Raw genomic sequence first — 137,185 nt, forward strand, 5'->3', positions numbered from 1 at the left:
TTTAAAAATGTGGAGGAATAGTAATAAGTAAATAGTGGAAAATTTTCTGGATCAAAATGAATTACAATTAGATGAAAGGTGGCAATAAACTAAATGGTGTTTGCCTTACCTCTCTTAACCTTTCATTGTTTTCCTATTGTTTGTATGGTTCCAAGTTTTGCAATAAAGTTGGAATATATCATTGACTAATTTCAGCACTGAAAATCATTAGACTATCTTTTGTATAAATATATAAAATAAAATGAATCATTCAAATGATAATAGCAAAGGAGAAGGCCATTTGCCCAGCCATGCTCATGCTGCCTCTCTGAAAGAGTAAATCAATTAATCCAATTCTCCCACCTTTTCTTGGAGCCCTGCAAACTATTTTTCTTCAGAAGCTTAGTCAACTCCCTTTTGGAAATAATGACTGTTATTCACCACACTCTCAGTCAATGTACTTGAGTCCCTAACCATTCTCTGTGTGAAAATGTTTTCCTCATGTCTATTGGTTCTTTGCCATTTACCTTGAATCTAGGTCCTCTGCGTTCTCTTTATCAGTGGGAGCACTCTCTCTGCATCTACTTTGCCTGTACCACATATGATTTTGAAAGCCTTTATTAAGCGCGCTCTCAACTATTTGTTCATTCAGAACTGTCCAGAATATCAAATCTATTTGCATGACTGATGTTCTTTATCTCCAGAACCATTCTCGTAAGCCTTCCTACGACTCTCTCTGAAGTCTACACATCCTTTGTAAAATATGATGCCCAGAATTGAATATAGTACTACAATTAAGGCTGAACCAATGTTTTATTAGTTCATCATTACAAGAATGATCCACATATATTTTAAATAGCATTAGTATCAGCATGAAATAACATTGCGCTCATCCCAAAATGATGTTGATTCAATCTCTTCCTCCTTTACGTAATAAACTTAGGGATAAATTTGTAATTTTAGTGACATGTTCTTTTTATCAAAATTACTTCCAGATTTATATGTATTAAGTATTGAAAAGTAGAACATGGAACTTAGAAAGTAAGGACAAGAGTAGATCATTCTGCCCTTCGAGCCTGCTCCATCACTCTATATGATCATGGTTGATCATCAAACTTAGTCCCCTGTTCCTGCTCTCACCCTTACCCTTTGATCCCTTTGCCCTAAGAACTATATCTTTTTAGATAAGAGGTAAAAAAGGAGGAATAATAGCAGGAAATAAATAGAATAAATAAGAGGAAAAAAATAAAAAGAGGGGTGGCACAGTTGCTCAGTGATTAGCACTGCTGCCTCACAGTGCCAGGGACCTGGGTTCAATTCCCACCTGGGGTGACTGTTTGTGTGAAGTTTGCACATTCTCTCCGTGTCTGCATGGGTTTCTTCACACAATCTAAAGGTGTACGGGTCAGTTGAATTGGCTATGCTAAGTTGCCCAGAGTGTTAGTCAGGGGTAAATATAGTGTAGGGGAATGGGTCTGGGTGGGTCACTCTTTGGAGGGTTGGTGTGGATTTTTTTAGATTAGACTTACAGTGTGGAAACAGGCCCTTCGGCCCAACAAGTCCACACCGACCCGCCGAAGCGAAACCCACCCATACCCCTACATTTACCCCTTACCTAACACTACGGACAATTTAGCATGGCCAATTCACCTGACCCGCACATCTTTGGACTGTGGGAGGAAACCGGAGCACCCGGAGGAAACCCACGCAGACACGGGGAGAACGTGCAAACTCCACACAGTCAGTCACCTGAGTCGGGAATTGAACCCGGGTCTCAGGTGCTGTGAGGCAGCAGTGCTAACCACTGTGCCACCGTGCCAAATGGCCTGGTTCTATGCTATTGGGAGTCTAAACTTCTGTATTTATATAACATTCTGTCATGTCTCAGAACTATCTCAAACACTCATCACACTATAAATTATTTCAAAGTTACATGATGTGGCGAAGCATAAATTATCACCAGCTCTGTTGGAGAATTTCTAACCAATAGGTGGCATTTTTATACTGTCATCAAATTAGAAAGCACTTGATATCGCATAAAATATTAATGTGCCAAGATTCATGACTTATTTTGTCCCTGTGAATTAAACAATTAGATCATAGTGTGGATCATAACTCTCATCTTTTGTTACATCTTGTATGGATCAGTGAAATCCAAGAAGCTATTATTCATACTTTTTAATGAGAGAATTTTTGAAAATCTCACACAACATTTTGGGATAACATTATCAGTTTGGTAATCACACTAAGCTTAATTGAATCTAAAGACAGATTCAGTTTAGACTTCTGCGAATTCAAGTTCAAGGAATGGAAATATAATTGTCACATTTTTAAAAGCTACTGGATCTAAAATTGGTCTCTTGTTTTGATTTGGTTTTGTTAAAACTTAATCTTGTCTTAAGTTATACATGCACATGGAGAGTGCCATTTTACGATTAGAACATAATGGGATGAGAACACTTTCAAGAAATCTGAAACTAGTATTTTTGTTAGTTAACTTCAAAAAAAAAGCTCATGCAATATTTAACAATCAATGCATGATTGCTGTTACTAGATTGGCAGAATTAATTGTTTATTCATCCTGGGAATATGGATTTTGCTATCTGGGCAGCATTTATTGCCGATCTTTAATTTCTCATGAGAAGGTGATGGGGCTGCAGTCCATGTGCTAAAGGTAAATCCACAATGCTATTTGGGAGGGAGTTCCAGGATTTTGACCTTGTCACACTGAAGGAATGGCAATTTATTTCCACATCAGGATTTTCCTATGTATCTGTTGCCTTTGCACTTCTAGATCATAGTGGACATGGGTTTGGAATTTTCTGTTAAAAGAATCTTGGTAAATTTCTATAGTTAATTTGTTGATGGTGTACACTACTGTTGTTGAACATTGGTGTGAAGGGAGTGGATGTTTGTGGATGTGATGCCAACCAAGCAGGCTGCTTGGCACTTGTGGCACATATGTTATTTCTACCTGTCACCCCAAGCCTGGATATTGTCCAGGTCTTGCTGCATTTGGACATAGGTTGGTTCAGTACCTGAGGTGTCATGAAAGGTGCAATCATCAATGACAAAAGCAGATGAAGATGATTTAGTATCAATCATTAGCCTCAGCAATTCCTGCAGCAATGTCAGAATCATATTATTGTTATGGTATAGAAGGATCCAGCCAATCATGTCTGCGCTGACTCATGAGCATTTTATCCTAGTGCCAGTCTCCCACCTTTTCCCAGTAACCCTGCACATTGTTTTTATTTAAATAATCATTCAATGCTCTCTTGAATGCCTCAACTGATCCTGACTCCATTGCATTAAGAAATGTGTTGTGAAGAAGTCACTAAACCTAAAATATTAACTCTGATTTCCCTCCACAATTGCCGCCAGGCGTGCTGAGATTTTTGAGCAATTTCTGTTTTTGCTTCTTAACTAATTAATTGCATCTAGAGGACAATTTAAACAAAAATGTTAATGAGATGTTCGCATCACTAGCTAGGCCAGATTTATTGCCCACCCCTTAATTGGTCAGAGGGTAGCTAAGTGTCAAACACATTGCTGTGCATCTGGAGCCACATATAGGCCAGACTAGGGTAAGGGTTTGATGAGTCTCATTATTAAGATCCAGTGATTGTTTACATTGTGACCTCTAGTTATGGAATTGTTGAAATTTGGTCCTTTCAAACTGATCACCAGCTCCCACCTTCATTTCTGTATGATGAACAATAGTATCTTGCTGCCTATAGCTGCTCCCTATCTTCCGGACTCTAGTAGAAAACTTTTGTCTGAGTTTCAGGAATACCTTAGAAACTAGTCCTGTCTGAATTTCCATGGCAATGAGAATCACACAGGTCTTGTATCCAAATAGAAAATGTTTATTAGCTATGTCTGAGAATGCAACTCTTTCTTATGAATGAAGTAAATAGGCAGTTTAAATTGTTGACATCACAACCCTTAACTCACATTTTATCCACTGTTAGAATACAGGTGCTGCCATTGTCTCCAAGTGTCAACATCTTGCACTTCTTCTCAGTAAAATAAGTAAGAGCCTCTTAATCTCAAACGATCAAACTACTCTCCTTGGTTTTCTGTCAGGCAAACTTGAGAATAGATCACATGAAACATTTCATTTTTACCTTAAAGACAGTCTCAAAATGTGACAATCTTATTAACTTCACAGTTGTAATAAGTTTAAATATTACAGTCATGTAAAACAAATAATTTAGTAACATAATAAATGAAAAGCATCAAGATATATTGTCAATGATTCATGGTTTGAAAATGTGTTGCTGGAAAAGCACAGCAGGTCAGGCAGCATCCCAGGAGCAGGAGATTCGACGTTTCGGGAAGAAGGGCTTATGCCCGAAATGTCGAATCTCCTGCTCCTGGGATGCTGCCTGACCTGCTGCGCTTTTCCAGCAACGCGTTTTCAGCTCTGATCTCCAGCATCTGCAGACCTCACTTTCTCCTCAATGATTCATGGTTTGTTCTGTAACCATGACTGAACATGAAAGAGGAATAATATTCTTTGATATCAGAATTAAGTCAACATTAATAGAAATTATAATAATTGGATATTGTTATAGGACTCCTCGAAAGGAGAGGCAGGAAATATTATTGCAGATAAGAAGAGCCTACACAAAGCCTAGTGTTTTAGTCATTGAGTATTTTAATTATCTAGAGATAGGAAAAATAGTTGAAGAATAAACAAGGAGGATTGTTTGTTACAGGAATGTGTGTTGGATTATTTACTAATTTGGCAAATGACCAAGTGTTGAAGGTAACTCTCGATCTCACAGAGTGACTAACACAGAAGTAGCAGATAAAGTGTTCATAACTATACAACTAAGATCTAGAGGTAAGAAAGGGTGATGACACACAAAAAAATGACTTTAGAGATATGTGATTGGAAATGAAAAATGGGTAAAAAGTAGAACAGGAAAGTAACAAAGAGATCCACAACAAAAGGTGGATTTAAGTGGATTCTCGTGATGCATTATTTATGTTAGTTCCAGCTAAGATTTAAAATACAAATTAATTCTAACTAAAATTAAAGGACAGTGAAAAGTAATAGATTTATATTGAGTTGGGGGATTAATAATGCACTCTTGGTATGACGTATTTGCCTGTACTCCATTGAGCCATTCTTGTGCTATGCTGCAAAGTCAGTTCATGAACATAAAACTATGATGTTTTTGACCCAGCAGATGATGAACTGGGGAAATGTGAGGAGTCAAGCGTCAGCACCAGAACCTCCTAAAGACCTTTGCTCATCCTTGAGGCTGACCTACTAACATGAGGAGGTGTCGCAGGCTAGTGAAGAAGGCATTTGATATGCTTTCCTTTATTGGTTACAGCATCGAAAATAGGAGTTGCAGCTGTAAGGATATTGGTTAGGCCACTTTTGGAATATTGTGTGCAATGCTAGTCTCCCTCCTATTGGAATGATGTTGTGAAACTTGAAAGGGTTCAGAAAAGATTTACAAGGATGTTGCCAAGGATGGATTGTTTGAGCTGAATAGGCTTGGGCTGTTTTCTCTGGACCATTGAAGGCTGAGGGGTAACCTTACAAAGGTTTATAAAATCATGAGGGGTATGGATAGGGTAAATAAACATCATCCTTTCCTTGGAGTGGGGGAGTCCAGAATTAGTGGGCATAGGTTTAGGGTGAGAGGGGAAAAATTTAGAAGAGACCTAAGGGGCAACTTTTTCACACAGAGGATGGTGCGTGTATGGAATAAGCTGCCCGTGAAAGTGGTGGAGGCTGGCACAATTACAACATTTAAAAGGCACCTGGATGGGTATATTAATAGGAATGGTTAAGTGGGATATGGGCCAAGTGCTGGCAAATGGGACTTGATTAGTTTAGGATATCTGGTTGGCGTGGACGAGTTGGACCGGAGGATCTGTACATCCGAATTACCCTAAAAGGCTGCAACAAGGCAAAAAGCAAAGTTACATGGACTAACAATGGGACATTCTCCGACGTCCAACTTCAGAAGATCCTGTGGAAAAGAATGGTCACATTAGGAACTGTGACTAATGCTATAGCCAAGAATAATGTTCAGACAGGCTGGATACTGGTAGGGATAGCATTAGTGGCTCAGTGGTTAGCACCGCTGCCTCACGGCATCAGAGATCCGGGTTTGATTCCACTCACCGACTGTCTGTGTGGAGTTTGTGCGTTCTCCCCTGTTTGTGTGGGTTACCTCCAGATGCTCCGGTTTCCTCCCATGGTGAAAAGACTTGCTTGTTAGGTGGATTGGCCATGCTAAATTGTCTAGGGATGTGCATGCTAGGTGCAATAGCCATGGGAAATGCAGGGTTTCATGGATGGAGGGGCAGGGTTCTGGATGGGATTCTCTTGAGAGGGTTTATTATGGACTTGATGGACCAAATGGCCTGTTTCCACACTGTAGGGATTCTATGTTGATTGAAATAGCTAGTGCAAATGCTGTGCACTAAAGCTGGGAGTAAGTGATCCAGAAATGTGCTGGTCTTGGTTGCCTAGATTGGCTTTGCTTTATTTTATAATGATCCTGTACATTGCACCTTCCCAGGTTTTTTAGTGAAAACCTCAGTGGAACTAAGGTAGATATGACCGACAGCATCAAACTCCTAGAATGATGATCACTAACAATCTGTCCTGGACCATCCACATTGATGCGATGGCCAAGAAGGCACAACAATACCTCTTCTTCCTCAAGAGGCAATGGAAATTTACCATGTGCATAAGGACCTTTCCCAATTTTTACAGATGCACCATAGGAAGCATTCTATTGGATGCGTCACGATTTGGTATGACAACTGTTCTGTCCAGGACTGTAAGAAACTGCAGAAAGTTGTGAACACAGCTCAGTCCATCACACAAGCCAACTTTCCATCCATTGACTCTATCTACACTTCTCATTGCCACGGAAAGGCAGCCTCCACCATCAAAGACCCTTCCCACCTTGGTTTAACTTTCTTCTAACCTCTTCTGTTGAGCCGAAGATACAAAAGCTTAAACACACGTATCAACAGGTTCAAGAACAGCTTCCTCTCAAATTTCAAATCTAATTTTGATCTTGCTTTTTGTATACCTTTGTTGCAGCCATAACTTTGTATTCCTTACTCCGTTCAATCACTGTATGATCTTACTGTCTTTGTATTTTATAACAAAACTTTTCACTGTACTTTGGTACATGTGACAGTAATAAATCAAATCAAACTATTCATGCACTTTCCAAATGCACATCATTGACCATGTTTCAGTCAGGATATCTATATTGCTGACACATTAATTTACTTCTAATATGGCAGTCAATTAGGGCCTCAACAGCTACATGAGGGTAATTGATAATGCTCTTGTATCTAGGAGATTCCAGTAATAGTGGTAAAACATGTCTGTCTGGAACGGAAAGTGCTGCTGTGTTGGAAAATAGTGCTTCTGTGACATTTGTGGTGAAATGCTGTATTAGTCCTTGTAAATTGCCAGAATTGTCCATAATTGATTCTTGGAAAAGCCGGAAATGAAGATATTCAAGGCCACAGAGATTTTGACAGCTACTGGCAGGTTATGTGACCAATGCTGAAAAATGCAAGGATTTCAGAAATTAAGTCACGGATTCTGACACCATTTGCCTTAAGAGTCACTCCGCACCAGCACTGGAACGAGCTCATCTCCAATTTGCTCTCATTTAGATTAGATTCCCTACGGTGTGGAAACAGATCCTTCGGCCTAATAAGTTCACACCAACTCTCCAAAGAGTAACCCACCCAGACCCATTTCCCTCTGACTAATGCACCTAACACTATGGGCAATTTAGCGTGGTGAATCCACCTAATCTGCATATCTTTATGACTGTGGTAGGAAACCCACACAGACACAGGGAGAATGTGCAAACTCCACACGGACAATTGCCTGAGACTGGAATTGAACCTGATTCCCTACTGCTGTGAGGCAGCAATGATAACCACTGAGCCACCATGCCACCAATTTAGGCAGTAGATCATAGGTGGGTCCTTCCTATTCCCGGATTCTCTCCTGGAAAGAAATCTAACTTGATACATCATATGTTTAATTGTTTTCAATTGACTACCATGGTACTTAGTCACTGAAAATATATTTATATGAGACTGCAAACATTATTTAACAACAGAGCATAATTTTCATTTATAAAAGAGAAAATAAACAAATAAAGCTATATATGATAGTTAGAAAGATCTTAACGTAAACAGCAAAACAAAATTTCTCAACACTATCATTCTACAGATACTTAATTCCAGAGATATGTCACTGCCATCTCAACTCTTTAATTTTTTACTTCACTGGTTCTTCACAGTTTATTTTCATTGCCTTATAGAGGTTTATAAAATTATGAGGGGCATGGATAGGATAAATAGACAAAGTTTTTTCCCTGGGGTGGGAGAGTCCAGAACTAGAGGGCATAGGTTTAGGGTGAGAGGGGAAAGATATAAAAGAGACCTAAGGGGCAACTTTTTCAGGCAGAATGTGGTACGTGTATGGAATGGCTGGTACAATTGCAACATTTAAGAGACATTTGGATGGGTATATGAATAGGAAGGGTTTGGAGAGATACGGGCCGGGTGCTGGTAGGTGGGAATAGATTGGGTTGGGATATCTGGTCGGCATGGACGGGATGGACCGAAGGATCTGTTTCCATGCTGTACATCTCTATGACTCTTATTATCTGAGCCTCTTTTCAGTTTGTGTAGCTTTTATGCATGCTCACAATTTGGACATTCCGCAGATTAAAAACCATTTCTGTTCGGATGGCTCAGGAGTGGGGAACCTGCGACCTTAAGGTTGTATTCGGCCTTTTGGGGTACTAGTTGCAGCCTGTGTCCACAAATATTAAATCTCTGTAGCATTTTTAAAGTTTTTAACTGGTAACTCAATCATGTCCAAAACTAAGAAAATAACATTGAAGGAAGACAACAGAATATTCAATGAAGAATGGGAATTGCAATATTACGTAGTTACTGTGAAAGATAAAATGACATGTTTGCTCTGCGACGCCATAATTGCAACAGTGAAGAAATGCAAACATGTGAGCATAATGCAACTCATGATGACCACAAATACGCTAAACTGGAAGGAGAATCCCAAAAGTCTGCACTTAACAAAATGAAAGATCAAAAGCAGCAGCAACAGTAAGAATTTAAAATAATGTCAGGAAAAGAGACTGACATCACTGGAGCAACTCATAAAATAGCAAATATATTTGGAAGAGATAAGCCATTTAGCGATGTGGAAATCATAAAAGAATGCATTGTTGAAGTAGTAGGATGTTTAGATTCAGATAAGGTTAATAAGTACAAACAGCTATCTCTTTCAAGAAAGACCACAACTGATTGGCAACGTGAATCAGCCCTCAATGTAACAGAACAACTTTGTGCAATATGCCAAAGCAAAGTTTTTTTTTATTCGATAGTATTGGATGAATCCACTGACATTGCTGACACAGTGCAGGTGTTTTTTTTTAAATTTGTGTTATAACCGCAGATTTTCAGTGCCACAAAGAGCTACTGGCCAATCAAGTATTTACCAGCAAAGCCCATTATGAGGAATGCAAATCCAATGCAAATCTGCGATCTCTATCACCTAGCAGGGCAAGGGCAGCAAATACATGGGAGCATCACAACTGCAAGGTTCTTTCCAAGCTTCACACCAACCTGATTTGGAAATACATTGCCAGTCCTACACTGCTGGGTCAAAATTCTGAAACTCCCTTCCTAACAATATTGTGGTGTATCAACATGGTACCCACTGAATGGACACAAAAACAGATCATCACCACCTTCTCAAAGGCAATTAGGAATTGGCAATAACTGCCATAAAGCCTGTGACACCTACTTCCCATGAACAAATAAAAATAAATCCAAAATGGTCAGCAATATACTTCTGGTATGGATGAGCATCTTGCCATTTTGGACTTTTCGTATGTACAAACCAGGCACAGCATGAATGAATTTCTAAGAATTGAATTTGATCCAATCTTTCTACTACACATACTGTAGTCAGAAACTGTAAGCATTCCCATTATACACATCATGATCTCTTGGAAGTTCTAATGCAATGACTACACTGTGTTATGACTGAATTGTCTCACTTAGTATCCAGAATCCTAGTAACTATATGTTCAAGCTGCTCAACTTCCTTCTGGATCCCCAGACTCCCCAACCCAATCCTCTAATTCCCTCAGATATACCCCCAACTCCCCAGCTTTACCAGCCCTGACCACACCACCCTCCTTCACTCATACACGCATAGTAACAGAATGCAAAGTTCTCAAATATTTAAACTTATCGGATTACAGCAGCTAGTGCCATAAAAAGTCGATGTGTTTTGGCTTCTCCTGCTCTGTTTCAAGGCCAGTCCCGCTCTAATCCAGCCTAGGTTTCTACATAGAGGCCAGAATCGGAAGTCTGGCCTGAAAAGACACTGGCAGATTAATGTCTTTTTTTATATGACTAGCTTCAGTTGGAACTGTTCTGCCACTAATTGTAAGAATTGGGCACTCTTTTTTAATAGTACATTTTCCCATTAACTTGTATACTTAACTTACCTTTCTGCTACCCCTGTGTTGAGGCACAATTAATCTTGTTTGATTCATGTGAAAGAACTTCATAGTCACAATCAAAGCTTCTCAACAGGTAAAAGCACTTCACCGTGACATCAGCGAAAGCCTTTTTTTATATGTCTTGTGATATCCCAGACCGAGATGGAAATTAATCTTATTAGTTGACAAAAGGCATGTTCTGAAAATCTGCGTTTGGCAGACCTACAGCGCTCAATCACTGTGGAACTGAAAACAAAGCTGCTCTTTAACATGTGGAATGAATGCAAGCTCAGGACTACATCCAAATGTTAAATGGGTCATATAACAGGCTTCTCTGATTTACTGAATAAATATTTAACTAAGCATTTGTTCAGATTGCCATCACATCTACAAAACAACGTTCTGCTCTTTGTGAATAAGTTTGCTTCCATGTTTAACTTTTTGTGGCAATAGTCAAACTTTCCATTTACATTCATATTTTCTTACATCTTGGTTCTCTATTTCTACTACTCCAGATTTAAAATTGTAACCTGTTGCTTCACACCCATACAGCATTAAAATTTCTTTTTATAACAATATGGATTTAATCCAAAATATCTGGACAACTTCAATCCTACATTATGTATCCACTCAAAACAAAGTCTTCTAATTAGTCTTCTAATATAAAACAAATGAAAGATTAAAATTAACTCTAATATGAGTAATTTATCATAAATAACCCTAATTTTAAAAATGCTGACTACAAATCATTTAGGTTCATTCATGACATGATTGACTAATTTGAAAGAGTAAAAAATACTTGAGCTAGATTAATTTATTAGATGTAACATTAAAAATTAACTAAACATGTCTTCCAAACAATAATACTATTTTAAGCATGTCAATTACCTTGTTTGTAAATTTATTTTACTTTAGCGAGCAGAGCTAAACGCTTAGAGTGAAGCTATTGTTTTAATAGTATTAGTGACTCTTCTCATGTTGAGAATATTATGTTTTGACAGAAGTTCATAATCACATAATATATATTGGATTTTATATTTTAATTGCAGAAAATGCAATTAAATTCTTAATTAAGAGAAAACAGAACACAAATCAACTGATAACAAACAGCTGAGAAATATCCATAGATTGGAAATGGAATGAAACATTGGTCAAGAAAGGAATGAATAACCAAGACTGACATTTAATTGACTTTTAGGTGTAGGTGTCAATATAGTATCACATATTTTTCATTAATACTCTAATCCTCAGATTTCTGGCAACTGTAGGAAATGTCAATTACCCTAATCCATTTTAAACTATTTATAGCTACATTGAGAGTAGTGAAATCTAACTATCCGTCCCAATCAGAACAACTGCTTTAATGAATTTAACAAAATGTCAAAAGCAGTTTTATCATTTCACATTAGTTGACATCACAGAAAGAAATACTTAAATCCCAAGGCGCCCAGTGGCACTATTATGGTAACAGAAATTTGTAATGTTTTGATTTCTGGGAAAATTGGCAGTGCCAGGGCTTCTGATTCAATGCCAATGTTAGTCTCACATAGCGGTGAGGTGCCTCACACTCAGCATTAGTGATTTCTTATCAATTGTCAGTGCCAGAGCTCCCTCATTCAGTGCCACTTGAACATTAGCATTTTTGATTGCACTACCTTGCCCAAGGACCACTCCAAGTTGCAAACATTCCTTGGATGAAGAAATACCTCTTTACATTATCACTCTTTAAGTGCTGTTTAGTAATTTGTATTTGAGTCTTTTTGTGTGGTGGACTTATTTTTATTCATTTATGAGATGTTGGTATCACTGGTTTGGCCAGCATTTTATTGCCCAACCCTAATTGCTAAGAATCAACCACATTGCTATTGATTTGGAGTCATATGTAGGCCAGACCAGGTAAGGATGGCAGATTTCCTCCTGTAAAGGACATTAGTGAACCAGATTAACAACAAGCAACAGTGTTTCATATCATTTTTAGATAGTATATAAAAGATGGTGAATTCTTCAAACTTCTCAAAATACTGACTTTTAAAGCTCCTTTGATTTATTCATTCATGGATGTGGGCATTACCAACAAGGCTAGTATTTGTTACTCATCTTTAGTTGGTCTTGAGAAGATAGTGGTGAACCATACAGTCTTTCTTAGTAAAAGTACATGTACACTGCTTCTAGATAGGGAATATCAGGATGTTGAAACAGCTACAATGAAAGAAAAGTTCCAAGTCAAAATGGTGTTAGACTTGGAGGGGAACTTCAATGTGATAATATTCCCATGCGCTTGCTGTCTTTGTTTTTCTAGATGCTGGATTTTTGTAGGAATAGGTATTCTTTGGAAAAGCCTCAGCAAATTGTTACAGTGCATATCATGGATGGTACATACTTTAGCCAATGTGTACTAGTTTTGGAGAAAGTGAATATTTAAGGTATCCATGATGTGAAAGTGTCGTTGTTAGACTGGGTGGACAAAGTCAGAAGTCACATAACACTAGGCTGTAGTCCAACAGGTTTATTTGAAATCACAAGCTTTTGGAGCTTCACCTCTTTGTCACTTTAACCGATGAAGGGGCTAAGTTCCAAAAGCTTGTGATTTCAAATACCTGTAAACCTGTTAGACTATAACCTAGTGTCATGTGACTTATGACTTTATTTAAAGTAGTGCATGGGATGCAAATCAAATGGTCTGGTTTGTCCAAGATAGTTGAGCTTTTTAAGTGTTGTGAGAACTGCACACATCCAGGCAAGCGGAGAGTTTTCCATCACTTTCTTGATTTGTTCTTTTTAGGTGGTGGAAAGAATTTGGTAATTCAGGAAATGAGTCACACATTGCAGAATATTCAATCTTCAACCCATTCTTTTAGCCACAGTATTCAAATGGTTAATCCAATTATGTTTCTGGTCAATTGTAGCCAGCTAGAATGTTGATATTGGGGAATTCAGCAATTGTAATGCCATTGAATATTGTGGGTCAATGATTTTTTTTAGATTAGATTACTTACAGTGTGGAAACAGGCCCTTCGGCCCAACCAGTCCACACCGACCCGCCGAAGCGCAACCCACCCACACCCCTACATTTACCCCTTACCTAACACTACGGGCAATTTAGCATGGCCAATTCACCTGACCCGCACATCTTTGGACTGTGGGAGGAAACCGGAGCAACCGGAGAAAACCCACGCAGACATGGGGAGAACGTGCAAACTCCACACAGTCTGTCGCCTGAGTCGGGAATTGAACCCGGGTCTCAGGCGCTGTGAGGCAGCAGTGCTAACCATTGTGCCACCGTGCTGCCCTCTCTTGTTGGAGATGATCATTGCTTGGTGCTTGTATGGTAATATCCTGGGGTTAAGATGATTGCCCTGCATCAACCACAAACATCTTTCTTTTATGAATGATTCTAACCAATGGGTTACCTTTAATTTCAATTTTACTGAGCCCCCTTAATGTCAAATTCTGTCAAAGACTGCCTTGGTATCAAAGGCAGTTACTCTCCCTTCACCTCTGGCATTCAGCACCTCTGTCTATGTTTGGAACAAGACAGTATGGGGTCTGAAGCCAAGTGGTCCTGTTGGAATTCAAACTTGATAGTACTATTGATGACACCATCATAGTTTGGTTATCAGCCAAACTAAACAAATTCTGTAAATAAGACGTACGTAGGTAAATTTCCAGTTTGTAAGATAGATGAAAATTTTGTAGCTGTACTTAGATAACTTGGATAGAAGTGCAGCTAGTACTAGAACATGAATCTTCAGTACCACAGCTAGGATACTGTTGACCATAGGCTTTAATGAGTATACTCAGCTACTTTGTGAGTCAGAACCGCAGAACTTTGACCTGAAATGTTGGGTAGTGAGATTGTTTAGCTGGGTCTTTCACTTATTGCTTCTTCTGTTTAACATGCTGATAGTCATATGTTGTAGCTACATTTTTAGACACACCTGATACAGAACCTGGCATGCTATTCCACAATCATTATTGAGCTGGGGTCGGTCACCCTGTCAATTGTGGAGTCATACCAAGCCCTGTGGTTACATATTGTAGAGGAATGCAATTCTGCCACTGCATCTCATGGATACCCAACTTTGAGCCATTAGATCTCTTCTGAATCGATACCTTTTAGAATGCCGGCAATATTACACTATACAATGGAGGTATCTTCAGTATGCAGGCAGAACTTGGTCTCCACAAAAACTATGTATTGCTGTCTCATGGCAATCATGAGATGGATAAAAATAACTGTGGTGAGTAGATTAGTGAGGATAACATCAAGTAGGTTTATTCCCTTTGCTGACTCTATCAATATCTGTTGGAAGGCCAATTTAACAGATATGTCTTTCAGGATTCAGTCAGGTCTAGACAGCACTGGTCCTAGCAAACACGTCTTGATGGTAGATATTGAAGTTCCCACTCAGAGTTCATTCTGTGTTGTGGTTATGCTGAACATTTCTTCCAAGTGGCATTCATCAGTTGAAGGGCAATGGTTGGTTAATCTGCAGAAATTTATCTGTCATAACCTCTGGTGGGTTTGTCCTGCTGTTGGGATAGGATGATGATGGTTAATCTGAGCTATTGGTTGAACAGTATAGAAGCAGAGGTAAATAAAGCCAGTAGACCACTGAATTCACCATTCACTGAGAGCATGGCTAATTTTCAGCCTACAACTACGTATACAGGCATTGCACTTTTAACATTAGAAAATGTTTAAAAATGCTTCACTAGGAAAATTTGAACTCAAATGCTGACATGGTGCCAATGTAGGTTAATGAGCATAGGGATGATGACTTTTTAATTTGTTCATGAGATGTGTACAGTGCTGGCTGGGCCAGCATGTACTACCCACCCCTAATTCCTTGATTCAGAAGGTGGTGGTGAGCCACAGATAGAACTGCTGTTTGTAAGGGATTTGTTGTGAGTTATGAAATGAGCAGCCTATGCCTGCCTTTACCCATAGCCTTTAATTAACATAGAGTCATAGAGATATACAACATGGAAACAGACCTTTTGGTCCAACTCATCCATGCCGACCAGATATCCTAAATACACGTAGTCCCATTTGGCAGCATTTGTCCCATATCCCTCTAAACTCTTTCTATTCATATACCCATCCAGATGCCTTTCAAATGTTGTAATTGTACCCCCCACCACCAGGGATATATTTCCCTCCCCTCCCCTATCAGCGTTCCGCAAAGACCACTCCCTTCGTGACTCCCTCGTCAGGTCCACACCCCCCACCAACCCAACATCCACTCCCGGCACCTTCCCCTGCAACCGCAGGAAATGTAAAACTTGCGCCCACACCTCCTCCCTCACTTCCCTCCAAGGCCCCAAGGGATCCTTCCATATCCGCCACAAGTTTACCTGTACCTCCACACACATCATCTATTGCATCCGCTGCACCCGATGCGGCCTCCTCTACATTGGGAGACGGGCCACTTACTTGCGGAACGCTTCAGAGAACACCTCAGGGACGCCCGGACCAACCAACCCAACCACCCTGTGGCTCAACACTTTAACTCTCCCTCCCACTCCACCGAGGACATGCAGGTCCTTGGACTCCTCCACCGGCAGAACATAACAACACGACGGCTGGAGGAGGAGCGCCTCATCTTCCGCCTGGGAACCCTCCAACCACAAGGGATGAACTCAGATTTCTCCAGTTTCCTCATTTCCCCTCCCCCCACCTTGTCTCAGTCGGGTCCCTCAACTCAGCACCGCCCTCCTAACCTGCAATCTTCTTCCTGACCTCTCCGCCCCCACCCCACTCCGGCCTATCACCCTCACCTTGACCTCCTTCCACCTATCACATCTCCATCGCCCCTCCCCCAAGTCCCTCCTCCCTACCTTTTATCTTAGCCTGCTTGGCACACTCTTCTCATTCCTGATGAAGGGCTTATGCCCGAAACGTCGAATTTCCTATTCCTTGGATGCTGCCTAACCTGCTGTGCTTTAACCAGCAACACATTTTCAACTGTGATCTCCAGCATCTGCAGACCTCATTTTTTACTCGAAGATTGTACCAGCTTCCACCACTTCCTCTGGCAACTCATTCCATACACACACCACCTCCTCTGCTTTGAAAAAGTTGCCCTTGGGTCCCTTTTAAATATTTCCCCTTTCAATTTAAACCTATACCCTCTAGTTTTGGACCCCCTATGCCCAGGAAAAGACATTGTCTATTTACCTTATCCATGCCCCTCATGACTTTATAAACCTTTATAACATCATCCTTCAGCCTCTGAAGATCCAGGGAAAACAGCCCCAGCCTATTCAGCCTCTCCCTTTGGCTCAAATCCTCCAAACCTGCCAACATCCTTGTAAAACTTTTCTGAACCTTTCAAGTTTCCAAACATCCTTTCTAATGCAGGGTGACCAGAATTGCACACAGTCTTCCAATAGTGGCCTAACCAATATCCTGTACAGTTGCAACATGTCCTTCTAACTCCTATACTCAATGGACTAACCAATAAAGGAAAAGGCTTACCAAATGTCTTATTCACTATCCTACATACCTGTGACTCCACTTTCAAGGAACTATGAACCTGCACTCAAGGTCTCTTTGTTCTGCAACACTCCCCAGGACCTCCCAATAAGAGTATAAATCTTGCCCTGATTTGCCTTTCCAAAATGCAGCACCTAACATTTATTTAAATTAAACTTCATCTGCCACGCCTCAGCCCATTGGCCTATCTGATAAAGATCCTGTTGTACTCTAAGGTAACCTGCTTCACTGTCTACTACACTTCAGTTTTGGTGTCATCTGCAAACTTACTCATGATACCTCTAATGTTCACATCCAAATTATTTATATAAATGACGAAATGCAGTGGACCCAACACTGACAAATTCTATCAATCTCTGTTATGAAATTAACAATTGATTTGGAATGAATTGCCATTTGTGGAAGAGAGCTCAGAGCTTTGACTTAATAGAAGTGTTTCCTAATTTCCCTCCTAAAAGGAGGACTCAATGTTATGATGACATCTTCTAGACCTAACCTGCCTGATAAGCAGGAATTGTTTCTCCCGATGTTCTTTTTAATATTTTGAAAACTTTGATCAAATTTTTCCTTAATCTCCTAACTTCCAGGGAATACTTCCCTTGTTTGTGTAATCACTTCTCATAATTTAGCCCTTGGAATCAAAGTATCATTCAGGTAAATTTATGTGGCACTCTTTCCAAGGCCAATTTATCTTTGCTGAGATGCACTACTCAGAGCAGCTTACAGTATTCAAGGTATAATCTAACAAGGATTTCTGTAACTAAAGTATGATTTCTACACTCTTATATTCTAGTCCTCTAGATATAAAGGGCAGTAGTCCATTAGCATGTTAGATTATTTTCTGTAATTGTTCATGTTACAAAATGGGATAAACCCTTCTGCTAATTAAACTAAACACACAGAAAAGCTCACATTGCCTTGCAATCTGTTAAAGTATGAGTGACAGAGAACTACCCCAAATTTCACTATTTAAAGGGAAAAAATAACAATTTATTCTTTAACTCCAAAAGAGAACATTAAACAATAAACTATTCACAACTCTAAGCCTCTTTCCTCTTAAAACTTTATCTACCTCCCACTCTATAACAATATGCTGATCAGATAAAGCCCCTATTAAATTTACAGCAAATCAATTTTCAAAACCAGTTGTCGTCTTCGAGTGTTAAACTTCCTCTGTTTGTCGATTCCCCTGGGCCATCTTCGGTCTTCTGCTTCAAAGTTGTTTCATATGAAAAAAGGTAACATTTAGAGAGCAGGGTTGTGGGCAGTCTATTGATGGCAGTAGGTGCTCTTTATCTGGTTAACTATCCAAAATACCTGCTTTTTATACCCTAAAACATTGGTTCGTCTCATTGGTTCGATGTTGTCAAATCAGTAAAATTCAAATTTGATTGGGTTTTAGTAACTTGGGGCATAATTTAATCAGATTGGCTAAATTGTTGTGAAAACAAGGGGCGGCTCAGTGGTTAGTACTGCTGCCTCACAGGGTCAGGGACCCGGGCTTGATTCCAGCCTTGGGTGATTGTGTGGAGTTTGTACATTCTCCCCGTGTTTGTGTGGGTTCCCTCTGGGTGCTCCAGTGTCCTCCCACAATTCAAAGATGTGCAGGTTAGGTGAATTGACTATGTTAAATTGCCCATAGTGTTCAGGGATGTGCACATTCAGGGCAAATGTAGGGGAATGGGTTTGGATAGGATACTCTTCAGAGGGTCAGTATGGACTTATTGGGCAGAAGGGCCTGTTTCCACACTGTAGGGATTCTATTCTATAACTCAGTACCTGAATGACAGCTCAAATGTTACATCTTCAAATTGTCTAGTACACTTTGTGCCTGCAGTCATGACAGGTGCTTGCCTTCTTTGCACCATTCACACTCTCTTAAAGGTACAGTACACACCTTCAAATTCATGACATTTAATGTGTGAATTCTATGGGAGGAATTTAATTATGTCTCCAGAATGAGTTTATTTGTGGGGTTGCATTTAATCAGTCAGGAAAGTAGTGGATAATCAGAGCAGGGGAATTTATAATAGGGAACAGGGAGATAAGAGACTACTTAAATACATATTTTGGTTCTGGCTTTGCAAAGGAAAACACAGATAATGCTGCAAAAATTATGGATAGCGTTGAGCAAGTGGGGAGGCTGCAGACGGACATCAACAGGCTAGGAGAGTGGACAAAGATGTGGCAGATGGAATACAGTGTGGGAAAGTGAGATTATGACTTTGGTAGGAAGAGGAGATATTTTCTAAATGGAGAAAAGCTTCAGAAATCTGAAGTATAAAGGGATTTGGGACTCTAAGTTCAGGATTCTCTTAAGGTTAACATGCAGGTTCAGTTGGCAGTTAGGAAGGCAAGTGCAATATTAGCATTCATTTCAAGAAGGCACAAATATAAGATATCCTTCTGAAGCTATATAAGCCTCTGGTCAAACTGCATTTTGGAATACTGTGAGCAGTTTTGGGCCTCATATTAAAGGAAGGATTTGTTGCTGTTGGAATGTTCCACAGGATTTTCACATGAATGACCCTATACTAATTGTGGTGCGGCTGAGGACTCTAGGCCTCTACTTCATTGAGTTTAGAAGGATGAGGGGTGATCCGATTGAAATTTAAGAATACTGTATTGAGAGGACTGGATAGAGTGGGCATGGAGAAGATGTTTCCACTAGTGGGAAAGACTAGGAGTTAGGGGCACAGCCTCAAAGTGAAAAGGTGACACTTTAGAACGGAGGAGGATATTTTCAACATATCGATTGATTAACCTATGGCACTCATTGCTGACCTGTGGAGGCCAAGTCGTTGAATATATTTAAGACAGAGATAGATTGGTTCATGATTAGCAAGGGGAGCATGGCAGAAGATTGGGTTTGAGAAATGTATCAAGCATGACTGAAAGGTAGAACAGACTCAATGCTCTGAATGGCCTCCTTATATCTTATGGTCTTATGGCTGCAGTGAAATCTGTTTGCCAGAGTTTTAGTCATTCACTCAACCTCGTCTCACAATTTTATGCTTCCATCGCCAGTACTTACAATGTTTCCCATCTTTGTGACATCTGTAAATTTGACTAGTCTGTGGGATAGGTCTTCCAAGTTTGGCACAAATCTCTACATGTTAACAAAGAGGACTTTGCAGGCCTGACTTGGCTGGTGTGTACAATTCCCATACCTTGGCAAATGTTAGGTGGTCCATCCAGTTTTATTCTTAATAAACTTTTTCACAATAATTTGATACTACTGAGAAGTTCACTATATCATTTCAGAGGGGAATTAAGAGTCAACTACATTGATGTGGGTCACATATGTATAATATAGGCAGATCAACTTCCTATAAACAATTGAGACAATCTGCAAATGTATGTAGATCTGGACTCTTCAACTTTCAGCAATGTGATGTATAGAATTACCTTTTGAAAACTGAGCATATCAGGTTAGTGTTTCTTTCAGGAAAAGGAAGGATACATCGTCAAAGAATTAAGTCTGCCCGAGCTATATCAGTTTTACAGTGAAGTCATTATGTAGAGCTCAGAGCTTGGCTTCAAACTAATTTTTAAAAAAATACTTGGCACAAAATTAGTTGATCCTTTATTTTGATACTTGTTACGACCTGAGATGGAAGAAATTAGAGCTAATCCTCAACTTTTTTGTAAAATGAGATACTTTCTCTGAATGAATCTTTTGTTAATATTCAATCAAAATTAATGTCAATTTATTTTATGACTGTAATTGAAATATATGCGTGAGAAACTTTTAGTTTATTTGCACAACTGAGACTGACTGTGGCTCAATGGCTACAGAGGGCAGTTCAAACAAACATCTGCACCTTTTTTCAAGTGGTTATGTTGGCCTTAATACTAGAATCCATTCACTGAATGAGCTGGAGGAGGAGGAAATGATTTACTATAAAAGTGATGATTAATAATTAGACTATTTAACCAGGCTTTTGTTCATCTATACTATTTCTTAAAAAAAAGCAAAATACTCCAGCGTCGAGAAATTCAGAAAATAGAAAATCTGAAACAGAAATCACTCAGCAGATTGGGTTTTGCCTGTGGTGACAGAAAGAGCAACCTGAAATGTTAACTGTTTCTGCACAAATGCTGCCTGACCTGTTCAGTGTTTCCAGTATTTCCTCCTTTTATTTCTAATGACTCCTAAAGTGTATTGGATCCACATGCTGTTTGACACACCTCTGATGAAGCACCTCAATAGATTTTGCTAAATTAAGGGTGCTGTATAAATGAAAGTTGTATTGTTTAAGTTGGTCAATAATTTTGAAGGTGTTAAATTTTGAATTTCGTTAAATACAATCAGCAGAATTAAATCAGAGCTTACTCAGATTTCAGCTTTCTCAAACACACTACAAATGATTAATTGTCACTGGAGTAGTTATAGAACAGAGGAACACAACAGGATGTCGCAATGGAAAAAAAGAACTTGATGATCTTCAGGAGGTTCAGCAAACTTCTTCCTGATTCTAAAGCAGATGTTAATCTTAGGGTCATGGTGTAAACCAAAATTGCCAACAGTGCATCAGATATGAGTGGAAGTTGAGTAATATTTCACATGATTAATACTTCTGATGCAACACATGGCTGAGAATGTGGCTGCAAATGCATGCAGAGTTTAATACTGCCTTCTGTGGCACAATAAAAGAGGGATAATTTACTGTTACAGGAAATTCATTTCAAATTGAACTTAGCTACAGGGGTATTCGCATATAACTGCTTAATGAGGAATCTTCAGGCTAATGATTTCCTGCAATAACCCAGCATTTAGTAAACCTTGGGAGACTAAGTGAAGAGGCCAATGATTATTATGTTCATAATTCTGTAAGCAATGTCATGACTGACTTCAGGATATCAAGAGTACTCTTTCCTCACTGATATATGGATACTGTTGATTTCATTAAATCTGTTCAGCCAGTCATGTATTTTGATGCTACTTTCAGTGGGTTAACTACAACACTAACATCTAACCTAGCAAGGAGGAAAACTGCTCTAATCCTGCCTCCGTTCACCACAGCAGTGTACACACACTCATCAGCAATGTGATAGAAGGTGTTATACTGTCAACAGCATTTATTTAAAAAATACTCTGCTCACTGATGCTCAGTTTAGGTTCCACGAGGGTCACATATCAACTTTGGACCAAAGATGGATCCTCTTACCATTGGTTATAAGACCATGACAAAATGAAATCTTTCAGCCACAAGGAGCATCTTTTTAACATGATAAAGTGATAAACATAATTTAACTTATTTTCTGCAGCGTGCTGATTTTAGAAAAATAGTAAATGAGTAAAATACAGAGTTCACAAAATTACAGTCTCCATTTTGTTCAGCAATTTTAGTAAAAAAACCTGATGGCATTCTGATAGAAAGAGAACAACTTATATTTTGTGTTAGTGCATATTTTTATTTTGTATATGGTAGATAATGCCAGTTTCATTTTGTAAAAGCAATTCATGTATTTAGCAAAACACTTAATGGATTTTGTCTTAGTAGTGTATTTTAATGTGCAAGGCATGCAGTTTTGTAGTGATTAATAAATCCAATTCTAAAAGGTTAAAACTAGTTTTAATTTAAACACAGACAAATGTATATTGTGATATATAGCTCTTAAAGCGAAGATTTCTTTTAAAGGTAAGGCTAAACCTTATTCCAGAGACTTTTCACAAACAATGCAATTCATGATGATACTAAATGATGACACAAGTCAAAATTAACAACACTTTAAAATTAATACAACTGCACATTTTATGTTGCAATATAGATTAAGAGGTCTTATATGAGCTATGAATGTTGATACAATCTCAGCTACTTGTTTTACTTGCAATCTGACTTCATGTTCTTATTCAACTGTGCGAGAGCAGCTAAACGTGAGTCTCTCCATTGTCTTCGTGCACTGAGGTTTTCTGGATCAGGTGAAATTTTCTGAGACACTACCTAGATTATTGAAAGTTATTCAATATGTCATTACATTCCATGTTGAACATAAAATAAGTAGCATAAACGTGCAGCTTTACACAGTGTTTAATTTTTGGAATTTGTTAAGCAAGGGAATTTTGTTTTCATTAAAAAGGAATGGTCAAAAGCATGAGCCAGATCTGGGAGCAGAAGCCCCAAGGCATTAATTAGGTGAGCAGGTAGTTTGATTAGTTGGTGTGCTTTTATGATTATTTTTCTTCTCTAACCTGGAGCAGTCGTTGAGACTGGTACAGTGGAGATGTAAATACTGGATTAAATTTATAGTGCAATCACATAAACACCATAATCTAACTACAGATAGTTGTTGAGTGATATTTCTAAACTTGAAACAAAATTAGTTAAATAAATACAATAAAGGTGATAGGGCAGCTGATATGTTGCAGCTATAGAAGGTGGGAGCCAGTGGATACCAATGTCATCCAGGATAAGTACATCTGCAGTAAGTTTTCACTGTTCCAGTACAGAGTTGATAAGCTTGGTTTTCAGATGCGGCAATGCATCAAGGAGGGGTGAAGTTGCCCAAGAAGTATTTACACACCTTAGTCTAGGTCCATGGTTAGGGACAGGAGTGGGCGATTGCTTCATGATCCCAGCAATACCGTCACACCAGTTACATCTCAGAGTGAAACCTCACTTAATAGCCTATAAGTTTTATTTTTCCAATTTGATTACCATGGTGGTCAGTCACTGAACATACTCAAAGAGGCTGCCAAAGAACTTCTAACAAAAGAACTTCAATGTTTATTACATAGAAAAGGTTAAAAAAAACACACACACAAACTATTTGACACTATGTGAGAATTATTTGAAACAGTATTACTACAAATATCAGCAATAAAGATTCAACTCTCTTCCCTTCACAACATCCATATAAATACTCAAAGCCCAGAAAAGGTCACCCTTTAATCATTTTAAAGTTCCTTGTTCAGTTGGCAGTACTTGGTTTCTTTCTGGCAAACTTTTGTATTCACTTGATTTGCACTTTTAGTTATTGCCTTTTCATGAGATGCTTAAATAAACTGTGAACAAAACTTACTTATTTCTTACCAACAATTTCTTAAACTCTTCTTCCACAGCCTTCTGTATCTGAAGCTTCTCAGGATCTCTTTCTCCCGTTTGCCCTGTGTTCTGGAGACTGCTAACCTGCACTGCAGCTGCTACAGGCCTTTTCTCTCTGAAAGAAACCTATACTCACTAAGTGTCTGGATGGTCCTCTCTAAAGACAAACTATTTCTGTATCAAAGGAAATCTTGTTGTTAGGCAACTGGACACCTTTTTTCTGTCTATTCTACTCTTGTTTTCATAAGCACTTAAACCACTCACCTAAACGGTTTCTTAAAAGCCTCATTTAAACACATGCAAACAAATCTTTAGACACCCAGTACCATGTGCACAACCCAAAAAAGAAAATTAGGTCCTTTCCTTCTCAACCTTACAGTATGAATTTACAAATCACACTTAAAGCTTAAGATGATGCTGTCCTCTTTAAAGCTCAAGTTTCTAAATAAAATATCATGAATTTGCATAACAACTGTAGGAGAGCTGGGTATGGGGAACCAGCAGGTAGCAATGGCAGAGCCTGGGGCTTTGCAATTGTCCAAAAGATTTGGTGTTTTGCTACCTTTATCAAAAAAAATGAAGTGCAAGGTGCAAGAATGCACTTATTACAGTATTATAGTGCAGGGAACAATTCAAGTGGGCGAGGGAATTAAAAGACATGTACTTGTAGGGATTAGTATAGTTAAAAGAGGATAGATCCTGTTCTTTGCAGCCAAAAATATGAGTACCAAAGGTTGTGGTGACTGCCTGGTTCAAGGTCGAAGGATATTTCCGAGTGGAGAGGAACTTGGAATGAAAGGGGAAGTATACAGTTGTTGTGGTCCATATGCATATTGTGACAATGCTGCTCCTTTAACAAGGTTGTGTTGTCCTTGGTTTTATTCAAAAGTGTTGTACGAGGCAGAGTTGCCTAAATGTCTAGGTTGATCTACTTAAAGAAGCTTTTAAGTTTAAAAAAAAACACTTGTATAATGAAAGGGGAACGGCCAGTTCGCCCAGCTCAGCTTTATCTTGCTTGGTTTGGTTTGGTTTGGTTTCAGCAAGCAGTCAGTTTTTTTTTGAGACTGCTGGTCAGTTGTTAGCTAAGAATCCAAAAGAAGCAAGTACCTGGAAGAAGGTGTCCCATGCTAAATCTCTCTGCTATCTCTCTCTCTTGTAAGACTGTGTTTGATTTTTAACTTTTTTTCCAAAAGATATTTATGGGGATTGTTGCAGGAATTTGGAATAGCATCATTAAGTTGGAATAGTATATAGGGAAGAAAAAAGGGCTTACGCTCGAAACGTCGATTCTCCTGCTCTTTGAATGCTGCCTGACCTGCTGCACTTTTCCAGCAACACATTTTCAGCATAGTATGTAGGGCTTTTGGATAAGTTAAGTTATTCTACATTCTGTTCTCTTTTGTTGATATTTCATTTGGTAATCTTACAAATAAGTTCTATTTTGTTTAAAGTTAAGTAGTTTGGCCAGCTACATCACTCCTGGAATATCCATTTTAAACCTGCTTAAAGCAACTAGCAACATTAGAGTCCGAGATACTTTCTTGAAATGTTTTGAGGGGGCTGGCCTGGTCCATAACAATATGAATAACAGAGGCAGGACTAATAAAGAGGTTTTGCTGAGGAAGTATGAACAGCTAGGGGCTAAATAAAGAAGCAGAAGCACAAAGGTAATAATCTCCGGGCTACCACCTTAGCCCAAGCAAATTTACAGAGGGTAAATAAGATCAGAGATTTCAGGATCGGCCCAGGGATTGATGTGGGGATAATGGATTTTGATTCACGATGCACTTATACACGAACTGCAGAAAAAAGCAGAAAATTTGCGGAAACTGCCTTCACCTGAATTGACATAAAACCAATCTCCTAACGTATTGTGTAACTTGCACTGTAGAAAAGATTCTTATTTAAATAATTGGGCAGTTAGTAAATATGAAAGGAGATTGGAAAGTTCAAGGCAAAGCGCAAGGCAGTAGTGTAGAGTAGAAAGATGGGTAATGGGTAATACAGCATTTGTATCAAAATTGATAAATTGACGGCATACATTGAAACAAATGAGTATAATATGGTCGCAATGGTTGTAAAGTGATCACAGTTGGGACTTGAATATTGATATTTTGGGAGTGACAGAAAGAAAGGAAAAAATGCAATTCCCCTCCTAATAAAGGATGAAGTCAGACAATTACAAATTCTATCTTGGTTCATACGATCAAGACATGGGATAGAATCCGGTAGGGTTTTAAGATGACATTTGGTGCAAAATCAGACGAGAAGTCTAGAGACCCAGATCTGTGTCTTTTATACATTTGTCAAGTAGTGAGGTGAGTGCCATTTAAGAGAGATTATAGTTTGTTAAATGTCTTATTAATGCTGCAACTAGCCTAATTAATATTCAACTTTCTATTTTATCAAATTTGCCAAACAAGTTGGATGTCCAGATTTCTTGACATGGAACTCAGAAGCTGGGACCTGGCAAGTTCACTTCAGCATTGGCTGTGACCAGCCTCCATGTTGTTCAGCACCAAACAGCAACTCAGGGCATGATTCACAAGCACTAGTCACATTCACTCTTTATCCATAGAGTTTGGCATATGATATTTGCCAATGTCTCATGATCATCATGGTACCTCATTGATTGCAGGCCGCTTAAGGAACGCAGACTTGTATTGCACAGCACACCAGTAACATACATTAAAGGCTGCTGCAAGAACACTTAATGTGCAGCAACAGACATCTAGCCCACGGACTGGACCAGGCTGCATCTCATTGCTGCTTATGGGTTCTTTGCGCTCGGTCACCTGGAGCGCACAGAATGCATATCTTGCCTCACCTATCAGCAGAGTCACACAACCAGGCAGCTTGTCTTAGTGGTGAGAAGTTCCCCATCAATAGGGCAGACATCTTATTGTATAATTGTGTGCTACGTCAATCTCTTTTGAGGAAGAGAATTTGAAAGACTCACAACCCTCTGTGAGAAATGATTTCTCCTCATCTCTATTAAATAGATAACCTCGTTTTTGTGACAGTGACCTCTAGTTAGATCCACTGAGAAGTTACAACACAGAAAAAGGCCATTCATTTCATGATGTCTGTGCTGACTGAATAAACTAGCAACCTGTTCTAAGGTGACTTATCAATCCTGGTCTATGGTCATCTAAGTTATAGACCTTTAAATGCAGACTGCAGATTTATTTTACATTAGTTGAATATTTCCTCTTCAATCACCAAACTGTGCAGTGAATTACATTAACTACTACATTCTGGGTGAAAAGGATTTACTCTAATTCTTCCATCAATTACTTCAAATTTGTGTTAACTGACTTGTCTGCTTCTCTTACCTGTCCCTTCTAAACAAGTCCATTATTATTTTGTATACCTCGATTAAGATGCCCTCAGCTTCCACTGCTCTCAGGAGAATAACCCTAGCCTATCCAAGACTCTATCTAGCTCTTCCTAGTTCAGATTCTCCCACAAATACAACTTCCTTTCCGTGTTCACTCTATCAAAACCCCTCAAGATATTACATGTTTCAATCAAGTTGTGTCTTATTCTTCTAAACTCCAGGAGTTACAAAACTGTCCAACCTTTCCTCATAAGGCAACCCATCCATTCCAGATATTAATATATAGGCCAAATCAGAAATTGCTGGAAAAATTCAAGAAGTCTGGCAGCATTGGTATGGAGAAAGCAGAGTTAATGTTTTGGGTCCAGTGACCCTTCTTCAGAATAGCTTGAACACGAATCAGTTAGTTCTGAAGAAGGGTCACTGGACCTGAAACATTAACTCTACTTTCTCTCCACAAATGATGCTAGACCTGCTGAGTTTTTCCAGCAATTTCTAATTTTATTTCAATTTCCAGCATCTGCAGTTCTTTAGTTTTTTTTATTAGTGTAATAAACCTTCTCTGAACTGCTTCCAACACATTTACATTCATCCTTAAATAAGGAATTGAAAAGTATTAGGCAAAAGTGAGGACTGCAGATGTTGGAGATTAGAGTCGAGAGTGTGGAGCTGGAAAGGCACTGCACATCAGGCAGCTTCTGAGGAGCAGGAAATCGACGTTTCAGGCAAAAGCCTTCGTCAGAAAGGTATTGCCAATGCTCTGGATAGCAGAAGCATAACCTGCCTAATTTTGTATTCAATTCCTATCACAATGAATGATAACATTCTATTAATTTCCTAATTACCTGCTGTAGTTGCATACTAACTGCTTGTGTTTCGTGCACTCAGACAACTTAATTTCACTGTTTCTTGGAGCCATGCAATCTTAATTAATCATTGGTTTGAATCGTTTCTAGACTCTTATTGGAAGATATATTGTAATCCAGAGTATAAATCAAAGCATATTGGGGACTTATAAGAAAGGTACTACAATAATTGTGAATGATGTGAATCTCCAGATAGATTAAACAAAGCAAATTGGAAAATGTAACCTGGATGTTGCATTTAGAGCGTATTCAGAACAGTTTTTTGGAGCATTTTGAGCAAGCAATTTTGGAGTTGGTAATGTGTAATGAGACAGGATTAATTTATTTACTTTGCCGTAAAGGATCCCCAAGGTATGAGTGGTCTTAATGTGGTAGAATTTAGTTTGAGAATCAGAATTGTGAGTTTGAAAATAGAATCTTAAATTTGGCTAACTAAGGAGGAGAAGGAATAGTATCAAATTAAAAGAAGGACAATGCATATTAATTGTAGGCCAGAAAATTGAGACAAGTTTATAAACCAGCAAAAAAACTGATGTAACAAAAGAAATTAGTATGAGGAAAAAACTAACAAGAAATATAAAAATGGCCAAAAAACACTTTTTGCAATTATATAAAAAGGAAAAGGAAAGCTATCATGAGCATTGGTGTCTTAATTGATGAGACTAGCAATTAATAATAGCAAACATGGAAACGGCATAGTTTTTGAACATGTATTTTGTATGCCTTCACAGTAGAAAACTAAACAAAAACCCCCAATAGCTGAAAATCAAGTGACAAAAAAAGCGAGGAGCTTTAAGCAATCATAGTCCCTAGAAAGAAAGTACCGTAAAATCTACTGGATCAAAAAACTGACAAGTCCCCAGGACTTGATGACCTGCATGCTAGGATGCTAAAGAAAGTATTTGCATTTGAGATAGCGAATGTTTTGGTCTTAATTTGACAAAATTCCTTATATTCTGAAAAGCATTGAAAAGCTCCATTGTTCAAAAAAGGCAGGCAGAAAGCAAGTAATTACATCTGAAAATGCTAGAGTCTATTATTAAGGAGGTAGAGCTAGAAATTTAGAATAACGTAATAGAATCAGGTCGGGAAATTGTCAAAGGGAAATTATATTTGACAAATTTATTTGAGTTGAGGATTTAACAATCATTAAAAAACATTAAAAGGGAATCTGCAGATATAGTGTATCTGGATTTTCAGAAAGGTTTTCAACAAAGTGCCAAGTAAATAGTTACTGCACAGAATAAAAGTCATGATATTGAGGGATTTTATTAGTATGAACAGAGGATTGGCTAATGAATGAGACATACAGATATGATATAAATGAATCATTTTCAGGTTCATATTTGTGCTGTGTCCCTAAGGACTTACAATTATGGGTATTGATTTGGATTAAAGGATCAACTGTATCAAAGCCAAATTTTCAGATGATACAAAAATAAGTAGGAAAGCATATTGTGAGAAGGATACACAGATTCACAAAGGGATATAGGGTGGTTAGGTAAGTGGAACAAAAAAATTGCCAGATAGAGTATTATATGGAACAATGAGGACTTACCACTTTGGCGGGAAGAATAAAGAAGCAGAATATTATTTAAATAGAGACAAACTGCATGTGTGTCCAATCACAAACAGTCAGCGTACAGGTACAGCAAGTAATTAGGAAGGCAAATGGAACAACTACGTTTATTGCAAGGGAGATTAAATATAAAAGTAGGTAATTCTTGTTACAGGTATATAAGGAATTGATGAGACCATACCTAGAATATTGTTTATAGTTTTGGTCTTCTTCCTGGAAAAGGGTATACTTACAGTGGAAGCAGTTCAAAGAAGATTCATCAGGCTAATTTCCTGGCATGAAGGGGTTGTCTTATGAGGAAATGTTGAACAGGTTGGGCCACTGCTCATTGTAGTTCAGAAGTATGGCAGGTGATCTTAGATTCTGAGAGGGCTTGACAGGATAGTTGCTGAGAGGATATTTCCCTTGTAGAGGAATCCGGTTTAGAGAGAGAATTTCAAAATAATACGTCTCCCTTTAAGGCAAATGTGAGGAGGAATTTCTTCTCTCATCTGCTCATGTGTCTTTGGAATTGTCTTTGACTGAGAACAGCAAAGGTTTAAGTAATTGAATATATTATTAGATTAGATTCTCTACAGTGTAGAAACAGGCACTTCAGCCCAACAAGTCCACACCGACCCTCCAAACAGTAGCCCACCCAGATCCATTTCCCTCTGACCTATGTACCTAACACTATGGGCAATTTAGCATGGCCAATTCACCCGATCTGCATTTCTTTGGACTGTGGGAAGAAACCCATGCAGACACGGGGAGTATGAGCAAACTCCACACAGACAGTTGCCTGAGGCTGGAATTGAACCTAGGATCCTGGTGCTGTGAGACAGCAGTGTTAACCACTGAGCCACCATGCATGGGTGAACTTACACCCATACATGGCACTCAGTTAGGATGGAGTGTTAATCTGAGCCCTGAGAGATAAAGCAGTTTCTGTCAAACATCTGAAAGTGCTGTGGAAATTGTAAATATTATTGAAAATGTACCTTCTCCTTTTCAGATCACAATTGTAAAAGCCCAATACACTCCAGATTCATGAGTAGAACTTTTGCTGTAAGTTGAGCAGAAATGAAGTCACAAAATCAAAAAAATTACACAGAATGAAAAATAAATATGATTTTCAGGCTTGCACAGGGTGACATTCAGCCCTCAAAAAGCTCTCAAATGTGCTGTCCCAAATGTAGCACATCCAACCAACAAGGTCCCAATTCTAATTTCCTCGTACTATAGCTGCTGGAAAAGCTTCTCACTCTCTAATCACCAGGTCTAAACAATGGTATTCTTACCTACCTGGTTAATCTTTTCCATGGCTTCACCAGAAAATTCGGGAACAGGTCCAAAAGATGATAAAACTCTTTTCATACCCGCAGCATAGCGTTCACAATAATTCTTGAGACCTATCAAATTAACAGATAAATTGAGTTTGCAATATAGACATTTTTTCTGTCTGATTCCAAACAGAAAGAGTAGGAATAGCAGTTAAATATTCAGTTCCTCAAGCTTCAATCAGATCATCTTAAACAGCTTCTTAAAGATCTTAAACATCTTTACTGTAACTAGAACTGTTTGCCTATGATTCAGAAAATTTGCTCCCCTGACCAATGTTGACCTAAGCCTTGAAAATTCCAATTAATACTGTACTACAACCTTTGGGGAACAGAACTCTGCACACTTCCACTATCCTGTGCAGCTTTACTTTACTTCTAGATGACTTAACACTTAAAATGGATTCCCTTTGTTCTGGACTCCAAGAGGAAACAGCTTCTCTGAATCTATTCTATAGAAATTTTTATCCTTTTAAACACTTCAATGGATTACACTTAACATAAGTACATAACATAAGAACAGAAAAAATAAGAGCAGGAGTAGGCCATCTGGACCTTCGAGTAGCTCTGCCATTCAATAATTTCATGGCTGATCTTTTTGTGGCCTCAGCTCCATTTATCTGCCCTCTCATCATCACCCTTAATTCCTTTATTTTCAAAAAATTATCTATCTTAGCTTTAAAAATATTCAATGAAGAAGTCTCAATTACTTCACTGGGCATGGAATTCCACAAATTTCCAACGCTCTGAGTGAAAAAGTTCCTTCTCAATTCAGTCCTAACCATCAAATCTAAAGAAAATATATCACTTGGTCTCACTGCAGAAAACTTTAAGCTTCAGCATAACCGTGGTGAGTCTGTACTGTACTTCCTTCAAGGCAGATTTAGGAGAGGGGTAGCATTTAATGAGAATTTTTACCATAATAATCAATATGGATATGGAGCTATTTGAATTCTGGAGACAACAGCTCAGCCTATACCCTGACAAAGTAGTATTGTACTTTGGAGATCTCTAAGTCATCTCTTATTTAGCACCATGAATAAGTACACATGCTGCACATTTTTCTATAAAGAGAACAAAGGATATACAATGAGGTAAGCATAATTTTTATAGGATCTTTAAAAACAACAATTGGCAATTTCAACTGAACAGTCAACTAGAGGAGATGCTGGTGTAGTGTGGTGTAGTGGTAACATCACTGGACAAGCCACCGTGGGCGGCACAGTGGATCAGTGGTTAGCACTGCTGCCTCACAGCACCAGGGTCCCAGGTTCGATTCTTGCCTTGGGTGACTGTATGCATGGAGTTCGCACATTCGCTCCGTGTCTGTGTGGGTTTCCTCCAACAGTCCAAAGATGTATAGGTCATCTGAATTCATTCAGGTGAATTGACCATGCTAAATTGCCCGTAGTACAAGGTGCAGAGGGAATTGGGTCTTGGAGGGTTGGGCCGAATCTAAGTAAATCTGAGGCCCAAGTTAATGCTTTGGAGATATGAGTACGCATATTGACGTGGCAGATAGTAAATTTAAATTCAATTATTTAAATCCAGACTTGAAAGCTGGGTTAGGATTTGGTCATTAGGTAGTCATTAATTGAGGATCAAGTGCCTCAACTGGCATCAGGGTAGGAACTTAAGGTTTGGGATATCCCATCCAGAACTAAATTTCTTTGATGACAGGAACTAAGCCAATATTTCACCAATGTGACCTTGTCTGATTATCTTCCCCTCCCATCACATTCCCACTGCTTTTCGGAAAGGGAGAATTCTAAATCTCGTCTCAGTAATGCTGACCATTAAACTATCAGGATTATCAAAAAGCACACTGATTTCCTAATTTCCTTCACGGAAAGAGATCTACCATCCTTACGTAAACCGGCCAACATGTGTGTTCAAACCAACAGCAATGTGGTTAACACTTAAATACAGTCTGAAATTGAATAGCAAATTACTCAGTCCAAGGGCAATGAGGGCAAGTTCAGCACCAAATGCTGGCCTTATCAGTAATGCTACATCCCATGAAAGAGTGAGAATTTAATAACCAAAATCTTAAATTTGGGTTTTCTACAAAAATGCTAATAAATTGGCTCATATCAATATCACTGGTGATAAGTGAAAGAGTGCTGTTTAAGATTATCAACTCCTGTGGGATAGTCCAAGGGTATTCCAGAATGGAAACTGAATCTCCTGGAATGTTTAGTACAAATCAGCTACTGGCATGAAGTCATAAAGAAAGGAATTCAACTGCTGGGGACCCAATTGTTTATAAGATAAAGTCAGTAACATTAAAATTTGTTTGTCCTTCCTTAAAATGAACATTTTTATTTTCAAAGTTTAAATTAGGAGTGTTACTGTTCTTTTGGAGGTGGCATGGTTAGGGAAGGAGGTAGAAGACTTCTGTGCAGTTGCAGCTTAGTACAGTATTTTGCTGTTTCTTTGACAAGTTTTTAATTCAGCAACATTATCTATCTGTCCTTTCTTTCTTTCTATGTGCTCATGGACTAAATTTGAACAAATATAATCTTGAGACATTCTTCCCATGTTAACTAGTGTTTTCTGATGATATTATTCCTGCAATTCTCGGTTTCCGTCATCATTGAATATGGATTTCAGTTTCTGGCTAAGTTTCAGCCCACTCTTTCAGTCAGTCAGGTTTTGTATAAGACACAATCACTGCTCTGACTCAAGGAATGCAAAGAAGCAAATGTTATAACTAGACCCATGCTCTTCTTGATCTTCATCTTTTCTCCAGCCAATAAGAATTATTTTAAGACAATAGTACTTTGGTGATGTGATATCATTTTGATACGATAAACTATAGGATGCCAGCACTCACCTTCTGCATTGAGGTGAATAGTTTCAAAAGGACCCATGAAAGCGTAACGCATTCCCAAACCTGCTGACATTACAAGGTCCACGTCCTCAGGTGACAGTACACCATCCTGATGAAAAGTAAACAGTAGTTTCTGAGATTGAGGATATAAGTGGTATCTTTCCAGCTGAACAGATAGCTTGCTATTAGTGTCCATCAAAAAATTTGGTCACATGATATTTGAGCCTGTATAGTTAGTACAGTATGTGCCTGAATTTCCAAGATAAAAACTGAATTACTCAGCAGATCTGGCAGCACCTATGAAGAAGCAAGAACAGAATTGATATTTCAGTCAATGATCCTCATTATTGTGTGCTTCTGATTAGTGAAGCTCCTTGTTAACATATGAAGTTAGAAAATTATCTATAAAGCCAACTTCATCCCAATTCCAGACATGCATAAATCAAAACACATTTATACTATAGCAATCCTGCTGTGTCTGCCAACAAAACTGCTGGTGAAACACTATGGGCAGAATCTTATTGGGGTCTGGACAACATGGGGTACAGTGAGTTATATGGCAGAATCAAATTGAAAGTCCAGCAAAGCCAACCTTAATGTTGGAAGCATTTTGTTGTATCCTCTGTGCTTTTAATGGGTGTCATGGCAAGTTTCTTGCTATGCAATGGTGAGTTGCCAATTAAGGATGATTACAACTTGTTAAAGCCACAACTTGCCTCTTTAATATTCAGCTTCCTGTCTTATCCAATGGGCTGAACAATCCAGAGTCGAGAATTCTTGTGTAGGAAGTCAGCATGGGTACCTGGTGACTTCAACTAACTGCTGGCTATAACATTGCTCAGCATCAAACAGCATCTTGCGGCATGGTTCATGGGCAGATGCCAGAAGGACCCCTCATCCATGGAATTTAGCTTTCAATATCTGCCAACACATGACATCTCTCAGTTGCATTGCACAGCGCATTGGCAAATGGCATTAAAAGACCACAGCAAAGACACTTTGCACACATGCCCATGGATTAGACGAGGTTGCATCTCAGGGCTGCTCACTGAGTGCTTAGCTGCATGATCGCACCTTCCATGCTTTGTGATGACCACCAGCTCAGGGAGAGGTTGCAGCTACAGGGTGCCTCAGGATGTGTGGGGCCCAAAGCAGGGCCAGAGTTTTTCAGACCAAGCTTCATTTCATGTGCATAAGTGAGGCACATGTAGACTCCGAATGCCAGATGGAGTCATGCCAGATGCTGGAATGATACCTGAAGGAGTCAGCTGTGAAGGTGACAACCACTTTGAACTTCTATGTGACTGACCCCTTCTTGGGAATGATGGTTGACCTGTGTGGAATCTTTCAGTCATGGAAACACAAATACATCAGGACAGTGACCGATGCCAGCTGTGCAAGACTACACCAGTTGCTGGTGACGAGGTCAGTGCTGCAGCCCGGGCAGTCACATTCATATATATAGCTGGCCTTCTGATGTGCAAGGTACCATTGATTATATAAAAATATGATACTGAAGGTGCCATATTTCAATGTGGTGGAATTCATCAGTATGAAGGGGTTCCATTTCATTCCATTCATGTTCTGGTGATTTGTGTTACCTCATCCTGGAGGTATGTGTCCACTGCCCTGGCAGCCACCCTGCCTCCTGGAGCAGTTTTGTGTACCCAGTGTATTTATGGGTCCAGGTGCCTTAGAAGGCTATTTACAAGGGACAAGCGTCATTCCCTGTGACCATGGCCCATGACACCATTCTGTGAGTACCTAACTGATGAAGAGAGTAGAAACGATGCTGCAACTAGGGCCAAGGTGGAGCAGATAATACAGCTGCTGAAGATACAGATCCAATGCTTGAACCAGTCTGGTGGGTCCCCCCAATGCAGGCCAGACAGGTGTGTTGTGTCATCCTGGTGTGCTGTGCTCTGCGCAATTGGAGCAGGCAAACAAGGTGATGAGCAGGGAGAGCGTACGCAGTTATTTGAGGAGGAAGATGAGGACATTGGCGAGTAGGAAGCTCTTTTTTATCCATGACAGAGCTTAGCCGCATCAGGTGATATAGCCAGATGGGATGTCAATGACACTTGGTTTCATTAGATGAAAGCTAGCTGCAGCAAACCATATTAGATTGTAGACTGGTCATTGGTCACAATGGTCATTTGGTCTGTAATGTCAAGTCGACCTGCAGCCTCTATTTTCTTTTTACTTTTGTTGTCTGCAAATAAAAGATTATGTTTGAAATTGTTCAATAGTTTGCCTTTATGTAATATTCCCTACTGAACAATGACAAGTTGTGGGTGTCCAGTTGGTATTGGGGATACAGTAGTGGTGACAGATAGAGAGTGATTATATGGGATGTAGCTAAGGATAGGTAAACTGTGTGGCGTTGGTGTTTAAACAGTGACTGGGTGTGCAAATAGTGTTGTATGTGCAATGAAGTATCAGCTAAGCCAGCTAAGCACTGTGAGCAGCCTGGATTTGAGGCTGCTGTGCCATTACATTAGAAATCTGGTGTTGCCCCTCATCGACAATATTCATCTAGGTACATAGCAGCCTTTGAAAGATGGTGCACACACAAGCAATGCTGGACTTTCAGCAGATACCTGTTGAGTGGCGGGTTGTTCTTGGAATAGCATGCAGTAAGCTGGAGATAGAATCAGACGTGAGGAGTACTGGGGGTAGGGAAGCCATTTAATGAGGCAGGTTCGGTAGGATATGGTGGGAAATTTCATGAGAATCCCTTCAAAAAAATATAATGCAACTCGCACTTAAGCAGGATCAAAATCATAATGTTCACCAGAAATAGGTGCCATTTTCGGCAGGTTTTATGAAGGGCTTCTCTCCATGAGTCCTAAGTTTTTTCTCCAGTTATTTGCGGAAATTTGCCTCATCTCCTACACACCACGCCCCTATGATACCCTACTTGTTTTATGCTCTCATTCACCACAGATAAAATACTGGTCACTGCCTGGACCTTCTAGGATTCCTGGCACCAGTGCCATCATTAAAGCCCAGCCATGCACCCAGTCAAGCTTTGGCAGTCTGCAACTGCCCTGCACAGACCTTGTCAATTGTTGCAGACATGTTAAATAGAGAGATACTAGCATTCTGCTTTGCAGACTGAGACCTGGAGGTCCTGGTACATGGGGATTGCATTCATGGTCCTTGTATCAACCCTAAATCTTTCAAGGCATGGATTCACAAGAGCTAGGAGTAACTGTGCAACTGGAGTGTAAATAACTAGAAACTTAATCCAATGTCAACAGACTAGTAATCCACAAGTTCAGGCAAATGAACTGGGACACAGGTTCAAATCCTCCCTTGGATTAAACTAAATTTATTAGTTTAATTCATATATCCAGAATATAAAGAGTTGACTCTTAGTAATGCAAAGGCAACTATCATTGACTGTTTAAAAAATCTATCTGGTTCACTAGTATCCTTTAGTGAAGTAAATATGCCATTCTTACCTAGTCTGGCTCACATGTAACTCCAGACCAGAGATGTATAATTCTTCATTGTTGTTTGAGATGGCTTAGGAAGTCACCAAATTCAAGGGCAGTCAGGGATGGGCAACAAATGCTGGCCTTACCACTGACCCCACAGTCCATGAAAGAATTAAGAAAAAAAAACTTGTATTATTTTATCCCTAAATTTTGGCTTTCAAGTAGAGCACCAGTTTCCCAACTTTCCAAAAGGTTTTAAGTAACTTGCCAATTACCAGATGGGAATGCTTGTTCAGTGAAACCGACAGCTTCAATGCCTTTAATCAGTGAAACTGAAGAGTTCAGCTGTGGCAGGCGAGTGGCTGCTGCTCAAAAAGCACTAGCATTTCATGCCAGGTATTGCCAAGGCACTTCATCTAACACTTCACTCATCTTCAACCAACCTTCCCCGCTGCCAGCCTTCACCATCCAAGAAGTGGCAACTACTAGTAATGTTCTTATGTCCATTGCTACTGGATCCCAGGACATAGCTGAGTGGAGAGGAGTGGAGATGATGGGGAAGGATTTGTTTGGGGGTGGGTGCAGTGGGAACTAGGGAGTAGATTTCAGTCTTTCTCCCCTTTTCAAAAGAAATTTCCTTGATCGAACATTGAACAGCTGTGAAAATGCCACAGAGAAACTGAGTGGGCTCTGACAGGCACAGAAAAGCTGACCAAGCTCCATTAACTTTGAGCTGACAGTGAATTCTGAAAGTTTATAAATTTTGTAATGCACCTCATTAAGAGCCTAATTGATATCCTACAGACAACATCTGAGTTCCAGTGTCAGGCCCTTTCCACCCCCAACATAATTTTTTCCAACCTCGGAAATGCATTTTTTGATGGAAGTACTCCTGCCTGAGTCTTGCAGCCCTCCTGCCATTACGCTACTCTGACAGGGTCAATTAAGTTCCATCCAATGTGTCAATACCTTCTGGTATGAACTGAATTTTTGCTAAAAAGCTAATGAATACAAAAGAGAGAAATGTTTAATTGCATTTCTGCCAACACTTTATCATTCACCGTCTAATTTTGGTACTTCTTGCCTCCCTGTATCATTTCATCCATCTGCAACAAATAACATTCGACTGCTGCCAGTCAGTAACAGCAGGTTTTGGTAAAATTTCACACATTCTTAGCTTGTATTTTAGAAACAGAACTTGAGAGGGGCATCAGGTGACAGAAGGACTTACTAATACAGCCTGTAAATCATAAACCAACAGTAAAATATATTGTCTTATGCATTCAGGAAACTCTTCATAAAAGTTATAATGAAATCTTCAGTTGAAGCTTTGCATTATATATGTATATATTTCTGTAAAAAAGACCTTAAAAAATCCAGTTACTAAATTGATCACAAAATGTTACTGGATTAATTTGCTACATATGAGATTATGATCATGAAGTAATAATTAACCCGTTTCATTTTGAAAAGTCAGATCGTCATGCCTCTGTGATCCCTGTCATACAGCTTAAGTTGGCAAAACAGATTTAAAGCAGCAATTCCCACAACAATTGTAATTAAATTCCGGTAAAGTCTTTCAGTTTATGCCATTTAGAAAATAAAGAATACACCTCTGGGAGTTTATTGGACTTCACCACATTTACATATTTTTTGAAAGGGAGCTGTTTTGAGATATTGTAAATTAAATATTGTAGATTAAATATTGAGTACGATGTAACATGTTCAAAATACCTGTTTTTAAAAGATGTCAAGAATGAATAATTTTGTCCTCATGATAACTTACATGCTTCTGTGCCGTGATTCACATATTAAACACTGACATGGCCAAAAATATATCACTCTAAACAAAAGTGTGTTTATTCAGTTGATGCTTGAGGGATTTATTCTTTCTTCTAACCATTGAGTCTGCACTAATTGCTCCAGAAGTTTCAATTTCCAATGGGCAATTTACCAAGTGCCTGGAATCTTCCATCAAGATGCCCAACTCTGAGTTAGAGTCAGAGACTCAGAGGTTCTGACTCACTTCAGTAATTGTTGAAGGTAAGTTAGATGATTAAAACATGTACTAACTCTGGCTAACTATGCTACTAACACCTAACCCATCTACTTTACACACTTATGCTCACTCCCTAGTTTATCAAAATACCTATGAGACCCATAAACTACAGAATATAGCAGTCACTAGCATAAAAGTGGGACATGGTTTGTCCTCCAAAAGGCAAAACTTAATTATATAAAAAAATAAGAAATTACTGACCTCGAACAACCAATTATATTTTCAAAAAATATTTGAATTTAGTGTTGTCCCAAGCTTTCACTTATTTCTTCACCTATCTGTATATTCTCCAATGTGCTGCAAGAAGCATCCTTCCAGACATACAGTTCACAAAAACCACCATTTTGATTTTTTTTAATGCTCTTTGAGGGGTGAAAGTTTTGGAAGATTGGATACTTTTCCATTTCAGGTAATGAGTGATGGATAAACCACTCCCAATTAAGGTATTTTTAGTAATTCTTTAATATGGTTTTTGGAGGCCAATTAATTCACCCTGATGATATCTCTACAGGAGTTCCTCAGGTTTGTATCCTAAGGTCCTACCTTCTTCAGTTGTTTCCTCAATGTTCTCTCCTCCAGCATAAGGTCAGAGGGGAGAATGTTCACTGATGGCTGAATGGTGCTCGATATCATCTGCAACTGATATGGAGACTGAAACAGTTCATACCAACATGCAGGAAAATCTGGACAATATGTAGACTTGGTCCAAGAAGTGACATGTAACATTCATACCAGATAGGTGTTGGGCAATGACCTTTTCCAACATGATGAGGAAAGGTAGCATAGAAGTGGAGTTCATAGGATGTCTTTGGAATTTCATATATCAGCACATTCCGGAGTTAACAAGATTGCAGACTATACTAAACCTGGTACTGTGCAATGAAATAAAATTAATTAGTGATCTCATAATGAAGGATTCCAAGATAGTTGTGATCATAATATCACTGAATTTTACACTCAGTTAAATGATTAGGTCCAAGATTATATTTCAAACTTAAATAAGGCCAATTAAAAGGGCATGAAGTCAGAGCTAGCTAAAATGAACTGGCAAATGAGCTTAAAAGGATAGGTCATGGAGATGCAGACATTTAAGAGGATATTGCAGATTACACCATAGAATAGATATATTCAAACAAGAGAAATTCAAAAGAGAAGACCCATCATTCATGATCAATCAAAAAAATTAAAGATATTTTTAAAAACTAAAGCAAAAGCACAGAAATAAGTGGCAGGTCAGAAAATTGGTAGAATGTAAAAGCGAGCGAAGAATGATTTAAAATAATGAGTAAGAAAAAGTGAACAAGACAAAGCTAGCTAGAAAAATAAAAACAGAAAGTAAGAAATTCTCTAGATATTTTGAAAAGATCTAACAAAGATTTCTACGGAATCTGAATCTGGGGAATAATAAGATGATAGTTGAATTGAACAGGCATTTTGCAATGGTCTTCACTATGCAGGATACAATGTAAGATTCCAAAAATGGCTATAAATCAGAAACTGGAAGGGGAATAGGAATTCAAGAAAATTCTAATTTCTACAGAAATGCTATAGAGTACATTGTTAAAGTTGTGGGTTGACTGACGTTATCCTAAGGCCTTATCCTAATGTCATGTGTTGGTTTGAATTTTCCAAAATTTTCTCGTTTTAGGGAAACTTCTAATAGATTGAAAAAACAGCAAATGTATTCGTTTTGTTCAGAAATGAAGGGAGACAAAATACAGGAAGCTACAGGTTAACTAGCATGAGACCTGTCAGAGAAAATGTTGATGTGATTATACAAGTTATTAAAGCAAGGCTCCTACCATTTAGGGGGGCAGCACAGTGACTAGCACAGCTGCCTCACAGCACCAGAGACTTTGATTCAATTCCACCCTTGGATGACTGTGTGGAGTTTCCACATTCTTTCTGTGTCTGCTTAGGTTTCCTCTGGATGCTCCAGTTTCCTCCCACAGTCCAAACTTGTGCAAATTAGGTGGACTGGCCATGCTAAAGTGCCCATAGTATCCAGGGATGTGTAGGCTAGGTGGATTAGCCATGGGAAATGCAAGGTTACCGGGTAGGGGATGGGTCTGGGTGGGATACTGTTTGGAGGGTTGGTGTAGGCTCGATGGGCTGAGTGGCCTGCTTCCACACTGAAGGGATTCTATGATTTGCTGGGTGAAAAAAAGTTGTTCTCTCATCTTTCATTTGCTTCTTTTGCACAACACTTTAAATCTGTGACCTCTTATTCTTGATCCTCTTACTGGTAGGAAAAGTTTCTCCCTATCTACTCTGTCCATATCCCTCATAATTTTGAAAACGTCTATCATATTTCCACTTAGCCTTGTTCTCTTCAAGAAAATAAACAGTTTCACCTCCTCCAATCTATCCTCATATTTGGAGTTTCTTATTCTTGGAACCAATATATTAATCTTCTGTACTCTCTCCAATATGTTCACATCCTTGCTGAAGTGTGGTGCCCTGAACACAACATAATCTGGTTCCTGAATTTAGAAAAAAATAAGTTGTGAACAGGACTTAAGAAAGTCACAAAGGAACACAGAAAGACCAAGTAAGTAGACAAAGATCTTGCAAATAGAACATAATGTGTGAAATTGTCTACTTTGGCAGAAATAATTTTTTAAAATCATGTAAATAGTAAGAAATTGCAGAGCTCCGGGATGCAGAGGGATAAGGGTGTCCTTGTGAATGAATTGTAAATGTTAGTACGCAGTCACAGCAAGTAATTAGGAAAGCTAATAAAATCCTACTGTTTATTGCAAAGGAAATGGAACATGAAAGTAGGGAAGTTATGTTTTGGTTACACAGGACACTGGCGAGACCCCACTTTGCTATTGTGTATAGTCTTGGTCTCCTTATTTAAAGAAGTATGTAAATGCATTGGAAGAAGTTCCATTTATATTTGTTGAACTACTTGGCTGCAGCAGTTCAAGAAGAAAGTTCACAACCAATTTCTCAAGGGCAGTGAGGGATGACCCAGCATTTCCCACATCCAATGAATGAATAATAATAATAAAATTATATAGTATAGTATACATAAACTAAGTCAGGTTCTTATCCAGTTACCCTCTATTACTCACCACCTGTTCCCCAGGTCAGTTTGGTCTCAGGAATCCTTACCAGACTCCACTAGATAATTACATTCCTCTTTTTTTCTTTATAAAATAATGTATATACAATAATAATGAAAAACAAACACTACTAAAAACACAAATCATGACATAATGTGCAAAATGACAGCAGATTAATGTGTACAAAAAAAAGGGAATATAATGTTCAAAATGCCATTTTCCAACATTTCTAATAGTTTCTTAGGTCTTGCCCTTTACTTGGTAAAGCAATCAGTGAAGTGACTGCTGCTATGTACCCACTTCAAATTAGAGACTTCTCCATTTTCCTGCATCAATTTTAAAACTGCAGTCTCCTTCAAACTTTATTCATTGATGCATTTTGTAAAAGATACATTATGCTGTAATGATGTATTATCAATGTAGCACTTAATGGTATTGCTGCTAAATCCCTTCTTGAATTTTTTCCCAATATTTTCCTAAGAAAAATGCCACATTAAGCACCTAAACAAGAGGAAGAGCTTCTAATGCTGATGTATTTACAATGAATGTTTTGATCTTTTTAACTTCCCAAGCAACATTTACCATCCTCCCATAAAGGGAAATTATAAATCCTCCTGCACTTGAACAAATGAAATAGGAGCAGAAGCAGGCAATTCAGCTCCTTGAGCCTGCCATTCAATAAAATCATAATTGATCTATTCATGTTTTGAATTATACAATCCCATGATTGTGTAATCGCTTTGATTCCCTTGCCTAACATTAGTCCATCCACCTCTGTTTTCTAAACCTCATTACCTCATCTACAGCTTCTGAGAGTAGCAAAGTTGCACAATAGACCAATATTTAAAAAAAAAGTTCCCTCACCTCTGTCATGAAATGGCAACATACTGTCAGAACCTTCTGGGATTCATGCCACCAATGTCACATTTAAGTCAGATCAAACAATGCCATCCGTGAACAGCCTTTTACAGAACACATTGTAGAAGGGAAACAAGAAAAACTTCTCAGGGCACGTATGAGGCACGGGTGACAATTTATTGCAAGTAGCTTCACATTCCTGACTGTATTGCTATTTTACATCAGTACATGTCTGATTGACTGTCACTGTAATTGCAGATGCAAGAATGAAGCTAACCATTCTTAGCACCATACCATGTTAGAATGGCTAGTGTAGCATAAAATCTTCTCGTTGTTCGATGTGGGCGTATCACATTATTAAAAGCCTCAAACAGTTGGAACCATTAACATTGGTACCCTGACAGCTAGTGGGACAATGTCATCACCTACACATAGAGGTTGCACTCCAGCAAATGGCATAATTCTGTGACAACCTCAGTCTGCAGGGCCAAAGTGTCTTGCTCATCTGGGGCAAATGACATCGAGGACAATAGCCTCTGAGCCCCCTGTACTTCCTGCACATCCTAAGGGGGCCTTCAGTTGTGACTTTTCATATGGAGGCTGTTTGGCAGCTGCTGGAAGTTGCTGCTGGTCCTGGATTTGCTGGTGCATTTGTTTCTTCTCAATTTCTCTGCACTTTCATTGCATTGCTTCCTCAGGGATGATAACCCCTGCTGTGGCTGGATCCGTTAGTCACATTTTCAATGGAGCTGTTTAGGAAATATCAGAAACAGAACAGGCTCTCCATTATGTAATCAAATAGCATTCATATCACAAATTATAGTTTACTATAGTCCGTAGGCTGGGAGAAGGAGGACTTCAGTAAGAAGGGTCATGGGATGCCTCTACCTGAAACTTTGACATAATGGACCTATACCTGTAAAACAAGCCACACCATGCAAATTCAGCAGGCGATTGTAACCCAGCCAAGAACTTCAGTACAGCTTATTGCATTTTGGCAAGTATTTACAATTCGAGGTGTGAGGAAAGAAGCTCTGTGCCTGTGTACAGCCTTAGAGATCTTGTCTTTGTAAATTGTGGCCCATAAGTGGCACTTGCCAGGTCACCTGTGACTAGATCTGTCTCATAAAGACGGCTACAATAAATTTGTAATGACTAATGACATGGTCCAGATTACCTGTGGCCTCAGGATCTGTAACCCACATATTTGGTCACTGCTACCTCCACATTTCATAATGTGTAGTGTTATGTTACAAATGTCTTTAACCTGTCCTGTGCAAGTGCCTGATTAATTCAATTGCCCCTCAAACGGCATCACTTATAAGTAGACCCCGCATGGTCAGACAGAAAACCCCCACTTACTCTGCCGTGTATTGGTAGCCATTTTCATTTCTTGTGAGTATTTACAACCCAGATGAGGAATGAAGGCAACTCAGGTTGTACTTCACAGAGTGGGTCATAACCTCAGCCTTGTAATCTAGGGATTCCCTCCTCAAATATTGTCACTTCCTTGCACTCCATGTTAATCTCTTCAGTTCTGAGCTTCCATACATTCTCAACCAACTCTTTTATTTATATATTTATCTCCCAACATTACATCCCAAATCCTGGCCTTACATCTTAGCCATGCCAACTATCGTGATGCACTGTTCTGCACGCCAAGCCCCATTGCCAGTGTAGTGGCGGCCATTGATAATATCCCTTCCTGCAGTAACCCATGTCCTCCAATGCGCAATTGTCTCCCACCTTTATATTTGAAGTGCTCCCTTTCACAAAAGCTGTTCCTTCTATATCCCCGCATGCTGCTTAGGAGATCAGATCTTCCTGGAGGGTGAGGTGCAGCTGGTGCCACTCAGTAGTTTGGATCCTCCTGGAGATGGTGGTGGTGATGCAGCTGCTGCCAGTTGAACTTGAAGGAGTCTGAGGCCCTGGTGCCCACAGCAGCAAGACATCTGACACCAGGCTTCTCTCTGCCTGATTCACCCAGAGTTGATCTGCAGCACTTTGTTGTCATTAGGCAATATGACTTTCTTGATTCTGGCCAGTGACCGGGCTCGGCCTTCTGGAATGTACCTATCCACAGTGGGCTCTTCCTCTGCGGCTACTGCAAGCCTTTGAGGGTGGACTCCTCTAATGTCTCAAGTTCCTGCCTCAGGAGGGGCATTCAGGCAGGTTGTTTGAAGCTATTTCAGTTGCTGCCAAGCACCTTCACTACCTTCCCTTTCCCCCAGACTCCTCCCTAACTCTGTTGCCATGGAAACTGAAATATGGCCATTTATTTGAAACATATGGAGGGAGTTTGCCACATAAACTACTATTATGTACTGTAGTTAATACATTGATGGGCCCTGGTACATACAGCAACATGTCCACCCGCTTGAATAATCATTGCTGACAACTAGGACAAGTTGTCTGGCTTTATGTCTGTGCTAAAAGAAAAGCTAAGAAGATGAGGTGGGTGGGGGGGCGGGGGGTTGTAGTAATGCAGCTGCTGCCAGTTGATCTTGAAGGAGTCTTAGGTCCTGGTGGCCACAGCTGCAAGAGGGCCAACACCAGGCTTCTCTCTGCCTGATTCACCCTGAGTTGATCTGCGCCACATTACTGCTGGTGGCCAACAGAACTTCCTTGATTCTGGTATGCGACAGGACATGAAGATTCCAGCATGTACTCATCCATACTGAGCTCTCCCCATGCAGCCATCACAAACTGTTGCATCTTGGGTGACCTCCTGTAAATTCTGAGTGAGGTGACCATAAGACCTTGGAGCAGAATTAGGCTTTTCAGCCCATTGAGTCTTTTCCACCATGCGATTGTGACTGGTATATTCCTCAAACCCATTTTCCTGCCCTCTCCCTGTAACCCCTTACCAATCAAGAACCTCTTTCTTAAATACACTCAATGACTTACCTCTATAGCCCTCTGCAAAAACAAGCTCTACAGATTAACCGCCATCAGGCTGAAGAAATTCCTCCTCACCTGAGTTCTAACTGGTTGTCCCTTCACTCTGGGCTGTGTCCTCAGATCCCAGTCTCTCCTAGCATCTCCATATCCACTCTATTCCAGTATTCTATAAATTTCAATCAGATACCCCCTCAGTCTTCTAAACTCCATTGAGTACAGGCACAAAGTCCTGAAATTCTCCTTATATGCTAAGCCCTTCATCCCCAGGTAGAAGGAAGGGGACTTTTTCAGGTAAGCAGCCAGTGACTAGAAGAGTTCCATAGGCGTCTGTGTTGGGACTACAACTATTCATGGATTGTTTTCAGAATTGTATTCACTGCAGTTCAGGTGAGTGAAGGGAATCTCATGGAGACTTATAATATTCTAACAGGACAAGACAAGGTAGATGTAAAGAGGATGCTGCTGCTGGTGGGTGTGTCCAGAACCAGGAGTCACAGTCTCAAGATTCAGGGTAGACCATTTAGGACAAAAATAAGGAGATATTTCTTCACCCAAAGAGTGGTGAGCCTGTGGAATTCATTACCACAGAAAGTAGTTGATGCTAAAACATTGAATGTATTCAAGAGGCAGCTAGATATAACACTTAGGGCAAAAGGTTATGGGGAGAAAGCAGGATTAGGCTATTGAGTTGAATGATCAGCCATGATTGTGATGAATGGTGGAGCAGGGTCGGGGGGGGGGGGCGAATGGCCTCCTCCTGCTCCTATCTTCAATGTTTCTATACATTAATTATCTAGATGAAGGAACTGAGGGTATTGCTCATAAACCTCTGGACCCCTTTCAATGCCAGCACATCCTTCCTTAGATACAGGGCCCAAATCTGCTCTCAATATTCCAAATGCGGTCTGACCAGAGTGTTATACAGCCTCAGCAGTACATTTCTGCTCTTGTATTCTAGACCTCTTGAAATTAGTGTTTACTTGCCTTCCTAACTGTCAAGTGAACCTGTATGTTAACCTTAAGAGGTGACCTCCCTTTGGTGAAATCATGCTGATTCAGCCTTATTTTATCATGCATTTCCAAGAATTCTGCAATCTCATCCTTCATAATGGACTCTAAAATCTTACCAATGACTGAGGTCAGGCTAATTGGTCTATTGTGTCCTGTCTTCTACCTCCCTCTTTCTTTAAACAGGCGATACATTAGCCATTTTGCAGTCCTAAATCTTCAATCTGTGTTTAGTTTCAAATAATCTATTTTAAAATTTGGGATGGATCATGGTGTAATGGTACTTTGAAACACACTTGAAACAATAACTGATGACACTTGAAACAATAACTGACTGCACCCTCAGCACTTCTCAATTCTTTTTACTTCTCAAAATTTTCAAGAACATCTTAATCCTTGTCTCAGCTAAAATTCTCCCTTTGTACTGTTGTCTGCAATCTATATCTAGATGGTTTCACCTCATTACGTTCTCCATTTTCTTTTGTATGGCCAAATGTCCCATTTGTGCTACGAGTGTTGCTGGAAAGGAATTCTTTTCAAAGCATTTTACTAAGGTTTCCTACATTTAATTTCTGCAGTCGCGCATAGACTATACAGAATTATTCTATGGAACTATTTTATAGTTCTCTGGAACTATCTTAATTCTTTCTAAATTTGTCCAAATCTGACCTCACTCCATAACCAGTTAGTAAACCATTGTTTGATGAAATGCATTTTTAAAAGTAAATGACTGACGAAACCTTTATCTATGATTCAAATCATCAGTCTCTAATTTTTGATAAATATTTGCTTATCATCTTGTTTTTGTGTGGTAGCAAAGGTGCTATGGTCATACTTCATTTCCTTTTCAGAAAGAAGTATCCATGTTCACAGAGTAACTTTGTTCTTAGACTGGTCCTAAGGTTCCCATTCAGAAAACAGCGGGTAATTATACTCCCAATACTTTACATGTTGTTTCAGTCATCTTATTGAAGCTTTTTCCAAATCCATTCTGAGGGTTAGAATAATACTTTGTTTTCAATCTTTGATTTACAAACAACTAGCCATTTTCTGCTACCACTAATAAAAACCAAGAGGGTGAAATGTTGGTTAGACAGATTCAGACATATGTTTTTCTGGTCAGAGTCTTATTTGGACTCACGTACCACCAACTCACATCTTGCTAATTACTTATTACTCACATATATAGACTGACTGTGTGGAGTTTGTACGTTCTCCCCGTGTCTGCGTGGGTTTCCTCCGGGTGCTCCGGTTTCCTCCCACAGTCACAAAGATGTGCAGGTCAGGTGAATTGGCCATGCTAAATTGCCCGTAGTGTTAGGTAAGGGGTAAATGTATGGGTATGGGTGGGTTGCGCTTCGGCGGGTCGGTGTGGACTTGTTGGGCCGAAGGGCCTGTTTCCACACTGTAAGTAATCTAATCTAATTCACCCAATTACTCTCAACGTGTAACCATTGCTTGTTCCCGAGATCACTAAGCCTCAGAATTCCTGCCAGATTATCAATAAGTTTGCCTTGGCTGGAAAATCTCACACAAGGACACGGCTTGAAGTGAAAGGGTCTGTCATTTAGAACTGGCATGAGAAATTTCTTCAAAAAATGGTGACATTTTGGAACTATCTACTCCAGAGCCCTGCCATTGAATCTACTAAAGACTGTGATCAATAGATTTTTGATCCCTCAGGAAATCAAGGAATATGTGATATGGTCAGAAAAATGGAATTGAGACAGAAGATCAGCCATGATGGTGTTAAGGTTTGAAGGGCCAAATGGAATAGTCTTACTCATATTTCTTATGTCTCAATAATATTTAACAAATACTGCAGTTTAAATGATAATGCTGAAAATGTGTTGCTGGTTAAAGCACAGCAGAGCCTTCATCAGGCTCTGGCCCGAAAAGTCGAATTTCCTGTTCCTTGGATGCTGCCTAACCTGCTGTGCTTTAACCAGCAACACATTTTCAGCTCTGATCTCCAGCATCTGCAGACCTCACTTTTTACTCTTTAAATGATAATGTACAGATTTGGATCAAAATGCAATTTCAAGGTGTAGAATTGCTGTTACACTTATTCAATCCTAAAAGCTGGCAAAAACACAGCAGTGGAAAATCTACATGGCAGTGGAAAGAGGGGTTACAAAAAAAAATCTGTCATACACGGGCAGCACAGTGGTTAGCACTGCTGTCTCACAGTGCCAGGGAACCAGGTTCAATTCCAGCCTTCAGCGACTGTCTGTGTGGAGTTTGCACATTCAGCTCATATCTCTGTGGGATTTGCCAAGTCCTCCGGTTTTCTCCCACAGTCCAAAGATGTGCAAGTTAGGTAGATTGGCCATGCTAAATTGTCCGTGGTGTCCAGGGATTTGCAGGCTAGGTGGATTAGCTAAGGGAAATGAAGGGTTACAGGGATAGAATAGGGGGTTGGTCTTCATATTGTGTTGTTATAAAAGACAAATGAACAAATATTAACTGGACAATGGTAACATTAACTGTTACAACAACATTCTCATTCAGCCATTGCAAGCATGTCATATACCACCAGTTAAACACTGGTCCACTTCCATCTGCTTAGTGCGATCTTCCAATACACCACTAGTTGTTTTTTGTTTCTAATTTCTGTCACATGGCAGGGTTTCCATATTCTGAATTTTGAGCTGTACATCATTTCCAATTAACTTTAACTTGGTCAGAAGGATTTTGTGATAATGAATAATTTGAGGGACAAGATGCTGAACAAAAGGTTTAGTCTGGGACAGACTTGGTTAGTGGGCAAAGTTCAAAGGAACTGTTCTGGTGACCTGTTGCATTCATTCTGCCCAAAACAGCATAGCACCTTAGCCATGGGGTCAAAGTTTGTGAAGTTGTGCATGTTTGCAAACCCAAATGTTAGCACATATTAACATCCCATTGCAAGTTAATAATAAATTGAAAACAAATTGAAAACCTTCTGCTTAAGTAAAATTTAATGTTGGAAGCCTGACTCAGTGTGAGGATTTTGTAAGAAAGCAGAAGGATTGCTTAAACTGACATTTAGTGGAGATAGCAAGATGAGAAATTCTAATAAGTTTTTCATCCAGATGCAAGCTTGTTATCACCTAATCACTAAAGTTACCAAATCTTATTCAAATAGTTTTCAACCTACATTGTGGGTTGTATCTCTGCATTTAAGTTTCTTGATTACTAAAGTTTTAGATGAAATCTTTCCATTTTCAGTTAATGTGTTTTGTTGAGTGAGATTCATGGAAGCTAGTTTGCCTGGTTCAGAGTGACTTTGTTCCTGCAATATTCCATTCTCCATCTTAATAATTATATAACCAGCCTCTTGTAAACTTTCTCGACGAATCGCAGGCCAGAGAAGTAGACATCTCAACTGCTGCTGGAACTTGCCAGCGTTCATGCTGCTGGTACCACATTTAAAGTACAGCTGCACATCACTTCAGATACTGCAAGCCCGGAAGTGGCCCTTGACTGTTAAGACTGAGTACATGGCCCGTATGTAGGAAAGCTCACTTGTTTCTTTGCACATGGGGACCTGGAGGTGGAGGAGAGTGGGCTAGTTCTTTTTCCTGCAGGCCACCACAGGAGGCTATGCCATTTGACCAAGTCAACCTGAACCCAATGCCCAGTTGTGTAGTACAAAGTCAATGATCAGCTATGCTCCACAACATTAAGTGTTACCATTCTTTCTCTGCTGCCTCATCCTTTGGGCCACCACTTAATTTAAATCTACCACTGTATTCAACTATCATCAAGGCTCATGGACTACAATTCTCACTCGTGTATTTATCATGTCCACCTCACCATCCCAAATTACTAACCCTTCCTGCATCTGCACTTTCTACTCACCCATTAGCAGCACCTCACCACATTTGCTTCTTGAGCATCACAACTACTTGCATCCACTTTCAGCATACTCACTCCCTCCTTTTGTCTCCCTACAGGAAACATTGGTCCACTCCCATGTCTCAGACTGAATGCTGTAGTTGGTGGGTTGGAAAGTTTGAATTATGTGTACAATTCTAATCTGTTTGTGGTTGGCATTTAGATGAACTTTAAAGATTATATTCTGAAGGGTTTCAACAAGGCCTCAATTGGAAGAGCAGTTGGGCTTAAATAAATGAGCAGCTCAAGCCAGTTCCTCTGTAAGTGGTCAGGTAAGCCTTTTGTCAACAGGGCATATAAACTAGCCAACTTACTGTAGCTAAGCACTTGACAGCGTCTTACAATAGAGAGCTTGAGTAGGATTCTTGAGGTGTACTAGTAGAGTTCCTACCCCTGGGCCAGGAGGCATGGGTTCAAGTCTCACATGCTGTAGACGTTTGTTATAATATCACCAAAATAAACTTTTTACTCAGAATCTTGTACATCAAATTAATCGTTACCACAAAATCCTTCTGACCAAGTTAAAGTTAATTGAGAATGACGCACAGCTCAAAATTCAGAATACTTGAGACTCTGCCATGTGACAGAAATTAGAAACAAAAAACAACTAGTGGTGTATTGGAAGAATGCACAAGCAACTGTACCTCATTGTTTTAGTTTTAACTGTTGGTATATGATATGCTTGCAATGGCTGAACGAAAATGTTGCTGTTAATGTTACCATTGTCCAGTTAATATTGTTCATTCATCTTTTATAATAACACAATTTGAAGACCCAACCCTCTACTCTATCCCTTTAACCCTTCATTTCCCATAGCTAACCATAATAACTGCACAAAACACTACATCGGACAAACAGGAAGACAACAAACGATCCGCATCCATGAACACCAACTAACCACGAAACGACATGACCAGCTATCCTTAGTAGCCACACACGCAGATGACAAGCAACATGAATTCGACTGGGACAACACTACTATTATAGGACAAGCCAAACAAAGAATTGCATTCATCCACAGATTCAATCAATAAACACATCGATCTGGACCCAATATACTGGCCACTGCAACGGACAGCTGGAACTGACAACCGGAAGCGGCAGATTCAAACCACTACAAATGCCGGAGAAAAGATCACAGAAGCGCTTTACAGGCACTGAGGATGTCACCTAGACAGGGGACGAAACGTCTGCAACACAAATTCCCAGCTCGGTGAACAGAATCGCAACAACGAGCACCCGAGCTACAAATCTTCTCACAAACTTTGAAGGGATTTTGTGATGCAGTGGTAGTGTTCCCACCTCTCAGCCAGGATGTCTGGGTTCAAAACCTATGTGTTCCAGAGATGTATGAAAATATCTCTGAACAGGTTGATTACAAAATACATAGAGTGCTGAAATTGGATTATCAGGGCAAGAAAGTATTCTATTATTTTTTCCTAAGATTGTCAGCCTCCAGGTGTTGATTCTTACTCCATTACCAGAGAAGAACCTAGTTATTTGAAAGATTTCTGGTAAGTGACTAATGTTTATTCTGTTCTGAAAGTTCAATATAATAAAGAACCAGATAAGAAGATACATAAAAACATGAGTAAAGATATACTCTAATGAAAAATGTTAAGTAGTTAATTAAGAATGTGAAGGCCCAATCCCCTACTCTATCCCTTTAACCCTTCATTTCACATAGCTAACCCACCTAGCCAGCAAATCCCAGGACACCACGGATAATTTAGCATGACAACTGTATTATATGGTTGCTCCTGGATGCTAGTCGGTTCAGATTAAAAACAGAGAACGTGACTGTGAGTAAGGCAGGCAAGGGGACCCAGATGGCAGTATCATGGAAGCCTCAGCCTTTGCACTACCCACAAAATCTGAGGTTCTTGGGGCTTGTCTGGATAAGATTGGAAGGGTACAGGGTGGAGGGCCTAATTGACCATGGTGCAAGCAGCCATTCAAGTTGGGGGGGGGGGATAATGTAGTGGTAGTAGTGGACACTCAGAGTGATTGACACTACTTTCTACAGCAAAACACATGCATACAGGTGATGATTGTGTTGTTTACTCAATGCTATCATTTAGGACATATGCTCTGAGCTGGAGATGAACTTGCAATGGGAAAGGTATGATCCAGTTGTCATGTAGATTCATTGACAAAGAAAGAGATTCAGCAGAGTTGGTATGAGGAGCTAGGAGCTAAATTAAGAAGCAGAATCTCAAAGATCATAACCTCTGCACCAAGTACAAATTATCATGAGGGTACCCTAGATGTTCTTAAAATGTTGTTAGGATAATACCTTAGAATAGCATTTTGAAGCTGATCAGACAGCAGGCTATACCAGACCTGGTACTGTGCAATGAGACAGGATTAATTTCTCATTGTGAAGGTCCTTAAGTAGCAGCAAACATAACAGGACTGAATTTTACATTCGGTCTGAGGGAGATGGAGTGGATCTAAAACTTTTATTTTAAATTTAAATAAGGACAATTATGAGGGGCATGAAAGTAGAGCTGGCAAAAGTGCACTGGCAAATTAGATCAAAGAACTGGTCAACAGAAAGACAGTAGAAAGGGATATTTCAGAATACGCAGAATAGTCACATTCCAAAGAGTAATAAAAATTCCAAGGGATGCACTCATTATCTGTGTTTAACTAGAAAAGTTAAAAGGTAGTATTAAACTTAAAGGAAAATAGAGTCATAGAGGTTTCTAGCATAGAAAAAAACCCTTTGTCACATTGAGTCTGCACTGATAAAAACAACCACTTAACCATTAAAACCCCATTTTCTAACATTTGGCACATAGTCTTCTATGCTTTAGCACTGCAAGTAAACATGTAAATACTTTTTAAATGTTATGAGGGTTTCTGCCCTTTTACGCAGTGAGTTCCAGTTTCCAATACTCTCTGGGTGAAAAATGGATTCCTCTCACATTTCCTCTAAACATTCTGTGCCTTACCTTAAAATCTATGCATACTGCTTATTGATTGCTCTACCAACTGGAAAAGTTCCTTCCTGATTCCCCTATCTATGCCCCTCAATCACGTCACACCCTTAGTCTCCTCTGTTCCAAGGAAACAACCCAGTCTATCCAATCTCTCTTCATAACTTGCCTAGTTTGTCCTGCTCAAGTATATCACCCTACACTTATCTAGATTGAACTTCATTTGCCACTGGTCAGCTCGTCTATGTCCTCCTATAAACTAAGGCTATCCTTCTCTCTATTTACACTCCACTAATTTTCGCATCATTCATGAAATTAATGACTAACCCTCTACATTCAAGTCTGAATAATTTATATATGCCACAAATGGAAAGGGTCCTAGACAAATGTTAGGTCAGAAGATTGGATAGAGTATAAAAAAGAAACAAAAAATGATGAAAAAAGGACAAAATTAGAGTATGTGAGAAAGCTGTCTAGAAATGAAAAAGGAGAGGAAGAGTTTCTACAAATACTTTAAAAAATAATTACCGATGTCCTGAATAAAGTGAATCTGAGGAATTAATAATAGAAAATAAAAAGATGGTAAATGAATTGAACAGGTATTTTCCAAAGATCTTCACTACAGAGGATAGAGTAACATCTCAGTAACTGTTGTAAATCAGGAAATGGAAGGGCAGCAGGAACTCAGGAAAATTACAGTCACCTGAGAGGTGGCACTGAGTATACTGTTGGAGTTGTGGGCTGACAGGTTCCCAGAATCTGATGCATTTCATTCGAGTATGATGAAAAGCATGTGTTTTATTTTAATATATAATTTACTGTGGACTTTGGATTTTGAACCAATGCCATGTGCATATGAATGAGGATATTGTTACAAAGTCGAAAGCGTGGTCACTTTCAGATAGAAAGTGAAAGCGCGGTCACTTTAAGATAGAAAGTGCTTTACTGAATTTAAAGTACAGCCATAGCTGCCAGCTAAAGGTCAGGCTGTTCCAAATGTAACAAGTGGCTGTTAAATGGATACGTGAGTTTTGGTTGTTGTTTTGACAACAATTCCAATTTAATCAGTTAGTTTAAATTATACCCAGGATACCAGAAGTCAATAGAATTTGAATTTTATTATTTTGACACCAGGAAACTAATCAAATTATAAGAATGTAATGTGCCATGGATGGTATTTTGAAAATTAGAAGAGAAGCGACTGATGTAGAGTCAGAGAGCTATTTGCCCATAACACCTTGCCCTCAAAGAAATTAGAAAACACTCTCTATCAAAGGTACCTATTCATGTGAAACTTACTCACAGTAAAAAAACAAAAGATGACGACATGGAGTTTAGCAGGCGAAGGATTGAAGACAGCAGGGAAGACAGAGACTGTGATCTTGAGATTAAGTAAACGTAATAAGACCATAAGACCACGGGCGGCACGGTGGCACAGTGGTTAGCACTGCTGCCTCACAGCGCCTGTAGACCCGGGTTCAATTCCCGACTCAGGCGACTGACTGTGTGGAGTTTGCACGTTCTCCCCGTGTCTGCGTGGGTTTCCTCCGGGTGCTCCGGTTTCCTCCCACAGTCCAAAGATGTGCGGGTCAGGTGAATTGGTCAAGCTAAATTGCCCGTAGTGTTAGGTAAGGGGTAAATGTAGGGGTATGGGTGGGTTGCGCTTCGGCGGGTCGGTGTGGACTTGTTGGGCCGAAGGGCCTGTTTCCACACTGTAACTCTAATCTAATCTAATCTAAACCATAAGACATAGGAGTGGAAGTAAGGCCATTCAGCCCATCGAGTCCACTCCGCCATTCAATAATGGCTGATGGGCATTTCAACTCCACTTACCCGCATTCTCTCCGTAGCCCTTAATTCCTCGAGACATCAAGAATCTATCAATCTCTGCCTTGAAGACATTTAGCATCCCGGCCTCCACTGCACTCTGCGGCAATGAATTCCACAGGCCCACCACTCTCTGGCTGAAGAAATGTCTCCGCATTTCTGTTCTGAATTGACCCCCTCTAATTTTTAAGGCTGTGTCCACGGGTCCTAGTCTCCTTGCCTAACGGAAAAAATTTCCTAGCATCCACCCTTTCCAAGCCATGTATTATCTTGTAAGTTTCTATTAAGTCTCCCCTTAATCTTCTAAACTCCAATGAATACAATCCCAGGATCCTCAGCCATTCCTCATATGTTAGACCAACCATTCCAGGGATCATCCGTGTGAATCTCCGCTGGACACGTTCCAGTGCCAGTATGTCCTTCCTGAGGTGTGGGGACCAAAACTGGACACAGTACTCCAAATGGGGCCTAACCAGAGCTTTATAAAGTCTCAGTAGCACAATGGTGCTTTATATTCCAAACCTCTTGAGATAAGTGATAACATTGCATTCGCTTTCCTAATCACGGACTCAACCTGCATGTTTACCTTTAGAGAATCCTCGACTAGCACTCCCAGATCCCTTTGTACTTTGACTTTACGAATTTTCTCACCGTTTAGAAAGTAGTCTATGCTTTTATTCTTTTTGCCAAAGTGCAAGACCTCGCATTTGCTTATGTTGAATTCCATCAGCCATTTCCTGGACCACTTTCCAAAACTGTCTAGATCCTTCTATAGCCTCCCCACTTCCTCAGTACTACCTGCCTGTCCACCTAACTTTGTACCATCTGCAAACTTCGCGAGAATGCCCCCAGTCCCTTCATCCAGATCATTAATATATAATGCGAACAGCTGTGGCCCCAACACTGAACCCTGCGGGACACCGCTTGTCACCGGCTGCCATTCCGAAAAAGAACCTTTTATCCCAACTCTCTGCCTTCTGTCAGACAGCCAATCCTCAATCCATCCCAGTAGCTCACCTCGAACACCATGGGTCCTCACCTTGCTCAGCAGCCTCCCGTGTGGCACCTTATCAAAGGCCTTTTGGAAGTCTAGATAGACCACATCCACTGGGTTTCCCTGGTCTAACCTACTTGTCATCTCTTCAAAGAATTCCAACAGGTTTGTCAGGCATGACCTCCCCTTACTTAATCCATGTTGACTTGTTCTAATCAGACTTTGCTCTTCTAAGAATTTAGAAACCTCATCCTTAATGATGGATTCTAGAATTTTACCAACAACCGAGGTTAGGCTAATTGGCCTATAATTTTCCATCTTTTGTCTTGATCCTTTCTTGAACAAGGGGGTTACAACAGTGATCTTCCAATCATCCGGGACTTTCCCTGACTCCAGTGACTCTTGAAAGACGTCAACCAATGCCTCCGCTATTTCCTCAGCACCTCTCTCAGAACTCTAGGATGTACCCCATCGGGACCAGGATATTTATCAATTTTAAGACCTTTTAGCTTTTGTAGCACTATCTCATTTGTAATGGCAACCATACTCAATTCAGCCCCCGACTCCCTTTAATTGTTGGGATATTATCATGTGAAAACTGACACAAAGTACTTGTTAAGTTCTCCTGCTATTTCCTTATGTCCCATCACTAGGCTTCCAGCACCAGTTTGAAGTGGCCCAATGTCTACTTTTGCCTGTCGTTTGTTTTTTATGTATTGAAAGAAACTTTTACTATCATTTCTAATATTACTGGCTAGCCTACCTTCATATTTGATTCTCTACTTTCTTATTACTCTCTTTGTTATCCTCTGTTTACTTTTGTAGCCTTCCCAATCTTCTGATTTCCCACTGCTTTTGGCCACCTTATAGGATCTTTCTTTTTCTTTAATACATTTCCTGACTTTCTTTGTCAGCCATGGCTGTCTAATCCCTCCCCGGATAATCCTTCTTTTCTTAGGGATGAACCTCTGTACAGTGTCCTCAATTATACCCACAAACTCCTGCCATTTTTGCTCTACTGTCTTCCCCGCTAGGCTCTGCTTCCAGTCTATTTTTGTCAGTTCCTCTCTCATGCCCTCATAATTACCTTTATTTAACTGTAACACCATTACATCCGATTTTGCCTTCTCTCTTTCAAACTCCAGACTGAACTCTACCAGATTATGATCGCTACTTCCTAAGGATTCCCTTACTTTAAGATCTTTTATAAAGTCTGGTTCATTGCAAAGCACTAGGTCCAGAATAGCCTGCTCCCTTGTGGGCTCCATGACAAGCTGTTCCAAAAAGCCATCCTGTAAGCATTCCATGAATTCCCTTTCTTTGGATCCATTGGCAACATTATTTACCCAGTCCACCTGCATATTGAAGTCTCCCATGATCACTGTGACCTTGCCTTTCTGACATGCCTTCTCTATTTCCCGGTACATGTTGCGTTCCTGGTCCTGACCACTGTTAGGAGGTCTGTACACAACTCCAATTAGTAGTTTTTTTTGCCTTTGTGGGTCCTCAATTCCACCCACACAGACTCCACATCATCTGACGCTATGTCATTCAGTGCCATAGATTTAATTTTGTTCTTAAATAACAAGGCCACCCCGCCCCCTCTGCTGACCTCCCTGACTTTTCAATAAGTTGAAAATCCTTGGAGGTTTAACTGCCAGTCCTGACCCCCCTGTAACCAAGTCTCTGTGATGCCTACCACATCATAATCATTCACTGTGATCTGTGCCATTAGTTCATCTGCTTTGTTATGAATGCTACGAGCATTCAGGTAAAGTGCCTTAATGCTAAATTTATCATTAGAGATATTGGAAGTCATAAGATGTCCGAAATTATCCTTCATTTTTGCTGCATTCCCAGTCTGCCTCGAGTTTAGATCCGCCTGCACATATGCTATCCTGTTGCTTATCTTTCCAGTTAACTCCGTACTCCCCATCGCTTTCACTTTCCCTTCCCCCCAACTCAGAAGTTTAAAGTCCTATTGACCACCCTATTTATCCTCTTTGCTAGAACATTAGTACCTGATCGGTTCATTGGTACGATCCCAACGGTACAGATCCCCCCGTTCCAAAACTGATGCCAATGCCCCATGAAGTGGAATCCCTCTTTCCTACACTAATCCCTTAGCCACAAGTTTACTTGCCTAATTTTCTTGTCCCTATGCCAATTGGCACGTGGCTCGGGCAGTAATCCGGAGATTATGACCCTTGAGGACCTGTGCTTCAATTTCCTGCCTAGTGCTTCGTAATTCCCAAACAAGTCCTCCACCCTAGTCTTGCCTATGTTGTTAGTACCAACGTGGGCCACAACAACTGGATCCTCCCCCTCCCGCTCCAATATCTTTTCAAGCCGGTTGGAGATGTCCCGCACCCTGGCACCGGGCAGGCAACACACCATGCGAGACTCCCGATCCGGCTTGCAAAGGATAATGTTTTATAAGTGTGTTATTGGAACAGCATATTTTTATATAGTCAGATAGTAAGTAGTTAAGAAAAGGGGGGCTTAGATTTGAGTTATTAGAGTTAAGGAAATAAATTGTTATTTTTCTTTAAATATTGGAATTTAGAAGTTCTCTATCACTCATTTTTTTAATAGATAATGAGGCAAGGTGAGCTTTTCTGGGTATTTGGTTTAATTAACAGAGAGGTCCGTGTTGTAACAGGATTAAGTAATTAACTTGTATTTCCAGAGCAGTGATTTTTAAAAAAATCAGTTTGACAGAGAGAGAGAGCTTTCCTGGATTGGGAATAAGAATTTATTTGCATTGAGAGAGTTTTGTAAGCAATGATGAAGAGCAATAGTTTGCTTTCAGTTAGAAGGATCAGGAAATGATTTTTCTTTTGCTGAGGGGAAACACCCATGGGTTGAAAAGCCTTTTGGTTTCAGTTTTCAGAGGTCTTGGCGGAAGTTAGGTGCGTAAAACAATTTATCCTAAAGGAAGAACATAGAATAAAACAATTATGTCACAATTTCCGTCAGTGTAAGGGGTTGAATTTGAAAGTTCCAGAGAGAAATGTTTGGTTAGAACTCTAAAGGTGTTATTTCAAGCTATCTAAGCTCAATTGTGTGAATACTCAAGGAAGAAGCTATCAAATTCTCAAAGACTGGAAAATAAAAGCAATGTTAAATTACCTATAGATGTAATAGAGACTTTTCCATGTGGATTGCCACATTGGTGTGATGAACAGGCTTCAGAGTTAAGTTGATCCCAAGAGCAGTGCTGTCAAGAGTTCTCACCTCCTGACAGGGCCACCCATGATGGTAGGGTCAAAGGGGAAGAATCAAATAAAGCATAATCCAAAACAAGACTTTAACGATGATTCAGGCAGAAGATATTTGTGATATCAGTGGCTTGTTGGTGGATGAAGTTGTCAAGGACCATGTGTCTGCTGATATGCAACAGCATCCCCACGTTAAAAGATGTCCTGTCACAAGGCTTCTACCGAGAGGAATTCAACATGATCAAATATGAAGAAACCATTGACTTCAAGTTTAGGAAACACCAAGGCTGATTTGACGAAAGTTCTCGTACTTGGCAAAAGAAAATCACCAACAAGACAAAAAGGAGATTTCAACAAACAGCAAAGTTAGAGTATTAAGAGCTAAGGAAATTAAGAACCAACGGCAGACTGAGAAAGCTAAGGAGCTGTGACTCCTTGCTGACAAACACAACACATGGAGTTTCTTCACTCCTGCCAGGGCAATATGTGAACCCAACCTGCTTGGTCTCAAACCAATGTACAGCAAGTATGGTATCCTTCCTACAAACAGAGAAAACATCAGCTTTTGATGGAGGGAATACTTCAAAGAACTCCTAAAACGTGATAGAATTGTCAGTCAGGATGTATTTAAGGAAATGTCCCCAACTCCCCTTCAAAGATGATCTTGGTCTCTCACCCAGTGTGGCTGAAGTTGAAGCTGCAATTAGACACATGAGCACTAGAAAAGCTGCAGGAGTAGATGGGATTCCAGTGGAGATTTTCAAACTTGGAGGAGCAGAGCATACTCATCATCTCCCTCAACTATTCCTCAAAATGTAGGACAAAGAAGAAACCCCTGCTGACCTTAGGGATGCTGCCAATGCCATTGTCTTCAAGAAAGGAGACTGTAAGTACTATTGATGACTCTCTCTACTCTTCACTGCCATGATCACTATCTGAATCCTTACTACTCAACTCCTCCTAATCTTGGAGCAAATCCTTCTGGAAAGTCAGCATGGCTGTCAACCAAGTTGTGGAACACTGAATGTGATTTTCACTGCTCAGCAACTTCAAGCGACATACCAGTAATAATCTCAACCATTCTACATGGCCTTCATCGACCTGACCAAGAATTTTGACTCAGCCAATTGGATACTGTCAATAAAGATTCTATCAAAGGCTAGCTGTCCATTGAAATTCATCAACAATCTCCAGCCCCTCCAAAAGATGTCAGCAATGGTCCTCACCAATGGTAAAATTACAGAATCCTTTGAGGTCAAGACAGGGATCCAAGCAGGGATGTGTCGTCGTCACCTCCCCTGCCCCCCATTCCTTTTCTCCATCTTCATCATCACCATTCTTTATCTTGTCAAGAACAAGCTTTCCACTGGTGTGGACATTGTTTACAAACAATTAAAATACAAGAAGACGACAATACCCACCTCACATGTAGAACTTCAGCATTCAGTTGATAATGTTAACTGTGCTCTCTCAGAACACAATCTTCAAGCCTCACGTAATGCCTTTGCGTAGGCATATGAAAGAATTGGTCTCAGCTTCAATCTCAGACTCAAATCCTTCACCAATCTGTCCCTGGTTAAGTTCCAATCCATCCCTCCATTATGATCAATGGAGAAATCCTCCCAAACGTGGAACATCTCCCCTACCTGGGAAGCTACTTCTTATCTAAGGCCTACATAGATGCAAAGATTCAATATCACAGCCAATCTTTGTACACCTAAAGGCAATGACATGACATACATGCTGATATGAAGATCATCCTTCCGACTCTTCTACTTAGGTTGGAAACTTGGACTACATATAGATGCTACCTCAAAACCCTGAATGTTATTTGAGACAGATTCTCCACATCAGCTGGGAGGACAGATGTACTAACATCAGTGATCTTAAATCACCAGTATCAAGGCCATGACTTTGTGAAACTAATTTCGCTGGGCTGGTTACGTGCTTAGGATGTTGGAATTCTGACTGCCAAAGCAGCTCAAGGAAAGCACTCAAACAAGAGGATGACAAAGGAAGTGTTTCAAAGACTCCCTGAAGGCTTCCCTCAAGAAATGTAATATAGACATCAATGTATGGGAGACCCTCATCAGAAGAAACCAACTTGGGGAAATCTCCTGCATGAAGGGACACAATTCTTTGAGAATACCTAAAGGCAAGAGGAAGTACAGAAAAGGAACAGGAGAAACGAATGTCAATAATCTCAAGTCCATGGGGACCAATTCCACCTCTCGAAAACACCTGTAAAATATTCTGTTTTATCTTCATTTCTTTTGCGAAATACACTTGTTTAATTGTTAAAACCAAACCTGCAGCATAGAATGCTTATGTTTCAATGAAAGACCAACTTATTAAATAAAAAGAAATCCATCACGCTTACTTGTCCAGTAATAACATCGGCTGGAATGTTATTAGTAACACCAGGGTCTTAAAATAAACAGCTCGTCAGCTAGCTAACGCATTGGTTTTAATTTTACAGAACACTCTTGATTCGGGGAGGGAAGCATTTTTTTCAAAAAGGGAGGCAAAAATCTGGACATTACAGACCACTTAGCCTGGATCCCCCCATTATAAGCACCTATGAGTTCATATTGACCAGAACTTAAACCAGATCAGATATCTAAGTACTGTGTCTACAAGAACAGGTTAGGAGCGAGGAATTCCACAGTAAGTAACTACCTGCCATTTTCCCCAAGTCTTTCCAGGATCTATAAAGCACAGATCAGGAAGAAATACTCTCCACTTGCCTGGTTGGGTGCTATCCAGGACAAAACAGTTCGCTCAATTGATTAACACCCAATCCACCACCTTCAACATATTATCCTTTCAGCAGTGTACCCCTAGAAGATGCATTGTAGCACATGACCAAATCTCCTTCAACAGAACCCTCAAAGCTCACAACCTTGATCACCTAGTTGGGCAAGGGCAGATGCAGGAGTGCATCACTATTTGCAAGCTCCCCTCCAAGCTATACCTCATTCTGAGTTCAAACTATGTTGTCATTCCTTCTTTGGCACTGAGTCAAAGTTCTGGAACTCAGAATCACAGAAATATTATAGTGCAGAAGGAGGCCATTCAGCCCATCATGCCTATACAGGATCTATTCTATAGTGCCATTCTCCTGCCTTTTCCTCATATCCTTCCACACCTAATTAAATGACCATCCAATGCTGTTGAATGCCTCAACTCCCTTCCTAATAGCACTGATGAAGCTCCAAACTGCATGTTAGGAATGGGGAGAGGTCACCACCTTGAGATTAGGACTGGGGAAGAGACTAAAGCAAAGAGGTCACAGAGTTGGAACAAGGTCAGTGATTGAGTAAGACCATAATTTGGAGATCAGGCAGCAAAAGAGGAACCAATGTTAAAACAAACCTTAAGTGTTCAATGTGATTACAGGCTCCAGCAATTTTTCATTATTAAAGCTAACAATATTAAATGGGGTGACTTTAAACAAGGACTTACTATATGTCAATGTAGGGGGGATAAACTTCATAAAAAGAGCTGTCAACTACTTTGTTAAGAACATGTACATGCACTTTTCCTGTTTCAACTCAACAAAATAGATGACAGTCATTGGTTGGTTCACTTCTCAGGGCAATGCCCTGACCAGAGTCAATCTACCTGGTTTAAAATTTAAATGAAGTCTGGCAGTTAAATGAAAATGAGCATTGATGGATTCATTCTTTATATTAATATCTCTACCAATCACACTCTATTTGCCAACCAATCAGCACTTGCCTTTTGGGAAGTGGAAATGTTTGGGTCCCTGAGAATTCATATCCTTGTGAAAAATCTGGGTGAATGCGAGATGAAAAACTTCAACAAAATATTCAAGTTCTGTACTGCAAAATAAATACTTTAACTATTTATGTTTAATAGCTGCAGTTATTTTTTTTTTCCATGCCCAAACTTGCAGGATAGACAACCTGCAGTTAGCTACCTTGTAATGGGACTCCAATTACTCCAACTGGTTCTTGGAGGGTCCATGAAAGATACAAGTCTCAGAGATCCTTTCTTTGTAAGTGAGAAAATATCTGATCTCTGAAACCTGTAAGAGATTAATCTTGCCATTTTGTGGCACAATATAATAGAGCATCAACCTGCTGCGTCATTAAATGTCTGGAAAAAATATCTTAAGGTCAACATACCTAATTATTTAATATAACCAGACAGGAATTTGCCTTTAAGCCAGCACTTAAAAATTCTTAATTATGCAATAAATTGTTGAAGAAACCATACATACATTAACAAGTCTCCATGATTCTCCAATGATCGCATACTGAATTCGATTCAAGACAAATCCATCGATTTCTTTGTTCAGTTTGACTGGTGACTGGCCAATATCTTTCATAAGTGCATAGGTTTGTTCCATTACAGCAGCAAGTGTTTCAGGATGAGGAACTAGTTCAACCAGAGGAACAAAGTATGTTGGACTCACCTGAGAACATAAGCATAATTTTCTTCAAACTCTTCATATTAAAACAATGTTATATCATTGAAAATTTGCAGATGCTGGCAAGGAAACAATTGAACTAATGTCTTATAGCAGTCATTAAACATTGGGATCATGCACCCACAAAATCCCATTTTCAAAAGCTACACTTGAAAAATAGACCAAGAAATTAAAATATTGCTGATCAATGAAGGTGTATATTTCTTCAAAACAAGCTGCTGCATTCTTGAGACATGTACTTCTTTAACTTCACACCCGTAGTATAATACCTTACCTGTAGGAATATAGGTTACAGGAGGTTGTTTCTCCAACTCTTACTTCCTATAGATCAATCCATTTATTGAGGCCCTCAGAGTTTGAAAACTTTCAGAAGCTTTGCAGAAATGTTAAAGCTTTCACTTGTTCAAATGTCAGCTATAATTTTCTTGTCTTCACTCACAGGCTTGCTGGCTTAGACAGCTTTTATTGCCCATCCCTAGCTGCCCTTTACAAGGTCATGGTGAGCTGATTTCCCGAACCATTGCAGTCTATTTGGTACATTTAATTCCTCCACCACTTCACCGCACTTCGTACTACCTATGAGATGTACTGCAGAAATTCACCAAAGCTCCTTAGATAGCACCTTCCAAATCACAGCACCACTACAATCTAGAATTGCAAGGACATTAGGTACATGGGACCACTATCACCCTCAAGTTCCCTTCCAAGCCATTCATTGTCCTGACTTCAAAATACATTGCCGTTTCTTCAGTGTCACTAGGGTAAGATCCTGGAACTTTCTCCCTGCTGGCATTGTGGGCTGCAATTGTTCAATTCACTGCAATTTTCTCAATGGCAACTAGGAATGTTTAATAAATGCTGGCCCAGCCAATGATGCCCATATGCCATGTGTAAGTAAAAGAAAGTCAGTACAGTATATGGAAAATAAATACAAAGAGAATATTAAAATGAATGAGTGGGCACCATTGTCAATCAATGACTACAGTGATGATCTGACATGCAGTAGCTGGTGTGGGATAGGATGCAGGCTACACAGGTTTGAATAACTGAAGTTTAGGATGGATGGGAAACTGATTAGGTCAGCACAGATCTAGATCTGACAAAGACATGGATGACATCGGGGAGATTTTAATTACCCTTCCCACTCCCTTTGCGACATGACCATCCTTGGCCTTCACTGCTCCAATGAATCAAACTGCAAATTGGGGGGGAACAATACATCATCTTCCACTTGGGCAGCCTAAAGCCTGGAGGACTCAACATTAGTTTGTCAAAAGTCTTCATTAAAATTCCAGCACATTCTGTTCATATTTTGGTCATATCATCAGCCTATATATAACTGATATCTAACACTGCTCTATCTGTCAATTCTCCCAATCTCTTAAATCTGTTTAAGATTCCCCTCTATCCTACACTAACTTATGCAATAACCTATTCTCTTGCTTTCCCTTAGCATGCTTCCCATTTTCAGGGATTCAGTACTTTGCCAGATTCAAACACACGTTGAATCAAAGTAGATTGCTGATTTAGAGGTTGAGTGTTCACCTATTCACTGGCCTGCAATGACGAATTTACTACTTTCTATCCAATTATCTTTTGCAACCATTTATCCTATGCTGCAGGATCTTTTATTGGTAAGACTTTGTTTTATCATTTGATCAAGTTTTCTCACCTTTTCCCAGATCTATTATTCATTAGTAATTATGCCTAATGATGCACACCTCATAGCTTATCATTCTCAAATTACCTACTTGAGTTTCTTTTGAAGCTTTTCATCTTATACACAGCACGGTGTTCACGGGGAATGACATTTCATACTATATTGAAATAGAGTACTGACTAGTGTTGATGAAGAACTGTTGATGATTCTAGCAAAGTACTGACTAGTTGTCAAGTTAGATGACGGGCAACAGTTAACTATTAAGCTTTCCTTAATATGCTAGTTACAAAATCTTCGAGTAAAAAATGAGGTATTCCTGATGAAGGGCTTATGCTCGAAACGTCGAATTCTCTATTCCTGAGATGCTGTCTAACCTGCTGTGCTTTGACCAGCAACACATTTGCAGCTAGTTACAAAATCTGCCATGGTTTTTCTATTATGATCTACAGAAGGCAGATCAATAAACATATTGGGATTTCTACAGTTGCTACACTATAAGTTTATCCTTATTGAAAACATCATTCATAGGGCTCAAGCCATTTGCTAACTGTGCAAGCCTTTTACAGAAATAGGGCACATCAAAGCCATCCTACAAGATAATAGCTCAGATCATTTCTTGTTGTATATTGCACAAACTCATGAGTTTGAGACACAAGACTGCCATGTTCAATGCAGAAAAGTCTACCTGGTCTGCCTCAGGATATGCAGCAGAGTTAAAATATAATTTGAGCAACAAGTAAAGCTAACTGTTTCATGGTACCACCATGCAACAGGAACACAAGTAGCATTTGGCAAAAACAAAAGATTACATTAAGTGTAAAAGACACTGTCTACCACACAAAAGAGTAATGTGGTGTGTGAATTTTAGTGCCAATTTGACACTAACTATGTAGGAAATACATCTCAAAGGCTGGTGAATCATGTCAAACAGCATTTCCCTTCAGCTGTTACAACAAACAAGTTACTAACTGTACTCAATCAACCCATGCTCACAAAACTCAAAATCCAGTGTGCAACTTTAGATATGATGCTTTGATAGGAATATTGAAGAAATGTTGTCCAAAGTATTCTAAGAATTATGCTGACAACCAATTTGTCAATTGGGCTCGCATGCATAATGCATGAACACAGGCCCTTTTGTTTATGTGCAGAAAAAATATGTACATATATTGTGACTGTTTCAATCTAACAAAGTAGGTGACACCCACTCTCTAGTTCACTCCACAAGGCAATGACAACAAACAACCAGAATCAACCTGCCCAGTTTAAATTAAACAAAACATGGCAGTTATCTGTCCATTGTCATTCAACTAGTATATTCTCCATGACAATGCCTCTGTCACAGTCCACTTGCTAACCCGTCCAATCTGCAACCTTTCCTCATACAATATGATAAGTTGTTTCTCTTTCCATTAGTATTTTTGAATAAGTCCTGATAATGACAAGCTTTGGCAAAGGGTGTCTCTTTTCAGCAATACTCAAGTTCTACACTACCAAAAGATGATTACTTTACTTAAAATCTTTGGACAATTTTCTATATTTCTGCATTCGAAGACAATCTTACTTTTCTTTTGGCTAGAATATCTTAAAGTGAGCAATAATGGAGTTTTAAATTGTTATTTATGCAATTGGCTTTTTCATCTTTACTGATCAATGGTGGCAGCCATGTTCACTTCCTTAAAATAGATCCTATTTAACACCCTGAAATCTCTTGAATGTTCCCATTAATACTAATTAATTAATTAATGTTAAAACATTTATGTCTTTAGGTTATTTTCATTAGATTTAACTTCCATTGGGTGTCCCCTTTTAAATATTCTTCTGCATCTGGTTCATTTTAAAACTGTTCGCTTTTAAGTCTTCTGCTTTCACTTTAAATAACATAATTGCTTTTTCTTCCAATGCCACTTACTGAGGACCAGGTGAGATAATCTGTTCCAGGATACGTGAAAAAGAACAGTCACCTTCAAGCAATGAAGGTTCTTGGTGGAATCAGATTTCACTTTGCCTGAGAGGTTTCGATATCTATTTATATTGGAAAAGGGTCCATACAGCCTGATCACTCATGTAAGATAAAATCGAGCTTAGTTGATATGTTTAAAATGTTTAGGGGATCCACTCCCTCCAGTCTGTGAGGCAACTGCAGTTTAGCTAATTTAATAAGGGCTGCTTATGATGCCAAATAAAAAAGCTGAACCAGCTGTTCAGTCTCCTAAATGCTTGCTTATCGAAAATCGGGGGGAGCATCTTTATAGGGTACAACAAATGGGAGAGAATATTCATCTTAATAAGAGCTATCTGACCTAACCATGAGACCAGAAGCACCTCCCATCTTTGAAGATCTTGTTTGATTTTGTCGAATAGTTGAACAAAATTAGCCTTAAACAACTGATCAAGAACTAGAGTGATGAATATGCCCAAATACATAAAATCCCGCCATGACCACTTTGATGGGAATTGAGATTCACCCTCAAGACCTAGCACTTCATAAGACCATCCTAGGCATAGCCTCTGATTTTGCAAAATTAATCTTGTACCCGAAAACGTGCCAAATGAGCTGATACAATGTATCAGGTAGGCACTGAAACTGCTGGATTTGACAAGAAAAATCAGGACATCGTCCGCATACAACGAAACCTCACCTAATTTTGACCCCACTTCTGGAGCCGATATATTGGGATACCTACAAATGGCCTCCACCAACAGTTCAATCACCAATGTAAAAAGCAATGGCAAAAGGGGACAGCACCGTCGGCTGCTCCTAAAAATGTTAAAATTGCTTGAGCATACCCCATTGGTGATGACCACAGTGAGAGGGTCACTTTAGAGAATCTTTTATACCCATTTCATAAAGGCTTTAATAAAGCAATATCCACCTTTTCCTTTCTAAGACCCGAGAGTATCATTTTCCTCTTAATTGGTGAGTGACTCCCCTTGATGTTCCAGGTACACCATTTAATCAAGTCATTAGCCATAATCTTCTGCAGTAACATTTAGATTCCAGACAGGAGGAACTCAAATTACAAATTGCGGAGCCTTAGTGCTGCAAGATCTACCGAACATAAAAACTACATAAACTAAAACCACTACAGTTAACAAACCTACAAAGACTATATACAACAAAAAACAAAAAATAAACTGACATATAAACTGCCAATGGCACTGAATAGGGGAACACACCCCCTGCCCAAAGGAGGCATCTTCATATCCCAAAACCCAACTTTGGGGTATTTAAATACCTGAACCAGGCATAAACTGCTCATAAGTAGGCATCTAGCCACCCCAACCATTTTCTCTCCTCCTAGCTAGAGCTGCAGCACAAACACAAGCAGAAAAGAAAGAAATTACACCAAGAAACAATAATGTGCACAATGAAATTTTGAAAATAAAAGGTCAGTACCCCACCTATCCTTTGGTATAAATTAACTTACAAATTGAAAGTACACAGCCCAACTGATCCCGAGCATAGTTTAGACCAGATTGTTACCAATAAGAAACGAAGAAAAGAAAGCCCCAACTGGACTTCTTCGCTTTTTAAAGAAAAGTAGAGACATACCCAAACAACGCTACTATTTGTACATAGTAAATTGTTCAGATTACGTTAATTTGCCTACAAAGTCTCTTGCCTTCTCAGACGTGTCAAAGAGATGTACAGATCCATCTAAGGTGATCAGAAGCACTGTCAAATACCTCAGAGTACTGGATCCCGAGCTCTCTCAGTCTTTTCTTGATGCCCTCAGAGAATTTTATTTTCTGATCACTGCTGCTGAGAAGTCCTGGAAGAACTTGTTCTTAGAGCCCTCACAAACTAGAGCCTTCGGAGCCTTCCCCTGGATTCTAGAAGCTTCCACAATTCTATCCTCATCTCTATAGTAATGAAACCGCACCAAGACAGGATGAGGATATTGGTCCAGACCTGATCTCTGTGCTGTGACCCAGTGAGCCCTCAATCTTCAAGCTTCTCATTCCAGCCTTCAAGTTAAGGAACTTCGGCAACCAGTCCTTAATAAATTCCACTGGTTGCGTATTTTCCTTACCCTCCGGTAAGTTGATGATCCAAGTGTTTTTTCTCCTGCTCCCGTTCTTGAGGTCATCAACCTAGTCAAGCAAATTATGGACCTTCATCTCCAGGGCCTGGATCCTATCCTTGGAAGAATCAGTATCAGAGTCCACTACTGTCATCTTGTGTTCTACTTCATCCAGCCTCTTCTCGAGATCTCCCAGCTGCTGTTCATGCTTCTGCAGCATGATAAAGATCGGGGCCAGCTTCTCCTCTACCTGCTTCCCCAACATCTCGTGAGATTTTGCAAGTTCCTTTATCAGGACCTGGTAGGACATCGAGTCTGAGGATCCTGCAGGCTGGGCAGTTGGCCCAGCTTCAGATGTACCTCCTCCCTTCTTCGGCAAAGCAGGTCAGTGAAAACCAAGGTAAATTGCTCTCTGACAGTTTCCTGGGACTCCACGACCTTTCCAGAGTGCCAGGATATCACCGTGGTCCGAGTAGAGTGGGTTAAGGTTTTGTCCTGCCTGCACTGCGGGGCGGAGTTCTGCAATGCGATCTTCCTAGATCGCCGCCATCTTGGATCCCTTTTATAAATCTTTGAAGAATATTGGATGTTTGTTTTGTACGTAAGGACTTTTTGTATTTGTTGACAAGATATGGCTATCCATGGTTAAATTTAATTACCTATCCCTAATTGCCCTTGAGAAGGTGATGGTGCGCTTCTTTCTTGAACCACTGTAGTACATGTAGTGATGCCCACAAGATGTTAGGAGGAGAGCTCAGGGATTTTAGCCCAGTGATAGTGAAGGAATGGTGCTTTAGTTATTAATATTGAATATAAGAACATGGAATCATGCTAAACTTTAATGATTGATATACTGATGATCCTGATAAATGGGGTGATACAGTTTGGAAGAAATAATAAGACAAGGGAGTACTGAAGAAATGGCAGGACACTAGCAAGTTCAAAGGAACAGAGGGAACATGGAGCATTTGTCCACAGATCCCTTCACGTGGCAGGGCAGATTAATAGGGTAACTAAGAAGGCATGTAGGACACCTTATCAGTTGAGGCACAGATTGTAAAAGCAAGGAGGTTATGATGGAGCTATACATAACTTGGGTTGCACCACAGCTGGAGTACTGTATGCAGTTCTGGTCATTACACCATATGAAGTGTGTGATTGCACTGGAGAGGGTGCGGAAGGGTTTCATCAAGATGTTGCCTGGCAGAGAACATTTCAGCTTTGTAGAGGCTAGATAAGTTTGGGTTGTTTTCTTGGAGCAGAGAAGATTGAAGGTGGTCCTGATTGAGGTGCAAAGGGTTACGAAGGGCATCGATAGGGTGGGTAGAGTGCAACTATTACCTTTAGGCAAAGGGTCACGAACAATGGAATAAACTTTGAAGTGAAAGGCAGGAAGTTTAGAAGGAATTTAGAAAGAACATATTTACCACCCAGAGGGTGGAGGAGGTCTGGAATGCATAGCTTGGGAGGGTAGTTGAGGTAGGAAAAAGTGATGAATACTTGTAGTGTCATAATATTCAAGGCCATGAGCCTAGTGTAAGAAAGTGAGACGAGTGTAGGCAGCAGTGTATTTTGGCATTACAGGCTAGATAGACTGATGGACTTCTTCTGTACTGTATAGAACATAGAACATTACAGCGCAGTACAGGCCCTTCAACCCTTGATGTTGCGCCAACCTGCGGAACCAATCTGAAGCCTATCTATCTTTCACCATTCCATTGTCATCCATATATTTATCTAATGATCATTTAAATGCCCTGAAAGTTGACGAGTCCACTAGAGTCATAGAGATGTACGGCATGGAAACAGTACTGTTGCAGGCAGCGCATTCCACACCCCTACTACTCTCTGAGTAAAGAAATAACCTCTGATATCGGTCCTATATCTATCACCCCTCAATTTATAGCTGTGTCCCCTTGTGCTAGCCATCACCATCTGAGGAAAAAGGCTCTCATTGTCCACCCTATCTAACACTCTGATTATCTAATATGTCTCAATTAAGTCACCTCACAACCTTCTTTTCTCTAACTAAAATAGCCTCAAGTCCCTCAGCCTTTTCTCATAAGACCTGCCCTCTATCCCAGGTAACATCCTAGTAAATCTCCTCTGAACCCTTTCCAAAGCTTCCATACCCTTTCTATAATGCAGTGACCAGAACTGTAAACAATACTTCAAGTGTGGCCGCACTAGAGTTTTGTGCAGTTGCAGCATGACCTTGTGGCTCCAAAATTTCAACCCTCTACCAATAAAAGCTTAACGCACCGTATGCCTTCTTAACAACCCCATCAATCTGGTTCAGGAATCTATGTACATGGACACTGAGATCTCTCTACTCTTCTACACTACTAGAAGTGTAGAAGAGCAGAAATCTTTATTCCTGTTACTCCTTCCAAAGTGAATCACCTCACACTTTTCCACATTAAACTCCATGTGCCACCTCTCAGTCCAGCACTGCAGCTTATCTATGTCCATCTATCACCTGCAACATCCTTTGGCACTATCCACAACTCCACCGACCTTAGTGTCATCCACAAATTTACTGAACCATCCTGCTATGCCCTCATCTAGATAATTTATAAAAATGACAAACAACAGTAGCCCCAAAACAGATCCTTGTGGTACACCACTAGTAACTGAACTCCAGGATGAACATTTCCCGTTTACCACACCCTCTATCTTTCAGCTAGCCAATTCCTGATCCAATTTCTGTATGATTCTATTCTATGACTAGTTAAGCTTTGGTAGGTTTATTATGTAATTTCACATGTGCTACTTGGTGTTTTTTTTTAAAGTCTATTCATGTTTTTAAAATGAAAAATAAACCTTTTTTTAAAATTTACAATAGGAACAAGGATTTCACTTCCACAAAAATTCTCACCAAAGCGATTTATTGAGTTTCAACTCAGCACTCTGTGATCAAAACCTTGATATTCATCATTTTAGGTGCTATTATTCATTTAATGGCTTACATACACAAGATAAAGATCTTCAACTGGTCTTTAATTATCAAATTGGAAATTTGAAAGAATTTAATAATAAACTGATTTTGCTTTGCATTGCTTTTTTTCCATGTACTCCTAAATGCTTAGTCCTAATAAGCATATCCAAACGTTCAGTTTGCAATTATTCATTGTATACTTGCAACCAATTTAAACCTTAGAACAGCTAGGTACAAACGCTAATTATCACTGCTGTGTAGTGCATAGATACTTACAGGATGCGCCACAATGCATTGCTTCACATGCTTAAGACCACTGAACAACTTTGAAGGTAAAAGACAAGAGGTAGAACTGCTGAGAATCACGCTGTCATTCATAAGCTTATCTAGGTCTTGAAAAACCTTCCTCTTCAGTTCCAAATTCTCAGGAACACATTCCTGCATCATACAAAGATATGAAACATAATCAACATCATTCCTGATTCTGCACGTGGCAGCTATTTGAACTAGAAAGTTGTACTGTGCAATAATCTAATGAACACTTAGTGCAACCAATATGAAGAATAAATTCTGGAAGCCATCCTGAATCAGTAGAAAAATCAGATTTGTACTCCTTCAAAAACAAATTTACCGTCTGAAGCAGAAGGTACTTTCAAAAGAAAAGCAGGGAATTCTTTAGATGTTTGTTAGAAGGTAGCAAATCAGGGACTTTGCCCTTGGAGACTTACCTGGCTCATTACGTCTTATAGGCCAAGAATTACAAAGCTGGATATTTTTGATCGGCAATCAGGCTGGTTCACCAACCAGACTGTCACTGATTGAGGACACCATGTTCTGTGACTGTCCATGAAACTACCTTCAGCAGCAACAGAAGACATTCTCCTAAAGTGTTCCAGGTTGCAGTTCATAGCTGCATTAAAAAGGTCTTTAATGCTACCATTGCCAAAACAAATAATTACATTGTCTTCACAATGGACCAATGAGTGGAAGAAACAGTAGTGACCCACTTATTCTGGCATTAGGGGACAAACCAGAAGGTTTAGTTACCAGAAAGGTACATCTTCACTTTACAACCTTTTGCAATTAAGAAACAGATGTATTTCTTTAATGAAATGTATAATCTTCCGTTTTATCAATATTACATTCCATGTTGTTTCATGCCCGTGCAATAAATCAGTCTGAATCCTTCTAAATTACATTTTCATCTCACCACACATTCCTACTTAGCTTTGTGTTATCTGCAAATTAAGAAGTAATACATTTGTTCCCAAACTCCCATATTGTGAACAGCTGGGGTTCAAGTACTGATCGTTGCGGCCCACCACCAGTCATAGCCTGCCAAACAGAAAATAAACTGTTCATTTTTACTCATTATTTTCTAGAACATAAAAATACAAATAGGAGCAGAAGCAGGGCTAGTCAGCCACTCAAGTCAGCCCCGCCATATAACAAGATCAATGCTGATCTGCCACAGGCCCTCAACTCCTCTTTCAGGCCAGCTCAACTTAGTTATTAACTCGCTGGTATTTCAAAATTCTTCCTCCCACCTCTATAAGTGCTTTCAGTGATCTAACCTCCACAACCCTGGTGTAAAGAATTCTAGACATTCACTATCCTCTGGGTGAAGAAATTTCTTCACATCTGTTTTACATGAGGGTGCCCCCTCATTCTGTAGCTATGCTCCCTAGATCAAGACTCACCTCAGTAGTTGAAACATCTTTTTAACATCTACCCTGCCTATATAATGAGGTATCGAAAGACATGGAACTATTATTTAAAACATGGAACCAAGAACTGGGGTTAGAAATCTCTTTACAAATGAGGACAAATAAGAAAATAAGAGGACACGTGAGAAAATGCCAGAAAGATCTCTATTTGTAATAGAACTCAAGCTATTCAATTAAAGATACTCCACAGGACTCATATAGCACCTAAACGACTCACAGAATTTAAGGTAGGAGCATCCCTAATGTGTCCTAATTTCAAAATAGAACATGGCGCTCTCATGCATAATCTATGGACATGCCATAAAATCTGCAGGTATTGAGACAGAGTGGCGAATGCCTTGACAGAGATCTTGGGTACAGAGATTAGATTGGATCCAGTATCTCTACTCTTGGGCTTTTCAGATTTTCCATCCCTGGACGTGCATGAGAAGAAACTATTTTCCATTCTCTCCTTTTGTGCAAGGAAAAATATTTTAGTGAACTAGGCAGCTGAAGGCCCTCCAGGACTTTCTAACTGGCACAGGTTAATCAGGGAATATATTCCCCTGGACTTCCTCATAAATATGGTGCACCAAAAAACTGAATTATTCTATGGCAGCCCTTTTTGAACTATATCGACACAGATATTTCAGTAATATTGTCAAGGGCTTTTGTCTAACTGTGGTAACGGTACTGGCTGGTCTGGGGACCCCTGGGAGGGGGAATCCCATATAAATACGGGCTTTATTATGACTTGATGTAAATCTATTTTGAGCATGTACTTAGTTATTTAATTATTCTGTTGTTTATCGCTAGTAATGTATGATATCCTATTTTATGTTTTGGTTATTTGTAGGATAGATCAGTAGTTAGTTGGGTTTTTCTTTTTTTCTGTTTCGGTTATTATTTATTTCTTTTTCTTATTTATTTAATTTTAATACTTGTTTGTATTACTTCCGTAATTTTGTAAAAAAAACTTTAACAATTTCCTTTTTTCAATAAAAATATCTATTAAAAAAATCTACCCTGCCAAGCTCCCTCAGATTCTTACATGTTTCAATAAAATCACATCTCATTCTTCTAAACTCTAATGAAGAAAGATGTACTTGTTTAGCCATTCTCTTCGGTCAACTTTTAATCCCAGCAATCAATGAATCTCTTTTGAACAGCCTCAAATGTCAGTCTATCCTTTTCTAAATATAGGGACCAAAACCTATAAACAGTATTTTGGTGCAGCCTCATGTCCCTATTTTTAAATTCCAACCCCCTCACATTATTGGCCACATTTCCATTTGCCTTATTTATGTGCTGCACCTGCATGCTAACATTTTGTGTTGCACACACAAGACACCCAGATTTCTTTACATTGCACTTATTTGGAGTCTCTCTTCATTTAAATAATAGCCAGCCTTTTGATATTTTTTCTGCCACAGTGCATGACCTCACACTTTCCTCCCATAAACTTCATCTGCTAAGACTTTTTCCATTTACCCAAGCTATCTCTAGCCCCTCGCAGATTCCTGTGCCCTTTTAATTGTGGAACCCAGTACCCTTATCAGTTTCTATAATGGAAAACTAATTTGTGAGTGGGTTGCCAGGGAAGTTCTGTACTACCTGCCTGTTTCTCTTGGAGAGTCTGGCAGTCACCCCCTTCTTTCCTTTGTCCAGGCTCTTAAGTTGTGGTGTAACCACTCTGGCACATCCACTAAGCTGACAGTTATGTGGATAATCTGTTCTCAAATTGGCAGATGTGTCGCAGCGTCTTCAGTCGTTGTCAAGCTCTGAAACCTGAAGCTCAAGTTTTTGCTGGAAGCACTTCCAACACATACGGTCCTCTAGAAGCATGGTAGGTTCCTTGACTTCCTACATATTATAGGCCGTGGATTCCACTCAACTGACCTGTGCTGCTATGTCTTAAATTTGAACTTATTTACTTGGTCTTAAACATATTTCCCTTATGCTAACTTTACTCTACTTCCCTTACCATTCTTTGCTTACTTATATTAATTTATTAGGTCGGCTGCGTAACTTTTACACTTTCCTATTATTTCTCAGTTAATCCCTCTTCCAAAAATAAATTTGCTAAATCATGAACCAATCATTTCCCCAACAGCAGTTTCCTGATCTTGCGGCTGTTAATCTATGCCTCCTCTCTCGCTAGTGGGGCCCCAGTCCTACAAGCCCAATATATTCTCTTGCTGTCTCCTCTCTCGCTGTTGTGTTGAAGCTAAATGTGCTGGGCCCCTGGCCCTGGGCCTTGGTATATCTATTTGCTGCCTCCTTTCTTGCTGCTGTGTTGAAGCTGAATACCTTGGAAGCCTCCTCTCAATGAGAGTAAACATCAATGAAATTCATTATCATGTCCTGTATTCTACTATAGCCTTTGGCCATCTGAGAAGCAGTGTGTTTGATGACTAGGACCTCAAATCTGAAATCAAATTCATCTTTTACAGTGAAGCAGTGTTATCCATCCTTCATGTTTGAGTGGAAGGCATGAAAATATACAGATATCCCTAATGTCTACAGGAAATATTACCAGAGATGCCTCTGCAAAACTGAAAATCTAGGAGCAGAATTGGTGCTCCAATATCCCTAACTCTTCTCAGACCAACATCCCCTGAACTGGTGTGAACTATTTTAAGCACCTTCAACACACTCTTGGGAGGCTCAACACAAAAAAAGGAAGAAGCAGATGAAAATCTGAGCATCCAACCACTCAATTTATCAGACATCACCTCAGGATACATAACTTCACATTGTACGAAAATCATCCTCAGTCTGGTGGAATGGTTGCAGAAGAAGAGAATTACATTCATGCCCAGACCCAGAGTAAATATTGTTGGTTTCTGCATCTTTACCCCATTATGCTATGTGAACTATGTTGAAACTTGGACACATTAGTACTTGTGGAGAAATTATTGGAGTTTGGGATGTCCTGTGATACAAGTATTTCCAAGATAGCAAAACCCCTGTAATAAGTGAAGAGGTATGTTGTTGGCAGTGATTCTGGGGTCATGGAAATACAAGGCCAGGCACAGGTTAATACAAGATCGCTCATCTTTAGACTTACTGTCATACCAAAGTATTCAGAGTACTGCCTTTGGTATCCAGGAATCCTCCATGTGAACCACATGACCAGCACAGCAAAACTGAGCTAGAAGAAGCATGTTCTCAATTTCATATATATTGTACTTTGCAAAATTTTGGTCTTAGGGATTCTCCTGCTACCTTATATTGTAAAACAATCTTAGACAGTGAAGATATAATGCTTCCCATTGCTTAATGGATGCCAATAGGTTGTGCACCTTTCACACCCATAAATCAATAATGTAAGAACCGTTGCCTGCCAAACTCTAATCTTTGATTTGAAAGAAACATCATTCTCTTTTCCAAAATTTGTGAGTGAGCCTGCCAAAGACTGACTTTGCTTTCATCAGACAAAGATTGACTTTGTCATCCAATATTGTGCCTTTACAGAAAGAGAGGTGTATTATTAATAGTGACTGTGGGGTCTTGAAGCACATGGATGGGGCAAGTGGATACAAGATGTCTGCTTTCAGACTTATTATCAGGCCATAATGTACCAAGGCTAGGGCCAAGTAATAAACAAACAACTTAATGTCCTCCTGTCTTTGTGCTATGAGATTGCAGACATCCGTGAACAAGAGTTCACTCAGTAGCTGTTCATTAACCTTTGTACAAGTTTTGTGCTTTTGCAAGTTGAAGAGGTTGCAGTTCGTCCTGAATTGAATGTGTACTTGTGTATCAAGATCTTTGAATGCATACTGGAGCATGGTTCAGAAGCACATGGCAAAGAGTTAGAACCAATGCAGAACCTGGCTTGGAGCAAAAGTGATAGGGGAGACATCTGGTGACATATCACCTTCTATTATGCTGGCCATCACGTCACTGTGAAACCAGGGAATGCACTGATCATTATCAAAGAACCATGTTTGCAGAGAACCTTTCACAGACCTTCCCAGTTTTCAGTGTTAAATGTCTTGATCTGGTCAATGAACATGACTTAGAGATACTGGTTGTGGAGCTTTTCTTGAATTTGACTTACCTCAAAGATCACGTCTACGTTCCCCAACCTACATGGAAGCCACAGAGTGATTCTGGGTACACATAATGAGGTGAGTGACAATCTGGTTGAGAATAACTTTTACAAGAATGTTTGCTTCCGCAAAAAGAATTGATATTCCACAATGATTGTCACAGATTACTTACTCTTTCTTTGTTTGTAACGATGCCTTTTAGAGACATCCTCATAGTCTTGCAGGGGCACAGTCACCTGATTTCAGATTGGACAGAAGATACAATTGAATTTTGAGCATTAATATAAGAGGGAAGGTAGCTCAGGCAATGGCATGTAGTGGTTCAGAGGTGGCATATCAGGAGAGAGGGAAGTACATGCCAATTCCAAACTCATAGGGCTGAGGCTGAACTCTTCCACACTTCGGTGCAAAAAGAGATTACAGATGGTAAGTAACATCTTCAAAGATCGAGTCTATTTGCTGCATTAATCTGTTCAAAGTGTTCATCTGTTCAACCAGTGTCCTGATGAATCAAATAACTTGGGTTATAAGATTTGTAAAAGGGGTGGGCAAATGGAAGGCCTCCTTGTAGGTTTGCTGCTGAGCCTGCCCATCATTAACAGGTCAAGGTGGTGACCCATAGATAAGACCATGATATCTCACTGAATGCTCTTCTTCTGTGTTATGCCTGGCTGGCCCTTAACAGGGAATATGTTGTGTGCAACGAAATGTCTGGTACCTTCAACTGGTGAGCACTGCAGGGCTTATATGCATCACATATTACAATGGCCTTTGAAAGGCTGTCACTTATTTAGTTAGTTAATTTGTTTTATGGGTTACTCAAAACTGTGCACATGATAATGATGCAAAACATAGAAGGCAGTAATGGCCAAATTGGTTCAGAAGAGACACAAACAGAACACGTCTAATTAATTTCCATTCAGAGCTCAATTTATTTTTCCATTCACTTATGGAATATGGACATTCCAGCCAGCATTTCTCATCCGTCGCCACCTGCCCTTGAGGTGACGGTGAGCTGCATTGTTGAATTGCTGCAGTACATGTGCTGTGAGTAGACCCATAAAGCTGTCAGGGAGGGAATTCCAGGATTTTGACTCAGCAACAGTGAAGAAACGGCAATATATTTCCAAGTCAGGATGTGAGTGGCTTGAAGGGGAAGTTATAGATTGCTGTGTTCCTATGTACCTGCTGTTCTTGTTTTTAAGATGGAAGCGATTGTTAGTTTAGAAGGTACTATCTGTGGACCCTTGGTGAATCTCTGCAGTGCATTTCACAGATGGCACACTCTGCTGCTACTAAGCACCAGTGGTGGAGGCATTCGATGCTTATGGATATATCAATCATGTGGTCTGCTTTGTCGTAGGTATCAAACTGGGTGTTTTTGGAGTTGTACTCATCCAGGCAAGTGGGATTTATTCTAGCACATTCCTGACTTGTGTTGCGAATGCTTGAGGACATGAGGAATTTGTTCCTCACCATGGAAACCCCATCTCTGACCTGCTTTTATAGCCACAGTAGTTATATGGCTTGCCCAATTCATGTTCTGGTCAATGGTAATTCCCATGATGTTGAAGGTGGAAGATTTAATACCATTGAATATCAAGGAACAATACTTAAATTCTCGATTTGTTGGAGATGGTCACACTCTGGCACTTATGTGATGCAAATGTTATTTGCAAAATGTCAGGCCAAACCAGGATAATGTCCAGGTCATGCTGCATTTGGTCAGAAACTGCTTCAGTACTTTAGGAGTCATGAATGGTGTTAAACATTACGCAATCATTAGTGATCACCCCCACTTCTGACTTTACGATGGAAGGAAAGTCATTGACATAATAGCTGAAGATGGTTGGTCCTACGATATTAACCCGAGGAACTCCTACAGAAATGTCCTGGAATGGAGATGACTGACCTCCAACAACCATCATCATCTTCCTTTCTGCTATGTATGATTCCAACAAGTAGAAATTCCCCCACCCCCAATTCCCAGTGACTCCTTGACGTCACACTCAGTCAAATGTGGCTTTGATGTGAAGGGCAATCACATTCAGTTCACGTCTGAAATTCAGTTCCTTTATTCATATTTGAACCAAGGCTGTATTAGGTCAGAAGCTGGGTGGTCCTGGCTTAATGCGTCACAGTATCAGTGAGCAGGTCATTGCTAAGCAAGTGCTGCTTCATAGCACCAAATTTCAGATTAGTTCATGAAATCTGAATTTGGAAGCTGCGATGAGTAGCATTATAGTAAAAGAGAATATAGTTAAGTGAACAGGTGAATTTTTAATTGCTTTTTGTAAGATGGTGCACTCAAATTGTTATATCCAAAGCAGCATCTCCGATATCTCAATTGGTGGCCCATTTATTGGAACAGAGTTACATGGACCAACATAGTTCTAGGTTTAGCTCTGGATCAGATCATTTCAGCCAGGAAAGATGAAATTCTACATTTCATTTAAAGACTCTGCATTGTGGTGAGATGGAGGTTATGAAACACTTTGGGTTTCCTGCTCCAAACTGTGATCTGTGACCAGTTCAGATAAGTTTAGTATTCCCTACTAAATAGGTAGCAAAGTGCTGCAGGGCAACTGCTGAGTGAAAAAAAGGAGGTAGGAATTAACTCATATAGAAGCTTTAGAGTTGAAGTAGCAAGAAAGACTGGACAACTTAGGGAATTTATTTCTTTGTTTATTGAAGAGAACCTACAAATATTAAATGAGAGATATTCATTGACTTACTGAAGGATACACAGTAACAAGGGAACAGTGGTTTAACTGGGAGACAATTTGATGATCAAACTTCAGAATGAGGTGAAAGTACTGTGTAACTATTGTTGAAGTCCACAAGAGCGATTGGTCAATTTGTAATTGCAGCTTCATGACAAGTGAATAATAATTATTCAGGTACCATTTTAAGTTCAATACTGAGGCAAACGCTACATTTCCATTTATATTAACTGATGCAGAGTCAAATATTAACTGTATCAAAGCCTGAACTTCTCAAACCTCTCTTTCTGACTATAACTCCTTATGCCTGATAAAATGCCAGTAAATATATATATTGCGTTTCTTGTACTGTCATAATCAGTAGCAGCAGGCCATATTCATAAGTTGTAAAACTTAGCTGACCCAGTGTGAAATCTTCTGGACCTGTCTATTTTAAAATAAGATGCTGCAAAGGCAAGCCATAGCAGTTGTATTACTTGTTTATGTGAATTCAAGTACTGTCACATTGTCTCAATAGGACAAAAAGTCACATTCCAGACTAAGAATATGTCAATAGCCAGTCATGGAGTGTATATAAAGCCTGGGGGTTTGGGGTTCTGGTGAGGTGTTGAATGTACAGAGGAGCTGCTGGCACAATCTTTACAGCAGGACTGTAACAATATTAAAATAGCTCTGAATACAAATTGTGATGAGGAGATAAAGCAACGACAAAATGATAAGTCATGTTGATTGAGTGGGCAACAAGGTGGCAGATAAAGCATAAGGGGGGCAAGTGAGAGTTACTCACTTTGTTTGTAAGAAGAGAAGCAGTTTTTTTTAAAAATGATATGAAACTTGCAAGTGTTAATGACAAGGAAAAATCAAGTGTAGTCACACAAGGAACACAAACTTAGCATGCAGGTGCGGCACACAACTGGGAAGGTAAATGTCATTTTGCCTTTCCTTTCTAGGGGATTGGAGAACAAGAATAAGGAAGTGTTGCTCCAATTGTAAAGGACTTTGGGAAAAGCGCACTTGCAGATCTGAGTACTGAGTACATACATTGGAGGAGATTTACCAAAGGTTCACTAGATTAGTTCCTGGGATGAAAGGGCTGTCCTATTATAAGAGACTGAATGAGTAGATCTGGAATTCACCGAAATATACAAGATTGTGAAGAAGGGTAGTTTTTTTTCCTATTCTTAATGGAATTAGGATGTTGCTGGCTAGGCCAGCATTTACTGTCCAACCATAATTGCCCAGAGAATAACCACATTGCTGTGGGTCTGGAGTCACATGTAGGCCAGATCAAGCAAGGATGACAGCTTCCTTCCCTAGGGAACCAGATGAGTTTTTCTGACAATTGACAAGAGATTCACGATCATCATTAGGTTCTTAATTCCAGATTTTTTATTGAATTCAAATTCCACCACCTACCATTGCAGGATTTGAACCCAGGTCTCCAGATTAAAAGACCACTGATTGTAGAACTAGGCAGTTGCCTATTCATAGTAAAAGAGTTATTTCTCCTCTTCGGGGGGTCTTGAAAGACAGGCTGGGTTTTTTTTGGAGCAGGGAAGGCTTAGCGGGGGACCTGAATGAGCTGTACAAAATTATGAGGGCCATAGATAGGACTTTTTTTTCCCATTGTAGAAGGTTCAATAACTAGAGGGCATAAATTAAAATAAGGGCAATAGGCTTTGATGGAATTTGAGGAAAAGATTTTTTGGGCCAGTCTGGAATTCTGCCTGAAAAAGGTGATAGAAGTGAGAAAGATCACAACATTTCAGTAATATTTATTTGAATACTTGAAATGCCATAGCACACAAGACAACAGGTTTAGTACTGTGAAATACAACTAAAGTAGATTGGTGCTTGATGACTCGTGCAGGCCCAATGGGCTGAAGTGTCTCTTCCATCTCTATGAATTTGGAGGCAAGTTATGAAGTCGATCATTTAGGATTGAGATGGGAAGAAATTAATTTTTCATGTGGCTGTGAACCTTTGAAATTCTTTCCTCCAGGGGTTTGTGAATGCCTCACCATTGAGCATAATCAAGACAGAGATCAGCAATTTAATGGATATGAGGAGTGACAAGAAAATGGACTTCAGACAGAAGAATATTGATAAATGTGATCATACTGAAAGGCAGAGAAATTAAGAAATATAAGTAGGTGCAGATCACTTATGTTTAATGCAGCAGAAAATGACGTCAGATTTTATTTTGAAGATAACTGCTTGGTTACCAGCCGCAAAGCCTTAATGTATTATTTTTGCTGAGAAAATCTGAAACTATAGTGAAGAGCTAAGAAACTTTCCCAAGCAGCCTTGTGATTCAGAAGTTAATGAAAACCAGTGTTATAAATACATCGAAAGCATAATTGAGTACTGGCAGTCCGACAGGGGTAAACTAAGGTTCACCTGGTAAAATGTTGTGCTTCAAAGTGAGTAGAAGTTGTGGTTCACCTGGTACCGAAAGTGTAGCTTGAGAAATGAGACAACGATGTAACAAGGCAAAACATTTATATTACACCATTGTTAACCACGAAATGAGCTCTCTATAAATCACATTCTGTGGTTTGTACTCCATTAACAATTGTCTGTAAATCAAACAAGGTCACATGCTCATTAATTTTGTTTTTTTTTCTTTCTCACTTCTTGCAGGATAGTGCCTCATGGCTGCATAAAAAATATTGGCCAGATTTTAAGTTTCTCAAAATATTTTGCTAATTGAAACTGAATGGTATCTAATAGTTGAGACTGTAAACAAGCGTGCAAATAGACACAACAAATAAGGAAATGCTGTCTTTGGTACTAAGTGAAACAAAAGCTTTTGCAAAAGCAAAACATGGCCCATCTCAGAAGTTGTCCAAATTTTCCTTCCATTTTAATCAGTACTGTTGGGAAAGCCAATTGTTTTAGTTGCTTTTTTCCACAAAACTACAAGTATGAGCAGACCACTTTCATCATAGTTTTCTGCCAAGTACAGTACTCCTGGATGTATACTTGATTGGAACTGGAATATGATCAATGAAATTGTTGGCAAGAAATTAAACTGTAAGAATTCCAGCTTTGCATGGATCGATAGACATGAAGAACCACAGTACTCTAAGCCAGTATTAGGAATGCAACGCCATTGTTAAAAAGTTGCCTCAAAGCCTATTACATGTACGGACCATGATTTCCATTTGCAGAAATACTTGCCAATCACATTCTGGACATGGTGAGGACTCCAAAACAGGCAGTCAACATTATTAAAAGGAAAGGGTAAGAGTACACAAGAACATTAAAGAAGAATACACAAACACCAAGTGTCACTACATTTGGGAAAGTTCTATCTGTCTTGAGAAGGATAGGTCTGGCCTCAGTGCTGCGGAACACTGCAAGACTGCTCCTTATCTGTTTCTCATGGAAAGATTTGCAAAGAAAAGCACATTTGACTACAAGTGCATGAAAAGGTAGTCAGCATGTAGCATCCTCAAGCCCAGCAAGAAAAGGAGAGGGTGTCATGTGGTTCTGTGAGCAGACTGCCTGTCACTTGGGAGAATGCCTCATCACCCGATCTTTTGAACAAGCACCAAGGCATAGCTTGGCTGGTGCTGAGAAGGGCACTGCCCAACAGAAATTCACACATGCCCGGTCTTCTGTGTATCACCACACACCACCATTGGAGCTTCTTCAAGGGCGAAGAGACGGTCAGTCTCCATCTGGAACGTGCCTTTGCAAAGAAGGTCCAGAGAGAGATGCAGTAGCTTTGCCAAGGTTTGTCCCGAGCAGCTCCATGACACTGTTCTGTATGGGTTATTCCCCAGATGCACACCAATACAAAGATCAACTGCATTTGGAGGTCAAAGACTCCCTTTGGCCAAAATTTATTGGCCTTCCGGTGCAAAGAGTTGACCTCAATCAAGTGTTACAGATTGACCTTGGAATGTGCCAAGGACTACATGCTGAGGGTCGCATTAAAGCTTGGGGGCAGTTGTTATCAAGCCACAGTGGGGGAACACTGCCATCTAGGGTCCGTCTACCAAAGTATAACATGGGTCCATTCAGTTATCAGACACTCTAGGTGCCTCAAAAATGAACAATAATCATTTCCTGCAAAAGCAGACACTGCCTTTGTTTTTGAAAATGAGAATAAGTTCCAAGGTGAACAAAACATTGTAATTTTGACATGTTTCTTTTACAGTCATAGAGTTGTACAGCATGGAAACAGATCCCTCGGTCCAACTCATGCATGCTGACCAGCATTTAGCCCAGATCCTTCTAAACCCTTCCAATTCATATCCTCATTCAGCCACCTTTTAAATATTGGAATTGTACCAGCCTCCACCACTTGCTCTGGCAGCTCATTCCATATGTGCACCATCTTCTTTATATTAAAAAAAAAATTGCCCCTTGGATCCCTTTTAAATTTTTCCTCTCTCAACTTAAACCTTTGTCTTCTAGTTCTGGACTCCCCCAACCCAGTGAAAAGACCTTTGCTGTTCACCCTATCCATGCCCCCTCATGATTTTATAAATCTCTATAAGGTCACCCTCAGCCTCCAACACTCCAGGGAAAATAGCCCCAGCCTACTCAACCTCTCCCCGAAGCTCAAACCCTCCAACCCTCGCAAAATCCTTGTAAACCTTTTCTGTACTCTTTAAAGTTTCACAACATCCTTCATATAGCAGGGTGACCAAACTGAACACAATATTTCAAAAGTGGATTAACCAATATCCTGTACAACATGACCTCACAATGCACTGAACAATAAAGGCAAGCACACCAAATGCCTTCTTCACTATCCTGTCTACCTGTGAACCCACTTTCAAGGAACTATGAACTTGCACTCCAAGGTCTCTTTGTTCAGGAACACTCCGTAGGATCTTACCATTAAGTGTATAAGTCCTGCCCTGATTTGCCTTTCCAAAATGTAGCATCTCACATTTATCTAATTTAAACTCCATCTGTCACTCCTCAGCCCATTGGCCCATCTGATCAAGATCCTGTTGCACTCTCAGGTAACCTTCTTTGCTGTCCACTACACCTCCAATTTGCAGATGACACCAAAACTTACTGATTATACCTCCTAGGTTCACATCCAAATCATTTATATAAGTGATGAAAAGCAGATCTTTGTGGCACACTATTGGTCATATGCCTCCATTCTGAAAAGCAACCCTCCACCACCTACCTCGGTCTTCTACCTTTGAGTCAGTTCTGTTCCCAAATGACTAGTTCTCTCCGTAAATCATGAGGTCTAACCTTGCTAACCAGTCTACCACGAGGAACCTTGCCGAACGCCTCAAGTCCATATAGATCATGTCCACCACTCTGCCCTCATCAATCCTCTTCGTTACTTCAAAACACTAAATCAAGTTAGTGAGGCATGATTTCTCATGCACAAAGCCATGTTGACCAACCCTAATCGGTCCTTGCCTTTCCAAATACATGTAAATCCTGTCCCTCAGTATCCCCTCCAACAACTTGCCAACACTGTCAGGCTCACCAGCCTATAATTCCCTGGCTTGTCCTTATCACCATTCTTAGAAAGTGGGGTAATTTGGCAAACCAGTCTTCTGGCACATCCCCTGTAGCTTCTCTGCAAAAACGGATTTAGAATCTTTGTACTTATAGATGAGTGTTTTTATGAATGAAGTATATTTTGGAAAAAAATGTAGGGAGGCACACTAAAGCTTGAGAAAGCTACCAAGGCAGAGAGGAGAAAGACCAATCTTGGAGGCCTTTCTGCCAAAGTGTAACACTCTCGTTGACTCAAAATATGTGCAAATAGTTTCCCTCACTAGTAGAAAATACCTTGTGATGCAATCGCAGAACGCTTGGAGGAATGTCAAATTCCAATGTGTTGTTTGTGTTTTCTCTACAAACAACAGGTTTAGGACCTTTTATAGGTACTTATAGATAATTTCCATGAATAAAGCACATTTTTGAAATTAAAAGGAGGTGAGAAAAGGACACAAAGGTCTGTTAACTTTCAAGATACCTTTGTAGCCGTAATGGGAATGTAAGCAGTTTCCTTTCATTACTAGAAAATGCTTTCTTGTTGGATTGAACCTGTAAGGAGTAATGTCAAAATTAATGCAAAGTTTCTCCAAAGTCTATTCAGCACTGTTTTGTACTTTTCTTTATATTTCAAAACTATATTTTATTCATAAAAAAAATCTTTATGTATACATAGTCACAAATGCAGTTCAGTTCTGTACAATAGCATATCAAGGAAACAAACAGTGGAGTTTGACTCTATTCAAACAAATCAAAAGACATCTCTTACTTGAGAATATGGCCATGCACATGCATTTGAGGCAGGGGGCTCGGATAATTGATTGGACCCCCATTTAACTTCAACAAAAAGACTTCAAACAGTGGTCTTTCCCTACTGCACCTCGTGTTAGAACTCCCAAACTTTAGTGCATCCCTCAGCACAGAGCCCTTGGAATTTGCCAGTTTCCAACACTTGGTCGAGGCCAACTCCTCGTTCTGAAAGGCCAACAGGTTTTGGGCAGACCAAAGAGTGTCTTTCACCCAGACGATGGTCCTCCAGGCAGAGTTGATGTTTGCCTCGGTGTGTCCTGGGAAACAAACCCGAGAGTTCAGAATTCTGTGCCACAGAGCTGCTCAGATTGAACCTTGACGAAAATCACTGCATCTCATTCCAGGAGATGTGTGGCAATCTCAACACTTCCTAAGTGCTTTGGGGGCAGTGTGCACTGGTGCAGACAAGGAGGATCTCACCAGCCAAGCAATGTCCTCAGGCTTGTTGGAAAGCTTTGTGAAGAGGCATTCTGCCAAATGACTTTGACAATCTGCCCAGGGAACCACACAACAGGATTCGCCATCTCCTTTTCCTGCAGGGTCTCCAGGATGCCACGAATTAACCACTTCCTGATCGACTTGTGGTCAAAGGTGTTTTCCTTTGCAAGTTTCTCCACGAAGGACAGGTGATATGGAACTGACCAACTACTTGGGAGTGTTCTGCAACAACGAGGCCAATTCCATCCCTCACACCATCAGGGACAGGTAGAACCTCAGTATGTAGTGACACTTGTACTTCTTTATAGTAATGAATAAAGTATAATTTTTAAAACAAAAAAAGTAAGGACCAACTGGCAGGTGATCATGGGTAGAACTTGATTCAGTTGAGTGCATTGAAATTGGCTCTACAGAACAAAGAGCTGTTTGGTGAGTTTCTGTGAAGTGGTTGAAGTCTTTTCTATCCTTAATTTTTAATACACTACATAAATTGGTGGCAAGGTTTGTAAATAAGTAAATTATATGAACAGACACTGATGCATCAGGGAGGGAGTAAGTTACCTGGATTCTTTGCACCAGGTGGCAGGCACTCACATTGGAGAGAGTCTTCTGATTTGGTTAGTGGTCAAGGACAGGATAATACGACTTTGAGGGGGGCAGTTAAGGGTCTCAGTGTCAGTCTCTGCAACAGTCCAATAGGTTTGAGGTTTATTTAGCCTATTTGCATGAGAAAGGGGCTACAGGGTTGTAAGCGCAAACTGATCGTTGAGCAACAAATGACATTCAGGACAAGAAAGACACTATTTAAAGGTGGAGGGGTAACACTGAAGCAAGAATAACATTGGTGCAATAGTTAGAGATGATCTTGGTTCAGGAGATCGAATCAATTTGAGTGGCGATGAGGAATAGTAGAGGAAAGAAGTCATCAGTGGGAGTGGTCTACAGGCCCTCTAGCAATACCACAAAATACAGAAAGGTATAATAAATGCCCACAATAATCAGGTGTGACTTTAATCCACATGCAAACTTAATAAATCAAATTAGCAGCAATAGCCTGCTTCAGAGATGCTTTTGAAGTAAATTCTTACAGCAGCACATCTTGGACCAACAAGAAAGCAGTAATAGTAGCAGTACTGTGTAGTATCTCAAGATTAGTGAATGACCCCAGAGCTAAGGCACCCTAGATATCACCAACCACAATATGATTGTTTCCTTTTTAAACTGAATGTAAAATGCAATTAGGTCAGAAACTTGTGCAGAACTTTAAATATTCCTGACAGGAGACTAGAAGTGGAGTACTCAGCAGAATGAAGATGCAAGAAACACACCTGGGGGAAACAAATACCATTTTATGCAGAATGGGAAGAGGGTGTTGATTGGTTGAACCAGAAACACGATGGAAATGCAGCAAGAATAGTTAACCATGAATTTTAATTCTCAGACCAGTATTTAGTCTGAGAAATCAGTTTGGCTATCTCCATGACACCTTTTTTTCATTAAAAGAGGGTGTAAAGTATGTACAAATTCCTTTTGCCTCCATAAACAGGGCCCTGGATATTTAAGTGTATCGCTTCTATTACACAAATGTAGCATGTTGCAGGCCCAGCTGATAATCTTACATTGGTTTTGCACTGTCCAGGTTATTTAGTATCGGATTTCTAATAGCAGAATCACATCTAATGAGGACATACTTCTGAGTCTTGCAAGCATGAGCTGATTGAGCATGAATGGCATATTACCCACTGATGGCGAATTGGACAGATTCTTTTGGTACGTCCTGATAGTTGTTTGAGTATAGGACCTACCTACCTGGCTTTGGAACTTATATCACATCACTGAACTGCGTGGTAGATAGAACATCTTCTTGGCTTAACAGCTGAATCCTGTTCATGGAGAAAGTCACTAGGGCATCTAACTGGGCACCTTAGTAAAAATGAAGATGAACTGGACAGAAGGGATGATGGTAGATGTTATGAAGATGGATGCAAATAATAGTATTAAAGGGAGAGGTGTTGTAACAGGGCAAAGGATGCCATTTATGACCCTGGTGAACACTGGAGTAGGGAAGTAATTGTTTAGTGAGTAAAGAGTCAGGGAGAAGCAATATTTTTCAAAAGGCACAAGCTTAAATAGTCAGGACAGAAAATGGAGGAGCTCAGGGACTGCAGTAGAGTGAGAGTGGGGAAATATGAAATAGTCAACCTAGAGGACACTACCCATGGTACTGACAGTTGATATTGCTGATCTTAGTGAAGTAATTCAACCCTATTTTTATTACTTGACATAACATGATACAACTATGAATAAATTGAATTAATACATTTGTGTACTAAACATCACCTTGTAATAGTTTATATTATTTAAAAAATTGACTTTAAAAATGTGAATACATTTAAACAGAAATTTTATTGAGATTCTCATTGTATTCAGGACTCAAAAGAAAATTAACACAGCACAGGGATGGAAACTGTGTTAAATGTTTCTTTAGGAACAACCCAAAAAGCGGGAGATAAATAACTTCAGACTTAAAGGCAACCCTGAGAATAGCTGACACGTGTAGTTGGCTGCATAATTACAACTTTTAAATTGAAGAATTTAAGCTCGGAAAGCAATACTTTCAGCAGGACAATTTCAAATGACAAAATGGATTACATGCAGAGATAAATGAAACAACTGATAAAGAATGGTGCCAAACAAACCTGTCCCAACAGGTAAATGACACAGCAAAGTCTCGGATTTCCAATGTGTAAAATGTCCCCTAGATTATACAAAAAAAAATTAACTTATTGAAAGAGGTCTAACTGAAAGCACAGATTCCAAGGAACTTGCATAACACTAGCTGTTCTCTAATGTTCGACTTGATAATGTTACCATCACAGAAAATTACTGTTCAAATGTGATTACTTTTTTTAAAGTTAATTTTTTAAATAATAGTAAGTATTACAAGATGATGTTTTGTACACTCTCACAGATCACAAAATAAGATCTTTGATCTTGGCATATTTCATTCATGTACTTTGGTAGAATGTAATCAAACATTTTCTTTATTAATTTGTCTTCCAAATATATACAAGTTATGCCAAAGTGCAGAAAAAGTGAAATGGGGTAAATGCTAAAGCCACAGTGGAATATTGCAACAAATTATATTGTCCTGAGTTGTCAAATCATGACAATTTGAGATAGTATATTAAAAAAAAATCCTCTACACACTTTGTAGGTGTTATTGCACAAAAGAACAGTAGCACATTGGCCAATGAAGTGGCCAAACATGAATATGTAGATCAACATTTTCCCGGTAGGCCAGAGTTAGCTAAACAAGTATTTTTTGACCAGTGTGCTACAGCCCAAGCTGAGAAAGTTGTGCTACAAGATTTACAGGAAGCAGTAGCACCGTTTTACCTGAGCTTCTGATCTTCTCAGTGTCTACTTATTGTCAGTTATGCTGCCAGCTTGTGGAACTTTCTTGCAGTAACATTCAGTTTGAGCATTATGCAATTATCACATACTGTATTTCTGAAAGGAGAATAAAAGTAGGTGTTCCATGAAATTGTTTGTCTCATTGAAGTGTGCCTTTGTACTGAAAATGTTGGGAATCATAGAGCTATACAGTAATAGAAAATTACATTCCACTACATGCATAGTTGAAAATATGATCGAGAATCAACAAGAATACCAAAGGTTTAGTGGGGAAGTGAAAAAGCAAATATGAGAAACCAAGTAGTATGAGAAGAGACTAGCAACTAATGAATGGAAATCCCAAAGTCTTCTGTAAACATATAAACAGAAAGAGACTGGTTAAAATGAGGAGTAGGTTTGATTAAAGACCAAAAAGGGGATTTAAAGTCAATTAGGTTTATTGTCACATGTACTCACAGGACTACACTAAAAAGTTTAAAAGTTGCCACTTACAGTGCCATCTTAGGTACAAAAGGTACCTAGATACAGAATCTTAGATACAAAGCAGAAAAATAAGGAAAATAAAAAGTTAAAAATTGCAGTCCTTCTTGCTAAAAAGTAGAAAAATAAAGAAACAGTTAACAATTCAGTACCACAGTCCAAAAGTGCCTAGTCATGCTGGGCTCATACTCCTCACAATGCTCAGCCTTCACTGCTGCAGGCTCAATCTCTCCCCTGATTTACTGATGGAGATAGGGGGCATAGACAAGGTATTAAATGAATACTTTGCATTGGGTTTTACAAAGCAGGAGGATACTGCCTAGCCCACGGTGACAGAGGACAGAAGAATGAACTCTGTCCCTAAAAGGTTGAAAATTAAAAATAAATTAGTCTTTGAGACACTACTGGCATTTAAAGTTAACAATGCACTGAATGAGATACTTTGTTCAAAATCCTTGGATGCGAGGATAGAAATTGCAGTGGCATTAGCCATAATATTTCAGTATTCTCTGGACTTGGGGGAAATGCCTAAGGACTAGAGAACTGCCAGCGTTACATCTTTGTTCAAAAGAAAAGTTGCAAGTACAAACCAGCACAATTACAAACTAGTTTGTTTAATTTCAGTAACAGGGAAATATTTGGAAACAATTATTTGAATTAAATCAGTTGTCAAATGGAAAAAGGTGACAGTTGATTAGGAAGAATCAGCATGGATTTCTAAAGGGAAAAGTAGTGCTTAACTACCTCAGAGTTATTTTATTTTTAAGAGGGAACAGGAGGGGTTGAGGAGGATAATACTTTTGATGTGGTATACATAGATTTCCAGAACACATTTGATACAGCACCTTACAGAGTTGAGGAAAGGTGTAGGTCATGGAATAAAAGGAACAGCGACAACATGGATACAATATTGGTTGAGTGATAGGAAGAAACAATAATGGTCAATGAAAATGTTGTGGGCTGGGAGAAGGTTTGTAGTGGTGGAGCTCCTCGGAGGTCGGTATATTTACTTTTGCTTTTCCTGATATATCTATTATACACATATATATATACACATATATGATCTGGATCTTACAGTGCAATGAGCAATTTCAAAGTTTGCATATCATACCTGACTTGGAAAAACTGTGAGGGGGGGCAGTGTGTATTAGGAGATTGATAAAACGGTGGATAGGTGTTAGATGAGGTTCAATGCAGAGAGGTGTGAGGTAATGAGAAAGTCTATAGCCTTAAAACTTGTCTTTAAACATTTAGACTAAAATGTAATGCTGCATTACTGAACACATTTACTGCACTACAAAATTGACAGGCAGGAAGGCTCAGAAAAGGGGGGGGGGGAAACTTAAAGAATGCAAGAGATAGGGACACCTGTCCTCACCAAGTGATAACAGGATGCTGTAAGATAATTAAGAACATTTGCCTTAGCATTGGTCAATCTGTGTGAACAGGACACCAAGTGATAACATTCACAGCCGTTCCCTTGTGAAATTAATGATAGTGTTCAATTCTGACTCGGAAACAAAACTCAGTACTAATCAAAAACTTAGTAATTAATGGTTAGATGCTGCCAATTATAATGTTGTGGTTCTGTTCGCCGAGCTGGGAATTTGTGTTGCAGTGTGTTGTGGCCCTTTTGAATAGTGTCCTGGTGCAACTTCTTAGCAGAAGCGGTAATGAAAAGATAAGAACAAACAGTCTTATCGAAAATTCAACCCAAACTCTGGGTTAGATATGTGGATGACACCTTTGTAATAATTAAAAAACACAGAAATAGAGATCACACACCGGATCATCAACGCCACACTCACAGGAATCTGATTCACTAGAGAGGAAGAAAAAGGACAACCGACTCCCATTCTAGACGTGACGGTACAGGGAACACCTAACAGAGAATTCACCACAAAGGTATACAGGAAAGCCACACACACACAGACCAAGTCCTGAACTACGAAAGCAACCACCCCAACACACACAAAAGAAGTTGCATCAAGACACTGTTCAAAAGGGCCACAACACACTGCAGTACACCAGAACTGCAAAAAGAAGAAGAACACCTTTACAATGTATTCGCCAAAAACGGATACCCGCGCAATTTCATCGACAGATGCCTAAGGGAAAGACAATGGAACGAGAACATGCCACAACCCAAAGGACTGGCTGCACTACCATACATCAAAACCATTTCCGTACTGACAGCCAGACTACTGCGACCACTAGGACTCATAACAGCACACAAACCAACAGCCACTCTCAGACAACAACTCACCAGGATGAAGGACCCAATACCCAGCATGAGCAAAACCAACATAGCGTACAAAATCCCATGCAAGGACTGCACAAAACACTACATAGGATAAACAGGAAGACAGCTAATGATCCGCATCCATGAACACCAACTAGCCACGAAACGACAATACCAGCTATCCTTAATAGCCACACACTCAGATGACAAGCAACACGAGTTCGACTGGGACAACACTACTATTATAGGACAAGTCAAACAGAGAACAGCCAGGGAATTCCTAGAGGCATGCACTCATCCACAGATTCAAATCAATAAGCACATTGACCTGGACCCAATATACCAGCCACTGCAGCGGACAGCTGGAAGCGGCAGATACAAATCACTATAAATGCCGGAGGAAACATCACAGAAGCGCTTCACAGGAGGCTCCGAAGCACTGAGGATGTCACCTAGACAGGGGACGAAACGTCTGCAACATGGTGAACAGAACCACAACAATGAGCACCCGAGCTATATATCTTCTCACAATCTTTGCCAATTATAATAGATTCTACGGAGAGAGACAGAAAGAAAAAAAAGAGGAAGAGAAAAAGTGAAAGAAAAGAGACCATTTTAGTGCTGAGGCTGTTGAATCCAGTGGAAAATTAACTCTTAGTGCTTATCTGCTTTGGATTGAATTTGATTGCATTTTGAGACTTTTTGATGATTTTGAGTAGCCATCGCCAGTTACTAAATGCAAACTCTGTAAAAGGAAATATTGATAAAGCTTTAACTTGCTGTTTTTACAGATCTTACAGACTGCCCCACTATCAATTCTAACTAATCAGATCTTATGCCTTCTTTTCAAGTTTGTAATTCAAATTCAAATAAGACATGTTTAATTCAAGACTAATTAATCATTTCAGAGTCAAGCACAGAATCATTCTGTACCTAAGATAAAAAGCAGGAATCTGCTCCCACTTTAAATTATTCTAAACCTAACATTGAAGAGATTCTGACACAATCTGTTGGGAAGCCATTTTATGGTCAAAAGTTTGCCACCTTGCTAAGAAGCCATTTTGTGAAACAATGATATCAGACATGCGAGCTGTGTAAGGTTACCTTAAGACATTTCCCACTTCATTTAGACTGGTATTTCTTTATAGGAACTTCTCGCCGCCAGACACCTAACTCGGCTAGATTTGTTTTTCCCATCTGATGGATAGCTCAAGGCCTGAAGGAGTGATCAGTCGAGCGTACACAGATCTGTCAATTAACTTCTCTTCCTTACGAATTATTGTCTTTCATCATTATCTGTCTAATTAAGGACATGTAATGTTTTTGTAAACTTCTGTATATAGAAAGCCACTTTGTCTCAGTACATCAGAGTAGCCTGCTGGGCACTTGAAGAGCTGGTACCCTACTCTCCTAGGTTATTAGAACCTAGTTAGTTTAGCTTATAGGTGTCAGTGTTATGTTGTAATAGTGATGCTATTAGTGAATAAAGGGGATGACTAAAATTAAACTAAATCTGTCTGTAAGAGGTTTTTATTCCAGACTTCCAAAGAGTACGATCTCCGGGATGACCAAGAGAGAGGCTTTACAGGTCTGAATCCACAAGGGATTCCCTGGGCCATCTCAAATCTGTACTTTAACAGTGATGCACTTTAGTTGGAAGAACAGTGAAAGATAATGCAAAATTGGGGATACAATTCTAAAAGGGGTACAGAAGCAGGAGGAGCTGGGTGTAAATGTACACAATGACTGAAGGTGGCAGAATAGCTGGAGAGTACAGAAAATGAAGCATTTGTAGTTCTCAGCTTTATTAATAGGGGCATTGAGCACAAGTGCAAGGGAGAGATGTTAAACTCATTCAAGACACTTGTTAGACCTCAGCTGCAGTATTCTGTACAGTTGTAGGACCATGTTGAATGCATTGGACAGAATGCAGAAGCAATTTACAAAGAATGATTTCAGGTATTAGAAACTTCAGTTATGAGGACTGAAAGAAGTTGGACTGTTTTGGAGATGAGAAAGCAGAGACAATCTGATTGATGCTTTAAAATTATGTCTGGGCTGGCAGACAGATTGAAGTTGTTCCCACACATGAAATAAAAGGATCAAGAATGAGAAGGCATTGATTTTAAAGTGATCTGAAAGGAAGCACAGGTGATGAGAAAAAATTGTTTTCACACAACAGGCTGTTAGGTTTAAGAATGTACTGCTTGGAAATATGTGCAGGCAGGTTCAATTGAGGCATTCAAAAGCTCATTGAAGAGTCATTGTGTCGGGGGGGGAGGAATAAAAAGCAGGAGATTGGCACTAGATAATAGGGTCAGTGCAGGCACATGGGCCAAATGGTCAGAGATGTACAGCACAGAAACAGACCCTTTGGTCCAACTTGTCCATGCCAAATCAGATATCCTAAATTAATCTAGTCCCATTTGCCAACTTGACCCATATCCCTCTACATCCTTCCTCATCCACCCTTGCCTTTTAAATGTTGTAATTGTACCAGCCTCCATCACTTGCTCTGGCAGCTCATTCCATACATGCACCACCCTCTGAGAAAAGTTGCCCCTTAGGTCTCTTTTACATCTTTCCCCTCTCACCCTAAACTTATGCTCTCTAGTTCTGGACCCCTCCCCACCTGGGGGAAAAGACCTAGTCTATTTACCCTTTACTGCCCTTCATGATTTTATAAACCTCTAAGTTCACCCCTCAGCCTCCAACACTCCTGGGAGAACAGCCTCAGCCTATTCAGCCTCTCCCTTTAGCTCAAACCCTCCGAGCCTTGTAACATCCTTGCAAATCTTTTTTGTATTCTTTCAAGTTTCACAACATCCTTTGTTTAGCAGGGAGACCAGAATTGAACACAATATTCCAAAAAGCCAATCAATGTCCAGAACAGCCACAACTTGATCTCCCAAATGCATGTAAATCCTGTCCCTCAGGATTCCCTCCAATAGCTTGCCCACCACTGATGTCAGGCTCACCGGTCTATTGCTCCCTAGCTTTCCGTTACCACCTTTCATAAATAGTGGCACTATGTTGGCCAACCTCCAGTCTTCAGGCACCTCACCTGTGACAATCAATCATCCAAATATCTCAGCAACGGTCCCAGAAATCACTTCCCTAGCTTCCCACTGAGTTCTAAGATATACCTGAACAGGTCCTGGGGATTTATCCATCTTTATACATTTTAAGACATCCATTTTACACCACCTCCTCTGTAATATGGACATTCTTCAAGATGTCACAATTGATTTCCACACATTCTATATCTTCCGTGCCCTGCTCCACAGTAAACACTGATACAAAATACTCGTTTAGTACCTCGCCCATCTCCCACGGCTCCGCACATAGGCTGCCTTGCGGATCTTCGATGGGTCCTATGCTCTCCCTAATTACCCTTTTGTCCTTAAAAATGTAATTATAAAATCCCTTTGGATTCTCTTTAACCGTATTTATCAAAGCTATCTCATGTTCCCCTTTTGCCCTCCTGATTTCCCTCTTAAGCATACTCCTACTGCCTTTATACTCTAAGGATTCACTTTATCTCTGCTGCCTATACTTGACAAATGCTTCCTTCTTTCTCTTAACCAAAACCTCAATTTCTCTGGTCACTCAACATTCCCTACACTTACCAGCCTGGTCTTTCATCCTAACAGGAACATACTATTTCTGGACTCTCATCTCATTTTTGAAGGTTTCCCATTTTCCAGGCCTCCCTTTACCTGTGAACATTCGCCCCCACCCTCAAATCAACTTTTGAAAGTTCTTGCCAAATATTGTCAAACGTGGCCTTCTTCCAATTTAGAAGTTCAATTTTCAGATCCAGCCTATCCTTTTTCATCACTATTTTAAAACTAAATTATTGTCGCTAGCCCCAAAGTGCTTCCCCACTGACACCTCAATCACTTATAGTGCCTTATTTCTCAAGAGTAGGTCAACTGTTGCACCTTCTGTAGCATGTATCTCCACATACCAAGTCAGAAAATTTTCTTGTACAGACTAAAATTCCTCTCCATCTAAACCCTTAACACTATCAAAGTCCCAGTCTATGTTTAGAAACATTACCACCCTATTATTCTTACAGATAACCGAGATCTCCTTACAAATGTGTTTCTCAATTTCCTGCAGACTATTGAGGGAGGGGGAAGTGGGGGGAGGGTTGTATGGTACAATCCCAAGGTGGCTATCCCTTTCATAATTCTCAGTTCCACGCAAATAACTTCCCTGGTCTTATTTCCAGGAATATCCTGCCCAAGTACACCTTCATGTTATCCCTTATCAAAAACACTACTCCCCCTCCACTTGCCTCCCTTCCTATCCTTCCTATAGCATTTGTATCCTGGAACATTAAGCTGCCACTCCTGTCTCTCCCTGAGCAACATCTCTGTAACTATTATGATATCCCAGTCTCACGTTCTTAACCAAGCTCTGAATTTGTCTGCCTTCCCTGTTCAACCTCTTGCATGGAAATAAAGGCAGTCTAATTTATCAGTCCTACCTCATTCTCTGCTTTGTTCCTGCCTGCCTGATTTTGACTTGCCCCTCTTCCCAACTGAAACAGTCACAGACTGATTTCTTTCCTCAGTATCTTCTTGGGTCCCCCCCCGCGCCCCCCGCCCCCCCCACCTTACTAGTGTGGTGGAATACTCTCTACTTGTCTGTATGAGTGTAGCTCTAGAAACACTCAAGCTGCTTGACACCATCCAGGACAAAGCAGCCTGCTCGATTGGTACCACATCCATTCCATCACCACCAACTCCCACCAAGATGCACTGCAGAAATTCACCAAAAATCTTTAGACAGCACCTTCCAAATACCTCAACCACTCACACCTAAAGGGACAAGGGCATGAGATACATGGGTATACCACTACCTACAAGTCACCATCTTGACTTGGAAAGATAATCATTGTTCCTTCACTGTCACTGGGTCAAAATCCTAGAATTCCCTCCCTAACAGCATTGTGGGTCAACCCACAAAACTTGAGCTGCAGCAGTTTAAGAAAGCAGCTCAACATCATCTTAAGGACAACTAGGGACAAGCAATAAATGTTGGCCAGCCAGCAACACCCAGATCCCAGGAGTAAATAAGAAAGGAATGAATACAAGAGAAGGAAGTTATTTATCCGAAGAATTTAAATTACTAAAATATATATTTGAGAATATCCTAGTACTCAAGGTTTGGATTTGATCGTTGAAGTACATGCATGTTTCATAATCCTGAGCATCAGAGAAGCCACTGCAAGCCATCTATTTCCCCATTTTTTTTTAAAATTTCCCTCAACTAAAACACAGGAGGCAGAACTTGTGCAGATGAGAATTTGTTCAGAATACAGTAAATGACTCACCTTGGTTGATAGAGGGACAAGACTGGCAGCTTAACATTTTCGGATTTAGATATTTCAGGCGAGACAGAGATGGATGAAAAGAGGTGGACGAGTTACATTATGGATAAAGGAGAATATCACAACTGCATTGTGGGAGGACAAGTCAGTTATTTTAAAAGCCATCTGGTCAGTTTTAAATGCATAATTTTCACCAAGGCGATCAGTACTGTATTATATACCCATTAATCTAAACCACCAAGAATTCTCCTTATTTTCTTTAGAACGTGTTGAGCATTTGAATAGAATTACTTTTACTAAGTCATCCTTGCGTGCAGCCAATAATTTGCATTTCTTGAACAACAGAATAGAAGATGCAAAGAAACAATATATTTATTTTGTCTGTGCATAAAATGAAAATCAGACACGCCCGAGGGACCAGAATAAAGGTACATCCAATCCAGGAACCCTGAAAAGGCTTACTCATGTATACCCAGGGATTGGTACAAAGATTTGAAGAGATGTATCACAAAGTAAATCAAGTAATAATCTGACCATCATACATAAGGAATTATACATTTCAGTCAACATTCCTGTGGATGCCATGTGGAAGCAAAGTAATTTAACAGTTGAGAAAGAGTGGATCGGAGAGTCTTCGCCCTTTGCACTGGGCTCCACGAAGTCTCATGGCATCCGGTAAAATATGGGCAAGGAATCCGCGGGTGATCATCATGTACTATTGCCCCTTGGCTGGTGAATCAACACCACTTAGTCAAGGCACCAAGGGAAACAGGGGCATAGAACATGGATGTTGATGATGGTTATCAGCAGCAACAGATTCTACCACACATACTGTAAATTCATGGCCTGACATAAGCCTCATTCTACCAATACTGTCACGCCAGAGGTGCAACCTTGTTTCAATAAACAGTGGAGAAAGTCATGGAAGGACCTAGAGCAATGCTGCCCAAAATGGAGGTGCCAGCTTGGTATGGTAAATTTTCAGTAAATACAGGTGCAAATTTTCTGTGGTATACAGTTTAAGTTTGCTGATCTAAATGTGTATTTATATAATGTTGATTTTAATTTGTTTATCACAATGAAAGTAATAGAACTTGAAATCTTGCGTGATCTTTGCAGTGACGGAAAATTCCAATACCTTCATAAAAGTTATTAGCCTCTAAATAAATTGTAATGCTTCATGTACAAAACCTTTGCAGTTAAAGAACCTAAACGAGTATTAAATTCATTTGGAAATTTCTACTTTGACTTAGACTGAGATGAATCAAATGTGAATAATTTGACCTGCACATAAGTAACTCAGTAAAAACAATGACTGCAGATGCTGGAAACCAGATTTTGGATTAGTGGTGCTGGAAGAGCACAGCAGTTCAGGCAGCACCCGAGGTGCAGCAAAATCGACGTTTCGGGCAAAAGCCCTTCATCAGGAATAAAGGCAGAGAGCCTGAAGCGGGGAGAGATAAGCTAGAGGAGCTTATCCACCTCCTCTAGCTTATCTCTCCCCGCTTCAGGCTCTCTGCCTTTATTCCTGATGAAGGGCTTTTGCCCGAAACGTCGATTTTGCTGCACCTCGGGTGCTGCCTGAATTGCTGTGCTCTTCCAGCACCACTAATCCAAAACAGAAGTAACTCAGTAGAAACACTGACCTGGATGTGACTGGCACCCTCTACTGCTTGTGCAAGATCATTACAGGCAGTGATCAGCATCATTTGCTCCTCAGGTTTGAAGGTTCCTCTCAGCCTACCAGTCCTCTCAAGTTCAGTCAGCTGCTGTCTAATAAAAGCAAAATGCACATTACTACCTCTAAGAAAGAAAGTTTAAACACTTCACTTCAATATTTTGTTTTTTCTATTACCTGCACCATGAGAAGAAAATGACATCTACCATAGAAATTTTCCCAATAAAACAACATTTCTACAAAGTTTGAGCTTTTAATTGTTTCCATACATATAAACATATGAATTAGGAACAGAAATAGGGCATTTGCCCCCTTGAATCTCTTCTGTATCCAAAAGATCATAGTTGATCTGCTGTTTTGAATTCGATGTTACCAACTACCACGGATTCATTTACCAAACAAGAATCTACTTTCACTTTAAAACTATTCAAACGACCCCAGTTGCATTACCTTCTGAAACAGAATTTCAAAAACACACAACCTTAGAGAGAAAAAAAAACTCATCTGTCCTAAAAGGGGTACCCCTAATTTTAAAAAACATGCCTTGATTCTGAACCGACCCACGGTCACTTTGTCAACACTATTCAGGATCTTATCAACTTGCTCCTTGCTCTTCTAAGCTCAGTGGAAGCAATCCTAACTTTTACAACTTTTCCTCATAGGACAATCCGCATATCAATCTACAAAATCTCCTCTGAACTGCCTCCAAAGCTTTTGCACCCTTCCTCAAATAAGCAGACTAAATCTGCACAAAGTATTCAAGATGTGATCTTAGCAATGCTCTGAATAAGCAAAGCATAACATTATTGCACATATTGGATAGTATTCCATTAGCCTTCTAAGGTGTTTGCTGCACCTGCATATATTACCTTTTTCTAACTCATACACCAGAACACCTACAATTCCCTCCACCTCGGAAATTTGCAGTCATTTTCCATATAACGAATACTCTGCTTTCTATGGTTCTTGCCAAAGCAAACAACTAAACATTTTTCCATTATTCCATTTGCTGGATTTATTACCCACTCACTCAAGCCATTTATATCTATTCTCATCCTCCTTACCTCCTCTTCACAACAGACTTTGCTACCTATCTTGACATCATCTGCAAATTTAGCTCTCATGCTTTTGATTCCTTCATCTAAGTCATCAATATTAATTGTAAACAAAAAAGGCCCCAACACAGCCCTGCAAAACTCCACTCAACACATTCTGCCAATTAGAAATTGACCCCTTTTAGGCATTCTGTTTTTTTTAACCAGCCAGCCTATTCTCTAAACATGCTAATATCCATGCTCTAAACTATACCACGAGTTTCTACTTTGGAAAATAACCTTTGTGGTATCTTGTCAAATGCACCCTGAAAATCCAGGTGCAATTAAAGATTCCGTTTTATTCACATGGTACTCCTTCAAAAGATCGCCAATAATTTGGAGAAACATGATATCCCTTTCAAAAAAATGATACTCACTTCCCAATTACCTTGGGATTTTCCAAGCTATAAACTTAATAATCAATTCTAACACCTTCCACGTAAGACATCAAGCTAACTGGCCTAAAAAAGTGTCTTGATTTCACGATCCTTCCCTTCTTAAATAGAGGAGTTATACTTGCTTTTAAGCAATTATAGGACAGACAAAAACAAATTGCGTTATTTCACCTATTTCCTTATCATTTACTATCACGCCATTCTCACTCAAAATGAACATTGACTTTAATTACTTTGTTCCTTTTATTAAATGCCTGGACAAACTCTTACTAATCTGTTTTTACAATTCCAGCTACCTTCCTTTCCTACTCTATTGTTCTTCATTCTTTATATTCTGTCCAATCATCTGATCTGCCATTCATCTTTGCAAATTTATAAAGTTTTTTCCCTTCAGTTTGAAGTGTTCCTTAACTTCTTTGTAACCATGAATGGTGGATCTTTGCCTTGGAATTCTTCTTTATATTATGAATATATTTGTCTATTCTGAAAATACCTCTTTAAATATCTGCTACTGCTAATCTATTGATCTATCCTCTAACCTAGTATCCCCATACAATTCAGCCAGTTCAGCTTCCATGTCCCATAATTACCTCATTGTTTAAGTTTAAAATATTAGTATTAGACCCACTCTTCTTTCTTTTAAAGTCAGTGTAAAATTCAAATTGTGACCACTGCTACCTTAATTCTTAGATAATTAATTATTCATAGCAAAGCAACAATACCAAGTCTAGAATAATCTATTTTGGTTGACTGCAGAGCATTCTGTTCCTAGAAATTACCTCAATAGCATCCCATGAACTCCTCATCCAGGCTACAATAGTCATTTTTGTTTTTAAAAGATATGGCTGCCTTGCAGGAGAGCTATATTAGGCAATGATACCCAGCAGTCAGTCAGGAAGGAACAGTTTCAAAATGTGAAAAATGATTCACTAAACAGTAAACAGTTGGTGGGGTGGCATTGTCAGTACAGGATGGAGTAAATGTGATAGCAAGACATGACCTTGGACTGGAGGATGTCAAGTTTGGATTGGTGGAGGTAAGTAATAACAAGAGGAAGGTGACTCTGGTGGGAGTAGTTGATTGGCCTTCTGACAGTAGCTATATTGTAGGGCAAAGACAAAATCATGAGAATAATGAGGACATGTAAAAAAAAGCATGGCATTAATCATGTGACTGTATCAATAGGGAAAAGTCAAATTGGCAGAGGTAACCGAGGAGAAAGAATTCACAGAATACATTTGGGACAGTTTCCTGTTATTGATCCAAATAGGGATCAGGCTTCTTTGAATCAGTTTTAATAAAATGTCATCTAGGACACAGACAGACAGATTGTAAAACTGCCAAAGTAAGACACTTAATCAAACAAAAGGTAGAAAACAAAACAAAATTACTGTAGACAAATTAGCTTAACACCTGTTAGGAGGAAAATGTTAGAGTCTATTATGGACCATTTAGAAATGCATAAAATAGTCAAGCAGAGTCAGCATGACTTCATGAAGGGGAAGTCATACCTATCAAATTTATTAGAATTCTTTCAGGGGTAACAAGCAGGATTAATGAAGGGAAAACTGCAGATGCAATATATTTGGATTTCAGTATTGATTAATGTTTTTGCGATCATGCCATACACAAACTTGAAGTATTGAAGATGTGATAATAATCCCATAGTTTCTTTCCCCCACAGTAGAGTACCCTCAGAGATTGATTCAATTTCTCAGAAAAGTACCCACTACCTTTTCTACCCCCAACTGATCAACTTGCAATTAGACTGCCATTAATCAGCCGTCATTTCAAAAGATTTGGTAAAGTCAGGGTCACAAAATTGATTTATTTAGATCAGATTAATTATCTACAGTGTGGAAACAGGCACTTCGGCCCAACAAGTCCACACCAATCCTCCCTAATCCACCTAACACTACGGGCAATTTAGCATGGCCAATTCACCTAACCTGCACATCTTTGGACTGTGGAAGGAAACCAGAACACCCGGAGGAAACCCACGCAGACACAGGGAGAATGTGCAAACTCCACACAGACAGTTGCCCGAGGTGGGAATTGAACCTGGGTCCCTGGCGCTGTGAGGGAGCAGTGCTAACCACTGAGCCACCATTGCTGAAACATTCCATCCCAGGCAACAACCTGGTGAACTTCTTTGTGCAATCACATCTTTCATATAGTGTGGTGACCAAAACTGTGCACAGTACTCCAGCTGTGGCCTACCAAAATCCTGTACAGCTCCAATATGACCTCCCAACTGTTATAATCTAGGTTACATCTGATAAGGCATCTGGGACACTTGCCTAATTACTCTATTAAGCTGTCCTGCCATCTGCAAGAATCTGTGGACAATCATTAACATCCCCTGTTCCTCTTAGCTTCCGCATGGCTTGCCATTCCCTAGTCTTATTCCTTTTTCCATACTGTATCACATCCCATTAATCAGGGTTAAATACCATCTGCTGCCAATCTACCCAGATAACCAGTTTATATCCTTCTGTAATCTTATACCTTCCACCTGACTGTCAACTACCCAACCAACTTTGAGTCATCTGCAAACTTAGTAATCACCCCACCCCTTCTCAGTTACATCATTAAATGAATATCACCGACAAGGGATCCAGCACTAGAGTCACAGATGTACATCATGAAAACAGACCCTTCAGTCCAACTTGTCCACACTGACCAGATATCCTAAATTAATCTAGTCTCATTTGCCAGCATTTGGCCTATATTCATCTAAACCCTTTCTATTCATATCCCCATCCAGATGTTTTGTTAAATGTTATTGTTGTACCAGTCTCCACCACTACCTCTGGCAACTTATTTCATACACGTGTCATAGTCTGCATGAAAAAGCTTACCTGTAGGTCCCATTTAAATCATTCCCCGCTCACCTTTAACCTATGTTTTGGACTCCCCTACCCTGGGAAAAAGACCTTGGCTGTTCACCTTGTCCATGCCCCTTATGATTTTATAAACCTCAAAAAGGACATTCTTCAGCCTCTGATGCTCTAGGGAAAGTAGCCCAAGCCTACTCACCCTCTCCCTATAGCTCAAACCTTCCAGCCTGGGTAACATCCTTGCAAATCTTTTCTGAACCCTTTCAAGTTTCACAACATGCTTCCTATAGGAGGGAGACCAGAATTGAATGCAGTATTCCAAAACTGGCGTAATCAATGTCTGGTACAGCCACAACATGACCTCCCAACTCCTATATTCAATGCACTGACCAATAAAGGCAAGCTAATTACACTAATTACTTTGGGACGGACACACACACACACACACACACACACACACACACACACACACACACTCTATCACCAAGTCAATTTTGGATCCAAATTGCTGAGGTACCCTGAATTCCATGAGCTTTTACCTTCTTTGTCAGTTTCCCCATGTGGGATCTTGGCAAAGAAATCCATGTAAACTACATCAACTGCTCTACCTTATCCAAACATTTGGTCATCTCAAAAAAGTTCCACTAGATTTGGAATATGGTGTACAATTCTTGTCACCACATTGCCAGAAGTATGTGGAGGTTCTAGAGAGGGTACAGAAAAAGGTTTGCAGAATGTTGCCTGGTTTGGGGAAATCTTAACTTTTAGGAGAGATTGAACAAACTTGGTTTGCTTTCACTTGAATACAGGCTGAAAGGCAGTCTAATAAAAACTGTACAGAAGTATGAGAAGCATGGATAGAATCTTTATCCCAGGTTAGCTACCGGGGACACAGGTCTACAGTTACAAAAACGGGAAGTTTAAAAGGAGATGACACATTTTTTTTTAAGACACAGAAGGTGGCACTGCCAGAGAACCAATAGAAGCAGACACAGTAAGAACGTTCAAGAGGAATCTTGATAGATGCGGGAATGGACAAGGAATAGAGGGGTATGGACCATGTAGATTCAAGGTACCTTTAAATTTAGAAAGGCTTAATGTGCTGGTGCAGGCTTGGTGAGCTGAAGGGCCTATTCCTGTGCTGTATTGTGCTTTATTCTTAGATTTGTTAAGTATGACCTTCCTCTAACAAAACCACACTGACTATCCCTTGGAGATGCATCTTCACTTGAGGTTTTTCAATTCTCTCATGCTACTCTCCTATGAATCTCTCTAGAAATATAAAAACATAATTCAACATTGAGGAATTATTTTACTGCTTTAACAACTTTTCTTAAATCAATTTTAAATGGGCCTCTTATCTCATTGACATAATTTAATTCAAAAGATCAAACCACAGCAGATTAATTTGGAGAATTTCTGGTTGCAAACAGTAAGAAATGTAATCCTTTACTCCAAAACTGAGTGTACCTATGACAATATGCTTTCATCATAGTTCAAGAGTCTAATGGTATTTCTACAAAGCTTGCGTTTGTGGATGATGTTTGATTAACTTGAAAATGTTTTCTTCCCAAACTGTAATAATGTTCAAGACATGAAGTTCACACCTTGATCAGATTGTATTTTAATTGGTAGATCATAATGTCTAAATGATAGAGTTAATTTCTCCACCATTACTTGGTTGTAATAGCTTTAGAGTCGTAGACATAAACAGCAGAAAAACAGACCCTTCGATCCAACTCATACATGCCGACCAGATATCCTATATAAATCTAGGCCTACTTGCCAGCATTTGGCCCATATCCCTCTAAACCCTTCCTAATCATCTACCTATCCAGATGCCTTTTAAATGTTGTAGTTGTACCAGCCTCCACCACTTCCTCTGGCAGCTCATTCCAGAGGCACACCAGCCTCTGTATGAAAAAGTTGCCCCATAGGTGCCTCTTAAATTGTTCCCCTCTCAACTTAAACCATGCACCTAGTTTTGGATTCCCCCAACCCCAGCGAAAAAACCTTGTCTATTTACCCGATCTCTGCTCCTCATGATTTTACAAACCTCTTTAAAAGGTCACCCCTCAGCCTGTGAAGCTCCATGGAAAATAGCCCCCCGCCTATTCAGCCTCTCCCTGTAGCTCAAACCCTTCAACTCTGGCAACATCCTTGTAAAATCTTTTCTGGACCCTTTTAAGATTCACAACATCCTTCCTATAGGAGAGAGACCAGAATTGCATGCAGTATTCCAAAAGTGGCCTAACCAATGACCGGACTACTGGAGTCAATGTACTGTCTAATAAAGGAAGGCATTCTAAACACCTTCTTCACTATCCTACCTACTTGCGATTCCATTTTCAAGTAACTATGAACCTGCACTCCAAAGTTTCTTTGTCCAGCAACATTTCCCAGGATGCTACCATTAAGCATATAAGTCCTGCCCTGATTTGTCCTTTCAAAATGCAGCACCTCATTTATCTAAATTAAACTCCATCCACCACTCCTCGGCCAGCTGGCCCACCTGATCAAGATTCTGTCGTACTCAGAGGTAACCTTCTGCACTGTCCACTATACCTTCGATTTTGGTGTCATCTGCAAATTTATTAACCACACCTCCTAAATTCATATCCAAATCAATAATATAAATGACAAACGCAGTGAACAAAGCACCGATCCTGGTGGCACACCACTGATCACAGGCCTTCAGTGACCTTCTGTCTTCTACCTTAGAGCCAGTCCTGCATTCAAATAGCTAGTTCTCCTGTATTCCATGTAATCTAACCTTGCTAATTGTTCTCAAAAAAGGAGGAACCTCTCGAAATTGTGCTATCATATTCTTAAAATGTAGGGATATACAGTACTGGTGTTCTGCTTTTGATTTTGGTAATAAGCCCATACAATCTACAAACAACTGAACAGATCTCCAAAACTTGCTATGGGAATTAAAGGTCGCAGTTTGATTATTTATTGAGATATCCTTAATACCAGAAATATGTGACACATTTTACAAAGTCGCACTATTCCTGGAGTCCCTTTTTGGCACAATCCTTTATATTTCATAAACCTCATCTCCCAGTTTACTGGTTGTTAGTAAAGCCACAATTTAATCCATGGCACTTTTTGTCTTGTTTGAGCTCCCTTTTTGGACTCGCTTATCAGCCCGAATTAATCCCATGGGCTTCCTTCAATTTCAGACTCTGAATGTCGCACTTTACTACAACGGAAACAGAGGTTTTCAACTTTCACTTTATCTTCTGATCAGAGGAGATCTTGTGACATTCCCTGCTATTCTTTCTTTACTCTTGCTGCTTGCTTTCCTTCAACTCTCCCATTTTCTACCAGAGTCATACAGCATGGCAACAGATCCTTCAGTCCAACCAGTCCATGTCAATCATAATCCCAACTAAAATAGTCCGACCTGCCTGCTCCTGGCCTTTATCTCTCCAAACCGTTGCTATTCATGTATCTATCCAAAATGTATTTTGTAATTGTACCTGCATCTATCACTTTCTCAGGATGTTCATTCCATGCGCAAACCACCCTATGTAAAAACTTTGGCTCATGTCTTTTTTAAATCTCTCTTGTCTCATCTTCTCAGATCGCCTCTCAACCTCCTACACTCAAGTGAAAAACATCCCATAGGTGTAGCTTTTTGATCTTCAACATGAGTTCTTATTACAAAACAAAGGGTAAGGAAGTTTAAAGTTTTTCCACAAGAAGAAACCTGCAAACCTCATACATTGTTTCAACTCCTCATTCATATAACTACCTCTCAAAGTTACTTTGCTTAACCCAGTCAAATTCAATGTAAATTTACCCAAGCAGCTTCCTTACGTTCTGAAATCTTTCCCTGCATGCTTCAGCAACTAACTCGCATGCACACATTATGGCTTTTTCTGTTAAAAAATGCAATCATAATCCATAGAAATCTACTCTGACAGTGAAGCACAAATTTCCTGCATTATTCCTTATTTTATCCTGCATGGGTAATGTCCAGTTTTCCTTCAGACAAATCATTTGAAATCAGAGAAAAAAAAAGCCATTCAACTCATCAAATCTGTGTCAACCAAAAACAAGTCACCCAATTATTCAAACCCAGTTTCTCGCATTTGGCCAAAAGCCTTATATGTTGCTGCATTGCATGTGCATATCTAAATACTTTTAAGATGTGGTTACAGGCAGTGAGTTCCAGATGTCACACTTTCTCTACGATTCCTGCCTATGCCGTTAAATCTATGCTCCCAGTCATTGATCACGACACCAAGGAGAAAAGCTCCTTCCCATCTACCCAGTCTGTACCCCTCAAATCTCCTCTGATCCGAGGAAAAACAATCCTAGTCTAACCAATCTCTTCATAAACGCTCCAGCCCAGGCAACATCTTGGTAAATCTCCTCTGTATCCTCTCCAGTGCAGGCAACATCCCTCTTATAACGTTGATTCCAGAAATGCACGAGTGGTGGCCTAACCAACGTTTTACACAGTTACACATAACCTCCCTGCTCTCAAACTCTCTGCTACATCTAATAACAGCAAGTATCCAAATGCCCTAACCACTATCTACCTGTCCCACACACCCAGGTCCATCTCATCCTTTATGCTTCCTAGGATCCTACCATTGTATTCGATCATGTATTCCCTTGCCTTGTTTATTCTATCAAAGTGCATCACCTCACAATTATCTGGATTGAATTCTATTTGTAGTATAAGATGTTCCATAACTATAAAATATCTATTGTTTCTTGCAGTAGGCAAAGAAATTTCATCCGGTCTCATAATGGTCATATTTTCATTTGATCATTCCTGATATTAACAAACAATTCCAGAGAAACCACATGCTCTCCATTGAAGTCCCCTTTCAGCTTATTGGTTTTAGTAATAGCTCAAACTTTTGCCATTCAAGCTCTGGGTAACGGAAAAATTGAAGAATTGAAATAATAGGAACTTTTAAGGTATAACTTCTTCTGCAAAACAAGAATGGCCATGGCACATGGATAAAAAAATGTCTGTTTTCTAATTATGTCTTTGCCGATACTTGCTTTAGTGCCAACAAATCTGTAGGCAGGGCTTCATAAAAACAAACTTCAGAATTCCAACAGCTTTGTAGGTGCTGCTAGGAGCTTGTAGGAATAGTATACTTAGGCAATCTTAGTTTTTAAGAATAACTACGGTTCAATCACTGTTGAGAAAGGAATGGAAAGCAATTATACATGCAATCGAATTAATAAGATTGATCACTTGTGGCACAGACTGATGATGCAGGCCAGTCATTCATATAGATGCCATCCAAAGTTAAATGTTCTATGATGGTGGGTTATGGGGTGTCGGAGAATGTACTTCAATACATCAACCAGAAGGGCTCTGTGAACGTTCTCAAAGCAAGGCAAAGATCAGCTTAGGAAATTACTGAACAATGACTTGATCCCTCAAAGTTCTTGTTCAAGGATAGTGAGAAAATGTTCTCTTTTGTAAATCCCTCCCATTTCCCCAAGTTATCTGTACGAGACTACTTGCTGCTGCTGCTCTTCTGCCTCCTCTATACGTACACTTGCATTGAGGCTCACATGCAAGACAATTAACTGAGAGTGGCTGAAATATCCGAATCTGCTTCAGCTCTGCTGTGGTGTGTACAGGATCATCCTGATCTCAGGCTTTGGTTATGCAGAAGGATGTCAGCAGCCACAATAGACTCTATTCTCTGAAATGGACTGTATATGGGAGGAGCGGAGATCAACTGTCTTTAGACAACTACATCTTGGCAGCCCTTAAGTACATTGTGCAGATCTGCACGACAAAGTTCCTAATGGTTGCCACTGGCTGGACATCAATGGAATTATAGGTCTTCTTATTTACTAAGGTGGTTGCCAATATAACTATGTGAAAGCAGTTAGTGGTCACTGCAGCAAATCTACTTGAAACAGCAATGAGATACAGACTGTTATGCAGCTGATAACCCTGGTAAAGAGGTCTGAAAAGATTCAATAATGAAAAATGTAAGGGCTGCAGTGACTAGCAGTGTGTCAATCAATCCAATAGGCTGTAGGTTACAGCTCTGCAACAGGTGGCCTTAAAAAAGGTACAACTTCTTACTGTACTTCTTGGCTCAGTAACATTACTCGTAGCCTACTATGAGCAGCCCATTTCATCCATTTTCTTCAAGGGCACTTGATAGCACTTGCTAAGATAACTGTTGCTCCTCATCAGTCCATTGTTTCTCAATCCAGAACAGAAAGGAACAATAACTTCATAAATGCAGGAAGAGCTTATGATGTGTGGGAATGGCAGATATTTGTAGATAAAAGACAAGACATATACAAGAAAATTTATCAAATTAGAAAAAAAAACCTGTTTCAACAGATGCAGCTCAGAGTACTTTCATGGATACTTCCAAAACTTCTGAAGCTAATGAAATGCATAGCAATTATAATTGCAAAGCAATATTGACTAAGAAACTCGGGCGAAAAAGAATATTAAACCATCAACATTAATCCTCATAGATAGTTGAATAAATGCATTGTGGTATATTTCTGATTCATTTTTGCTCTAAAATCATTGTTTGTCAAGGATGGATAGTCCTTACAGGGATGATACCAATCAAAAATATGGATTAGGAAACAGTGATTATGTGTTGCTGGATAGGAATCCAAAAAGGATAATTGCATGTATGGTCTGAGTTAATGAGATTGAGTTGCAAATAAAGTGTTTGGCAGCAACATGGCATAACAGAGCACATTACATTTTAAAAGATAAGGCCTCTATAGTAACCTTTCCAGAAGAGGAAGTTTACAAACTTTCTTCATTTGCCCAGTGATACATCTAACATATTAAGGATATCCTTCCAACTGGGATCCAAATGGAGCATAAATTTAAGGGAAAGTTTAACCTCTGAAATCTCACACACAACAATACCACAGTTTCCCAACAGTCAGATGATTACTGCAGACCTAGGGCTGTCAGAATGCTGATAAGACAAAAGGCCCTCCTCCAGTCGAAAACAAGGGCTCATTCTGAATTCCTCAAGCATCACAGCTGAAATCGTCTAAAGGAGGCAATCTCTTCAGTTACTTTTTAATCCCCTCTAACCTGATTTTATATGATGTCAAGCTGCATGATCACTAAACTTCTATTTGCTACCCCTTCCCACTTGAACAGTTTCACAGAAACTAAGAACAAAAGTAGGTTATTCTGCTTTTTGCTCATTCAGTATGGTCATGGTTGATCTTCTACCTCCGCATACTCCTCGGTACCTTTAAAAATCTTTCTTGATATATTCAGCGAATTTACCTTCAGTCTCCTACAGTACAGAAATACGCAGCTACACTACCCTTAGAAGAAATATTTACTTACCAGTCCAAAATGATCGACCACTTATCCCAAGACTGCATCCCCTGGCTCTAGGGTCCCCAACCAGGGAAAATATCCTCCCTGTATCTATTCTTTCAGCCCTGCTGGAATTTTATATGTTTCAATCAGAGCCCCTCTCAACCTTCTGAACTCTAGTAAATACAAGCCCTATTGAACTAACCTCTCCTCATCGGACAGTCCTGCCATTTCCAGTATCAGCCTAAGGAGCTGTGCTGCACTCCTTTCTTAGGTAGGGAGACCAAAATTGTAGACATACTCCAGGTGCGATCTCACCAAGGTTCTGCAATAACTGCAAGACATCCGTTCTTCTGAGCTCTCTTCCTCTTCCAGTGAAGACCAATATTTCATTTGCATTTCTGTTTGCTGCACCTGCCTGACTACTTCAATTCACTGGTGTACAAGAAGAAGAAGAGGGTCCACAAGAAATTCAGAGATGTTGCCTGGGGCTATAAATATCAGTTATGAGAAGAGACTTGACAGGCTGGGTTTGTTTTACTTGGGGCAGAGAAGTGTGGGGATCTGATTAAGGAATAAAATCAAAATTCAAAATCCCAATTGCCTGACCTTCAGATTTTTGTTGACCATGTTTCTGCCAACCTGCTCAACCACATGTTCATCTCCATTTTTGGAGATGTAGTCTCATTAAAACCAATAATCATGCTCACCTTGCCCATTTTCTCAAGCACAATTAAGTATGGGCAATAAAGCTAATGAAGCCAGAAAGATGAAGTAATAAGTAAAACAGCTCCTGCTATGGCTGTCATCTCTACTCCCTCAAGACGGAAGAATGCACATAAGGCAGATGACTGTCAGATTGATTGGAATACAGGAAGCAGTATTAAGGCCAGTTTTCATCTGCATAAACTGTTCACTATCTCTGGTTTCCTTTTTCCATTCCACCTCCTTTAAAGTGGCCTCCATCATCTTCAACAACTGCAAGGAACTAATGAACTCTTGTCAGTGAACTTGCATTGAATTGTCAGAGATGCAGACTAATGCCCTTGAGACAAGGACTTGAATCCCACCATGGCAGATGGTGAAATTTGAATTCAATAAAATCTTGAATTCAAAGCTGCCCTAAAGGTGATCGCGTAGCTGTGGTCAATTGTTGTAAAAGAAAAGCATCTAGTTCACTAATGTCCTTTAAGAAAGAAAATCTTCCATCCCTACTTGATCTGGTTGACTCTTCACCTCCCTCTGAAATGCCCTAGGAGAACTAAACAGTTCAAGCAGAATTCAGGATGGGCAAAAAAAAGCTGATCTTGGATGGAAGCCCACATACCGTACAAGAGTAAAACAAAAATTCAATCAATTACCTTTACTACATTCTTCCCTTTATGTAATATACCAGGCAAAATGTCCTCTTTGGCTTCACCACTTCCTCAACTCCAAATCTTACAACTTTCTCTCGTGTTCATATTTCCTGTTATGCTCTTTGAGCTCACCTGATCAGCGAGATCCACCCACTTCACCCTTGAGCACATTCTCACTAAACTGCTGTCCACTCAACTTACTTCTCTTGCACCCACGATTATAATTTTATTAGTGGGTCCCACTTCTCAGTACTGTCCTCTCTCCATCAAATCTGTTCTCACCCCTTTCCTCCAAAAAAAACAAACAATCCTTGATCTTTCCAGCCTGGCTACTTATTTTATATTTTGTTTTCCTAGACATTCTTGAACTTGTGACATACCTCTTAAATCTTACTTAAAAACTTGCCAGAAGTGAGAGCTAAAGTGCGATAAAGGTAACTATCCATTCGGTCCACAAAGTTTGTCACAACTGACTTCAAATACCTCACTAAACCATTCTCCAGCTGGTTTGGATTACAGATTTGTTGCATTCTTACTTCCAAATTATATCCACCATGTCACTGCAATGGCTTCTCTCGTTCTATTCTCATAGTTTTACGCTAGTTTCCCAAATAACTTTGTCCTCATCCCATTTCTCACCTACATACTACCACTCAGTAACACCATGAAAAAACAGAATCAATTTCCACACATAGACAGATAACATTCAGCTCTGCTTCACCATCATCTTTCAATTCTACTAGTCAAGTATCTAATACTGGATTACCTGACTCTGTCTTGGAACACGTGCTGCTGAAATTCAGGACTTTGCTACATCCAGACTTGACTATTACAATGAACTCTGGCTAGTATCCCATGTCTTACTTCTGCAAACTTGACAGCATCCAAAACTCTGTTGTTTATGTCCTAATTTGCATCAAGTCTCATTCATATTAACTCCTTGTTAAAAAAAAGCCTCAATTTAAAAGTGGTCCTTACGTTAAAATCTTTCCTTGGTTACTCCCCTCCCCATCTTCAGTTCCTCAAATATATGCACTCCTCCCATTTTCATCTTGTGAACATCACTGATTTCATTCTCTCCGCCACTTGGGAGTCACATCTTCAGCTGCCAAGGACTTAAGTTCTAGAATTCTGTCTAAACCCGTCCAGGTCTCTTTCTTCAAGAAACTCACTCCTTAAAACCCCCGTCTTCTAATTAATTTTTGATCATCTTCCCCAATATCTCCTGTGTGCGCCAACTTCTGTTCTATAATACTCTTGATGGCAGCCTTGGTAAAACTACTACTCTTAAGATGCGATTTAAGTACAAATCAGAAAAGCTAACAATGTTAAGGTTTATTACTATGGGAATTGAAAACAAGAGTAGGGAGGCGTGCTCGAGTTATACTAGGCATTGATGAAGCCATATCTGGAGTACGGGATACAGTACAGGTCACTGCACTTAAGGATGTTAATGCGTTGGAAACAGATCAGAGATTGTTTACTGGACTGATACCTGGTTTGAGCAAACTGCCTTATGAGCAAAAGCTACACATGCCTGGCCTGTATCCTCTGGAGTTTAGAAGAATCAGAGGTAACTTAATTGAAACGTAAGATCCTAAGGGGACCTAACCAGGGGTACATTGAAAGCTTTCCTTTCATGGGAAAATCTAGAACTTGGGGTCATTGTTTAAAAACAAAGGGCTGCCCATTTAAAACAGAAATGATGAAACACTTTCTCTCAGTGGGTTGAGAGACTTTGGAAGTCCCTTTCTCAAAAGGCTGTGAATGCAGAATTTAAGGCAGTTAGATAAGTTCTTGCTTACAAAAAGGGGAAAGATAGATAATAGAGAATATGCATAGCTGGAGAATGGAGGTTAAAAATATCAGGGATGATATTATTGAATGGGAGAGAGGATTGAAGGGCTCAGTGGCCTCGTTTGCATAATGCTTGTGCACAGTACGATTGATTAAAATTGTCTCTAAAATAGTAGATTTTCAACTTGATATTCAAAGGAACCTATCAGCATCTTTAGCCATGCCTAAATCTATCAGAGAAATCCCACACCACCATAAAGGATTTTCCTTGCTTAAAATATAGTTCATATAAAATCAGAAAGCAGAAGACTCCAGATTCTGGAGATCTGAAACAAAAACAGAAAATATTGGAAATACTTAGAGATGGCAGCACCTGTGGAAAGTGGGGTGAGCAGGAAGAGAAAAAAAATAAATTAAATGGCAAATGGTTGGACAGTTTAAGCTTGGAAGAAATGGTAATGGGATAAGTAAAATAAAACAAAAAGACTACTCTAGAAGAGGTAATAAATCAAAAAAAAATCCAAATATTACTAACAGCTCCTGTCTACATATATGAGATTCATGAAGTAATGGGGCAGAAATCTAGATTTGAAATTGCTGAACTCAAAATGGAACGGGAGAAGTGCGGGGAAAATAAGATGCTGTTTTTGTGTTGCTTACATTGAGCTTCAATGGATCAGTGCAGGGAATGAGGTCAAAGAGGTCAGAGTAAAAGTGAGTGGAGAATTTAAATGGATGCTGAAAGTTCATGTGCTCACAGATTTCATATCTTGCCCATGTGTAGTTGCCCAAAAGCTTAGTGTACAAATGCACACATGAACTGTGCTAGAGATTAGTAGTCCCAAAATCCTCAGTTGCTTCTGTCTCAACCAATGTCAGCCAATCCTACACTTTAGAAAAAGGATATCGAGGCCTTAAAGAGGGTGCAGTGCCAACTTACTAAAAATAAGGTACCACAGCAAAAGCTTCAAGTATGAGGCAAGACTGAAGAAAGACAGTCCCACTGGGTGAGGGAAGGGGAGAGAGGACATGGCACTAGAGGATGTAACAAGTAAAGCCTAAACAAAGGAAAGGAATGCGAGTGGGTTCACAATTTGAAGGTGTCTGGAGGTTGTAAAGTGCCTATTCTGTTCCTGCCTCTGGATCAGGAGACCCAGGTTTAAGTCCCACCTGCTCCGGGGGTGTGCAATAACATCTCTGAGCAGATTGATTAGAAAATAGCTAGAAGTTCAATCTTTATTTAAATACAGAAGTTATGTTGCAGTCAGACAAAACCCTGATTAGAGCCTATTTGGAGTACAGTGAGCGGATCTTGGCACCACACCCGAGGAAGAATATATTGACCATCGAGTTAGTAAGTGTGGGTTTAAAAGATGATACTTGTACTTCAGGGGTTAGGTTATGAGGAGAGATTATACAGATAACAAAGGTTAGGTGAACTGGCCTGGCTAAATTGCCCATAGTGTTAGGTGCAGGGTAAATATAGGGGTATGAGTGGGTTGGGCTTCAGCGGGTCGGCATGGACTTGTTGGGCCAAAGAGCCTGTTTCCACACTGTATATAATCTAATTTAATCTTTAAAAAAATTACTGTAGATATCTTAAACAGTAGATAAGAACAGGGGGAGGTTTGGCAGATGATCAAAAGGTGTAATAGTGTGACAAGAATAAGTAAGGAGATATTGTTTCTCATAGCAGTAGAATCACTAATCAGAGGAAAAGTTTTCATTAATTGGCTAAAAGACTAGGAATGATGAGGAAAACATTTCTGCAGCAAGTTGTGTTCTGACATGCACTAGCTAAAAACGTAGAATCAAATTCAATAACAATAAAATGAATTAAAGTGGAAATGCCTCTAGACCCATTTTTTGCTTCTTCTTCCATTTTGCTTTGATATTCTTTTTATCAGTTAAATCATTCCTGACTTTCATTTCTCCCTTTCCTTCTTTGTTCACTTGCTTAAAACCTGTTAAATTTGCAAGTTTTTTTCTCCCCAATTCTCAAGGTCCACAAACCAGAAACATGCACATTTTTTTCTGTTCAGCTGCTTGCAGGTATGACTATTTCCAGTATCTCCCTTTACTTTTTAAAGTAAAAAGGCATGATGACTTGCCCCTTTAAGTCTGTCTCGCTACTTAAAACAAACATGGCTGAATCATATCTCACTGTCTTTGCTCAGTATAGCTTTTTCCTGATAAAAAGCATTTCAATCTCAATCTTGAAAACATCAATTGCCTATCATCCATAAGTTTTCAAGGGGACTGAATTTTTTTTTATATAAACAACAACTGTGAGCCACATGGTGGCACAGTGGTTAGCACTGCTGTCTCACAGCACCAGGGTCCCAGGTTGGATTCCAGCCTCAGGCGACTGTCTGTGTGGAGTGTGCACATTCTCCCAATGTCTGCGTGGGTTTCCTCTGGATGCTCCGGTTTCCTCCCACAGTCCAAAAACGTGCAGGTTAGGTGAATTGGCAATGCTAAATTTCCTGTGGTGTTAGGGAAGGGGGTAAATGTAGGGGAATGGGTCTAGGTGGGTTGCTTGTTGGGCTGAAGGGTCTGTTTTCACACTGTAATTAATCTAATCTAAAAAAAATCAATCTTATCTAACAACCATATTGCAACTACACTCCTTAAATAGGTAATGGAGTAGGATAATTATTAGTAGCAAAGAATCATAGACAAAACAAGTTACAAAATAGTGTTGCAGTAATTCAGCAATTACTTGTGATCATATTTACTGTACTGTAGAGATAATCCAGCAAGATCAATATAAATTTGTGGAATTCATTTTTTTTTTAAAGAGTCCAATCCAAAATTAAGAGCAGTAGATGGTCAAAATATTAACAAGACAAAATACTCTGTGGTAACACTTAGCATTGTTAAATATAGCTTTCTATTACATTCCAATTCTGTCTTCACGCTTCTGCCCTATTGTTTTGTACTTCCTCAGAGGCAAGTTTTTTTCTGCATCTATCCTTGTTCATATGCTTTTATCGTAGCTTTCTAAACCATGTAGAAGTAAATTAACTGATATATTTCTGGTGAATCCGCTTGAACACCAAGTTTAACATATCTGTCTTCTGAATCACTACCGAAAACGGAATGTACTACTGTGACAAGGTATTACAAAGCAAAACATAATTCCTTCATTTTGAATTTCAGTTCCTTTGAAATAAAAGTGTCAGCATTCCATTCACTTTGACTATTTTGTTAGAAATTTGTTTATCTTTTCAAAAGTGTTTTGGAAATCAAACTAAGTTGTGAGACATTAAACTAATAGATAATATAGATATAGCAGCTTGGTTATCAGATAAAGAATCAAGGAATAGAATTGATGAATGTTGATTTGAGTTTAGGAAGGCTCAATCAGCTTATCACAAATCAATTTTGGTAGCAGTTTATTTTGTTCTTTGAGATGAAGCATTACTAGCATTTTTTACCCATGCTAAATGAGATAAATATTAAGTAAATTACGCTGGTATGACTGTATTATCCAGATGATGTAGTCAACTTCCTTTTTTTGCATACAGCTACCAATAGGAGTATGAATTTATCACAAGTAGGGAATACTCAAAGCAAAATATCACCTCTACACACATTCATAACTGACAGCACAAGAACAACACCAGCTGCCTCAGAGGAGAGGGATGCTACATGTTAATTCATTCTGAGAGAAAAAGTGAAGACTGAAGATGCTAGAGTTCAGAGTTGAAAAGTATGGCACTGGAAAACCACAGGTCAGGCAGCATCCGAGGAGCAAGGGAATTGACATTTCAGGGATAGCACTTCATCAGGATTGTGATGTTGTTAATTCATACTACCTTACAGGGACAAGATCATAAATTCTGAGAACAATGCTAACTAAAGCCATATCGTCCTTAATTTATTCAATACATTAGCTATCTTATGCTCTTAGTTTTTCACTTTCAGGTAATCCAAAATTATTTCAAAGTTAATCACTGGATAATCTCAGTAAATTTACGATTACAAGTAATTGATGCTAAATTACTGCAACATTAATGGCATGCATTTGTACATGTTATCCTGTCAATGATTCCTTACTTCTAATTATTTTCCTATTCAATATTTAAGTGCTGCTGTGGTGTTCTTAAAGTTAAAGTTAATGAACAATTACGTGTTCAAAATTTTACTCTCTGTTTTGGATAAACGGCCAAAAATGGATTAATTAACTTGACTCGTTGTTTGCAAAGATCCTGATGAGAGGTCGAAGTGCTCATATAGTTCCAACTCTTAATGCAATACAGGTTCACCAACCAACTCACAAGGGAGAAGCTGACTATTAAAGCCCAGTGATTCTTTAAAAGGAGGGCTTCAGCTGAATAGCTAAGTTAAAAGTATGCACGGATGGGGTTTGGCCAAGTGAACTGGAATTCCTTCAAATTGGTGCCTTTGGTTCCTGTTAGAGTACTGATTCTAATACTCTTCTGCATGTCTCAAGTTTTATTGAAGCATTCTGGACACTGTTTTCCTGATCTCTGAAACCTTGTGTTACACAAACGTCACCACCGTTTCATCATTTTACAAAAAAATGAAATCAAAGTTATACATTATGTACATGAATTAATGACAGTTAAGAATTGAAATAAAATGAAAGGAGCAAAAACAAATTGCTGCAAAACGGTCAGGTCTGGCAGCATCTGTGGAGAAAAATCAGAGTTAATGTTTCGGGTCCGGTGACTCTTCCTCAGAACTATTGAAAGGACCGTTTCTATGAATTTCGTGCATCACACCGTACCTTATACTTTCAATTGCGGAAGAGACCTGTTGCTGAACAGTATCATAAAGAACGACTTTGTAACCTGCGCTTGCAAACAACATGGCCCAGCTCCGTCCAACGATTCCACTAGAAAATACAATATTTTGTAACAATGAGTCTATCGCACACTCCAACAGCATGCCAAACGTTTTAAAGAAGGAACCGTACATCTCTTCTAATTTTAGACAAAGCAATTACCTTCCCACGATTAAAATGCTGGCCTTTTTACAGTTACTCATGTTTGTTGTTCTGAAGGAAGACCAGAAGTTCCGACGCAAGGCCGCTGGAGCCCGCCCCCGAGGTGGAGCCAAACTGTCAGCGTGTCGACCCATAGGCTGGACTCTCCATCATTGAAACAAGACACAGCAGGCTGTTCACAGAGTAAGGCAGTCACAGGGTCAGGAATACAAGCGAAATCACTTTCACTTTCATCGGATATATGGTGACAAAAAGCACGAAGAGACTTAAGCGAAGTGCAAATATAATTCCAATTGCTTAATGCAAGACAAGTTCACAAGGAGGAAGCTGACTAAACTTCGACCTCTCATCAGGATCTTTGCGAACAACCAGTCAAGTTAATTAATCCATTTTTGGCCGTTTATCTAAAACCGAGAGAAAAATTTTGAACACGTATTCTTTTTTTTTGTCTCCAGATAGATGCAAATACTGTACGTAAAGTTTAAGCACTGTAGGAATGTGCATTGCCTAGCACTTTGTACAACCTCAGGACTGCCTGTATTACAGCCAACAACGCAAAAGACTTTTGACGAGTTGTCCCTGCGATAAAGTAGGAAATTGAGCAATTTTCACACACTAATATTTATAAAATCAGACAACCCATTTCAATAGGCAGCCAAAAGTCCGAGTTTGTACCAGGCAGGTTTTTGACTAGTTATGTGATGGCCAAGGAAGAGTCACCGGATCCGAAACGTTAACCCTGATTTCTCTTTACAGATGATGCCTGACCCCGCGCTGAGCTTTTCCAGCAACTTCTGTTTTTGTTTCTGATTTACGGCATCCGCAGTTCATTCTGACATCTGCCTGTCGAAAGAAAAGCAGGGGGCCCATGCAGTCATTTGGGCTCTGCTGACGCCTTAGCTCAATATGTGAGTGAGAGATGCACAGATCTGTATGGAATAATGATAATTCGGAGCTGTGTATGTAAATGTGGAAATATGAATGGCATTACCTAATGTACAGTGTATCAAATTATTCTATGCATATTTTATGAATAAAGTATATTTTTGAAATAAAAAAAATCCGCAGTTCATTCTGTTTTTTTTAAAAAATGGAAAACGAAGTTTCCTTTCAATACAGTTTTTTTCCACCCACCCTCTCTCATATGGTGCTGAATATTCAAGTATTTGGCGGAATCACATATTACATGCGAAGCTACAAAACCAATTACAGGATGTTTGTGCTTAATTAACTGCATATCGAGGTCAGGGAAATTCTTTGATCAGTAGTCACAGACCTCGACGGTTCCCCCTACAGCTACAGCACGGTTTCTACACAACCGCGCGGAACACTTTTGTTCTGTCAAAAAAAAGGCAGGTCAAATCCAATCTGGTCAAAATGGCATAAAAATAAAAAAGTTTCAGCTACAAGATTAAAACAAGCCTTTCTACTTTTCAAACAGGGAAAGTAAAATGCAACATATGGGGCTGAGTAATCCCACAAAATAAAACTCGATCAGATCTGCATCCTGCAAGATCCAGTCATGAAAGGTGATGGACAATTAAACGATTAAGAAAAGGAGGCTCCTCAAAGCCACATCGCAATGATGGAGGAGGAATCCAGCTCAGTGCAAAAGGCTAAAGCATTTGCATTAAATTTCAGTCAGAAATGCTGAGTAGATAATCCATCTGATCCTTCAGTATCCAGGACCACAGATGCCAGTCTTCAACTAATTTGAATCACTGACAGGATTCCAGCAAAAGTAACGAAGATTTGTGCTCCTGAACTAGCCACACTCCTAGTCAAGTTGTCTCAGTACAGTTACAACACTGGTTTCAATGTGGAAAATTGACCAGTTATATCCAAGACACAAATGCAGGAGAAATCCAACATCACCTGATACCATTATATCAATCTGGCCTCAATAAGCAAAAAGTGACGAAAGGGTCATTAACTGTGCTAGCAAGTGACACTTGCAAAAGGAATAAGCTGCTCACTGATGTGCAGATTGGGTTCCACTGGCTCCTAATGATATCATTATGATTTTGGTTAAAACATGGACAAAAGAGCAAAACTCCAGAGGTGAGGCCTGAATGACAGACCTTGGCACCAAGAGAGCATTTGACTGAGCATGACATCATGGGTCGCTAACAAAATTGAAGTCAATAGGAATTAAAGAGAAAAATTTGCATGAGTTGGAATAATGGTTTGTGCAAAAATAAGATTGTTGCTGTTGTAGGTCAATCAACTCAGTTGCAGGGCATCACTTCAGGAACTCCTTAAAATAGTGTCATAAGACCAAACATCTTCAGTTGCTTCAATGACCTTTCCTTCAATATGGAATCAGAAGTGGTGATATTTTGCTGACGATTACACAAGGTTCAACCTTATTCACAATAATGAAGCGGTCCATGTTTATATGCAACATGACCTGGACAACATCCAGGCTAGGACTGATAAGAGTTTCATAACATTTGTGCCTCACAAACAGACATGATTATCTCTAAGTCATTGCCACTTATAATTCAATGATAGTACCACTGCTGAATCCCCCACTATTTATGTCTTAGGGTTAACACAGAATCTTGACTCGACATATAAATACTGAAAAAAAATGCTGGAGATCACAGCGGGTCAGGCAGCATCTATGGAGAAAAAGCAAGCTAACATTTCAAGTCCTGATGAGTCTTCATCAGAGCTGACACGGAGTATGGCAGGGAGCAGCATTTATGTAATAGTTGGGGGGGGGGGGGGGGGAGAAGTGGAATGCTGAGGGAAAAAGGATGTTGATACGTTCTGATCATTTAATCTGAACTAAGAATGGCAGAACAATGGTGTGACTAACTGCCAGACTGGAAAAGAATAGACAGTCCCACTGGGGTGGGGGGAGACGAGAGAGAGGACATGGTAACAGAGAATGTAACAATTAAAGCTAAAAGGTAGTAAAGGAATGGGAGTGGGTTCACAATTTGAAGGTGTTGAACTCAATATTAAGTCCAGAAGGTTGTACAGTACCTAGTCTAAAGATGAGATGTTGTTCCTCCAGTTTGCACTGTAATTCATTGGATAGACAAGTGGGCATGTGAGCAGGCCTCTGTTAAAATCACCGGCTTTGGGAAGGTCGGAGTCATGCTTGCACATGGACAGGAGGTGTACTGCAAAGCACATTCAGTCAGTGTTTGGTTTCTCCAGCCATATAAATAAGGTGGCTACAGAAGTAGTTTAGAGACTGGGAATTTTGTGATAAGTAACTCATCTTCTCAACACCTGTCAACCATCTACAAGGCACAGGTCAGCAATGTAGATCCACTTATCTGAATGGATGCAACTCCAACAACATTCAAGAAGCTTAAAAACATTCAAGACAAACCAGCCCATTTGACTGTCACTCCATCCTCCACGTTCAACATTCACCCCTCTATCAGTGCACTACTGGCAGTGGTGTGTACCATCCACAAGATCCACTGCAGTAACTCACCCAGACTCCTGCAACAGTAGAGTCATAGAGATGTACAGCATGGAAAGAGACCCATCAGTCCAACCCATCCATGCCAACCAGATATCCCAATCCAATACAGTCCCAACTGCCAGCACTTGGCCCATATCCCTCCAAACCCTTCCTATTCATATACCTGTCTAAATGCCTCTTAAATGTTGCAATTGTACCAGCCTCCATCACTTCCTCTGGCAGCTCATTCCATAAACGTACCATCCTCTGTGTGAAAAAGTTGCCCCTTAGGTCTCTTTTATATCTTTCCCCTCTCACCCTAAAAGTATGCCCTCTAGGTCTGGACTCCCTGACCCCAGGGAAAAGACTTTGCCTATTTACCCTATCCATGCCCCTCATAATTTTGTAAACCTCTATAAAGGTCACCCCTCAGCCTCTGATGCTCCAGGGAAAACAGCCTCAGCCTGTTCGGCCTCTCCCTGTAGCTCAGATCCTCCAATCCTGGCAACATCCTCGTAAATCTTTTCTGAACACTTTCAAGTTTCACAACATCTTTCCGATAGGAAGGAGACCAGAATTGCACACAATATTCCAACAGTGGTCTAACCAATGTCCTGGACAGCTGCAACATGACCTCCCAACTCCTGTACTCAATATTCTGACCAATAAAGGAAAGTATACCAAACGACTTCTTCATTATCCTATCTACCTGCAACTCCACTTTCAAGGAGCTATGAACCTGCACTCCAAGGTCTCTTTGTTCAGCAACACTCCCTAGGACCTTACCATTAAGTGTATAAGTCCTGCTAAGATTTGCTTTTCCAAAATGCAGCACCTCGCATTTATCCGAATTAAATTCCATCTGCCACTTCTCAGCCCATTGGCCCATTTGGTCAAATCCTGTTGTACTCGGAGGTAACCCTCTTCACTGTCCACTACACCTCCAATTTTGGTGTCATCTGCAAACTTACTAACTGTACCTCTTATGCTCGCATCCATATCACCGATCTTTGTGGCACTCCACTGGTCACAGGCCTCCAGTCTGAAAAACAACCCTCCACCACCACGCTCTGTCTTCTATCTTTGAGCCAGTTCTGTATCCAAATAGCGAGTTCTCCCTGTATTCCATGAGAGCTAACCTTGCTCACCAGTCTCCCGCGGGGAACCTTATTGAACGCCTTACTGAAGTCCATATAGATCACATCTACCGCTCTGCCCTCATCAATCCTCTTTGTTACTTCTTCAAAAAACTCAATCAAGTTTGTGAGACATGATTTCCCACGCACAAAGCCACGTTGACTATCCCTAATCAGTCCTTGCCTTTGCAAATACATGTACATCCTGTCCCTCAGGATTCCCTCCAACAACTTTCCCACCACCGACATCAGGCTCACTGGTTTATAGATCCCTGGCTCATCCTTACCACCTTTCTTAAAAAGTAGCTTATAACTTTGCAATCTCTGCCATCTAGAAATCTAAGAGCAGCAGATGCACAGGAACTGTGACTCATGCAGGTTTTCCTTCAGTATCTTAACGTGAAACTATATTGTTCCTTCAGTGTTATGGGTTAAAATCCTGGAAAATGCTACCACCTGCTATACCAACAATATTAATGCAACATTCAGGAAGTTCTATTCTGGTTTGTACTGCTTGGAAGGCTGTGTGGACAGATTGGCAAAGATGGAATGCTTTTTTAAGTCCTTGCACCTCCCAGGTGTAACTTCAGAGTAGGCGTCTCTTTTAAAATGCCCCTCTAATCCAAGAGTTACAGAAGGAGGTGAGGCAGCTCCAGAGTGATTTTCAGAGAGAGTTTTATTAGGAGTTCATAGACGTGCTGGCCGGGCCAATGTTGGATATGTACAATCATTCGTACAGTCAGGACTGCCTCCCATCCTCTCTGAGAGAAGTAAATATTTCTCTTATTCTCAAGAGAAGGAAAGCCCCAGAGGATTGTACTTTATACTTCGGGCGGCACGGTGGCACAGTGGTTAGCACTGCTGCCTCACAGCGCCAGGGACCTGGGTTCAATTCCCGCCTCAGGCGACTGACTGTGTGGAGTTTGCACATTCTCCCCGTGTCTGCGTGGGTTTCCTCCGGGTGCTCCGGTTTCCTCCCACCCTCCAAAGATGTGCAGGTCAGGTGAATTGGCCATGCTAAATTGCCCGTAGTGTTAGGTAAGGGGTATATGTAGGGGTATGGGTGGGTTGCGCTTCGGCGGGTCGGTGTGGACTTGTTGGGCTGAAGGGCCTGTTTCCACACTGTAAATCTAATCTAATCTAATCTAAAATGCTATGGATGTCCTATACCTTGGACCATTAACCTGAGATTGAGCCTTCAAGGAGACCATTGTGCCTGGAGCAGGGCTACTCTGCCTGGACTATGTGGGACAGGATGTGGGACTATGGGTCCTGGCCAAGAATAAGGACATATCTGTCTTGGCCCCTACCCTAATACTCAGATTGCAGTGGTTCAAAAAGTCAGCCAATCATCACTTTCTCCAGGGAAATTAGGGATGAGTGTTAAATACTGTCTTAGCCAGAGCCTTATCCCATGTATGGGTATTGTAAAAACTTTTTCAATCATTCTCCTCCTTGTTGTTAGTAAAGTGATGGGCATTATCAAATGACACTTGCATACCCTGTGATACAAGGGAAAGAATAACTATTCCTGACATTGATAAGGTAATTAACGTCAATAGAGCTCATTGGGAAAATTCTTCAGTGGTTGAAGTTATGCCTGGAACAAAGTGAGACAGTTGTGCTCATTGAAAAACAATCTCCTCAGTACTAACTCATTGCTGCAGGTATTTCATTTTTCATTGCAATTACTTCATAATTACAGTGCCTCTTTTTGCCAAAAGCCAGAGTTAACTTTACACTATTCAGATGTCTAATTAAATCACTAGTGATGAATAAAACTTGTTGATTGTAATAAAAAGTCAAAAATGAGGTCTGCAGATGCTCGAGATCACAGCTGCAAATGTGTTGCTGGTCAAAGCACAGCAGGTCAGGCAGCATCTCAGGAATAGAGAATTCGACGTTTCGAGCATAAGCCCTTCATCAGGAATAAGAGAGAGAGCCAAGCAGGCTAAGATAAAAGGTAGGGAGGAGGGACTAGGGGGAGGGGCGATGGAGGTGGGATAGGTGGAAGGAGGTCAAGGTGAGGGTGATAGGCCGGAGTGGGGTAGGGGCGGAGAGGTCAGGAAGGAGATTGCAGGTTAGGAGGGCGGTGCTGAGTTGAGGGAACCGACTGAGACAAGGTGGGGGGAGGGGAAATGAGGAAACTGGAGAAATCTGAATTCATACCTTGTGGTTGGAGGGTTCCCAGGCGGAAGATGAGGCGCTCCTCCTCCAGCCGTCGTGTTGTTGTGTTCTGCCGGTGGAGGAGTCCAAGGACCTGCATGTCCTCAGTGGAGTGGGAGGGAGAGTTAAAGTGTTGAGCCACGGGGTGATTGGGTTGGTTGGTTCGGGCGGCCCGGAGGTGTTCTCTGAAGCGTTCCACAAGTAAGCGGCCTGTCTCACCAATACAGAGCTGACTCCCACAGCTACCTGGACTACACCTCCTCCCACCCTGCCCCCTGCAAAAACGCCATCCCATATTCCCAATTCCTTCATCTCCGCCGCATCTGCTCCCAGGAGGACCAATTCCAACACCGCACAGCCCAGATGGCCTCCTTCTTCAAGGACCGCAGATTCCCCCAGACGTGATCGACGATGCCCTCCACCGCATCTCCTCCACTTCCCACTCCTCCGCCCTTGAGCCCCGCTCCTCCAACCGCCACCAAGACAGAACCCCACTGGTTCTCACCTACCACCCCACCAACCTCCGCATACAACGTATCATCCGCCGCCATTTCCGCCACCTCCAAACGGACCCCACCACCAAGGATATATTTCCCTCCCCTCCCCTATCAGCGTTCTGCAAGGACCACTCCCTTCGTGACTCCCTCGTCAGATCCACACCCCCCACCAACCCAACCTCCACCCCCGGCACCTTCCCCTGCAACCGCAGGAAATGTAAAACTTGCGCCCACACCTCCACACTCACTTCCCTCCAAGGCCCCAAGGGATCCTTCCATATCCACCACAAGTTCACCTGTACCTCCACACACATCATCTATTGCATCCGCTGCACCCGATGTGGCCTCCTCTATATTGGTGAGACAGGCCGCTTACTTGCGGAACGCTTCAGAGAACACCTCCGGGCCGCCCGAACCAACCAACCCAATCACCCCGTGGCTCAACACTTTAACTCTCCCTCCCACTCCACCGAGGACATGCAGGTCCTTGGACTCCTCCACCGGCAGAACACAACAACACGACGGCTGGAGGAGGAGCGCCTCATCTTCCGCCTAGGAACCCTCCAACCACAAGGTATGAATTCAGATTTCTCCAGTTTCCTCATTTCCCCTCCCCCCACCTTGTCTCAGTCGGTTCCCTCAACTCAGCACCGCCCTCCTAACCTGCAATCCTCTTCCTGACCTCTCCGCCCCCACCCCACTCCGGCCTATCACCCTCACCTTGACCTCCTTCCACCTATCCCACCTCCATCGCCCCTCCCCCTAGTCCCTCCTCCCTACCTTTTATCTTAGCCTGCTTGGCTCTCTCTCTTATTCCTGATGAAGGGCTTATGCTCGAAACGTCGAATTCTCTATTCCTGAGATGCTGCCTGACCTGCTGTGCTTTGACCAGCAACACATTTGCAGCTTGCGATTGTAATAAAAACCAACCTGGTTCACTAATGAGAAGGAAAACTGCTAACTCTAACTGTACGTGATTCCAGACTCACAGCAATGTGATTGACATGAACCAGTTCTCTGAAAATGGCCGAGCAAGCCACAGATCTGCATCAGACCACTTAAATTACAGATGCTCAAATAATGAAACAATGTCTTTGTATGAAGCAAGACGTAGACAGCTTGAAGACTTGAATGACAAATAGCACTTTTGTCAGTCAATACTTCAACAAGAGAGGGCATTGCTATCTCCACTTCAATTGCCTTTGTCTTGAATTGCATCAAACTGGGGGATCACCATTGAACACTAGACACTGAAGTAGAACAGCTGCATAGCCTGTGCCAATGCCATGCTGTAGGGTATACTATTGACAGGATGCATCTTGACAGTTTGCCAAGTGTTCTTCAGCAGCACCCGTGTCTGCCACCAACCAGAAACATTTCTTCTAAGTGCGCCTGGCAAGTCACACAGCATTCCTTCATTGTTGCCACATCAAAATTCTGTACGTCCTTACCAAACACCATTCTCGAAATAGGGCAGAAAGGCCATACACCCCTTCTTTGCAGTTCCTGGAAATGAGAACTAAATGACAGCATTTCCAGTGATGCCCCATATCTAAAGGCAGTGTTTCCCAAACTTTTTCCCATTGACCCCATACTGAGGCTTGCAAATGGAAAGAATTGGAAGAGAGAGTTTCTGTTCAAGCAGGAGTACACGTAATGTAATTTAGCTGCATTGGAGTTCTTGGCATGTGAAGAAAATCAACTAGATGTGTTACAGCATAAGCAAGTTTGTACAATTTTAATTTAAAAATGAAAAATCAAAGTGATATTTGGATTTTGATCAGAATAACCAGACTATCATTGGGAGATCCAAGATGGCGGCGACTCAGCAAGTCTGAGTTTACAGTGCTCTTCCCAAAACCTGGGTAAAGTGAGTTACTCACCCCCACCACACTTACCAAACCACCCAAAAAAAATTTCTAACCTTAATTAGCGTTTACTATTATATTTAAGCAGTTTAATATTAAGTGGATAATGAGTAAACCAAAGGGATCCCGCAGCTCTCAGAAAACAAAGACCCCTCCCCCACCCTCCTCTCCTCCTCCGGCTGCAGCTGATGTAAAAACAGGCCTTGAAGAGATGATTGCCAGGCTGGAAACGACACTCGTCAATTTCATCGCAGAATCCAGACAGAGATGGAATGCATTGGAAGAAAAGTTACAAAAGCACAGCCAGGCTCTGGAGGAATTGCAGGGCCGAGTGGAGGGGGCGGAGCTAAAGGCCACGACCTCCGAGGCTGCAGCACAAACAGCTGCAGAACAGGTGCGAGCTCTGGAGCAGAGAGTCCGGGCCTTTGAAATCTACATGGATGACCTGGATAATAGAAATCGGAGAAAGAATATCCGTCTTCTGGGCCTCCCTGAACAAGAAGAGAAGGGACAGTTAGTAGTATTTCTGGAGCGATGGTTGCCCCAGCTTTTAAACCTGGGGGCTGAAACTGACCGGGTAAGGGTGGAGTGGGCCTACCGGGTCGCAGTACGCGGATCTGGCCCAAACCAGCGCCCACGCCCGGTCCTGTTCCGGCTGCAGAGTTATAGGGAGAGGCAGATACTCCTGGATGCCTCCAGAAATCTTGGAAAGGATCCTAAAGCTATGATTCATGAAGGATCCAAGATTATGTTATTTCAGGACTTCTCCCCGGCTTTGGCCCGAAGGAGGAAGGCGTTTGATGAGGTGAAGAAATGTCTAAGGAACTTAAATATTCAATACACCTTACGCTACCCAGCGACGTTATGCTTTACCCACGAAGGATCCGAGTATAATTTTAGATCACCAGAAGAGGCTAAGGAACTTTTAGACTCGTTTAAATAAATCGTAAGAGACAATTTATGTTGGCTTGCCTCTTCCACACTCCGTGGGGAGAAATGGATACTTTACTCTACTTTACTTTTGCTTCTGGGAGCAGGGTTGTCTTCTCTTGCTATTTTATGTTATTATACTTAACTGTAATTTGTTGGAGTTGTAATTTTATAGTTATGTGTGTTTGTACGTGGCATTGATGCTATCAGATATACTCAGGTATGGGTGGGGAGGGGTGGGGGTGGGGCACTCACTGTCAACTCTAGCTCGGTATTATATCTAAATCCTATTAAGGAGCGCCCGGGTTAAGGGTGGGACACTGTTTGGGAGAGGATATGGTGGACCTTTAGAAAGGAAGTAAGGCCCCCTGAGAACAAGGGGGAGGATCTCCATTCAAACATGTTTTATTTTTTTTGTTCTTATTGTTTGGAAATAGTTTCCTTTTTATTATACTGTTACGAGTGTATTAGAGAACATTTTCTCTTGTTTGAAGGATGTAAGTGACTCAACTATACACTCTGGATAATTGTGGATTAGATTAGTAGTTAACTGAGTTTCATTGTTTTTCTTTCTTCTTTAGTATCATTCCTTTGAATTTTGATGATTATATATTTAAGATCTATTTTTATATTAATGTTTGTGCTTGAAAGTTCTGTTTATTTTTGTAAATCTGTCAAAATATTAAATTTCTAATAAAAATATCTTTAAAAAAAAACCAGACTATCATTAGAAGTTCCCCCAAACAATCATTTCTCAAGCCCAACTCCACAAAGTCCTAGCTTATATAGGCATTCTGTCCCTTGAGATCCAGCCTAAAGTGACTGTCAAACTTTCAAATTAAAGAGGTATGGATTTAATTTGGAAGAGTTCCATGCAAAAGCACAGTTATGAATACGTAGTTTTTAGAACATCCAGAAGAATTTATGGGCAGGGTGCATTTTATTGTTCATCAACCACCAGTAGCCCGATTGGGCAGGTGGGTGTATTGGGGGTCAGGGATTAAAGGGGCAGGGAAAGGTAACAGGGCGTTCTGGGTGGATTCCCGATTGCTGAAATGAGGTGGTGTGGATCAGATAGTAATTCTAGTGAAGAAAATTTGGTGATTTGGAACAGTCCAGTAGTGGTCCCATATATGGGAAATAAACAAATCATGAAGTTTATTTTTCTTGTAGCTTAGGTCTGAAGGAAGCACTCCTGCTTCTCCTGCCCAGAAAGGAGTGCTGTAAAAGGAATGTAATTTGTGTTTGAGTTTTTTCATGTCCTTTAAAGATACTATATTTCCCAAGGTCTGGGAAACCTAAACACTTGTGGTTTAAAAAGGGAATGACCATTAACATGAAGGCACACAATAATAAATATTGAAATGGCCAACCCAGTTCCTGCAGACAACCTGGTCACTCAGCTTCATTAAAAATTAGAAATGGGCAGGTTTACATGAAGTTGTACTGTGTCAGAAAAAGAAATCTCAGTTATAGAAAAAATTGTTTGAAAATTAGGTCTTTTACATTCCATGTCAGAGGACAAGAGTTCCTGCAACTTGATGTGTAGACTTTTCACCTAAAGACAGTGCTGGATAGTTCAGTCTTGAGGGATAATTTGAAAAAAAAAGTAAAATACATGATAAACTGTAAGGGGCAGCTGAAGATGGTAGAACTCAATGTCTGCTTTGACCTGCAGACATTCAGAAACTGCGAAGAAGATGTCCCTAAACAACAATGTGGAAGTGCCGGTGTTGTACTGGGGTGAACAAAGTTAGAAGTCACAAGACACCAGGTTATAGTCCAACAGGTTTATTTGAAATCACAAGCTTTCAGAGTACTGCTTCTTCATCACTTGAAGGAGTAGTGCTCTGAAGGATAGGCGATTTCAAATAAATCTGTTGAACTATGACCTGGTGTCATGTGAGTTCAGACTTTCTCCAAAACAATATTATGGTTTAATGACAGTAGGAATTACTCAGAAAGCAAAGCAAGTAGCCAAACAAAGAATGGTTGAAACAAGAAATTCTAAAATCAGGAGAATAGACAACCTTTGTTTCAGGCATGATTGGGAACCTGAAACAGTATTTCTTTTTGTTGTGTTAGAGTGAAGGCTATTTTGGAATTGTGAGAAAGTGGTCAAAATTCATGTATATTGGAACCAGAGAGTCATAGAAATTATGAGAATAGCAACAGGTCCCTTGGTTCAATATGGAGAAAGTGAGGACTGCTAATGCTGCAGAGTCAGAGTCAAAAAGCATGGCGCTGGAAAAGCACAGCAGAATAGTCTATGTTAGTATTATCCCCTCAACAAGTCCCTCCTACCACCTGACTTCATGCTACCCTAAAACAATTTTCATTCACTTGTCCCTCATGTAATTACCTCTAAATAAGAACTAGAACTGGGTGTAGACCAGTAGAGTCAGAGTCATAGAGACGTACAGCGTTGAAACAGATCCTTTGGTCCAACTTGTCCATGCCAACCAGATATCCCAACCCAATCTAGTCCCACTTGATAGCACCCAGCCCATATCCCTCTAAACCCTTCCTATTCATATACCCATCCAAATGTCTTTTAAATGTTGCTATTGTACTAGCCTCCACCACTTCCTCTGGCAGCTCATTCAATACACGTACCACCGTCTGAGTGAAAAAGTCGTCTCTTAGGTGTCTTTTATATCTTTCCCCTCTCACCATAAAACTATGCCCCCTAGTTCTGGACTCCCAACCCCAGGGAAAAGACTTTGTCTATTTATTGTATCCATGCCCATCATGATTTTATAAATCTCTGGAAGGTCACCCCTCAGCCTCCAACAGTCCAGGGAAAACAGCCATACCCTGTTCAGCCTCTTCCTATAGCTCAAATCTTCCAACCCTGGCAACATCCTTGTAAATCTCTTCTGAACCCTTTCAAGTTTCACAACATTTTTCTGATAGGAAGGAGACCAGAATTTCACACAATATTCCAACAAATGTCCTGTACAGCTGCAACATGACCTCCTAACTCCTGTACTCAATACTCTAACCAATAAAGGAAAGCATACCAAATGCCTTCTTCACTATCCTATCTACCTGCCACTCCACTTTCAAGGAGTTATGAACCTGCATTCCAAGGTTCCAAATCTTTGTTCAGCTACACTCCCAAGGATCTTACCATTAAGTGTATATGTCCTGCTAAGATTTGCTTTCCCAAAATGCAGCAACTCGCATTTATCTAAATTAAACTCCATCTGCCACTTCTCAGCCCATTGGCCCATCTGATCAAGATCCTGTTGTAATCTGAAGTAACCTTCTTTGCTGTCCACTACACCTCCAATTTTGATGTCATCTGCAAACTTGCTAACTATACGTCTTATGCTCACATCCAAATCATTTATATAAATGACAAAACGTAGAGAACCCAGCATTGATTCTTGTGGCACTCCACTGGTCACAGGCCTCCAGTTTGAAAAACAACCCTCCACCACCACGCTCTGTCTTCTACCTTTGATCCAGTTCTGTTTCCAAATGGCAAGTTCTCCCTGGATTCCGTGAGACCTAACCTTGCTCACCAGTCTCCCACAGGGAACCTTGTCAAATGCCATACTGAAGTCCGTATAGATCACATCTACTTCTCTGCCCTCATCAATCCTCTTTGTTACTTGTTCAAAAAAAACTCAATCGAGTTTGTGAAACATGATTTCCCACATAAAGCCATGTTGACTATTCCTGATCAGTCCTTGCCTTTCCAACTACATGTACATCCTGTCCCTCAGGATTCCCTCCAACAACTTGCGCACTATCAGGCTCACTGGTCTATAGTTCCCTGGCTTGTTCTTACCCCCCTTCTTAAACAGTGGCACCACGTTAGTCAATCTCCAATCTTCCGGCACTCATCTGTGGCTATCGATGATACAAATATCTCAGTAAGAGGCCCAGCAATCATTTTAATGGTTTAAATGGAGAGGAATTTGTTAAGTGGGTACAGGAAAATTTTCTGATTCAGTATGTGGATGCAACTACTGGAGAAGGTGCAAAACTTGACCTACTCTTGGGAAATAAGGCAGGGCAGGTGTGAGTGGGGGAGCACTTTGGGGCCAGTGACCATAATTCTATTAGTTTTAAAATAGTGATGGAAAAGGATAGACCAGATCTAAAAGTTGAAGTTCTAAATTGGAGGAAGGCCAATTTTGACAGTATTAGGCAAGAACTTTCAAAAGCTGACTGGGCACAGATTTCGCAGGTAAAGGGACAGCTGGAAAATCAGCCCTTAAAAATTGCTCTGCCTGATATGATCATCTACTTTCAATTTTATCTTCCCCAAGTCACTCAATATTTCTTAAAACAATGATGGTGAAACTCAGAAAGTCTGGCAGCATCTTTGGGGAGAAAAAGAATCACTGGACTCAAAACATTAACTCTTTCTTCCCAAAAATGCCACCAGATGTACTGTTTTGCCTGCAATTTCTGCTTGTTTCATATCTCCAGCATACACAAATCTGTGTTTTTTTAGATATTACTTGATATCAATAGTATCTTTAAAGTTATTAATCAATGCACAACTTAGCTAAACCATCCTGGGATAACCAGAATCTGTCCTACTATACTGAGAAAGGGATGTTGGAGAAGTTTACAGAGTCTGTGAAATTAAGTATTAGTTTTAAAATGAGTTTCTTATTGTTTGTTTGAGGCTCATAGACAAGTAACATCAAAAATATTTCCTTCTAGACAAGGACTACCAAACCTGCTGAGAATGTCCAGCATTTTCTGTGTTCTGATTCATAAATCAATAATTTAAAATAGTGGACAGGTTAATGGGACTCAAATGGGACTCCAGGGAAGAGGGAGGGAGTTTTGTTTCTGGGGAACGAGAGAAGATTACAGCAAAGGAATACATTTAATCTGGGTGAAAATGGCACCAGGATTCTCTTGTAGAGAGCAAATAAAGCAGTTATCTATTAAATGTTAAATGTCACACAACACCAGGTTATAGTCCAACAGATATATTTGAAAGCACTAGCTTTCAGAGCTACTTTCCTTCATCAGGTGGTTGTAGAGGTTAAGATCATGTTCACAGAATTTATAACCAAAGGAACCCAGTATCATGGAGATGTGATACAGTAAACAAACTTAGATTAAAACTTTCATCTTTTATAATGGGATATGCTGGTTGAGAATGTGTTTAAAAGAAGTTCTGGGAATTACACATCAAAAACCAGAAACCAGCATTTTCTGGTTGATAGGTTGACGGGGGTTGGGGGAAATTGTGATAGGTTGGAGGGGAGGGTGGAGTGGATAAGTGGGAAGGAAGATGAAAAGGTAGCACAGTTTATGAAGGTGGTGCTAAGTTGGATCCGGAATAAGGTTGGGGAGGGGGAATTAGGAAACTGGTGAAATTCACATGGATGCTATGGCATTGGAAGATGAGGCATTCTTCCTCCAGATGTAGGGTGGTTCAGGAGTGGTGATGGAAGAGGCCTAGGACCTGCATGTACTTGGTGGAGTGAGAGGGGAAGTTGAAGTGTTCAGCAACAGGGCAATGGGGTTGGTTGGTGCGGGTGTCCAATCACTTAACTCCCACTACTACTTCACCAAGAACATGCAGGTCTTGGGCCTCCTCCATCGCCACTCCCTAACCACCTGACACCTGGAGGAAGAAGGCATCATCTTCCACCTGGGGACATTCCAACCCCAAGGCATCAATGTGGATTTCACCAGTTTCCTCATTTCCCCTCCCCCACCTTATC

The 137,185-nt window shown here is 40.1% G+C and overlaps 1 protein-coding gene across 2 annotated transcripts; it reads right to left on the bottom strand.

Moving 5' to 3' along the window:
* Positions 1-22,465: 22,465 nt before the first annotated feature.
* cryl1 (crystallin, lambda 1) lies at positions 22,466-121,611 on the bottom strand. Of its 2 annotated transcripts, XM_060826710.1 has the most exons (8): positions 121,457-121,605; positions 121,238-121,345; positions 101,657-101,783; positions 73,585-73,746; positions 64,473-64,667; positions 34,027-34,132; positions 31,152-31,262; positions 22,468-22,981 (listed from the first exon to the last, which is right to left on the bottom strand). In XM_060826710.1, the coding sequence occupies exons 1-8, from the start codon at positions 121,588-121,590 to the stop codon at positions 22,866-22,868; spliced, it is 1,059 nt and encodes a 352-aa protein (XP_060682693.1). In that variant the 5' UTR covers positions 121,591-121,605; the 3' UTR covers positions 22,468-22,865. The 2 variants fall into 2 exon arrangements, with proteins under 2 accessions (XP_060682694.1, XP_060682693.1); XM_060826711.1 differs by lacking the exon at positions 73,585-73,746 and having other exon boundaries at positions 22,466-22,981; positions 121,457-121,611.
* Between the last annotated feature and the right edge of the window lie 15,574 nt (positions 121,612-137,185).

Source organism: Hemiscyllium ocellatum, chromosome 6 (assembly GCF_020745735.1).
Source record: "Hemiscyllium ocellatum isolate sHemOce1 chromosome 6, sHemOce1.pat.X.cur, whole genome shotgun sequence".
In the NCBI taxonomy this organism is placed as follows: Eukaryota; Metazoa; Chordata; class Chondrichthyes; order Orectolobiformes; family Hemiscylliidae; genus Hemiscyllium; species Hemiscyllium ocellatum.

Coding starts and splice junctions, on each gene's coding strand:
- cryl1 (XM_060826710.1), bottom strand. CDS start 121,590: ATGGGTCGACACGCTGACAGTTTGGCTCCACCTCGGGGGCGGGCTCCA. Junction 73,747..101,656: donor AGGGTGCCAGTCACATCCAG/GTCAGTGTTTCT, acceptor TGTATGATGCAG/GAATGTGTTCCTGAGAATTT. Junction 22,982..31,151: donor GGAAAAGATTAACCAGGTAG/GTAAGAATACCA, acceptor TAATCTAGGTAG/TGTCTCAGAAAATTTCACCT.